We start from the raw sequence: 120,083 nt of genomic DNA on the forward strand, positions 1-120,083 counted from the left end.
TTACAGTACATACTCATATTCAGACATACACTACAGCAATAAGGGAAGCAAAGGATTCTCACTTCTCTCTTATTTCATCAGTGGGCTGTGTCCAGAGGCTTGTTTAGGGTTAGAAATTCCCTTTTAGAAAGCAGTCATTATTGAAGTTTCCTATCTGGTTTTTGTGATCATTTTGCACAAACTTTGTTGCACAGATAAAGTCACTCAGATTCAGCAAAATCTTGACTCCTCATGGGCAGAGTCTTTAACAGTGACTAGAGTACTGTCCTATCATGTTATCTGGGACTCCTTCTGGCTTGTGAACTCTGGGAAATTGGATAGGGTGTTGTCTAGACTGTACTTCAGCTGGAGATTTGAGACTGGCTCACAGTTATCTAAGGCCCCCGTATTCAGAAATGGCCTTTTCAGAATGGGGCACACCTTAGCCTTCTTCAAGACTGTAGACAGCTCCCCTTCCCATAAAAAGACCCTGACAATGTCCTGGATCCAGAGGTTCACCTCCACCATGAAGAAGCCAGGTCAAGCAGAAGAGAGGGGGCATGCCTGCACTTTTCAACAGTCCCAATACACATATCTACAATTATACCCAAACAGTCACTGGCTTCATCTTTAAAATAAAAGGTGATAAAGCAGGACAGTTTTTACACACCATGAAGCTGTGGTAGGATAGTGTAAGCTTAAGGGGGGAAGGCCTACTTTAACACTGGTACAGTTAATGATGACTTAAGGCTGTTTCAAAGGGTCAAGGCTGAAGATTAATCATGGTGCAATCAGGGTTTTATTGCACCATGATTAACTGCATTTAGCTTCTGACTCATACAGAGCAGACAGTACAACATTGCCAACTTAAGAGAAGCAATTCTTATTGTAAAATAGAAATTTGGTGCCAGTGTGCTTAACAATGAACATTAATGGGGAGTAGTTGTTCAGGTATTGGACTATCCAATACCCAGTTCAAGTCCGTGCTCAGCCATGAAAGCTCCCTGGGTGACTCTGAGACTCCTTCAACTCAACCTACCTCCCAAGGTGGTTGTGGAGAAAGAATTGGAAGAAGGAGTTTTATGTTTGCTACCCTAGCTTTCCAGATGGAAGGCAGAATTTAAAGCTAACAAACAAATGCAATAGCAGGGAATAAGTGGGAACATGACTGCTTTTTATACTTAATTGTCAGGGTTTGTTCTCTGCTTTGGGAAATGGAATAGTAAAATTAGACTGGCGAGAGAACCAGCTTTGGGTTGCTGAAGCTAAGGATAAAGTTTAGAGAAATGCTAAGTCTGCTGAATATTCTGCCAGGTTACAGTTTTTCCAGTGTTGAAGAATAAGCAGGGAATACAAAGAATCCTACTTCCTCATTCTAGGTATATAAAACAATCTCTTTATTAGTGAAGGACAGCATCATAAAAAAATTACCACAGTGTGAATACAGCTAAAAGCATTACAGGAGAATGATTTTTCAGATATTGTATTTTTGCACTATAGAGTGAGAAAATGAAGCAAAGTGGCAAGCTCTAGCTGTTTAACAGAATAAACAAAGCTTTCTAATGCCTTGGTTTTCCATGCATCTTCTGGTGTAGTAAAGATGCAGCTCCTGATTCAAAAAGCAGGAAGTGTTTCTGCTTTATTGTTCAAGGGGCTTGTCCAAAAATGCCTATCACCAGACTACCATAATTTAGGTTTGGCTAGTTTTTCCTAATCTACTGCTTTTCACTTGTATAATCCCCAGTCAGACTAGACAAATCGGCCCTAAATCCTTTAGGAAGACGAATAAGAAAATCCTGCATCTAGATGCAAGTGATACAAAAAACTTGTCAATCAAGGCAACTATTATTATACACTATGTTGAGCAATATTCCTTGAAAAAAGCAAAAGCATAAACATCTAGCTGCTGACAAAGTTTGGATGGCAGTAAAGAAAAAGAAAAGAACAGCTTAATCTCTGCCTGTGGTTTATTCTTTTTAAGATCTTTCAGAGTATCTTCCTTTGAACGCTGGCTACAATAGATGCCAAAGCTGTATTTGTCATTACCAATTTGTTTGCTTGTTTTTTTTAAGTGCACTGGATACACTTAAAGCCAGTTTGCATTATAGTATACACTCCTGCAAATTGTATTTATATTTGACTAGCATGCTAAGCAGATGAAAAACTTTTCTTCCCTAAAAGGAAGAGTTTTAAGCCTTAGTTTCAGTATCACATGAAATTACGTGTCATTTAAAAAACAAAAGCTTTATCCCTTTTTCCTTATGGTAAGGTCAGCATAAGTTTGATGCTGATTTAGACCAATGGCCAAGCATGTTCAGTATCATAGTTCCTCCAGTGGTTGACCTGACATTTACAGGAAGTACATAAGAAGATATGGGAGCACACTTCTCCTGGTTTTGTCCTTCAGGAAATGGAGAGGATTTTTGAAGCATGAAGCACTGGTCCTTTGAATAGTTTGTAACTACTGTAATTACAGTAGTAGTCCTATCCTCTTACATAAACTTGCTTACAAAATTCCACAAAAAGTAGGGCACCTTCTATAAACTTTCATTATATTCAACTAAGGTGAAAACAAGATTCACAAAATAGATAAACTCATAAGATATCTGATTCTTTATTTTTGAAATAAACTGCAAGCACATCTTAAATAAAGATCAGCAAAATTATGAAAAGACTGCTGAAAAGCAGTTGACTTAAGATGATAACACCATCTGCAAAATGGTGATGAAGGGGAACACTCTGTTCTTTTCTATCTGTTGGTCATGCACTAAAAGCTAGAGTATGTATAGAAAAATACTTTTGCCTAATTCTCCTCAAAATGCCCAAGAGAAAAATATGATGAGAATCCTCACTTTCAGCATTGCAAAAATAGGGTGAAAGAGTTTTTGTTCATAGTACAGATGGCTCTAGAAAGTTATGGACTGAGGCAAATCTCTGGACCCTGAACACTGATGTATGGTCTACTGTTGAAACAGGTCACTGTCCATATTTGCACAGAAGACCCAAAAAAGTCATAGGCAGTTTGAGGACATCCTGTGTAACATAGTTTAAGGAGCCTGTTGCTAATTCCTGGATTTTAGAGTCCAGGAACCAGTGTTGGTTCATGTAAACACTCAGCACAAAAGTAAATAGACACTATGTTTAATCACAAAAATCTGCAACAGCTAAACATTTCAGCTATGTAGCTTAAAACTTGCTCTAGAATTTTCTACAGAATTCTTGGTTCTGATTTCAGTGTAAAAAGAGCTGGAATTCCTCAACAGAATTTAGTCAACTGTATGTCTGTACTTAAGGTGGACTAGGAATCTTGGGGATTGAAGACCAAACACTGACTTGGAAGCAAAGAGAAAGTATTCCAATTTGGGGAGAAGGGAGTCTAATATTTAGATTTCTCATATTTAATTCTATAAATGTTCTTAGGAGTAGGAACACAACAGAAAACCACATTTGGGCTAATTTTAAATGGTTTTGCAGGCTTGTGCTATTAGCAGGTAAGTAACTTATAAAGAACATTATACTATTCTGAGAAAGCTTGGAATGAAGAAGCCCCAGTTCCCCAGACTTGAGGAAGGTAAAAGGGAACACACTGGATCAAGCATCAATTGGATCAGGAAAACAGTCATCTATAACTTCCTGAGCTGCATTGTCAACTGTGACCTCTTGGAACTCTGTTTCTGTCCCCACCTTCTCCTCTCTTCTGGATTCTGATTTCACCTCAGGTCCCACTGAAGGATTTGGATCCTCCTTATGGTCTGGTTTGAAACTTTCACAGGTTGGTGCACCTTTAAAAGAATAAGTTACAAAAATTCATAAAGTTATATTATATAGTATTGTGTATATTTGCTTAAATCTTTCGTCAGATCTTCATCTCATCTTGCTTTTCATTCTTGTAAATGACACTAACATTAAAACATGGAAACTGAGTTCTTGAGCTTAAGCATGTTTACTTCCTGTGAAGCTGGGTATGGATTAGTTAAGGTACACCTCTTTGGGGGAGTCATCAGGAAATCATAGGATATAACTGTTCTTATTGGCAAGGAAACTCTGTATCAGTTTTACTTGACCTGATGTTGTGAGTAAATATTTGTTAAGGAATTCTGGGACACAAGACCCCTTTGGGCAAATTTGCTTTATACAAACAATTGCTTAAAACAATACACATATAATACTGTACAAATAGAACAATCACTATTTAAAAACTGTTTCAAGGAGGTTTCTTACTGCGCTTGCTATAAGTGCAAAAGATTGGCTTCCTTCAAAGGATACTGGAAAGAAATGCATGACCATGGTTCATTACCATATCTCTCCTCCATGCCAAAGTGGACAGTAGGAAAAACAGCTTTTAGAAGCAACACAGATACATTCTGTTGTTTAATAACAACACTCATGTTTCTGTACTTACTAGTATTGGGAGTACTATCAACAAGGACATCTGTAACTTCACAATGGTCTCCATTAGGAGAACTCTTTGGTCTTTCACTGGAAATGGCAGACATGGTTATCCCCTCATCCTTTTCATCTTCTGTAGAAAAACATAATCAGAACCTGAATGGTGCAAATCATGTGTGTTCTTTCATTCTTAATGTGGAACAGAGAGATGCTTCAGTCCTATACCCTACTTACGTGGAAATAAGCCCTAATGGACTTTATGACTGTCATGTTGTTATCTTATATATTAGGGTTTAGTGAAGATTTGAAGTGTGCTTTGACCTGATGAAGGTTCAAATGAATACTCCCTGAAACTGTGAAGCAACATGGCATCCTTGCTTCTAAGAGTGAAACAATGTGTCCGTACTCTGTTACACCTGAGTCTGTTTCACAGCCAGTCTCTGCTTTCCCCCATAGTGTTATGCTACAGGAGACAGCTGAGAAGATCTTTTTTTTCTCCTTTTTTGGCAAATGGTGCCGAGTGTTCTTGGAGGAGGCTAAGAGGATGCTTGTCCTATGAAACTAACCAAAATCCATCAACACTGAGTGACTTGAGCAATCAGTATGGGAGTGCCAGTCAAAAGCCACTTGACACATGCTGTCACAGGTCTTCCAGTCTGGTCAGTTTTGGCAAGCATGTGCACACTGTGACTACTGAGCCTGGAGCCTCTTCCAGACTATTTGCCAACTGCTTTGGTGAAGACCTTGGAAGATGTATTACTGACTTCATTCTTTGGTGAATGCTGTGGAAGATGCTCTGCTTGCACTACTCACCTTGCCAAGTGGTTTTGAGGAGGTGAACAGCATGTGTTCAAGCAGCATTTGCCAAAGAAGATGTCTTCCACAAAAATAGTTGCTAATTATTTGCCAAATTGTCTAAATGAAGTTCTTAATAATAAATATAAATGGAAAAACCATTTCCCTCTATTTTTTATGATTTCTTTCATGGGTCTTTAAATCCTTGTTTCCAAGTAAACATACATGGGGCTGCATTGTGAGACACCACACCAAAGAGGAAAAGCACAACTCACCCACAGGAACCCGAATGAAGTTGTGTTTGGTTTTCATGCAGCAGCATGTGATCAATGAGGCTGTGATGGCTAGCAAAACTGCTCCCCCTCCACAGGCTATTAGGACATACAGGAAAAGCGGGTGCTGCAGCAGATTCCCTGGTAGAAAGAAATAGCTGACCTTTGGCAGTTGAAAAAGTAGAAGAAATCGGTGCTTGTTTTCCTAAACTTTAAACCACATCAACCAAATCACAACTAAAGCTGATGCCAAATCCACCTTAACACTGAAAAACAGAGTTTTGTTTTTAATGTTTAAATACACACCCAGAGACAGATATAAAATGAAAAAGATTCACCAAACATATATTTCCTATGCATTAAATAAAAACAGTGTTAAATGTCTATTCATGTCAAATTCCACAATATAGTTATTAACGCTGAAGTCAGTTTATTTATTTAACAATAGAAGCCAGGAATGAAACATATGAATTAACCTATGCAGACCAAGTTACTCATTAGTTTTCCAAAGGGAACTCTGGACTGTAAAGTACTTGTTCAGAAAAAGAGGGGAACAAAAATTAGCCAAATCTATCGATTTCTTCCAAAAGGGATGCCATTAGGTCAAAATAAGTTTTTTTCATTAAATGAATCTAATTTAATTTAATTTAAAAGAAAATCTATATAACTGTGAAGTGCTGGCAACAGAAATGTGTTCAACTAATTCAATTAGTTGATATAATGTAATCATGTGCTATAGTCGCGTCTTTTTGAACAGAAGTTAGTTCACATATTAATTTTGTTATGGAAACTCATATTTTTTGTAGATGTTTCTGTGCTTTTGCATTGAAGGTGAATTGTTTGGAAATGAACTAGAGGGTAATAGAAATGCATACTACATGCTTTTGTGGTTGCCCTTCCCCCCACCCAAATATTAAACTTCTGGAAGAGTACCCATTCCTTGTCAATTATACCCTGACTTGAAGTGTGGGTCTGTTGTTGTTTTTTCCCCCATTCCTGTCTGGTTTCTGTCATCTTTGCTATATTTTATTCTTTATTTTTGTTTCTTACTGTATATTTTTACTGTTTTTACTTGTGAGCTGCCCAAAGATGTCGGGAGACAGGCAGCATACAAATTTAATAAATAAATAAATAAACTCACCTTTTTTAAATAGCTGAGCAAGCACTGAACTCCTTGAAATCCCACTTGGAGGATTGTTTAGAGATTCGGATTGCATATTCTAATTTATATGCTTAATATGTAGGACTAATTTTTTTTTATTGGTAAGAGTTGTGCTTTTGTGGGCTTTTTTCTTTCTTCACTTTTCTCTCTCTCTTTTTGCATATAATAACAGTAAAATAATAAATAAAAATAGCATGGCATGGCTTGCTTACAATCTGCTGTACAAGGGATGAAAGATTGACTATAACATTTTCCTTTTCTGCTGCTGTTCTGATGAAATTTTTCTACAGAAGCTGCAATTTGCAGGACGGAAAATATTACAACAGTATCTTCCGCTGGCTTAGATGCAAAGGCCCAATTAGGCTGTCTTTGCACAGCTCACTGAACACCTGCTTTCCCACCACTTTTCTGACCTAGCATGCTGCCTGAAACCATTATAGTTCAGTATGTCATGTGAACTATAATAATTGGATTGAGAAATCATGGCTAGGTTAACTGCAAGTCAGTCTGTTATGTGAATATAGTCTCAGTGTCACTTCTGGTTTATTAAAAAGGCAGGAAGAGGCAACCTCTTAATTTGAAAAAACTCTTGGCAAGTAACCAGATCAGTCTTCTATCAGGAGTGATCTGCCCCTCCTCTGGCATGGCAATCCACTGGGAGCTGAGAGGAAAGCTAGAGAAAAGAGAGGTGTGAAGAGACAGTAGGAAATGAGGTGATCAGTCTACTCACTTTTAGTTTAGCCTGTCTACTCCTAGTGCCAGCAGGCAGTTCCCGTTAGCTCATGCCTAAAGGAGTACTGTATCTTTCTCAACAGGTAAAAGGTTCCCTTCCCTGACCTAAAGCCCATAAAAGTAAATGCGATTGGTACAAGGAAATACATACTACATACACAAACACCTACCAGACTGTAATGGTATGTGAGAAAGACCTTGAAAAATGGGGCAAAGACTTGCTGCCTAGGGAATGGTCAGATAAGAGAGGCCATAGCCCACAGCTGCATAATGGGTGGAGAGAGAGGCACAGAAGAGACTCTCCCAAGCTTCTCAGGCTGTAAAGGAGATAGTGGGAGATTTGTACTTTCAGACTTGCAAGATTCTGTTAATGTAACCTTACAATAAAGTAGATTTAGCTCATCTGGTCATGTTTCCTGTCTGGCCTACCTGGGAAGGCTGACACAGACCCATTCCCTTCTGGGATAAGCAACATTATGTAGAAAAAGAGTAAGAAATACTCAAAGAAATTAAAGGCATGTAATAAGAAAAAAAACACCCAACTACATGTAATCATTAACTGTATCTCTTCCTTTGCCAACTTTCATGCATCTAACATTTTATTTTGTTATTTACAATTGTCACCTCTTTTTCAGGATCTCAGTTCCATCCAGCCACAACTTTCTCATACTTCCCTTCATTTCAGTCCACATATTTTGCTGTTTGATCCTCAGTTTCATTTCAGATCATGTCATCTTCGTTATTAATTCCATTTATTCTGGTGGAGGCTCCACGTTTAGCCGTCTTTATCTACTTTTGTTTTGTTTCCATCAAAATTATTCTGCTATTCTAGACCTCATTTGATTGTAATCATTCTTTGATCTCTTTAACTACATTCTTTGTAAGCTTTGTTCTCCATGCACCCATTTACTATTCTCTCATCTTCATTTTTTGGCAGCAAACATTGACTTATATGCATTTTCCCCTCCACAGCTTCTATGGTTTCATCATTCTACCAAACCCCTTTGATACTTCCGGCTACACAGCCTTCTGTGGCACCTATAACATAATCCTTTCACCTTGTTAAAGCAACTTCCATAGCCAGATTTTGATTTTTTTTTCTTAGCAAAAAAAAACTTTGGATACTTAAGCTTTTTGAAAGTTTGTTGCATTGTTCATTGAGAATTAACAGCTGAACTGCAATAAATTTTACAAAATCAGTCTATACTTATGAAAGGAAATTGTGAGTTACACACTTAGTCAATTTTAGTTTCTATAAATGTTTTAAACATGTTTATGTAGGTCATTTAATTGCTTAGATAATGAAAAGATAATTAGATGTTGCATTTTGATGCTCCCTACTTTGTACCTTTTAACTTAAAAGGTATTATTCACAAAAGTACTCTATGTCACTCAGTTCAGGCTTGCAAAATTTACATTTAAAGCTAGAATTAGTTTAAAGTCATCTAAGAATCCATATCAGAACCTATAATTTGTTATTCATAATGTTTCTTTATGTTTCAGAAGCTTACCATGTACATGTTATACTTTATTTAGTAAAAGATTTTATCATCCTTTAGAATTGAGAACTCTTCACAAGAAGGCTGACAATTAAAAAAAACATTATCAAACAACATAACATAGGATAATGTTATCCTGATGTTATCCTAATGATAACCAAGACATGCTATGAAATTAATAATAAATCCAGGTACAGTAGACAGATTGGTAGGATAATTCAAGAAAAATCTAACAAAATAGGAAGATTCTTTTATCTCACCTAACATTCAGCTGCTCTTATCTAGTGTTCATGATAAAAGTGAAGAGGCAGAATTAACACCAGGGTGTCACTGGCTCAGATATTTATGATTCAGTAACAGCTGCACAATCCCCTCACTCACAGTTAATTATTTCTCCCTTTTTGGTCCTTGCAAACCTAGAGAGATACAGCATAAACTACAGGAATCACTAAATGTTAGTTCAAATACAGACCAATCTGAAGACAAACGTGATGTGTTAGGGTAAGACTGAACAACCTAACTGTACTGCCAAATACAGTTAATGAATAATCACTTCATACTCCACTTTAAAGAGAATATTTGTAGCTCAGGGTAGAACTGTGGAGTCCTTGGTGTTTTCTGAGCCTCGTTGTTTCATTGCCAGACTAGGCAACATCTTCAGTGCAAAGAGGGAGTGGGCCTTGCTCTCTGTTTATATACTGTAGTTTGTCCTGCTTGTGTTGGTGGAGGTGTTGTTCTCTCCTTGGGAGTTCCTTGATTGGGCTGTTGTTTGCCACTTGGTTGATTGACTGAGTTAATCATTCCTTGATTAAGGTATAATGTACTGTTTGATTGTTCATCTGGTGTTAATCCTAGTGTTAATCTTTGCATATCTGGATGTTCTGGTCTTTTGGCTTTTCTATTGTCTCTTTTGAATGGTATGTAAATGTTATTTACCTCTGTGTGTCTGTTGATGGCTGCTTTGTCTGAGTGCCAAGCTTCCAGGAATTATCTGGCAGTTTGGGATTTGGCTTGGTTTAGGATGCTCACAGTTTCCCAGTTGAAAGTATCGTTAAGTCTGTCCGTGTGTGTGAGATTAAGGAGTTTTCATCGTGTCTTCTGACTGCTAGTTGGTGTTCATGGATGAGCTCTGCTAGTCTTCTGCCTGTCTGTCCTACATAATGGCTGCTACAGTCCTTACACTGTATGTTGCAGATAACTCCTGTTTTTTCTTCTTGGGCTACTGCGTCTTTTGGGTTACTTAAGATGTTTTGAAGAGTTTTGGTTGGTTTATGTGCTATGGTGATGCCGTGTAGTTTTAACAGTCTGTTGGTAGTTTCTGATATATTTCTGATGTATGGCAGTGTTATCCTTTTCATAGCTTCTGTTGGTTGTGTTGTAGTGGGTTGTGGTCAGGCACTTTTTGATAAAGTTGAAGGGGTATCCATTTTGCTGGAAGATGCTGTATAGTTGATCTGTTTCCTTTTTCTGGTGTTCTGGGTTGCTGCAGTACATTAATGTTCATCTTAATAATGTTCTTACACAGCTCCTCTTGTGGGAGGTTGGGTTGTTGCTTTGGTAATGGAGCACTTGGTTAGTGTGGGTAGCTTTCCAGTAGACTTGTGTTTCTAGCTTGCCATCATTTCCTCTAGTGATGAGGATGTCCAAGAAGGGTAGTGTGTTGTTGTTTTCTTCTTCCCTTGTGAATTTTATTCCATTGAAGATGTTGATGGTTTCATGTGTTTCCTCCAGTTGTTCCTTTTTTATTACAACAAAGGTGTCATCTTCATGCCAGATCCATACTTTATGTTATATACGTAGAAGTGCTATCCTTTCTAGATGCTGCATTACAATCTCTGCTATGAGTCCTGAGACTGGTGATCCCATGGGTGTTCCACAAGCAGGACAAACAACAGTATATAAACAGCGAGCAAGGCTCACTCCCTTTTTGCACTGAAGATGTTGACTAAACTGGCAATGAAATGTCTGCAAGAAAACAACAAGGCTCAGAGAGCACCAAGGACTCCATATACTCCATTTTGTTTGTGTATTTGCATTGACAGAAACAGACATATTTTATTTTCTGCTATTGTTGTTGAAAAATGGAGTTTCAGAGCAATGAGTGGGTTCACATGCTGTATCTAGGGTTTGTTTTTGTTTTTTTGTGGGGAGGGTGTTCACTGTTTATGTTCCTGTAAACAGTCTGGTTTAGGACATATACAATGAAAAGCAAAATATTTTGCCTGAATTATACATAATTATCATCTTTTCAACTGTGCATAATTTTCAGTTTATGTATTCTGATATAAGAATACAGAAAACTACCTTATACCAAATAAGACCTTTGAGCTAGGTAGTTTGCTTATCTATGTTAGTTGACCTCAATTCCTCAGTTTTAGATCTTTTTCCTCCATCTTTTCTTGTTAGGGATTAAATCTGAGACCTTCTGTATGCGAAGTATGTGCATAATCTTTGCTCTATATTCTGTGTTTGAGGCTACAGATCTCTGGTGTTTCAGAGCACTTGACCATGGCACCTAATAGCATCTCTGTATGGGTCTGCTCATGTGTCACAATAAATCCAAAGAGCCATTGATCCAGCCTCTCTCTTTCTGGTTCCCTCTTTTCTTACATCCAAAGTAGGACCAAGGAAAGTAAATACAGATGCAGAAACTGCAGTAGTCAGATCTAGCCTCAGGTTTGGAATAAAGGATGAACTTCATGGGAACTACATACTAGAAGATTTTGAGTTGGAAAGAGGATTGCTGGTGTTGATATTAGATCATCACTGCTTGCATAATAACAACTCATGGGTGCATGCATTTACTTTTCACCAGTGTTGAATATATTTGTGTATGTAAAGTATTTTTCTTTCCTGAAGGATATATTGGAACAGTTGTTCTCCATCTATGACAAGTGACACCCTTTCATCATTTGTGCTGCTTGGTGTTTTTACTGAAATTCTAATTTAAAAATAATTAGGAAGATTAAAATAAGCTGGATGAGAAAAAGGAAGGAGTTATCTTTGTTATCTAAACTATCTAAAAAAGAGCTGCAGTCTTACACTGAGGAGGAGGTGAGAAGAGAAAATGATTTGACAGAAAGAAATGATTCTTTTGGCAGGATTAAGTGAAGGATACAGAAGAAAGCATAATCTGCTTACCTATACAGATATATTTATCCATATAGCATTTTGAACTCCAATAAGAGAAGTTAGGTAAAATATAACTTATTGTTATTATACAACAGCTCGACAGGAGTACTCCTACAGTGGTTTCCTCTGTGGCAAATGAACTTGCCATGTATACCCTTTTCCAAAATCTCATGCCATCATCCTTGATACAGGCATCACTTATAAGACTTCCATTCAGAGTCCAGTAAATACTGCCATTGAACTGGCCACCTATTTCACAAGACAGGCTCATTTTTCCATCAGGCAGACAATGAATATGAACAGTTGGAGGCAGATCTAAATAGTGGGATGGCAATAATCAGATGGGAGACGAGAATTCAATAAGTTATGGCAATAATGTTGGGTGAAATATAGAAATTATGATATAATAAAATAAATAAAAATCAGTCTGGTCTAGCTTCCATAGGAAAATATATCAGGACTTTTCACTGGGTAGTTTTACAAATGTAAAGCTTATATACCAGCAAAAAGCTTTATCACATTTCATTTTCCTATCTAGAAATTATACAATTTCTCCCTGACATGTGGTATATCTATTTATTCATATTCACTCAACTCCAAATTACTATATTTTTCACTAGGTTTCTGTCAGCTTCTTCAGATGGAAGAGTACAATTCCATATACTACTTGGTAAATCCTCATAGATTTTTCCTGCTCTGTGCTGCCTGAAAAAAATAGCCTGTAAAAAGGTTCTTTCTACAAAAAAGTTATTCAAAAAAAAATATTGAAATCTAGGAACTTTGTAAAGTAAATCACTTGATTAATACAATATTTCCAAATATGTCATAGTATGTAGTTAAAGGTGAAATAACATTGTAATGAAGGTACACTACAGGTAGTTCTTGGGTTATGACCATTCATTCAGCGACCATTCAAAGTTATGATGGCACTGAACAAGTGGTACTTACAACCGGTCCTCAGAGTTCCAGCTGTCACAGTGTTCCCATGGTTGCTGTTCATGATTACGACATTACAGCAAGCTGCAGTCACATGATTGCAATTCCCGACATTCCCTGCTGGATTCCCACAAGCAAAGTCAATGGGGAAGCTGGCCAGAAGTTGGAAGTCACTTACATGAGGCCCTCGCTTAATGACCTGCATGATCTTTGCTTAACAAAGGCAAGCGGGGCTGCCGAAAGTGCCATCACTCAGCAGCACTGTCACATAACGTCACACTTTATGATGCATAGCTTAGCGATGGCAGTTCCAGTCCCAATTGCCACAGTAAGCTGAGGACTACCTGTAACTGAACGTCTGTTAGCCAAATGCAAAATATACAAAATGGGATAGAGTTTTTGAAATGCCCAGGCTTATATCCATGACATTTTGAACTGTCCACAGCTCACACATTGACACTGAAGAGAAGGGAAATAAAGTGTCCCTACACCCAGAACATTTCCCTACCATCACTGGGTTTCTGCTCTGCCAAATTCAGAACGATTCTGCAACATTATTGCTTAATCTGTGGCATAGGCCATTTCCTGTTGAGAAGAACTTCCAGCTCATCCTGGCTCATTATTTTCTCCCTTTTCCTGCTGAAGCCAAGGCACTCCTAAACACCATTTCATTCATTTTTAAATTAAGTGATCAGTGTTGTCCTCCCAGTGAAAACAAACACAATGAGGTATTGATGAAGATTGGGGAGGAGGGAATGAGAGACACTGTAGAAACTAACTTTTGTACTCCCCACTGGCCACTTGTGTGGAGTACTGAATGCTACAAGGACAGCAATGATGAGAATACCAAAAAGTGGTGTGATGTTCCTCCTACTTCATCCTGTTCTCTGCATCTCTGACTTGTCAGCCAGGCTATTTTTAGACACAGGTTAGCAGTCTTTCAAAAAAGCATTAGACTCATGTTCAGAAATAGCCTGACTGACAGGTTAAAGGCAAGGAAGAAGTATTGTGAGAAGCCTCTGGGTGTTCCTTCCCGCCCCCTTCATGCCTGTGACCGTCAGTTGAGTTAATAGGCATAAAGGAAGGGCAGGAGCTGAAGCAGGAGGGAGTGAGCAGTAATGAGTGAATTCCATCCTTGACTGCCAGAGAATGGCAGCGCTGTCAGCTGCAGCATTTGGGAGTAGCAAGTTAAATTAGCAAAAAAAGACAAACCCACCAGCAAAGTAATACATACAATAAAAAATATGGCCACAGGAAACACCTTGTCTACAGTAGTAGCGCAAAAACTAAAGCACTCATTCGTGATAGAACCCAGCTGCCTTTCCTGGTTTAAACTGATCTTTTGCACAGCCCAGGACTAGCACTTTGTCAAGACAGCACTAAAGCCATGTATATAAGGAGCCTGTGCAGGTATTACTGTAAGTGGATGGTTCAGAAGCCAGGTGTCCAGCCTCTCCTGTACCCAAGGCCAAAATGACCATAGAAGGCAATGCCAAGCAATTGCACAGAAGGGTCTGTGCCTGCAGCAGCATAAAGTGGCCAGTGAAAACTGGACAGATCCCCTGACTCCTCCATCAACCACATACTCAGTGACGGATGCTGGATTGTGTATAGAGCAGAAATTGTATCAGGACAGGAGGGAACACACTATAAAGTACAGAAACTAAAGGTGAATTGAACTACCTCAACTGTGGGCTCAGGATGAGATGAAGGCAACATTATGAGGACATGTCATATAAAAATGGTTAATGAGTAATATTCTTGCCAGGATTAGGGAGTCTTGAGAATGAGCTCCATCATTCAAATACTGTAAACAAATGTATGGCATGGGGCTATTTAGCAATCATGAGGAACTAAGTAAACAGAAACAGAAGAAAAGGTGCCTTGAATAAAAAACTGCCCCTGTTCGCAGCCTGTTTTCCAAATGCCCAGCGAACTCTTTTCCAATGCTTCTTTATCTAGCTTGATATATGAATACTTTTGACAAAAATGTTCTTGTGCAGGGTTAGTTTTGTTTAGTAAATAAGATGTGCATGCTTATGTGGGCATTTTGTTTGATTCCTCTTCTGCATATAATAAAAATAAGAATAAAAAACATTGAAAAATAAAGGTGTATGTGTCGTTAGAAAAAGAAGGCTGCTTTTTGTGTGGGTGGGGACAGAAATTGCCCCTTTATAATGTAAATCCTCACTATATGTGCAATTGTGTACCCAAAATGCATATTCAGTGCAATTCCTGTGTTGAAGGAGTTAAGAGTGATGCTTGTTCTGTGCAATTCTAAAGAGAAAATGCTATTGTGAGAATTCTCCTTCCTTTAAAGTATATTACCTCATACTTTAATTAAAGAATGAAGCATTTTCGTTTGTAATAGTCCAAGGCTAGGCTTATGTATTCAGAAAGTTGGAGGAGAAATAGTGTGGCTCATAAATGCAGCATGAGTAAAAAGGCTTTGCATTGTTCCAAGTCTCTTGATTTGTGCAACGATTTTTTGTTGTAATTTGTAATGACCAAAAGATCTCTGTTCCTTGTTAGAGACTGGGATGACAAACTCACATAATCTTTATACGAGGAGCTATATACTTTTAATTTCGGCCCAAATTATTTGGGGTACTTGGTAAAGCCAATCATCTGAAACGTCAGTAGCAAGCTCTAGTCATGATTTAGCATGTCCATATGAAATCTGCTTTGTGAACATAAATATAGTTGAAGTTATAACTTATTATTCAGAAGACCAGTTTACTAATAATGTGCCACATGAGGTGATGATGAGTGGCAGTTGTATACAAAATATGTTCTCTATCCTATAGCCTTTAGGCTCCACTGTGTTTAAATTTAAATGCAGGTTCATTTATCTGCAGATCACAGCCAAAGGCTTGATGCTTAACTGAAGTAAACAAGTTTAAGACATCAATACATATAGTGCATCAGGAATTGCAAATGAAATTCTTAGATCTTGCCATTGTTGACCCCAAAATCAAGATACTTACCACATATGCAACAAAAGAAAGTCTCATTTTCAGGGCACTTTCCTTCATCTTCCTTTGACAAATTACAGGATTGCAGAATTCTGTCGTTCAAACAGTTGTACAGACAGTTCATGCATACTTTCACTGGGTGAGCACACTTTGATTCTTGTTGTCCTGACAAATTGCTCTGCAAGGTTGAATTACTGGCAGTACAAATCTTGCCTATAACAAAACAAAACACATTCACTATTGTACTATTATAATATTGTGGGTTTTATATGCATCTGCCTTTATACTGGCAAAACAGAGAAAACCTTGACATAAAGACAAATATATCCACAGACTGTTTGAAAGAGTGGTATTGTATCTGAGGATGAAAATGAAATACAAAAAAATCTACATCATCAACAGAAAATATAGTGATTATACCAGAAATAGTATAGTGATTAAAATAATCCAAACATGACTAAAGGAAAAAAAAATAACAGAAAAAGATTCATCTAATAACTATAGGTAACAATATAAAATTAATATTGTTTTAATTATCCTAACATAATTCAAGTTTATATTTAAATCTAGACTATATATCAACATATTGTGTCATCTGCTCATTTTTTAGAACACAGAGATTTTTTAAAAATCAGTAATGAACCCATGGATCCAGTCTTTAAAAAATCAGAAGAGTAAGCTTTTTGCCAGTTACATAGAATTATCCTCTTTGTGGTGCCCAAGCTTGATAGAGCCAAAGTTCTTGATGAGATAGCAGACTCCATGTTTTAAGAATACATAAAATTGACACCGCTATATATAATATTTATTTCCATGATTCTATTGCCATATAATTTGAAACCAAAACAAGGTTGTAGCTGGGCAAGACCAAATTATATGAGTTAAAAATCATTTCTTACAACACTAACACAAAAAACCCCAGTATCCAACCTTTTTTAAACTTGCTTTGAGAGGTACAATAAATATGAAATTGTATTTTCTGGTGAATTAATTTTATTTTAGAGCCAATTTGCTGTAGTGGTTAAGACCATGAGATCTAACCCCACCTTAGGCACAAAGCCAGCTGGGTGACTTTGGGCCAGTCACTTTCTCTCAGCCCTAGGAAGGAAGCAGTGGCAAACCACTTCTGAAAAATCTTGCCAAGAAAATTACAGGGACTTGTCCAGGCAGTCTCCAAAAATCAGACACAATTGAACGGATTAAAAAAAAAAAATCGTAAGAAATGTATTTCACATTTATTAATGCCTAGACCTATTGATTCTCCAAAACTCAATATGCCCATTCTTTATTCTGCAAGTCATACAGCTAATGTGAATTAATCATAGTATTATTAACATTAGTATAATTAGTATTAATATTAATATTATAGCGATGTAAACACATAACTTATGTATATATTGCCAAGCAAATGTTGTAGGTGAGTCATACTCGACACACAGTCTCTCAACATCTTCATAACAACTACGGTATTAGCAATCAACTAATTTAAACTCTTAAGTCCTTGCTTAGCCCAAGCATTCCAAGAAAACATCTTCCCTGCTATTTTCAAATTTGAGTTCCGCAATGTCAACTTCTCATGTAATTCACTATCAAAAAGTAACCACTTACCTATTAATAAGTAAATATGTCTGGCACATTTAGACATATGCTTCTAGGTGGAAAATGAAGATTTTGGGGTTAGTATAACTGTACCCTAAAGCTTTTCAAAGTTTTAAAGATGTTATATACTTGCTCTCCAACTGGGTCAAGGATGAAAAACAATCATGAAAAGTCTCATTCCAAAATGAATAGATGTCATTTTGGAATGAATAAAAATCAAATGATATAGTTAAAAATCTGATAGGTTAAAGCTGTCATCAACAAAAGATAGCCCCAGGTTAGCCAAGGATATCCTGCAGGTTTTAGCCTGCTATAAAAACATTTAATAATTTATCTATCTTAATATCATCAGATTGACATTGGAGAAAAGAAGTATCATTGTGATTGTTAATATAAATGCCTTGTTCTTTTTGAAACAGATTTAAGTTGTTTTCATCATATTTCTTCTCTTACCTCATATGTTTACTTCATCAGAGGGAAAGTCCAGGGAGACATTGGAATAACTGTTTAAGGAACCTCACAAATGCTATAATTACCTGGTTGGTTTATTTATTAAGCTGGAATTTGATGTGATCTGACTCGAGAGTAAGTCCCATTCTATATATATGTTTAATGCAAACTTTAATAAATTAGAGCAGATGAACACACAGACCTCAGATTTAAATGAGAATACGTGTTATGTACTGCTGAAAACTACAACCTAGGTATAGCTCTTACTTCAGGTAAAGTATTTAATATTTGAAATATTATTATTTGTCTGCTTATTTGTGGAATTAAATATGCCTTATATTGTAATTTTTTCTGAATACTGGTATATGTAATTATATTGGTTGATTCACTGACTTCAAAAAGCAGGAGTTGTTTTGGTTCACAGATTTAGACTGAAAACACAACACATGATAAAACCAGTAAGATAAATAACTTCCATTATTTAATATTTAATATAAAATATAAATGAATAAGGACACGACCAGTGCAAGTACATCTGAATTTAGACTTGTAACATTCATTTCTTATAATTCATAGTCACTGACTCTGGAATCATGAATGAACATATAAATAGATCTGGTGTTTCAAATTCAAAAGAACTTTAAGTATGATAAAACCTTGAAATCATGTTTAAAAACTACATACAACTGATCTAAGTGATTTGGGATGATTTTTCCTAGCATATTGAATTATTTACTCAAGGACATATTGAGAAAAGAGAAGGAACCCTAAGAATCATGGTGTCTAACTTCCCTTTTCGCCCACTGTATTACATGCAAAACCCTTCAATCATTCTTATTTGTATTATAAATGCAGTAAGCACAAGAACAAGTTAAAATTAGTTTATGAGAAAAACCAGTCTTACTTTGGAACAACTACTCCTTTTATGCTTTGTTGATGATGACACCAATATTTTGCTGAGTATTGTTGACTTCTCTAAAAGAGGGGCTAGGGTCTGTACAAAAGCACCATCTCCATTCAGCTAGGCATTGTGCTAATTTTATAAAATAAAGTTCCACTTACCACTAGTAATGGTCAGGATAATCAGCATGCATGGCAGGGAAAATGAAAAACTGAAATCCATTTTAAACATCTTCTTGTACTGCATGCTGAGAAGATCTAGCTTTACTGTTAAACCAATGTACTACTCAGGATATGATGTCAGAAGCAGTAATAAAAAGAAAGAAAGAAGTGAAATGAAAAAAGAACGAATACTGGAGGGATCCAAGATTAATGTAGAATCAAAATAGAATGGAAGGTTCTTTGGTTGACTGACCTCATGCTATAGCCACATTAGCAAGATGATCTATTTCTATGGCCATATACGCAGGAAGTGGGGTGTATAAAAGTAAATTCAGAAGATGAGATGAAATAGTACTCTAAGCAAGACCATCTTAGCCAACAGGTCAAAGCTAGGAAAAATTCAAAGCAAATTCTGACATTACACCTGTTTCCTGTATTTAAGTCTTCTCTTTTTAAATATATGAAATGAAGAATGTCAGAATTTCTTTTAAGCCTCATCCAACAACTAAAAACAATGAGGCAAGCTAGTTGCAAACACTGTGTGTTGGGACAAAACTACAAAATTCTATTGTACCTATCCATGTTGTACTGTATATAAACTCAGCCAATATACTCTAAGCATGAAGGAGAACTAATACATGTGTTCTACATATGTAGAAAGAGAACCAACAGGGAAAGCTTAAAATGCACAAAGACCTGCTACTAATAAAGAATAATTACAAGTCACAGCTGAAATCTGTAGTCTTCCAGATGTGGTTGCACCCCAACTCTTTATCATCTCCAACTAGCATGAACCATGGTCAAGGAAGATGGCAAATGTAATTCAACTTCTGAAGTGCCATACATGCCCATGTCTCCATAAGCGAACAAATAGTATTTCCTATGAAATATTAAAATTAATCTATTATAGTACCTTGGCAACCTAACCAAGCTGAGAACAAAAATAACTACTGGTTTGTACAGGTAGACCTTGCTTAATGACTGCCTCAGGCAGTGACCATTCAAAGTTAAAACAGTGATGAAAAAGTAACTTTGTGACAAATGCCCGCAGTTACGACCTTCTCAGTATCTCTCAGTCACATGTTTGCCATTACAGTCAGTTAGTATGCACTGTCCTGAGCCTTTTTTTTTTTCATTTTTTCTTCGCTCACAGAACAGAAAGATTGCTCAAACAATCTTAACATCAAAGGTCCTAATGGCAAGTTAACAAGCTCAGCAATCTGGCCTCCATTAGCTGGCTTGCAACTGCCACCTGAAATTGACAAAACCTTAATCACTGTCACATCTTCAGCTTCTGTTTGCCTCCTAAGGGGCTTGGGGTTTGTAGCCTTGAGCACTCTAAGCAAACAGGCACTAGCACATTCCTTTCAATGTGTATTCCCCGTTAGGTGCCTGCTTATTCTCTTGTAATCCCTTCCTCTCCAATGAATGTAAATACAAACATTAACTCCCTTCTTGTTAATTATCCCAGTGCTGGGGTGAGCAGTCCAAAGGGTGGGGGAGTGGGGAAAAAAGGAAGCTGATAGCAACAACTTCACTTAGCAACCAAGTTACCAGTCCCAGTTGTGGTTGTTAATGAGAACTACCTGTAGCTGGTCAATGCCAGAACAATTACATATGGTTATTCAACAACACTTCAGCAAAGGATCGTTACCTTGTCGTGGTGCTGGAGCTTGAGCACCTCAATGATGCCATGAGCTAAACCGTGAAGGGCCACCCAAGACGGGAAGGTCGTGACAGAGAGGTCAGACTAAATGCGATTCCTGGGGAAGGTAATGGCAACCCACCCCAGTATTCTTGCCGTGAAAACTCAGTGGATCAGTACAACCAGAGATGTGTCGATATACCATCGGAAGATAAGACCCCCAGGTCGGGAGATGGTCAAAATGCTACTGGGGAGGAACAGAGGATGAGTTCAACTAGCCCCAGACGCAGCTAGCTCAAAGCCAAAAGGACGGCTAGCGGCCGAGGGTGCTGGTGGTGAACGGCGAATCCGATGTTCTAAGGATCAACACACCATTGGAACCTGGAATGTAAGATCTATGAGCCAGGGCAAATTGGATGTGGTTATTGGTGAGATGTCAAGATTAAAGATAGACATTCTGGGCGTCAGTGAACTGAAATGGACTGGGATGGGCCACTTCACATCAAATGACCACCAGATCTACCACTGTGGACAAGAGGACCACAGAAGAAATGGAGTAGCCTTCATAATTAATAGTAAAGTGGCTAAAGCAGTGCTTGGATACAACCCAAAAAACGACAGAATGATCTCAATTCGAATTCAGGGCAAGCCATCTAACATCACAGTGATCCAAATATACGCCCCAACCACAAATGCTGAAGAAGCTGAAGTAGAGCAGTTCTATGAGGATCTGCAGCACCTCCTGGACAACACGCCTAAAAGAGATGTTATTTTCATCACAGGAGACTGGAATGCTAAGGTGGGCAGTCAAATGACACCTCGAATTACAGGTAAGTATGGCCTGGGAGAACAAAACGAAGCAGGACACAGGCTGATAGAATTTTGCCAAGACAACTCACTCTGCATAACAAACACTCTCTTCCAACAACCTAAGAGACGGCTTTATACATGGACTTCACCAGATGGACAACACCGAAATCAGATTGATTACATCCTTTGCAGCCAAAGGTGGCGGACATCTGTACAGTCGGTAAAAACAAGGCCTGGAGCTGACTGTAGTTCAGATCACGAACTTCTTCTTGCACAATTTAGGATCAGACTAAAGAGATTAGGGAAGACCCACAGATCAGCTAGATATGAGCTCACTAAGATTCCTAAGGAATATGCAGTGGAGGTGAAGAATCGCTTTAAGGGACTGGACTTAGTAGATAGGGTCCCGGAAGAACTCTGGACAGAAGTTGGCAGCATTGTTCAGGAGGCGGCAACAAAATACATCCCAAAGAAAGAGAAAACCAAGAAGGCAAAATGGCTGTCTGCTGAGACACTAGAAGTAGCCCAAGAAAGAAGGAAAGCAAAAGGCAACAGTGATAGGGGGAGATATGCCCAATTAAATGCAAAATTCCAGAGGTTAGCCAGAAGAGATAAGGAATTATTTTTAAACAAGCAATGCGCGGAAGTGGAAGAAGACAATAGAATAGGAAGGACAAGAGACCTCTTCCAGAAAATTAGAAACATTGGAGGCAAATTCCAGGCAAAAATGGGTATGATCAAAAACAAAGATGGCAAGGACCTAACAGAAGAAGAAGAGATCAAGAAAAGGTGGCAAGAATATACAGAAGACCTGTATAGGAAGGATAACAATATCGGGGATAGCTTTGACGGTGTGGTCGGTGAGCTAGAGCCAGACATCCTGAAGAGTGAGGTTGAGTGGGCCTTAAGAAGCATTGCTAATAACAAGGCAACAGGAGACGACGGCATCCCAGCTGAACTGTTCAAAATCTTGCAAGATGATGCTGTCAAGGTAATGCATGCTATATGCCAGCAAATTTGGAAAACACAAGAATGGCCATCAGACTGGAAAAAATCAACTTATATCCCCATACCAAAAAAGGGAAACACTAAAGAATGTTCAAACTATCGAACAGTGGCACTCATTTCACATGCCAGTAAGGTAATGCTCAAGATCCTGCAAGGTAGACTTCAGCAGTTCATGGAGCGAGAATTGCCAGATGTACAAGCTGGGTTTAGAAAAGGCAGAGGAACTAGAGACCAAATTGCCAATATCCGCTGGATAATGGAAAAAGCCAGGGAGTTTCAGAAAAACATCTATTTCTGTTTTATTGACTATTCTAAAGCCTTTGACTGTGTGGACCATAACAAATTGTGGCAAGTTCTTAGCGGTATGGGGATACCAAGTCATCTTGTATGCCTCCTGAAGAATCTGTATAACGACCAAGTAGCAACAGTAAGAACAGACCACGGAACAACAGACTGGTTTAAGATTGGGAAAGGAGTACGGCAGGGCTGTATACTCTCACCCTACCTATTCAACTTGTATGCAGAACACATCATGCGACAAGCTGGCCTTGAGGAATCCAAGGCTGGAGTTAAAATCTCTGGAAGAAACATTAACAATCTCAGATATGCAGATGATACCACTTTGATGGCTGAAAGTGAAGAGGAACTGAGGAGCCTTATGATGAAGGTGAAAGAAGAAAGTGCAAAAGCTGGTTTGCAGCTAAACCTCAAAAAAACCAAGATTATGGCAACCAGCTTGATTGATAACTGGCAAATAGAGGGAGAAAATGTAGAAGCAGTGAAAGACTTTGTATTCCTAGGTGCAAAGATTACTGCAGATGCTGACTGCAGTCAGGAAATCAGAAGACGCTTAATCCTTGGGAGAAGAGCAATGACAAATCTCGATAAAATAGTTAAGAGCAGAGACATCACACTGACAACAAAGGCCCGCATAGTTAAAGCAATGGTGTTCCCTGTAGTAACATATGGCTGCGAGAGCTGGACCATAAGGAAGGCTGAGCGAAGGAAGATCGATGCTTTTGAACTGTGGTGTTGGAGGAAAATTCTGAGAGTGCCTTGGACTGCAAGAAGATCCAACCAGTCCATCCTCCAGGAAATAAAGCCAGACTGCTCACTTGAGGGAATGATATTAAAGGCAAAACTGAAATACTTTGGCCACATAATGAGAAGACAGGACACCCTGGAGAAGATGCTGATGCTAGGGAGAGTGGAAGGCAAAAGGAAGAGGGGCCGACCAAGGGCAAGATGGATGGATGATATTCTAGAGGTGACGGACTCGTCCCTGGGGGAGCTGGGGGTGTTGACGACCGACAGGAAGCTCTGGCGTGGGCTGGTCCATGAAGTCACGAAGAGTCGGAAGCGACTAAACGAATAAACAACAACAGCAACAGTAAGAGCAGACCACTGAACAATGGACTGGTTTAAGATTGGGAAAGGAGTACGGCAGGGCTGTATACTCTCACCCTACCTATTCAACTTATACACAGAACACATCATGCGACATGCTGGGCTTGAGGAATCCAAGGCTGGAATTAAAATTGCTGGAAGAAACATTAACAATCTCAGATATGCAGATGATACCATTTTGATGGCTGAAAGCAAAGAGGAACTGAGGAGCCTTATGATGAAGGTGAAAGAAGAAAGTGCAAAAGCTGGCTTGCAGCTAAACCTCAAAAAAACCAAGATTATGGCAACCAGCTTGATTGATAACTGGCAAATAGAGGGAGAAAATGTAGAAGCAGTGAAAGACTTTGTATCTCTAGGTGCGAAGACTACTGCAGATTCTGACTGCAGTCAGGAAATCAGAAGACGCTTAATCCTTGGGAGAAGAGCAATGATAAATCTTGATAAAATAGTTAAGAGCAGAGACATCACACTGACAACAAAGGTCCACATAGTTAAAGCAATGGTGTTCCCCGCAGTAACATATGGCTGCCTGAGCTGGACCATAAGGAAGGCTGAGAGAAGGAAGATAGATGCTTTTGAACTGTGGTGTTGGAGGAAAATTCTGAGAGTGCCTTGGACTGCAAGAAGATCAAACCAGTCCGTACTCCAGGAAATAAAACCAGACTGCTCACTTGAGGGAATGATATTAAAGGCAAAACTGAAATACTTTGGCCACATAATGAGAAGACAGGACAGCCTGGAGAAGATGCTGATGCTAGGGAGAGTGGAGGGCAAAAGGAAGAGGGGCCAACCAAGGGCAAGTTGGATGGATGATATTCTAGAGGTGACGGACTCGTCCCTGGGGGATCTGTGGGTGTTGACGACCGACAGGAAGCTCTGGCGTGGGCTGGTCCATGAAGTCACGAAGAGTCGGAAGTGACTAAACGAATAAACAACAAATTCAACAACATCTTCTGGGGCCTGCCAGCATATAGAATATGGATATTCTCTCTTACAGACTAAAACAGAAACATTATTGTAGATGAAATATGCAATTCTGTTTTTTACAATAAAAAATCCCCTGGCACCCTCTAGAAAGGTTAGACCCATTCTCCCATAATTCCCAGACAGCAGTGGCAAGAGCAAAGAATTTTGGACATAAGTAGTTATCTTCAAACTACTATTAACATAATGTAAAATATGGGTGTATATGTCTCCATGTGTGTATATATTTGGTGAATTAAGCCAAAGAAGAAATGAAGGATTAAATGTCAGGCTGCTAAATGTAATAGAGTTGCATTCTGGAGCATTAGCATCAGAATGTAATTGGTTCCCTTTGCTCCTTTGCTCCTGAATTTGGCATATCGTCCTATTGGCTCTTTTTTTTGGCTATATCCTACCTATCTTTGTTTCCTCTACCATGATTCTCCCTTTCATGGCAACCAAATGAATTTAATATAGGAAAAATAGCAATATTACAGTAATAGTTGAGTTGTCTTTCCAATATTAATACAAATTAATTAGTACAAATTTCAGCTGCTCAAATATAAAATATATAATTTTTACTGATGGAGAAAGCAATATAACATATACATTTGTTGGTGCAAATTCCTTTTGCAAATATTTTGTTGATGGTATGTATGCCACATTTGCATATATATTGATCAAATTGATCAGAATTGTGTGTGTGTTTCTCTCTGGATTTCCTTGTAAAAATGCTATTTTACAAAAAATTAGGCAGAATAAACTTTACAGTTAGCATGTTGGTGGATTCCCTACATTCCCCCAAAATATCAGACTCTGTTGCTAAAAGCTATAGAACTGACTGAAGGTCAAGATAACTTAATTTTGTCTCTGATGCTCTCTCTTTAAAAAAAAAAAAAACCACTTCAATGATCTAAGATGTGACAAAAATAGCCTTCTGTGAGAAAGGCAGTCATCTGAATCTCCAGACATCTGCAGGCCAGCACAGAGGGGAGAAAAGACTTTTGCAATTAGAAAGGCACCCATGGATGACTTTGTCCTTTGTGTTTTAGATTTGTGCCAACTCTATGCTAATAGGCTGTTCCCCTTCTCCCATCCTAAATAAAATAGGTAGAAGAGAATGGGATCTTGCAATTGTGCCTATGTTTGCACATCATCATGAGCTATAAAAGAGCCAATCACATTTTAGCCTGTGTTACTGCATAAACCCAAAATGTGTGGTCAGTTTATGATTCACGATGTCATATGGACTTACAAAATCGTTACTTAAGTACAACGTGGTTCAGTTAGTGTATTGAATGAACATAGCTTTCTTGTTCTAAGAATCCTGGAAGAAATGAGCGAGAGGGGAATAGTTCTCTTTATTTCTTCAAACTGTCAATTATTCTAGCCTTTTCCAGATGGTTAATCAAGTTGTTATGTACTCATATCATTTATTGCTCTAAGTTAATAAATGTCCCAATTTTCCTTCTGAGTTTCCACAAATATTACCTCATTTTTCCTTATTCTCCCTTATCCTAAATCTAGTCATGTCCTATCAGATATATCTTTTTCCTTCCTCTATCTATATTTCTCAAGGCTGTTTCTCCCCAACTTTCCATCCTTGCTGGTCCTCTCAGTGTTGGAAGTCCTGGCAAATCCAGCATGCCTTATTAGCATATGGATGATTGCTCTAGGATGCAAACTCTCCATGCTATTGAGGAAGCTGTTTATTGCCACTCCCACTTCCTCTCTCTCTTCCTCCTTCTTTCATCGGGAGCAAAGCATGCAGCATACTTTGCTTCCCATTCCATCTTGGGCCATGAGGTCAGCCTACGAAAAGAAACTTTTTCCCACTTTTCTTCCACGCAGCTCTTGGCAGCTATAGGGCTGAGAGTTTAGGGTCAATTAAGTTGAGAAAGAACAGAAGATACAAGGAACTTCATTTTTCACCAAAGATGGATGTAACAACCAAGAATAAAATGAGTAAGGTATTTTTACTTACTTTTAAACTTACTATGTCTAAGCATGTGATTCTTCATGCTTGGGAGGGCTAAGTGTGTAAGATCAATAACCTGTGTTTCTCTGACATGCTCATTAAAGCTATCTAAGATAATATTCTTTTTCTGTGCACAGCTCCTCCTCTGTGTTAAACTCTGCTCCATTATGTGGTCCTAGCAGGCCACTAATGGCTTCACTCAGGACATCTGTTATGAGAATAATCAAAATACAAATCTGAAAATATATAGCTGGAACAGAGAAAGTTCTAGGAGAAGCTTGCAGTCAGGTTGACTTCAGATCTAGAGGACCTTGGGCTTTGGAGAAAGCTCCTTTATCATTCTTGAGTAGCAATGGCACATAGCAGTAACAAACAACCAGCCTTTATCACCGATAGCTGCCATTTTAATTTGCCACAATGCCAGAAAGTGACAATACATTAGAGACCTTGTTGGAAGTTCAAATGATAGCTATACCCAAAATTTTGAAATAATGAGTTATAATTTACTTTTGGAGAAGGGGTTGGATGGAATTGGTGGTGGGATCTGATACTATAAGAGCAAAACATAGTTTCAAGGTCCTTTTCTTGGTTCCAGGTGGGCAGAGAAATTCTCCTGCATTTTCTTACCAATTCTCATTCAGTGTGAAAAATGAGAAATTACTTCTGATGGAAGATAATTTGCTTTTAATGAAAGGGAATTGTTTCAGAAGTTTTTTCAAAGGAGAAAAGAATTTCTGAGCAATTCTTATGAGTGAAGTGCAGGTGCACTTAACAAGATGGCAGAGGGTATATGTGAATATTGCACAATCATCTCTTCATCAGTCTAAAGCCTTCCTGCCTTTCTACATGCCAAGTAAATCCCAAGGACCAATAGAATGAAATAAGTCTTTCTCCTTTTTCAGTAGTAGTATTATCATCAGGCTGCAGTGGAGTGCTGTCCTTGAGAAACTGCTGGAGAAATGGTTCTTCTGGTTTCTCCTGTCTATCCAATTGCTTTGTCCACAAATTTGGTAAAGAATTTGGAAAGGCTATTTATATGTGAAACTAAAAGAAATAAGATTTTTTTTCCTGAATTAAATATTTATTGTGTGAGCCATATTAAAGCAGGTTGCATCTATAATGTCTTAGGGGAATAGTTGAGGTTTGTCCTGTCCCCTCTCACTGAGAACTTAATTTCCAGCTTACCTAACACAAGCCACCCACCAGTTCTAGAAGGCAGGAATGTATAATGCTGACCTCAACCCACCCATACCCCTATCCACAGCTAGTTGCAGGTGTTTAGACTGGATTTGGGACTTCTATCCACCTATTCGGTCCTTCCCAAGGACCTCAGATAAGCAGATGTTTGATGGTGTTAAAGGTATTATTTCATGATGATGATGATGATGATGATGATGATGATGATGATGATGATGATATAAACTTATATGCTGCCTGACAACAACTCTGGGCATGCTTCTCTGTAGACACACAATGGAGGCAAGAACTGAAGTCAAGCTTACATGGCCAATTTATGTCACAATCACAAGTAAAGGTATTTTCATGTTCAACCTCTTTTTTACTGGTTGTAAAAGTACAACCTCCTTGTACTTTAGGCTTCTTCCAAAAATGATTAGAATCCTGTTTAGCTACAAAATAAAAATTTCTTTTGTGGAAAATTCATGATATTTTCAATTTCTTAAATGTCTCTTATCTCCACACATTTTGAAATTCAGATTCAGTTGCTATAAAACAAATCTCCATTTAATGAAATTTTGTGGGATACCTAACAAAAGAAGAGGAGATCAAGAAAAGGTGGCAAGAATATACAGAAGACCTGTATAGGAAGGATAACAATATTGGGAATAGCTTTGACAGTGTGGTCAGTGAGTTAGAGCCAGACATCCCGAAGAGTGAGGTTGAATGGGCCTTAAGAAGCATTGCTAATAACAAGGCAGCAGGAGATGATGGCATCCCAGCTGAACTGTTCAAAATCTTGCAAGATGATGCTGTCAAGGTAATGCATGCTATATGCCAGCAAATTTGGAAAACACAAGAATGGCCATCAGATTGGAAAAAAATCAACTTATATCCCCATACCAAAAAAGGGACACTAAAGAATGTTCAAACTATCGAACAGGGACACTCATTTCACATGCCAGTAAGGTAATGCTCAAGATCCTGCAAGGTAGACTTCAGCAATTCATGGAGCAAGAATTGCCAAATGTACAAGCTGGGTTTAGAAAAGGCAGAGGAACTAGGGACCAAATTGCCAATATAGATAATGGAAAAAGCCAGGGAGTTTCAGAAAAACATCTATTTCTGTTTTATTGACTTTTCTAAAGCCTTTGACTGTGTGAACCATAACAAATTGTGGCAAGTTCTTAGCAGTATGGGGATACCAAGTCATCTTGTCTGCCTCCTGAGGAATCTGTATAATGACCAAGTAGCAATGGTAAGAAGAGACCACGGAACAATGTACTGGTTTAAGATTGGGAAAGGAGTGTGGCAGGGTTGTATACTCTCACCCTACCTATTCAACTTGTACGCAGAACACATCATGCGAGGTGCTGGGCTTGAGGAATACAAGGCTGGAGTTAAAATCGCTGGAAGAAACATTAACAATCTCAGATATGCAGATGATACCACTTTGATGGCTGAAAGCAAAGAGGAACTGAGGAGCCTTATGATGAAGATGAAAGAAGAAAGTGCAAAAGCTGGCTTGCAGCTAAACCTCAAAAAAACCAAGATTATGGCAACCAGCTTGATTGATAACTGGCAAATAGAGGGAGAAAACGTTGAGGCAGTGAAAGACTTTGTATTTCTAGGCGCAAAGATTACTGCAGTTGCTGACTCAACCAGGAAATCAGAAGACTTTTAATCCTTGGGAGAAGAGCAATGACAAATCTTGATAAAATAGTTAAGAGCAGAGACATCACACTGACAACAACGGTCCACATAGTTAAAGCAATGGTATTCCCCTTAGTAACATATGGCTGCGAGAGCTGGACCATAAGGAAGGCAGAGAGAAGGAAGATAGATGCTTTTGAACTGTGGTGTTGGAGGAAAATTCTGAGAGTGCCTTGGACTGCAAGAAGATCAAACCAGTCCATCCTCCAGGAAATAAAGCCAGACTGCTCACTTGAAGGAATGATATTAAAGGCAAAACTGAAATACTTTGGCCACATAATGAGAAGACAGGACACCCTGGAGAAGATGATAATGCTAGGGAAAGTGGAAGGCAAAAGGAAGAGGGGCCAACCAAGGGCAAGATGAATAGATGATATTCTAGAGGTGACAGACTCACCCCTGGGGAAGCTGTGGGTGTTGATGACCGACAGGAAGCTCTGGCGTGGGCTGGTCCATAAAGTCACAAGGAGTTGGAAGCAACTGAATAAACAAACAACAAATTAAGAGAAAGATGAGATAACTGCAAATTGCAGTCCTAAGTAACAACTATTTAAATATCAGGCACTCTATTTCATGTCTATTATCTTTTTCACCTTCTTTGATGTGCATTTTTCTTCATTAAAAAAAGCTGGCTTTTTTTTCATTTTCTATTGTTTGTAATGTATAATCTGTATATAATTTGTTTCATTATCTACATATAATTAGGTTCCCTTCAGAGTTTTATATTAAAGTAATTTTGAGTAGCTTGTCCATGATTATGATAGAATATTTAAGTATCTACATCCTTGTACTACTAGCCTCAGTTGTCAAATATTGGGTTCTTATGAATGTGTGTGCATCTGCTTTATACAGCCATCTGGGCATCATTTTCTTTTGTGTTATATTTCACATTTGGAATGGCATAAGTATCAAATGTGGGAATTTACTCTGTAATCCTAAAATACCAGTATATGCTGATTGCAATATCACAGAACCATAGAGCAGGAACAGAAACTAAAGATGACATTCTTTAATTGAGGGAACCTGGAGCATCTAATTCAGCTTGCACAGGAAAATATTTCACTTTGGCTATGCAGCTCCCATCACGTTCAAAATTACTATCAAAATCTGAGTGCTGCACAAAGCAGATTTTGAGAATGCGTGGAACCTACTGATAGTAGAAAGGTGAAATTTTAGCAATATGTTCATCATTTGTACATAATTGTTTCAAATTCAGTTCTACAATATTCAAAACCCAAAGTCCTTTTATCTACTTTAAATCTTTCTAATAATTGTACTTGGGAAAACCATTGACACATGTATCCTTCTAATGTCAAATTATCTCTTGATTTCATTTGAATTCTCCCTGGGAAAATTCTAATGTGTCACCATAAGTTAAACGTTTATGCTTAGTTATAATTTCTCTTCTATAATATGCTTCTTGTGTTGAAAGCCACAAAGGTATTTTTGGACACAGTCTGAGTTTATATCTATTCCATATTCTCAGTATGGCCTATCTAACAAAATGATTTTTAAAGTCAACATTAACTTTAGTCTGTCTGCCTGTCTGTCTATCTAACTATTACGGAGCTTCTGATGCCAAAGGAAAAAGGCGCTTTGGATCACGCTAATGGGCTCAGGTAGCATATTTTGACAACTCCCTCTGAAGCTGCAGTGTGATCCTGGGAAAAGGCATGTTTGGTGTAGTTTAAAGAGTTGTGAACAGGTGGTATATGCACACCTGCACATGCACCAAAACACCTTTTCCCTTTAAATCTAAAGTTTACTGTAGGAATTATTATTGCAATATGTCACACTTTTCGATCAAATGTTCCCAGAACATCTTATGCTCGGATCCATTTTGGTGCAACTTGTGTCAGCTTGCGAGTCAGCCAGCAGGGAGGGGGACCATGCTTGGAGTGTGAATCATCCTGTTTAGACTACCACCTTCCAGCACCAAGATCATCCACAGAAAACCATTACAGACAACCGCTGGCACAAGAAGGAGGGGTGCATATCTAAGGGGGCAGTGGGGGGGAATTTGAACTCACTGAGATTTTCTATTGTAGAAAAGTGTGGGAAATTTCATTCGCAACGTTTTCTCTGTATTGGAGACTTCGCACCATTAAAATAGATTTCTAAGCAAAAGCTTATGAGTCATAATTGAATGAGTGCATGAGCATGCCAGTCATCACAAAGTGGGGAAATAGGCATGCTCAGCACGTGGGAAAAGAAGAAACAGAGAGAGTAATGAGAGTCGCAGATGACATCAAAGTCTTTCTCAGTTACAAGATTAGTGCAATGGGACATCCATATTTTTAAAGATTGGGATTCCTGAACAGAGCATTCATATTCATGGAAAAGCTGACCAAAGCTAGATAATGTATTGGCTACTGAGTCAATGATGGTATCACCTGAATGTTCCATGAAATTAATTGTAATGAAGCACCTACATTCCATGTTTAAACATCTATCTGGAAACAGCCTTTCTCTGAGTCGGGTATTCCTTATTCTGGAGTTGTACCCTAGCTGGACAGTGGACAGTAGAGATTATTGGGGCTGTATCTTAGAAGTGATCTCGGATCAGTCTGAATATGTGAGTTCCCAGGAAGCAGAGAGGGCTCACTATAATGACACCTCCAACACTTCCCAGTTGGATCTCTGTCCCTCATAGTTGATTAAGGCTTCCCATGAGGTGACAGGAGGTTAGATTCAAGAAGTAAACAATGCTCCTTAGAGTGAGAAGGTGTCTCTGTCACCACTGAAATAGGCTGTAGTACGCTCCCTGCTCAAGAAGACTTTACTAAATCTTACTATTCTGGATAATTTTAAACCTGTTTCCAACTTTCCCTTCTTAGGAAAGGTAGTATAAAAAATTATGGTCCTGCAACTCCAGAGAGCCCTAGAATAATGGCTGGCCACTGGCTGCAGAAGCCCTTGTGGTTTACCCCCTTTTCGCTTTGAGATGGCACAAATAGGGCATAGTCTTTGACATCCCGCCTTAAGGTTGGTCACCAAAATTGACAACAAACCAAATGCAAGGTCTTGACAAAACCAAAGTGTCCAGCAAGTTTGTCATCATGGGAACGCTGCAAAACATCAGCCCTCAGAGTTTCAGGCACATAAAGGCGGTGTTCCACCCATGCCAGACCGTTTTCAAAAGAAACATTGTCTCTATTAGCTAGCAACCAAGTGTCAGATTTCAGTGCCTAGAGAAAGTCCTTCTGTAACTGACAAGGAACTTGCATTTTCTGCTTCCCAGACGGGGCTGGGGGCGGGGTTGCCTGCGCACGGGTTTGGCTCCGGGTGACTGCAACCAAGCCCAGTTGTGGTTCAGTGAGAACAGTCCCAACTATATCTGTCAGGTGCCTGAGGCAAACGTGACAAAGCATCGGCCAGAAAGTTTTTCTTTCCCGGAATAAATTTTAATTGGAAGTTAAAGCGACTGAAAAATTGAGCCCAGCGAATTTGTTTAGGACTGAGACACCAGGGGGTGTGGAGGGCTTCCAAATTCCTGTGATCTGTCCAAACTTCGAAAGGGCATTTAGTGCCTTCCAGGAGGTGATGCCAGGCTTCCAAAGCGGCTTTTACAGCAAAAGCCTCCTTTTCCCAAACATGCCACCGGCGTTCAGTTTCAGAAAATTTTCTGGATAGATAAGCGCAGGGTTTTAGGTGATTTCCAGAATCTCTTTGTAATAATATAGCCCCACTTGAGAAGTCAGAAGCATCAACTTGGACTACAAAGGGGCGTTCAGGATCAGGGTGCTGTAAAATAGGCTCAGCAGTGAAGAGGATTTTTAACCTCTCAAATGCTGTCTGGCATTCAGGTGTCCAATTCAGCACTGCCCCAGGATTTTTCACCTTGCGTGTCTCTCCCAAACCCTTGGTGCATAGTAAGTCAGTAAGGGGCAGAGCAATCTCAGCAAATCCCTGGATAAAGTGGCAATAATAATTACTGAACCCCAGAAAACTTTGTAATTGCCGCCGGGTGTGAGGGCATTCCCAGCTTAAAATCGCCTGAATTTTTTCAGGGTCCATCTCAATGCCTTTGTCAGATACCCCATAGCCTAGATAGACAAGACAGGTTTTGTGAAATTCACATTTAGAAAGCTTTGCATAGAGTTTGGCATCTCTAAGCTTGCTTAACACCTGCTTGAGGAGGCGTTCGTGTCCCTCCTCAGTTTCAGCGTAAATGAGAACATCGTCTAGATAAACCAGGACCCCTTTAAACAAATGATCATGTAACACTTCATTAATCAATTGCATGAAAACTCCAGGCACCCCTGCTAACCCAAACGGGAGGACTTTGTACTGAAATGAACCCAATGGGCAATTAAAAGCAGTTTTCCACTCGTCTCCAGCTCGTATGCGGATGCGAAAATAGGCTTCACGAAGGTCGAGCTTGGAGAAAATTTCACCCATTGACAAATGGGCTAACATGTCTTTCATTAGAGGTAGAGGATATTTGTTGCAGATCGAGATGGAATTTAACCCCCGATAGTCCGTACAAAGTCTAAGCGTGCCATCCTTCTTTTCCCAGAAAAGCACAGGGGCCCCAATTGGGGAATTTGCAGGTTCAATAAACCCCCTTGACAGATTTTTGTCAATAAAGTCACGCAATGCCTCCAGCTCTTTCTGAGTCATTGGATAAATTTTCGGCTTGGGCAATTGAGCATTGGGAACCAACTCTATTGCATAGTCAGTCTTTCGATGGGGGGGCAGCTGGTCCACTTCCACTTCCCCAAAGATGTCTGCAAAGTCTCCGTATTGTTTGGGCAAGCCTTCTAAGTGTGGCAAGCTGGAGCGCGGCATGGCGATCGCAGCTCTTCCCACCCCCACACGTGAAGGTCTCTCCGCTGTAGGAGCTTGGTAAAACCCATCCTTAAAAGTAACAGTCTGGTGCTCCCAATTTATATATGGGCTGCACAGAGTCAACCAGGGAATTCCCAGAATCATCATGGGATTGCAAACAGGCACCATGATAAATTTTAAAGCCTCCCTGTGGCTGCACATTTGCATCACTACATTTCCAGTGAAATGAGTTGCCGGACCCCCACCCGCCATTGACCTGTCTAACTGGGTGAAGTTCAAAGGCTGCTGGAGGGGAAAGCTAGGCAAGTCCAATGCAGTGACCAGATCAGGGTGAATGAGACACCTTGAACACCCAGAGTCAACTAGAGCCCAGACTTCTGTAGTCTTAGTGCGGGAGCCCAACTTCACTTTCACTGCTAGAGTGGAGCAATCAGCAGTCACCATAGGGTCCTCACGCCCATCCTCCTCCACCTGCCCGCAGATGCTTTTCAGGGCAGGTGGCTGGCGTTTCCCGCCAGCTCCTTAGAGGCAACATCAGCCTCTCCTGAGAAGTAAATCTCTTCTTCCGTGTCAGCAGCCCCCTTGGCCGCTGCCATCCATCTCGATGGGGGGCGATTTGGCCAGCACTTTTGTCGCTCGATCTCTAGCCTTGGTTTTTGGGCAGTCTGCGGCTCGATGCCCGGCCTTTCTGCATCGGATACACTGGCCTCATGTGTAGCACCGATCCTCCTCCTTGTCCCATGTTCTGTAGCCTGATGGGGCAGCTGTTGCCCCACTTCGGGGTCCCTGCATGGTGGTTGGTGGTCTCTCGGGCCGTCTGGTTTGCAGGTAGGGGCGCCGGGCATGCTCAGCCTTCCCGGCCAGGCAGATCCAGTTGTGCAACACCTAGGGGTCATCTCTAAATAGCACCCATTTTAGGATGTCCCAATTGAGCCCTTCTTTAAACCTTTCTATGAAGGTTGACTGAGACCAATCGGGGACCTTGCCTGCCAAAGCTTTAAATTCCAGGGCTACCGACCTGTGGCCCTGAATGAGATCCTTTAGTGCCTCCTTAGCTCTTGCATGGCCAGAGGATCCTCAAAATGCAGCTTTAACGCTAACACAAAATCTTCAAAGGACTTGAGCTCAGGGGCGTCAGCCTCTGTTAATTAGACATACCAGTCCACCGCTCTGCCTTGTAGCTTAGTGGCCACTGTCGTTATCTTAGCCTCTTCGGAAGGGAAGCATGGCCCAAATTGTCTCATGTAGCTCTTTGCATTAGTTAGAAAAAAAGCTTGGTGGGATCTCCATCAAATTTGACAGAAAAGTCCTTCACCGCCCCTCCTGCTGGAGCGGAACCAGCAGCAGCTTGAGTGGTGGGGCCCCAGGTCATGGTAGAGGTCCCTCTTCAGGGCAGAGATCCATCCCGGAGCTGTCCGCAGCCCCGCTCTGCTGCTGGGTCGGGGGGGAGGATGGGGGATGGTTGTGTGAAGCTGGGACTTCCGTCGTACCTATCCTGGCCACCCACCACTAAAGACAGGTTTCTCAACAGATACTCCATCGATTCCATTTTCACCTTTAGTACTCTCAGCCTCTCAGGGGTTTGACATTCCTCCCCCTGTCACACGTCAGGCTGTCTCCCTGTTGCTACCGTGGTAGATTCCACCTCTGGGGTCAGCGGGAACCGGTGCTTCCAGGATGCCTGGGACGCCCCTGGCTGGGGGTCTCCCATTGTATCCCAGGTAATCATCTCTGCAGGCGGTCCGCTCGGTGCCGGTTGCTCTGATTCTCCCCCATCGCTAGATCCAGCTCAGGGCTGGAACTCGAATCCTTCTGGTAATATGAAAGTTGGCTTGGCTCTCTACTCCAGATCGACTCAGGTAGTGGGTTAGTCGGCTCCTCAAGTTCCCCGGACGCTAGTTTCGACTCTGCCATCGCTAACTGCTTCCCCCACAAGAATTGATCTTGGTAGGAGCTAATGGTGTACTTTGGTGATTCTCAGCTTTATGTGATAGTTGCCTATTCTAACACACTCTCAGACTCACAAGCAGGAGCTTAATAACATCTGGTTTATTTAAGAATAGTATGCAAGTACAAAGAAAGCTGAGAATGATGAATGTGTGCCAAAACCAAACTAAAAAAACCCAATACAAGTGAAGTCCCACCCACCCTGTACAATCGTCTCAAATTCACAATCCCAGGTGCTTCTAACGAGTTCTGCTGATCAGCGGGAAAAGACCTTGAACAGAGAAGATAACCCAAACACATTCCATCTAAATGAACACAGATAGAGAGCTTGGTACAAGGTCCCACAGCAGCTCCCTCCCAACCAGAAACGTGCATCAGCACCTTGGCATGTGAAACATTATGATGTACAATGCGCATTGAAACGGTGAACATGACATAAACTGGGGCAGAGATAAAGTGCTACTAGTCAAGTTATTAGTCTTGCTGTGTTAAGAGAAGGAAAGCATTCAACCTCTTCCTGAAGAATTATTAAAAAGTAGAGTATGGTACCAATGGGGGTTTTCTTTCAAAGCAATTATATTTAAACCACAAGGAAGAGAGACTATTTCAACTCTTCATACGATGAACAGATTCCTAACAGATTTAAAGACTGCTACCTGAATGACTAACCTGGGTCATGATCACCTTGGATGTTTAGAAGTCTGATGTAACTCTCCAAGAATATAGGATAAAAGGACATTTCTGTAGTACAAAGACATTCAGTGTTATAGAATAAGTATTCAACATTAGTAAGGAGATAAGTGAGAAAAAATAAAGAGATGGCTATGTATTTTATAGAAGCTAATGTAGCAATATAATTGTCTGGAAAGCAGGGAGATTTGAGCTCAAATAGCACTCCCTCATACCAGATCAAATAAACCATTATTTAATCATCTGACAACAATTATGCTGATGGTGTCTAAGAGGGTTTGGAGGCAGATGGGTTGAGGGACTGGGGAGAGGATAGGGTAGGGGAAGGTAGGCTGAATAAAAAAATCAGACAATAATTCTCAAGCTTCTAGTAATTTAATTGTAAATTTCTTTGGTTATATAATAAATATAATTATACCAACGATTACTGTAATGTATGTAATGTATATTTCTGGTAAGCAAGACAGAAATGAGTGAAACTTTATTTATTTATTTATTTAAAAGATTTGTATGGCTGCCCATCTTAAACAACTCTGGGTGGCTCACAATAGCAGTAAAACCTGTAACTATAAAACATAACCATAAAACTATTAAACGATCAGACAAAAAAAAACCTTTAATCATCGCCTTAGGATGCTCCACAGCAAGCTCCAATTAACTTCATTCCATTCTTTTTATTCCATTCTATCCTATCCCAGCACCTCAATAATTAATCAAGAGGTGTGGCAATGTTATTTAAAGCTAGTCTAAGTGGGAAAAAATCTGAGAGACAGGAAAGGGAGATTTAGCTTTATTAAAGGGAAGTTAAATAACACAACTATACCCGTTGCTTCTATATACTGTACGCACCAAATTAAACCAAATTGGATTCGTACAGAAAGTCATGAAATGTTTGAGGAAATTTGGCTGGGAAAAATTGATTCTACAGGGTGATTTAAACATCGATGCAGGTATACCTGGGGACAAAATCATTTTTTATAAAAACAAAAAGCCAGTTTTACTTTCTAAACTGCAAAAAATAATGCAAACATTTGGGCTCATTGATATTCAGGGAATTATGAATCCCTTAATAAAAATATTTGCATATTATTCCTGAAGAAATCAGTCTCATTCAAGGATAGATTATATTCAGCTTCAAAAACATTTTTGAACTCACGGCAGTAAGCAGAAATTGAAGAAATACATGTTTCAGATCATGGTTCAGTGAGTTTTGGGTTTAACTTAGGGGAAAACATCCCATTTACCCATTTTTGGCATTTGAGTTCCAAATTGCCTTATGATCCATATCTGAAATGACACTTAGCTCAGGTTTTGACTTTTTTTTAATGAAAATCGTGCAGGGCAAACATAATTTACAACAAGGTGGGATGCTATGAAGACAGTGATAAAAAATGAATATATAAGCCAAATGAGCAGGACCAGTCTACACAGATAACAAATGCCCTATATTTAGAAATTATTAATTTATGGGTAAAATATAGTAGAATAGGATCAGTAAATATATATAAGCAAAAAAGAAAAGAAAAGGGCTCTATATTTTAGAAAGCAACATTTCAACACCTTTTATTTTTAAAGCAAAACCATTATGAATTCAATAATAAAAATTAATGTCCATTGGCAAATAAATTCAAAACAATGAAAGAAAGATTTGTAAAAGGAATAAAACATACCAAGATTATATCATTATTAATACTAAATATATTAATAGTTTACTGAATTTTTCAAAGGGTTCTTCTTTCTATGAATCCATTAGTTCATTTCTATGAATCCAATAAGAGAAAATAATGAGCAACTATTTTGATTAATTGAATCTTCTGCATATAGGCTGGGTGCATACATTGAACAGGGCTACAATGTGGTGTGCGTGTTTGGCTTGGAGTCAAAGCAAGTCGAAGAAGAAACTATGTTTTAGTATAAGAATTTTAAAACATTCTAGATAATCATGGTATCCAAATGAGATCAATCCATGTCTAGTAAATTGGGATGCCTGGGAAGATAAATATTATGGAGTAGACTGGTCATTTAAATTGTAGCACAGTTGGATCATAAAATTATGCTACAGATTATATCTACTTCTAAATCTCAGCCTATGTTCTAATAATATAAGAACATTTTGCCGAAATAAGAGATAATGTGTCATGATCACCGTTGCGATGCTTGTGACATCACAACGGCTCGCACGACAATGCAGGGAAATGGGTACCGGGCAGATTAAGGGAAAAGGCAACTAGCTAACAAAAGAGAGCAACAGGTCCTGGCAACAAAGTATCAACTCTCACCGGAGGCACGGAAGAGAGAGATACAATGTTGCAAAGAAGGTAATTGACAAGACCAGACCACGAGGCGCGCCTAAGCTGTGAAAGAGATTACAAACCTGATCACCCGGCAGTGAACCATCACTGGCCAGGGAAGCAATTAAGGAAACGCCCGGAGCACAGGAGGGGCTCCACGACCCCTCACCTACCGGCAACGGAACCAACGGGGCTCGGGGCGCACCCGAAGTAAGAAGGGGTGGAGCGCTGACCGGCACGGGCTATTTAAATCCCGTTCCAGCGCGCTCCACTCACTCTCAGCTTTTCTTAAAGGGCACGCATACTGTTACTCAAATAAAACCAGAACCTAAGCCTACACTAGCGTCTGTGTTTTTACTGGGTAGCAGGCAGAGCCTGACATAATGCAGTAAAAGGCAGATTGGTTACCACATAGTCTGACTTTTAAAGAACTGAAAATGTATGATTACATTTTTACAGAAGTATTTTTGGAAAGTCTCTTTATTAAATATGCTGCAAATTCTGTGGTTTAGGATCTTATAATAATCACAAATTATTTCAGACTTTGTTTCCTTGTTGCACTTACAAAGATTCATGTAAGTGTCCCAGACAAATAGCAGAAAATCATCTCTCATTCCTGAATTCCATTTCACAGTTTAAAAAGACCTGACTAAACACTGTTCACAGAATGTTCATTGTTTAGCCATAATCACTGATGAAAGCAGAGTTTTTCTATCCAGGGAAATAAAAATCTGTAGCACAAGTTATAGGTATGAAGATCAGAAACTAATACATCTGCTGCTTGACTAAAGAAAAATTAATATAAATAGATTTAAAGATTATTTATTTATTTATTCAATTTGTAGGGTTGCCAATCTCAACAAGTGACTCTGGGCAGTGAACAAAATTAAAGTAAAAACAATTTAATAATAAAGAAATTAAAATATATAGCAGCCCAGAAAACGTCATATCCTATCATCACTAATACAACCAAGAAACGGGGCCCTGCACAGAACCAGGTCTTTAGGGCCTTATGAAAGGCCAGCAGGGTCAGGGCCATCCTGATCTCTGGAGGGAGAATGTTCCATAGGGCAGGAACTATGGCAGAAAAGGCACACCTCCTAGCCCCCCCAACGGGCATTCCTGAGCCAGTGGGACCCAAAGCATGCCTATCCTGCTGGACTGGATCAGACGGGTATAACAACTGGGGAGAGATGGTCCCTCAAATAACCTGGATATATCTTTTTTTTTAGTAAGAGTTTTATTAAATTTGAAACAAAGATAAAAACTGCAAAAAAACAAAAAAGAACAAAAAAACTAAAAAAGTGTGAAACACAAGAAAAAGAATTTTCAAAGATTACATAGAGGTGGCTTCTGACTTTCAACAAGAATATACAGCAATTTCCATAATGAATCCCTTAGTCTACAGTATATCAAACCAAGATCACATCATTTCTATAAATCATTCCATTAGGCCATATATAAATCACTCAATGCAATTCCCCGTATGTATTTTAAAAAGTATATACATCTCTAAATCAACCTCCCCCCCCCAAAAATAACATAGGAAATAGAATAGGAAACCTGAAACAAGAGAGGTAGCTGTAATTATACCATAAAGTGATATGAATATAGTCTATAGCATCATAAACATACATAGCTATTAAGGGATATAAAATGAAATGAATTTTCTTTGATATTTACTATAAAAATGATAATATTTTGACTTTAAAAGGGAACAGAACTCTTAGGAGTTTGGTAGGTAAAATTTCATAGCCCTCTACTGTTCTGTGCAAAAATACTGTATGAGGACTACCCTTCTACTATAAGCTCCAGGAATGTTGGTTTGATAGTTGTGCATGTTTGGATTTTTCAAATTCCATTTAACTTCCTATTTCCAAGACCTTAGTGTACAGACCCCTTACTATACCCTATTCAAGGTACTGAGATGTTGGGATTCAGCCTTGTATTCTTGGCCAAATGGATAAAAAATTAAATATTCTACTGTTTGCTCCTTTCTCTGAAAAATGTGTATGAAAGGAAAGTTCTTTTGTTATCTACAGAGATTAGGAAAAGGTACTGGACAAGTGATTAAAAAAAATATTTCACAAATTTGAAGTACACATTACACTTCCACATAAAAAGTAGAAGCAAGGTTTTTGTGTAGAGGTGTATGCAGTCTTTGTCATACTACAGTACCTAAGTGGAGGGTACACATGAAAATATCATTCAAGCACAAATTTCATAACTGACCTCCCACATCTATTCAATTTTGAAACTTTTAAAAAATATCATATTATGCATATTTAATCTTTTTTTAAAAATAAAGGATATTCACTTCATACATGACTTGTCAAGTCTCCTTTATATTTGTATGACAACTCCATATTTTTTGATAGGACAGAACAGTCTCCCTACGTCATCTAATTGCATTGACATAAGAGGCCTGAATAAACTTGAATTCACATTGTATTTCCTAGAAAAAATCTCTTTTATGTTATCCTATTTGTACAGTGACACAACTTGTGCATAGTAAACAGTAACTTTATAATTCAACCAAGAATCATTAGGAAAGTGGGTTTAGCCCCTAGCTAATTTATCATTGGGCAAGGATATTAGAGATTAATTGACTGGGCAAAGAGAAGGCGGCCTTTCAATTATCCTTCATATTTTATAAAACTAAAAATGGTGCTCGTCCAGTCAGAAGACCCAGATAATCTATCTCCATTTATCCTCTCTTCAGTGAATTCTAAATCTATGCTAAAATAGAAGACCTAATTCATGGAGGTTGTTGTTGTTGTTTATTCGTTTAGTCGCTTCCGACTCTTCGTGACTTCATGGACCAGCCCACGCCAGAGCTTCCTGTCGGTCGTCAACACCCCCAGCTCCCCCAGGGACGAGTCTGTCACCTCTAGAATATCATCCATCCATCTTGCCCTTGGTCGGCCCCTCTTCCTTTTGCCTTCCACTCTCCCTAGCATCAGCATCTTCTCCAGGGTGTCCTGTCTTCTCATTATGTGGCCAAAGTATTTCAGTTTTGCCTTTAATATCATTCCCTCAAGTGAGCAGTCTGGCTTTATTTCCTGGAGGATGGACTGGTTGGATCTTCTTGCAGTCCAAGGCACTCTCAGGATTTTCCTCCAACACCACAGTTCAAAAGCATCGATCTTCCTTCGCTCAGCCTTCCTTATGGTCCAGCTCTCGCAGCCATATGTTACTACAGGGAACACCATTGCTTTAACTATGCGGGCCTTTGTTGTCAGTGTGATGTCTCTGCTCTTAACTATTTTATCGAGATTTGTCATTGCTCTTCTTCCAAGGATTAAGCGTCTTCTGATTTCCTGACTGCAGTCAGCATCTGCAGTAATCTTTGCACCTAGGAATACAAAGTCTTTCACTGCTTCTACATTTTCTCCCTCTATTTGCCAGTTATCAATCAAGCTGGTTGCCATAATCTTGGTTTTTTTGAGGTTTAGCTGCAAACCAGCTTTTGCACTTTCTTCTTTCACCTTCATCATAAGGCTCCTTAGTTCCTCTTCACTTTCAGCCATCAAGGTGGTATCATCTGCATATCTGACATTGTTAATGTTTCTTCCAGAGATTTTAACTCCAGCCTTGGATTCCTCAAGCCCAGCTTGTCGCATGATGTGTTCTGCATACAAGTTGAATAGGTAGGGTGAGAGTATACAGCCCTGCCGTACTCCTTTCCCAATCTTAAACCAGTCTGTTGTTCCGTGGTCTGTTCTTACTGTTGCTACTTGGTCGTTATACAGATTCTTCAGGAGGCATACAAGATGACTTGGTATCCCCATACCACTAAGAACTTGCCACAATTTGTTATGGTCCACACAGTCAAAGGCTTTAGAATAGTCAATAAAACAGAAATAGATGTTTTTCTGAAACTCCCTGGCTTTTTCCATTATCCAGCGGATATTGGCAATTTGGTCTCTAGTTCCTCTGCCTTTTCTAAACCCAGCTTGTACATCTGGCAATTCTCGCTCCATGAACTGCTGAAGTCTACCTTGCAGGATCTTGAGCATTACCTTACTGGCATGTGAAATGAGTGCCACTGTTCGATAGTTTGAACATTCTTTAGTGTTTCCCTTTTTTGGTATGGGGATATAAGTTGATTTTTTCCAATCGGATGGCCATTCTTGTGTTTTCCAAATTTGCTGGCATATAGCATGCATTACCTTGACAGCATCATCTTGCAAGATTTTGAACAGTTCAGCTGGGATGCCGTCGTCTCCTGTTGCCTTGTTATTAGCAATGCTTCTTAAGGCCCACTCAACCTCACTCTTCAGGATGTCTGGCTCTAGCTCACCGACCACACCGTCAAAGTTATCCCCGATATTGTTATCCTTCCTATACAGGTTTTCTGTATATTCTTGCCACCTTTTCTTGATCTCTTCTTCTTCTGTTAGGTCCTTGCCATCTTTGTTTTTGATCATACCCATTTTTGCCTGGAATTTACCTCCAATGTTTCTAATTTTCTGGAAGAGGTCTCTTGTCCTTCCTATTCTATTGTCTTCTTCCACTTCCGCACATTGCTTGTTTAAAAATAATTCCTTATCTCTTCTGGCTAACCTCTGGAATTTTGCATTTAATTGGGCATATCTGCCCCTATCACTGTTGCCTTTTGCTTTCCTTCTTTCTTGGGCTACTTCTAGTGTCTCAGCAGACAGCCATTTTGCCTTCTTGGTTTTCTCTTTCTTTGGGATGTATTTTGTTGCCGCCTCCTGAACAATGCTGCCAACTTCTGTCCAGAGTTCTTCCGGGACCCTATCTACTAAGTCCAGTCCCTTAAATCTATTCTTCACCTCCACTGCATATTCCTTAGGAATATTAGTGAGCTCATATCTAGCTGATCTGTGGGTCTTCCCTAATCTCTTTAGTCTGATCCTAAATTGTGCAAGAAGAAGTTCGTGATCTGAACTACAGTCAGCTCCAGGCCTTGTTTTTACCGACTGTACAGATGTCCGCCACCTTTGGCTGCAAAGGATGTAATCAATCTGATTTCGGTGTTGTCCATCTGGTGAAGTCCATGTATAAAGCCGTCTCTTAGGTTGTTGGAAGAGAGTGTTTGTTATGCAGAGTGAATTGTCTTGGCAAAATTCTATCAGCCTGTGTCCTGCTTCGTTTTGTTCTCCCAGGCCATACTTACCTGTAATTCGAGGTGTCATTTGACTGCCCACCTTAGCATTCCAGTCTCCTGTGATGAAAATAACATCTCTTTTAGGCATGTTGTCCAGTAGGTGCTGCAGATCCTCATAGAACTGCTCTACTTCAGCTTCTTCAGCATTTGTGGTTGGGGCGTATATTTGGATCACTGTGATGTTAGATGGCTTGCCCTGAATTCGAATTGAGATCATTCTGTCGTTTTTTGGGTTGTATCCGAGCACTGCTTTAGCCACTTTACTATTAATTATGAAGGCTACTCCATTTCTTCTGTGGTCCTCTTGTCCGCAGTAGTAGATCTGGTGGTCATTTGATGTGAAGTGGCCCATTCCAGTCCATTTCAGTTCACTGATGCCCAGAATGTCTATCTTTAATCTTGACATCTCACCAATAACCACATCCAATTTGCCCTGGCTCATAGATCTTACATTCCAGGTTCCGATGGTGTGTTGATCCTTAGAACATCGGATTCGCCGTTCACCACCAGCACCATCGGCCGCTAGCCGTCCTTTCGGCTTTGAGCTAGCTGCGTCATCACGTCTGGGGCTAGTTGAGCTCATCCTCTGTTCCTCCCCAGTAGCATTTTGACCATCTTCCGACCTGGGGGTCTCATCTTCCGATGGTATACCGACATATCTCTGGTTGTACTGATCCATTTAGTTTTCACGGCAAGAATACTGAGGTGGGTTGCCATTACCTTCCCCAGGGATCGCATTTAGTCTGACCTCTCTGTCATGACCTTCCCGTCTTGGGTGGCCCTTCACGGTTTAGCTCATGGCATCATTGAGGTGCTCAAGCTCCAGCACCACGACAAGGTAACGATCCTTTGCTGAAGAATTCATGGAGGTAATAAATAATTAATTCAGCTACCTAACTATTCTGTTCAAAATTCAATGTGTGCTGCTGTTGCCTTCTTTTGTTTTTGGTTTTGTTTTATATTTCCCTTTTCCCAGTGAAGTCCTTTTGATATCTAGAGATTTGGATTCATTGGTTTAATAATGGAACTTCTCATTAATGCCTTCCACATGAGAAAAAGCTCCAAGTTAAACAGCTAGCTGTTTGTGTAGTTATTGCAAGAAGCCAAACATTTGACAACTGGGCTATTCTCAGATTTCATTTATGGAAATTTCTGTGTGTCAGATTTTTCAGGGTTTCTCAATTGAGGAGAATATTTTGCTAACTTCATGTGAGTTTTCTAGATAAGGTCACTTACTGCATTTTAAAGTATACTTCAGATTTTACATAACTTGTCATCCATGAACCATGGTTTATTGAACTAACCCAATTGCCTTGATTCAACCAACACACTAAGGTTGAATCAAGCCCAGGAAATTTCCCAGCTGCATTGTAGAATCTGAGATGTGTCCACATCCTTCTTCCTATCATCAGATCTTTTGAAAAACCTGTCATGTATTCATAAGAAATCTTAGGGCAAATCTCTTGATCCTTGCTTTAGTGGTGCCTCTGAAAATATGCTATCCCAAGCATACAGTTTGGGACTTGCTATTAATAGGTCGTCTTAGTCTTACAGCAGGGAAAACTCCATCCAGAAATAGAAAGGACCAATTATCAGGTATGGATGATAATAGGATGAAGAAGATTATAGAAATCCTGGATTCTTCTCCTCCTCCATCCTAAACAGTCACCGCTCTCATTATCAGAATTTTTGAGAACAGATTGGCTAGAGCTCTATAGAAAAAAGAGCAGGAGTATAAGCACTAATAATCTGATTCTGTCCTTGCTTTTCCATTAAGCCAAACTATAACCACACAGAATATTAAAGATATAATGCTAGAATCATCAGCATATTCAACTTCATCTTGTTTTCTTTCAGTTTGTGTAGCACATTCCAGAAACTCGCTGCTTGCACTTCCATAATGCAGTCTTGCTGTTTCCCAGAGATCTTAACCCATATAAATATATTGCAAACCATACTTTTACCACTTCCACATACCTTATGCATTGCTTTTGTTCTTAAACTTCTCACTTCTCTCTGAGGGTTGCATCAACTCTGTGAAACTATGATTTTCCCAGACTTCCCCTACCTCAGAAGTCATTAACTCTTCTATCACATCTTTATTTTGCAATTTGATCTTCATTCTTTTCATCTGACCAAGCTATTTTTATATACGTCCTTTTTACTAGTCACTTTTGTATTCAGTCTATGATCATTCAACACCCATTCATTCTTGAGCCTATCTCATCTTATTTCACCCCAAACACTAGTTAACTAACCTATCCTCACTCCATTTAACCTACTTTTATGTTTCCCCTGATATCCTCAACTCTCATTTCTTGTCTTTCTTTTTCATTTTCCAGAATCATACACAGATATGCTCACTACTACTAGAAATATTGTCATATAAAAACCTAATAAGATGAATCCATATACATTAGATGTATTGATTGTCTTCTTTAGCTCTAAAATTAGAATTCCATTGTGGAAATAGTTATTTAAAATTATTCCTGACAGATCATTTAACAAAAAGCTCTGATTGAACATTGAATGACAGGTAACACCATATAAAATATTAATATCAGCCTGTCAATTGATAAAAGAATTTAAATTAAGTACTCTGCTTCTAACATTTTCATCAATTGATCAAATAAAAGAAATGTTACTTTACTTAAACAGTTAATCATTTTACAGAAAAATATTGCTTGAAAAAATTAACAAATACAATTAACAAAGCCTTGAGACAAATACACAGCCCTAGCATTTGGACTGATAATGATCTTTGCAAGAACAAATTAGCCTATTAGCACATATTAAGGCTGTGGAGTATAGCAGGTAAGGTGTTGAACAGACACTCTGAATGACTTACAGTCTTTCTCTCTCTCTCATCTCAAGCTGCTGCAGACAGAATTATCTGTGGTTTTAGAGTAACTATTGTTATTTATGGGTATGCTTCTTTAGATTAGTTAAGTCAATATACTTTTTTGTTTTTAACACACTTGTGTTTAACATACTTACGTTAAAAATAAGGTGTGTGGGAAGGAGAGGTTTGCTGAATTTATGTTGTAACATTTCAAGAGATTTGGGGTCACCAAAAAGAAGGTGAACTTGGGGGCTAAATCTGCTTCCCTTGATTAATGAAAAAATAAAACTTGTTAATTTTTAGCTTACATTTTCAATTTGCAATGCTTTTTTCAAACTAAAAAAAAACTTATATGTGAAGCTAAAACAAAATTACACAAAAATTAGTTTTAGGAGAAACTTTTAGATTGGTTTCAGATGGAGTCAGGTCCTTATATTGTTTCAGTAGCCAAGTCTTATCCCTTCGGTAGTTCCATCAGCTGGCTAACTTCTCTCCAAGTTGCCTCGTATGTGCTGCTGATCTTCTAGATCATGTAGCCAAGCATCTCCAGGATTACAGCAGCTGTATAATATACCAGTTCATTGGTTTCATTTATGGTGGTAGCAGGGATTGTTGTGAGGGCTTTATTGGCATCTTCTAGCATACTATCTGATAGTAGTTCTCCACTGAGCTTTGGTAATCAGTCTCAGGTGTTGACTACTTATTTTTACTTTGTTCATTTATTTAATTTCTATAGCTGCTCATCTCAACCAGTGACTCTGGGAGGCTTACAATCATAAAACTATATAGCTAGTTTATCCATGATTTTATGCCTCATATCAGCTGCTGTGCTCTGTAATGGAGGGGATGGCAGTGACATTCCAGTTTCAGGTGTTGGCTGTACATCCAGTTCTTCCTGGTCTTTTTGAGTCTGGCATGTAATGTGTAGTTGGTCTATCTCAAGTTGTGAGAGCAGCTTCCTCTTCACTATGTTGAAGCATTGGGTAACTAGCTGTTTCTCAGTGTGGATGCAGGTCTTCTGTCCATTGTTCCCTCATACGTTTCATACATCCTCTCTCATTAGGTCTACTGTTGTAGTAGCATTCCATCAATTTCAGGTTCCTTGTCTCATCCATGTATGGTTTGTTCCAGTAGCCCACTTACTGTCAGATTGTCCTGGTTCCCCAACATCTGGCGCGGACCTTGTTAATCCAGGCGACATCTGAACTGGCATGACTCCCTTAGTTCATGTTACTCTCATATTCAAGGTAGGATGGTGAAGCTTTAGGGGGGTCTTTGCCCAAGGACCCCTACTGATACGGTAGATACCAGCTGGATTCAAACCCCAGTCTCCTGCGTCAAAGGACGGCACTCTAACCACTACACTATTCAGCCACCTTATATGGAGAAGATTCTGACCAGACTGTATTCTGTCTGTTGGCCAAGCACTAAGTGCATTTCATGCCAAAACTTTGTATGTGTATGAGAGAGGAAGGGAAGGAGGGAGAGATTAATCAATGCTCACTCTATTAAAAAAGTATGCCCAGTAAGTCTGTCTGTTGCATATTCCCACCTGATATTCTTTCCAACCAAACATAATAACTTAAACCATTTTACAATGGAATGCTTATGCTAGCACATAAACCACTCCAGAAAATGTAACATTTTTCACAGCATTATTAACAACGTTGTGACCTTTGATGGGCTTCAAAGCAGGAAATGCTGGCAAAGATGAAATTGCATCTTACAGCACACTTTACCTCGAGGAAGCAATAAAAAGATGTTGACTTGTTACCTGGCTCCAAGGATGCTTTTACTAAAGTATTTCCTATTGATTTCAACAGCCAAGTACTTTGCTGCTTGCAAGTAAAGACATCTTTTCAAACAGGCAGTAACATGTCTAAGGAATGACCACAGGATGGTGCTGTTATCTTAAGAATATATTGTAAAATAAACGCTCTCACGTTTACAGAAAGCAAAAAGCCTGTCATGTTCATTGAGGGCATTTCCGCAAGTACTCTCTGTGACAGTTTAAAACCAATTTTGGATCTGTGAAATTGCACAGTGGCAACTGGTTTTGAGGAATTAGTTGAGTCTGTTTGCTTGAGACTGGGTAAGGCTGAGTTTTGTTTGTCTGTTTTGCAATGCTGTTCCTTTAAATGAGAAATAAGGCCATTTCTCATTAGAAGGAATTGAGCTTCAGCCACCCTAGACATTTTTTTTCAAGTTGTTTTGATAGCTTTGCAGGTCTTCTTCATAGGAGCTATACGTCTCATTTCATGTTTTAAATATGGACAGAGAAATTTACATAAAATAAAGTCATGGATGGTATGCATGCATATTGGTAAGAAATTAATGTATTTCTTTTTTGTGCACCATGGATGTGAAGGAATGTTTGCTTCTCCAATATTTTCCATAGTTCAGGGCAGGAGTGATTCTTTGTTTTTGTTCTCAGCGTTAGCTTTTGAGGAATTCAGGGAGGAAAATAGAGTCAGTGTAAATGTATTCTGATGGTGACAAGTTCATCAGGCAGAATTACTTGTTGCAGTATCAGGTTACCACCTTTTCAAATAAATATCAAATGAACCTAGCAATCAATGGGGTGACTAATCTTGCAGCCAGATTGTCCTCACATCTATTCAGATAAATATATTTATTTTGAATCTTCCTGAAATGTTTTAAATTAAATGTTCAGCTTATGGATATTCAGCTAAAAGTTGGGTGGCCGCATAAATTTAATAAATGCAGTAAAGATATAGTCTTTATGAATTTATGCACATCACATTCCAATTAGGCTGCCCATGTCAAGCATATAATAGCGTTTGAGAATGAATAGCTAGTTTTGAACTGGATCAGCCTTCTTAATGCTGGAAAGGGACATCCGAGAGAGAGACAATATGATTAAGGCAAAGACCTATTGACCTATTTCTTCCTTTAGTGCCAAACTGAGCTTATTAGCAGTATGCCCCAAAGGCAATTTCTTGTCAGGGTTCTCTGTCAGCTCAGTACTAGAGGCTCCTGTTAACACAGAAATATTTGTGTATTCTCTTATTTATCACTGAAAACAGCATAGTGGAGACATGACTCAAGCAAAGGACTCCCCCCAGCCAAGATGCTGGAGAACATGAAAATCCAGTAATCTCAAAGTTAGATCATGGCGGTGAAGACAGTGGCCGTGCTTTAGAAAAAATCTTAATAATATATCAGCAATTCATTAAAATTGGATAGAACTATGGGGCAGTTGAATGAAACTGCCCACTGGAGTGGTTCAAAAGGAGTATCCCTTTGTGGTTACTGGGTCAGTACTTGTGACAAAATAGCTTATTTTGCTGTATCACTCAAGAATGGAATATGCTATAACACTAAGCAGCAGATACCAGCAGTGGTGGTTTACTGAATTGAATCAGTCTATATGAGATTATCTGGAGCAGAGCATATGCTACTTTTCTTCCTCAAGCCCTGCTCCTGCAGGTTAATTAGGATCAGAACATGTGTGTGTGTGATGGTTTGCTTATTCATAAAATGTGTTTCCTGCTTTTCATTATAACCAAGGGATACTAAGTAGAATGGTGTAAGAGCTGAAGCTAGCAAGACTTCATTGATTTTGAGGTCAGACAGAACTGTTACATAAATCTGGGTAGTTGTCTTTAACTTTTAAGGTCAGAAAAAGAATGGCCAAAGTCTGTTGATTCAAAGAGGCAGGATGGAAAGGTATAGAATTTAAACACTTGAGACATTTATATATAGGGTTTCATTTCTCTGTTCATTAGTAGGCAGATCTTCTGCACATATATAACATTTTTGTCTACAATAAAGCAATTTATCTAGCCATGTTGTGTCTGTGAAACTTCCACTACATGACTCTGAATATGAGGTTGAGAACCTAGTGTATAAAAATGTATTGCCTTGCTGATGTGAAGTCTTGCAAATGGTAGCACAGCAAACCTTCAATTTACTGGACCTAGGTTTAGCAGTCTTCAGCTGCAAAGACTTTATGTATGTGGAAAATTCCATTCCTGTATGAAAAATATGCATGTGTAAAACTCCATTTGGATGTAATAGGCATTTAGGTCTAACAGTTATCCATTATCGTCATTAGTTCATTAAATAAAATATATATTGTACTGAGGCTTTCAAGATACATATATTCATATTTTATCAAGTATTTTCACATGATAAACCATAATATATTGTTTGGTTTTGGCTTAGTGCAATGTATTATGTGTATATTATGATTTATGGATTAGTGTAGTGTGTTGCAATAAAATCTTCTCACTTGTCCATCAAATCACAAAGTAAGCATTCGTCTATTTTGATATATGAACTCAACCAAGAAGTCAATTATGCTGAATAATTAATGCAATCCCATTTACTATGAACAGGACCCAGCCATACAAGCAAAAGAAAAAAGCACAACTGTCACTGAGAGAGAGCCTTGTTTATTAGTCTTCTATATCTAAAAAGTTACTGTATAAGCTAAGCTTACCCCAAGCTGGTGACTTTCCATTATGGTAAACTAAAACTTCTAGACTTCTAGCATTATGCTGGTTGACCTTGGACTTGAATCTCACATATCTGGTAGGCACCAGTTTGTGAATGACTACAGCAGTCTATTCTTTTCATCTGTACTGTACGTGCAATGTAATTTGTTACAACAAAAATGTTAAGAAGTTTCCTAGTATTTGTACAACAAGAAACAATGTAATGGTTTTCTGCCAACTCTGAAATATCATCTAATCTCGACAAAGCTTAGTAAGTAATTGCCTGACCAAGAAAAAAATATAACATATCAGAATAGAAATCAAACTGTCTAGCTAGTGATCTCACTTAAAGGTGGCTTATGTTAGGTTACCAACTAAAACAAGAATCCTTGCTGTTGTTAACTTGGAAGAATGAGTGACAATATGGCTTCTGCAATGCTACAAGATAACCCTAATTTAATCACCAAAAAAAATTAAGAATGGCCAAAGTTTCATAAGATAGGCAATGTGGTACCAATCAAAGCAAAAATTTGTAGCTCAGGGTTGAACTGTAGGGTCCTTGGTGCTCTCTGAGCCTTGTTGTTTTCTTGCAGACACTTAATTGCCAGCCTTGGCAACATCTTCAGTGCGAAAAGGGAGTGGGCCTTGCTCTCTGTTTATATACCAGAGTTTGCCCAGCTTGTGTTGGTGGTGGTGATGTTCTCTCCTTGGTTGGTTGATTGAGTTAATAGTTCTTTGATTAGGATATGTTGTGCTGTTTGATTGTTCATCTGGTGTTAATCTTAGTGTTAATATTTGCATCTCTGGGTGTTGATTGCTGGAAAGGAGGTGGTCTTTTCACTTTTTTATCATCTCTTCTGAATGGTATGTAAATGTTCTTTACTTCTGTGTGTCTGCTGATGGCTGCTTTGTCTGAGTGCCAGGCTTCCAGGAACTCTCTGGCATTTTTGGATTTGGCTTAGTTTAGGATGCTCACAGTTTCCCAGTTGAAAGTATGGTTGAAACTGTCCATGTGTTGTGAGATTAAGGAGTTTTCATCATGTCTTCTGACTGCTAGTTAGTGTTTGTGGATGCCTTGTTGTTTTCAGCCATCAACAGACACATGTTGATGATACAACAGACACAAACAACATTTACATACCATTCAAAAGAGACAATAGAAAAGCCAAAAGACCAGAACACCCAGATATGAAAAGATTAACACTAGGATTAACACCAGATGAACAATCAAACATCACAATACATCTTAATCAAGGAACTATTACCTCAGTCAATCAACATAGCAGCAAACAACAGCCCAATCAAGGAACTCCCAAGGAGAGAACAACACCTCCACCAACACAAGCTGGACAGTATATAAACTGAGAGCAAGACCCACTCCCTGTTCACACTGAAGATGTTGCCTAGCCTGGCAACAAAACGTCTACAACAAAACAACAAGGCTCAGAGAGCACCAAGGCCCCCACGATAGGCAATGTCTCAAGATTTCTGGGCCTTCACATGAGATCTTGTGAGATCTTAGACATTTTATTTTTTAACCTTTCAAAACCTTTTATTTTTAATTTGTATGTAGAAAATGTCATTCCATATGAAAACTATGCATGAGGGGAGAGTGTTAAGGGTTTTTTAAGTTTAAATTTCTTGATGCTTACAACATCACAAAAAGAAACCAAACTTAACAGTTCTTCAAGCTGCTAATACTGCTGCCTGATTGTTAGACTATTAATGCTTTACAAAAAGATAAAAGAAAAACTTGAAATAGTTCTTAATGCTGATGTTTATCCAGCATTTTTTATTTTTTAGGATTTTTTTTCTATTGCTTTTAGAGTAGTCTCAGCCAGTAACAACAACCACAAAGTAATACTGCTATATATGTATAAAAAATAGAGAGATTTACATACACACATTCTTTGTTTTCACTTTTTCTCTGTATGTATTTGTGTGTGTGTATTTTCTCTGCATCCCAATTTTCTCTTTCTAGTTTTATTGTTTCCTCCTGATTGGTTTTCTAAAACACTGATAATTGTCCAAAGAGTATTGTCAGCAGAACCTGAGCTTGAGTTCAACTTATGATAGGACCATTCAGCAACCCCAGCTGAAGCCTTTTATGGCTATACTTTATCTGTAAGGCAATGCTGATACATCATATCAGACAATAGTGAAATAACATGGAACATTTTCATTACAGCAAAATATATTGAGTTTCACTTTCAAAACAAAGCATTAATCTCACTGGCATCTCCCATTACTGAATGAACAGGACCCTAAAAAAACAAACAAACTCCCAAATGTCATACACTGCTATTTTGTCCTTCATAGTCCAATGCCCCACATCTCTGTTTCAGGACATTTCCAAAAGGATAAAGTTTTCATTTTCCAGATTTTCTTGAAAACTTATTTCTTAAATTACAACAATCACCAAGTATTATATGAAGTATTTAATTTTGTCTGTATGTGAGACAGCAGAGAAATGGTGAAAACTCCCTGAACCTATGGCAACATTTCCTGCAAAACATAGGATCCAGTGGAAGTCTGTCATATCAGAAGACAAAAATTCTATTATACATCGAAACATCTTCTCTAATACTGCAGGTGTTCCAGAGAAGGCTCAAGATAAAATTACAAAGACAGCACCTTTGCAGAAAGATATCAGAGGACAAATTTGCCAACAGAAACCTCTGTGTTCATGGAGTGAGCAGTTCCTTTCCAACGGGTTAGCCCATCGACTTCATGAGACAGCTTGTTGGAACTGGCTGTGACATAAGATCTCAGTTCACAAGGTGAAACATACAAATCTATGAATATACCCTATGAAGTATTCATTCCTTTAAACCACCATGACTCTGCTTCTGTCTTTCCAGTCGATTAAGACAACTCTTCTACAACAACATCAAACCACAAGGGACATCCTTGTTGGGAATTCATTCTGAGAAAAACAGGAAAAGAGAAGCAAAAATTATATAATATAAAAGCAATCAATTCAACAAAGGTGGGCTTAGAGCATCCATGTTTTATGCCCTCCCCCAAAAAAACATAAAAAGGGACAAAAGTTGCTGCCTTATTGTATCCCCAATACACATTCCTGCAGACCTCCAATTGAAAATAATAAAAAAAAAGACTGTTTGATTTCTCTTTTATACTTTTTCAGTGTGTTCCTCTGTTTTAGAGTTAAAAGTCTCCCATGCACACACTCACTTCATCAAAGGGCCTCTACTTTCTCCCCTTCCTCCTTTGAAAGAATGATCACCTGGCTATTCAGGACACCATGAAATGTTGCATGATCAGCTGATGATTCTTTCACACAAAAAGTAAAGGCTCTACATCAAGAGCCAGTGGCCTTTATGACACAAAAGAAAGAAGAAAATAAAAGGAAACCTCTCAGATTACTTCTGTTAGTTAAGGCAATTTCCCTTTCCCTCTTTTTTTTTCCTCTGTGTGAAAGAGGCAAAAAAACCCTGTGCCTCTTTTCACAAGGAATAGAGAATTCAGTGAAATCAAGGATTCAGCCTTCCTTAAAAAAAAAAAAAAAGCCTATGCCCCACAGCTGAAAAAAAATATCCATCCTTAAATTATTCTGGGGGGAGACAGGGAGACAGCAAGGAACAGAACAAAGTGGCTATTTGGCATCTATTTTCAGGCCAAGGGGCCATTCTGTAAATCAGTTCTAATCAACCTGGAAGCTTTGGATATGCTAATTGCAATCAAGATGGATACTGTTTTCATTTATGTTTAATGATTTATTATGTATAATCATGAAAAGAAAGGTGGACATATAAGTAATGACTAATTATTTACTTGTTCATAGGAGCCTTCAAAAAACACATTTGTGGACAGTTTGTCCTCATTCATTTCATTTGAGTGTTTTCTCATGCGCACAAACTGCAGTTTTTACTCAATATAAGTAGTCCTCACTAAGCGATCGCAATTGGGACCAGCAACTTGGTTCTTAAGTGAAAACCACACGACTGCAACTGTACTTACAATATTACTTCAGCTTTACAGCATCAGAAGGATACCAACCCTTAAACAGCCCCTTTTCCCCACTCCCCTGTCCTTTGGAATGCTCACCCTAGTGCTGGGATAATTAGCAAAAAGAGAATTGATGTCTGGAATTACATTCATTGGAGAAGAAAGGATTACAAGAGAGTAACCAGGCACACAATGGGGAATACACATCAAAGGGAATTGTCATGTCCCCTGTTGCAATGCATACATGCATCACAACGGGGAACATGCCTTTCCGGAGAAGGGAAGGAAGGAGGAAAGAATCAAGGCTAATCCTTTAAGCACTAAAAGACAAATACAAATAAAGGACAAAGGAGCCATACCTTTGCCCTGACCTGAGAAGCCATCATCCTATCTCCCTGACATCTCTGCATTACCCCAGGGGACACACCTGCGCCAGGACACAGGAAGAGGACAGAGGTAATCAGCGCTAATCCCCCTGATCACCCATCGAGACTCCAGATCAGGACTTTGGGACAATGCGGGGTGGGGAAGGACCAGGTCCGCATCGCGGGTATTTACCGGCTACCTCGCACGCCATGTGCTCATTCCCGTCTTTTTCCGTGTATGCATTCTATTCCTAATAAACCGGAAATCCTTAGCCCTGACTAAGTGAGTCTGTGTCTCTTTGGGAATAAGGCAACCATCACAGGAATACACTAGTGCCAGCTGTTTGCCTAGCAGGCTCCCAGCTGTGAGCTAGGAGCCACTTAGGAGGCAAACAAAAGCCTTTAGTGTGAAACTGATTTGGGTCTTATCAATTTCAGGCAGTAGCTGTGAGTTGCAGGGTTCTATCAACTAATTAAGGTCAGGGAGCTAAGCTTGTTAACTTGTGGTTAGCACTTTTTAGGGACACTCTGCCATGCTGCAGAGAAAAGCAGCTCAGTAAGAGATAGCTTGTTTAGGTAATCTCTCTGCTCCGTGAGCAGTGGGGAAAAAAAACAGGTCAGGCACAGGACAATGCATACTGACTGACTGTAATGGCGAACACGTGACTGAGAGGAAGACGCTGTAAAGGTCGTAAATGTGGGCATTGGTCATAAAGTTACTTCTTTACCACCATTGTAACTGAACGGCAATTCCTACTGGATTCATGGCTTATCCTTCCATCCATGATATATACACTGTAATCCATTTACTGAATTCATATTTTGCCTCCCTCATATTTTTCCCTTAACCTATGATACTGAATTTTGCACTACCCTTTTCATCTGGCCACTTTTTTAAAATGCATTTTTGGGTTGTAAAATCAATGTTCCCTGCTATAAAGGAAAAATAGTGAGTTTTTTTCCAATTGCAACTTTAACATTAAATCCAGAGAACACAGTATCTCTGAACTACCCTATCATAGTGCAACAAACATTCTGCTTTTTCAGCCCTGGAGCAAGGGTATCAGACATAGCCTCACTGTTTTCGGGGGCTCTTTTTTTCTCTTCTTCTCTGATGAATTGAAGTTAGATTGTTCTCTGTTTTTGTATGAAGAACCCCGGCTCAACTCCCTCTCACTGTATGGTGGCAGAGTATCTTCTCCTTCCTCTTGCTGTGGAGGTTGCTGCTGTTCTGATTTATAAGTTGATGGTGGTGACCAAGCATAGTAAGTTCCTCCCCTTTGGCTGGATTGTGAACTGAGCTTTGAAGGCGTCTCACTAGGTTCACCACTCTCATCATAGCTTCGTGACTTCCTTTCGAGGGCACTAGCAAGGTAGGAGTGATCATATTTCTGGCTCCCTCCAGGTGTCCGACACACTAGCCTAGGCAAGTGTTTCTCTTCATGAGTGCATCTCCTGGGTGGGCTATATCTCCAACCCCGGTCCGCATCTGTCACTGGCTCACGGTTTCCTCCCCTGCGTTTGCCATAAAAATCATCTGAATTCTCCAGATGCTGTACTGGCCCTCCACGTGATCCTGATCTCTCAAAGTGCCGTGGCTCCTGACTCGCCTCAGACCGATGGACCTGCTGACTGTAAGATTCAGCAAAGGCTGCTAGTTCATCCATGGAGACAGCTGGCACTCCCAAAGAAAAACACTTTCTTGAAAGCATTTCTGACTTTGATCTCTGCTGGCTGTATAAGACATAAAAGAGATGTTTTGAATTTTTGTTTTAATTTTTTATATTAATTATGTAACCTACTTGCCTGTTCATCCAATGTAAGTAATTCCCAAATGAACATTTGAAATATTACAGGAGCCCTATATTCCTACTGGCAGCACCCAAGTGACCAGTAGAAAATTGATTCTTAATACAGACTGCCCTAATTCTAGAACAGAGGAAAGTATGTACCTTAACAAAGTCAAAACATTTTATCCCTCTAGTTTTCTATTACCTTTGCTAACTGAAAAAGTGACTCTCCAAAGTTTCAGATAGAGGTCTTTCCTACCACATGCTCCTTTCAATTCCATGTGCCAGGTATTGAATCTGGAACCTTTGTCAGGCAAATCATCTGTTGTGCCATTGAGCTATAATCAATAGAGTTACAGTAAGGGTAATCCACATACATGGCTCCAAGATGTATGTTTCAACCGCAGTGCAAATAATGACTCAGCTGGCATCTTACTGGTCAGATAGGAACAATCTACTAAGGGAATAGTATCCTAAATGTGTTATTACATTTATATCTTATCTTTCCTCTAAGGTGAGGTAGGGTGGGCTCAGAGAATGACAATTACCAAGCCAAGTATAAATCTTTATTTGAATAAGGTATTGAAGTAGGGTTTTTTTTTAATCTGTTCAATTGTGTCTGATTCTCGGAGACTGCCTGGACAAGTCACTGCAGTTTTCTTGGCAAGGTTTTTCAGAAGTGGTTTGCCATTGCCTCCTTCCTAGGGCTGAGAGAGACTGGCCCAAGGTCACCCAGCTGGCTTTTTGCCTAAGGCGGGACTAGAACTCACAGTCTCCCAGTTCCTAGCCTAGCGCCTTAAACACTGCCCCAAACTGGCTCTCACTGAAGTAATAGTTGACTGAAAACTAAACAAGGCAGCAGGATAATGTGGTTGGGTAAAGAAAAAAAGAATGGAAAAGTAGTAGTTGCACTTTATTTTGTGTCAATCATATCTCACTTCAAACATTGTGACTACTACTAGGCACAAGTATTCAAAGAACTTTAAGTATTCAGAAGGAAGTGAACAAGTTCTATACTACACTACTTCTTTATAGCGTGTTATAGAGTGTATTACAGTCTTATAAATATGTATTATTTTAAAGAAACCCAAAAGCTGATTTGTTGAATGTGATACAGTGCCTAATCTTCACTATCCAGATGGTTGACATACCAATATGAACAGATTGGGCCTGGATGTTTTTATTTTATTTATCAAATTTTTATCACCGCCCATCTCCCCCACATGGGGGACCCTGGGTGGTTCACAATAAAAACAATTTAAAATTTCAGTAAAATAATAAATACAACCAATAATTAGTCAGCATAAAATGCAATAAAGTCCAAGCCATGGCAGATCTAATTCAAACCATAAGGGAATAAAACCGGTCCCCGCAGAACTAGGGAATCAACCAGCCCCAAGAATGGCTCTTCCCCTCCCTATTCCAGGCAAGGTGACAAAACCAGGTCTTCAGCTGTTTTCTGAAGTCCAGGAGGAGGGGGCTAACCTCACTTCTGGGGGAAGGATATTCCAAAGAGCGGGAGCTGTTGCAGAGAAAGCCTGCCTCCTGGACCCCGCCAGATGGAATTCTCTTACAGATGGGGTCCGCAACATGCCCTCTCTGCACAATCAGGTGTGACAGGCTGATGTAGCGGGGGTGCGACAGTCCCGTATGTAACCTGGACCCGTGCCGTGTAGGGCTTTAAACGTGATACCTAACACCTTGAATTGGACCTGTTAGATGTCATATGCTGTCTGACAAGGTCCAAAAGACAAAGTCCCCAGAATACATTCATCATATAAGACACTACCACTTTATAATGCTTCATCTGTTTAAGAAAACTGCTAATAATTTAGCTTACTTATTTATTATTGTATTTATAAACCAATGTTATTTTGTACAACTCAAGGTGGTGTACATAATTCTCCTTCCCCATAACAAGAGCCCTATGAGGCTGTTGGGCTGAGAGAGAGCGACTGGCCCAAAGTTACCCAACCAGCTTTCATGCCTAAGGGAGGACCAACATTCAGTCTCCTAGTTTCTAGTCCAGCACTTTAACCACTACACCAAACTGGCCCTCCTTACGGTTATCATATCCAGTACAGTATATCAGATCTTCCTAATCCCTTACTCTCCTCCTTGCTATTCACCTATATAAATAAGGAAAGTAAAAATATTGAAAAGCAATAGTCTTCGGTTTCCACTTTCCACCATTGAACTCACCTCATTCTGAAGCTGCCCCTGTCTTCCCTGTAATCAGAACGTGTTTGTGGCCTGGATGTACCACCTCCACTGACAACTCCTGTCCAGTACTCAGCATCACCATCCATGTCTCCTGAAGGAGGAAGTGCTTTCCTGCACACCTGACGGTAAGACTGACGGAAGTTGGCACCCTCATCGTGTAAAGAACTGAGCTCTGAGATGGTGTTACTGTCTGAAATGAAAGAATGCAGTTATTGGGAAATTTTTAGAGAAGATAAAACTTCTCTGTTTATTATAAAATTGAATTCTTCTTGTTCAATTGGACAGAGATTAAACCATATACAAGATCTTTATGAACAAAAATCCTACATTCTGTGTTTCTGGACTGATTATATCTGCATTTCATCTTCTTATGAAAGAGAGAGGGAATGATGGAAAACATAAAAGACTTATCCCTACAGTAAGGGATAAAAGACTTATCCCTACAGTAAGACTTATCCCTACAGTATTCTGTTGGCCTAAGTCTTCTGAGACCATTTTAGTAAATCCAGTAATTAGAACACAGTAGCTCAGTTAAGAAAAGCAGTGCTGACATAATTTCTTGAGATGTTCATACCACTGCAAATATTATCTATTTGGACTAACCAGTTTCATTGTTTTACTCACAGTACAGTAGACATTACAAGCAGTAGTTCTCAACCTTATTTGTTTTAAGCCTCACCAATAATTCTGTCAAAAAACCTAGATGCCAGCAAGATGGCGGGGAAAGCCAACTTTTTCAAAGAATTACACACATACATAAAAAATTATGTTCCGCTATTATGTTTATTATTATCAGTGTTATGATAAGTTAGCTCTCCCATGTAACCACCCAGGGTCCCCTGTGTGGGGGAGATGGGCGGTGATAAAAATATGATAAAGAAATAAAATAAGTTTTAAGGACAAAATAATTGTATTAGTACTGTGACCACAAACTTTACTGCTCTAACTCTAAAAAGAATAGTGTTTGCCATGGGGAACAGTCTTCACCTTTGCCAAATTAAGAAATATTCCAAGTAATGAGACATGGCACAAAACATTTGTTTATTTATTTGTTTAATAATATGCCTAGCTTTCAGAAGCTGCTCCAAAGCTAGATGCCAGGAGGTGCTCTGCTGAAAGCTCAGTTCCCTTTGCCTCACCACATTCAAGTGGAGATTGACTGCTTTGCCTTCTATCTCTTCTGTCCTCCCTTCTGTTATAAAAAATATGTATAACACAAATTCCACAGTACCACATAATGGAGTCTGACCAAGGGAAACTTGGAATTGTAGTCATCATCAACCATCTCTCATTTGGGGAATCTACCAGCATTCGCAGCACGGAACCTCATTCTTGCAAGGAAAAGGATTCACACCTGCTGGCTTTTGGTTTGTAGTATGCTGCCCAGTTTACTCTACTCATGAGCCCCACTGGGGAGTGTTCTGCCATTCAGTCCTTGCTACTGATAGTGCTAGAAAGGCCTGAGGCAATTGACTTAGCATTTTTCCATTTGAGGACAGAGTGATAAAGGATCCATTTCTTTGGGGCAATGAGGAGGATGCCCGTATGCTTGCTTCCAAAAGGAGCAGATAGGATAGCCCCATTAGGAACCCCTCAGGGAAACTGGGCAGCTGAAAGGCCAAGGTCTGCTGTTTGTGTATGTGTGTATGCTTTGTTGTTCTTGTTGCCATGCTGTTAATCATAGCAGTGTATTATTGCTAACTATATGTCTAGGGATGTTAGTGTTGGTATACAGTATGCTGCAGGATGGGTAGATAGAAGAATGAGTTGCCACTATTGAAGAGATTTCAGGCAGAGAAGATATATCACTGGGAGCACAATTGGTCAAATAAAGAAAAAAAGACCAGGCTAAATGTTTGGAAGCTGTCCCATTTTCTGATCCCTCTTCCATTTTCAAATCAAGAGTTCAGGGCCAGTCTATCTTCTGTTAGTCTGGTGCTGCTTTTAAAGCTAGGTCAGTTTAATAAAACACTTTCCATCCATGATTTCAGTGCAGATGAGAGGGCCAACTTGGTATATATTATCAAGATTTGGGTGGACAGGGTTGATAGAATTGATTCTTACCAGCTCCACCCATTTGGGTAATTCATTTTGGACCATCCTTGTTGGGAGGGCCAAGGAGGGAATGCTGATGTTTTTGTAGAGATTTCATCATTCTAATAAGGAAACACCCAGTTTTGCGGGCATGTATTTGATATTGGACCAGAGAGTGGTATTGTTGGCATATTATCCACAAAGTTCTCCAGCAACTCTCTGGCTAAATTGGTTGAAGTGGCCTTAGAGGTGGCAGTGAAAGAATTTAGTCTCCTATATTGCATCCTTGTGTGCTGTTCAGTAGAACTGTTTCAGATAGTTAAAAGACTCAAAAACAAAGGCTCAGTAATGACAGCTTCTGAAACCTTGGCTTGTCCACTGTGATGAATTTGCTAAGCGTTTTGATGAGGAAGTAGTTTGCATCTGTTGTAGCAGAATCTGGGAAGATGTGTAGATCACCAACAAGTCATGTTTTGGGGGACCAGTTTCAGTTTCTGAGAGCTGAGGATACCAATATATTCGACCTATCACCTGTAGATCTAATTTTTCTCTATCTTGTCTATTAAATCTACCAGAGGGAAACTGATGGTATTGGTCCAGGAAGAGGTAAATGCCTTAGATTGTCTCCCCTGCTCTTGAAAATGTGGTAGTTCAATCCCTTCTAAAGAACACATCTTAGACCTAGGAGATACTTGAGAACTATTACCCCACTGCAGATATCCTTGCTTGGGCAAGATGCTTGAGAGGGTGGCAGCCAATTTATTTATGGGTTATTGGAGAATATGGATGAGCTAGAACTATTCCTGTCTGCTTTCAGGCCTGGTTTGACACTGACGTTACCTTGGTTGTTAGATGACCCATTCTAGGGGAAAGGCAGGAGGAGTGCAACTTTCTATTCTCCCCTAGACTTTAATCTTGGCATTCTGCTATCTGCAGCTGAAGTAGGAAGCATGATTTTTCAATGGTTCTGTGCCTACTCCAGAGAAGATTCCAGAGAGGGGCTGTAGAGTTCTTCTGCTAGGCCTCATGACTCTAAGCTCTGGGATCTTACAAGGATCCATTCTATTACTCTATATTAATTCATTGGTGCAGTCATCAGTAGATTTGGGGTTAGGTGTCACTCATATGCTGATGATGTCCAGCTCTAAGTAGTGCAGGATTTTTATGGATGACTTTTGCCTGGAATTGGGTCAATAAACCGAAGCTGAATCCAACAAGATGAAAGCACTGTGGATGGTGGTTCATTAGTCTTGGAATTGGAAAAATCTTAAATTCAGGGTGAGGTTACTATATATTCCCTCTGAAGTAGGTGGTACACAGTTTTGGGTATAAGATTTACTTCTGTCACTTGAAGCCTGACGGCTGCAACCCTTCCTGGTAAGGGACAGCTCATGCCCTGGTAACATATATTTTAATTACTGCAATGAGCTCTATGTGGGTCTATTCTTGAAGATGACACAAAAATTGCTGCTAGTATAGAATGCAGAAATGATTATTGCATTGCTTATTTTACTTAGTTTTATTCCTTTATTTTGATTTTATGGCTTATAACTGGCACAAGATTCTCTGAACAGTGGGTAGGCTATAAGTATTTTAAAGAAATAAATGTTTGGCAAGCCTAATTTTAAAGATAGGAAAATGTTAAAAATTATTGCAATAATCACTGCAGACTAGAACTCAACAGGAAAAAAGTTCAGAAAAAAATCCCACAGAGACTACATCTAAGAAAGTGGTGCATTTGTAGTGAAGTCTACATATAGAACAGCATACAAACCCAATGTGACATTCACATTATAACATAAACATTTTCACATGCATTCTTTCCATGGTGTCAGAAATGTGGGACCTCAATCACACTCTTTCTGGAGTAGAAGACAGATCAGCTCTATAGAATTCACTAAATGTAGCTTTTCACAGTGACTTGATCTTCACCACCCATCACCCCCATTGCTTATCCCACTGCATGCAATGACATTTGGATCCTAGGCATTCCAATCTGGAGGGAACCTTTTTATAGTATTCTTAGTGGGTGGAAATGGCAGCATGTTCAGTGATGAGTGTTGTAGAACACCATGTAATTTGCTACTTTTTCTCAGAGCTGTGATTAAAGTCATTCCTTCAGTCTGCCTATCAATTGATTGAGGCAGCCTGCATGTCTGAGACTGGTAGGACACACTGGGTCTTATGGACTGAGTCTATTGAATGCGTATGCTAAAAATAGACAGCGGCAATTATTTCTTCTTGTACATTTAAAAAACCCTTGTATTCATCAAATCTGAGAGACTCAGATGAGTCAGTGACTTGGGCTACTATTTTCTTTCACTTGAAATGATTGCAATGTACAGATAGATATGAGACATAGTATCGGTGGGGAGCAATTTGTGGACATGCATTTGCCATACATTCTTTAGAAAAAAAAACACTCCAATGAATTACTCAGTTTCTCACACTGGAACTCATTGGATGAAAATGGTAATATAACTAATCTATCTTCTTCCTAAGGACTTTTTAAACACTTGTAAAAAAATCTGGTTTACAGAAAATTGGTGAAGAGTGGCTTATATTATATATTATTATTTTGTGACATAAACAATATTTAAAGTACTTTAAAAAAGTAAGCCATACATTCATTAGCTAAGCAATAGAGGAAGTAGGCAATTACTATTCTTATTGAAATAGGACTTCTTTTATATTGCACGCAGGGGCTCATTCAACTGAATATTTTTAAATACTCTATTGAAAAAGACACATGAAAATTCCAACCTCCTTCCAACTGGAAGGTATAAACTAGGCAGGTTTTATGGTCCAATGTAACTTAAACTACATGTTTGGCTGATGTATCAAGCATCCCGAAAATTTCCCCTCAGGATTTTGACAATTAGGACACATTTTATTCAGACAATGTATATTGCTACAAACATCTGGAACCACCATTACCTAAAGGATAAGATACAGTGGTGTGAATGGGAGGGGGAGGTTGGTGTTAAAATTCCATAATATATTAAATTTAAGCAAGGTTGGCATTTGTTTGAAATGATAAAATTGTTTCTCACATCTCTCTCGCATCCTTCTGGCTGGGTCAAACTGAGCCAATTCTTTCTCAACATAGTATAGCACCTTCATAGAATCTCTGTCTTTGCCAGTTTGTATTCGGTAACCCTTGTGTACTGCAGAGAGAAGTAAATGATTAGTCAATGTAGTCTTTCTTATTAGAAACAAATTTCTAATATTCCATTAGGAGGTCATTGTCCTATGATGTATAACTTCCCTAGGAATTTTCAAGTATTTAGAAATATTTTTTATTTAATAATAAACCTTCACTAGCTACTGATGGTGAGAGAGCTTCCAGGTCCACTTCAAAGGGCTGGTTGTCACTTTTAAAGCCCTACTTGGCTCAGCATCTACTTGGCTCTCTTTACTATAGCTTTCTCTGAGTTTAGTCTGCCCATTCAGTAAGATCTGAGAGAAAGAGCTTGCTGGGAATCCCAGCATCAAGGGAATGTTATCTTCACTAACCCTAGAACTCAAATCTTCTTCATGATGGTCCTGCTCCTTTGGAAAAAAAACACTCCCAACCAGATATCTGAAACCTCCCCCCCCCCCATTTGCAGACAGCCATAAAAACGTAGTTCTTCATTTGACATCTGGCAACAAGGTAATAGTAGTATAACTTTATTGATTAGTCAGCTGACATATCAAAGGGGGACAAGGAAATACAATGCTTTTCTAAATAGTAGTGAATCAATGGGCTGGCACACAAATGTAACTCAGAACAGATACAAAAGAGAAAGAGAAAGAAAGATTACCACTTTGTCCTCCTGCACCGGATTCACTTGGTGCCAAGGGAGGTAGATGTGACTTTTCCATAAGGACAGCATGAGATGGGACTCCACTACCCAAAACAGTAGGGATACAGTATGGTCCTGGGATTGATGTGACTGCTGGAGGATATCCAGCCTTTGCAGATTTTCCTGCTTCATACACTGAAAAAAGAGTAACAAGTAATACTTCAAAGATATCAGTCCGCAGTTGTCCTTCTTCTGGTCCAGCTAGCAGGCAACGCTTACCCAAACTTGGCTGAATGTGAAAAGCTAAGAAGGATTGGACCTGGTTAGTATTTGAATGGGAGACCATCAGGAAGTCCCAGGACTGTAGGCTACACTGGAAGTGGAAACAGAAAACCTACAGGGCAATGGCAAACTATTTCTGTATACTGTAATTGCCAAGAAAACTACATGAATATTTCCATGAAATCACCAGCTGAGCTCAACCCAGAAGACTTGCTTTTCCTTGATCCTGGAAACTGGAGAAGGGAGAGGCGGCATCGGGGAGAGGAGATGAGGGGATAAGCATTATAATAGAAGTTTACATAAGCCAATAACTTTTTCAAAGGCTATTTTACATCAAGTGTTTATGTTCACATGATAGTGAAAACATTTTAAAGAAGCAATCGCACTAGAAGGTATCCTAGAACACACTTGATTTACATATTACTTCTGCAGCAAAATCATAACATGGTTTTAGAGCTGGTTATTTGTGCAAAATATTTAGAGGATATTGCTAGGTTTATATTAAAGAAGTAAGTAATTGAAATTAAAGTATTGAAAATGCAAGTCCAGGATCTAAATGGAATTTGAATGAATTTGGCCAGCAGCTGACTAAGAAGAGCCACTCACTTGCTGAGCAGGGGGCTGAACTCAGTGGTCTCATTGCTCTTTCCAACTCAGTGATTCCTCTCTTAATCTCATAGCAGCTCACCTTTACTACTATTGACAGCTTCAAATTAGCATAAAAGGACAACTTGTTGAACAGAGATAGTAACGAAGTAGGATTAATACAAAGCAGAAATATGCACTAAGTAGTCCTATGAATGTTCTTTCTCACCTGATTCAGGAAGATGAGTGTGATTTTATACATGCAGCCACTGAGGATTTAGAGGCATACCTATCTTCTCTTGTGCAATCATCCAGTCCTCTTTTAATTAACTGAATTTGTGTGTTTTGATGCAGAAGCATTTAAGTCTCATCTACCTACTACTATTGATTGAAGCAGCTGAAATGTTATGAAAAATATTTAAATCATCAAAAATTAAACAGCTGCTTAAAAAATAACACTTTTAAAAGTTAACATTACAAGATCACACCCAATAGTGGCTTTGTGCTAGCTGCAAACATATCTGCTGATTGAAACTAGAGAAACTTGCAAACTGTCCATGTCATTCCCCATATTAATTCCAAAGATTTCTCAACCCATCAAGTTGAGTTTTTGGGAAAGCTTGTAGAATTGCTGATAAGAAGACTGACAAAATCTGGGTGCACTAGCAAAAAAATCACATTTAGCTACATTGTCCTACACTCGCAGTACAGATAAATTGTAAACTGTCAAAAGACTTTGATAATCAGCTATGTTGTTGTTTATTCGTTTAGTCGCTTCCGACTCTTTGTGACTTCATGGACCAGCCCACGCCAGAGCTTCCTGTTGGTCGTCAACACCCCCAGCTCCCCCAGGTCGTCAACACCCCCAGCTCCCCCAGTCATGTATAGAATATCAGATAATCAGCTATACACCAAGTTAAATTAAAAAAAAAAATCAAAACAGTAACTTGTTTATACAAAAGGCCAGAGGAAGTTATACCAACAGATACCTTTTAAAGCATGTTCTAAAGCAGTGTTTCTCAACCTCAGCAACTTTAAGATGTCTAGACTTATATCTTAATGTTGCTGAAGTTGAGAAACAGTGTTCCAAACTTCATAAAAGCAAGTAGTCCAACTTTATTCAACATCGAGTAGTTACATAAAACTAGTTGAATATAGTTTCACCTAGATTGGAAATATTTTGTTGCCATCCCATGGGTAACAGCATCTATATGAAATTTAGTTCTCTGAAAGGCCAATTAATTTAATTAATTTAGCTTTGGCCTGAGTTTTATACTGTATGTATCCTGATGACTATAGCTTTCAGGTCCATGAACAGCACAAAAATATTCTTTATACAAAGAAATAAACCAGACAGATAGTGCGTCTGAACGAAATATTTTTTTAATACTTTGACCCACATCGTAAACAGTCACTCACATGCCCGTGGACAGCAGCAGGTATCTGGGCAGCAAGGGCAACGAATGTAACAGCAGCAGTTATAAGGACAGCATTGGCACCAGCAGATCCCAACTAAGAGAAAGAAAAGGAAAGCCCCCAGGATCACCAAGCCCACAAACATCCACTCTGTAAACAAAAAAAAAAGATACATCAATGAAAAGTTGGAGGTGTCAACCAGTAACTGATTAATGTATTAATCAATGAAATAGAAATAATGAACATATTATAAAATACACATGCTAAGAACAAATGCTAAACTCATGATGCTTATTTGATAGAACTGGTTTAAATTAAATTAAACCCATGAATCTCACCCCTAGAGCTATGTAGGACCGAAGAAATAGTATTTGCTGAGAGGACCAGTAAGGAGAAATACATTCTCTATAATCATGGACAATGGCGGTATAATGACACACAGGTGTATTGATAATGAAATGAAAAGCTCAGAATCCTCTTTTTACCAATTTTAAGTGGGTATTTATTCTGCCAGTCAAAACTTGAATTTCGGTTAGCTGAATGAACAGCCAAAATAAAAATGGGGGGGGGGCTAATTCCATCTAAAATATAGCTGAAGTAAAGTTATGAGATTATTTTGATCTATATTAAGCAATAAAAATCATTTTCAACTATTGTGATTTTGTGCCCGAAGGCATCTCTATAACCTAAGAACTTTTACTCTTTGAGCAAGCAATTTTAGTCCCATCAGTTATAATGCCACCATTTACCTCCAAGATACTTTGGAAAAAGCAAGCAAGACCCTATGACAAAGGTGTCAAGGAAGTGGATCAACAGAGATGGGCTCCACCAGCTTTGCTCCCCCTTCCTTTGACTGTAAGCAGCATTTTTGCTGTACAACATCTGGTAATTACCCCTTTTTCCTTCCTTGTTTTTTCATCACAGCACCAGCTTGTGATGAAGCAACAAAAGCAGCAACAGGTGTTGAGTGGAGAGGGAACTTTGCCCCTTGGAGAAGCTGGGGTGATAGAAGATGGTGGCAATGTGTCATCCTGACTGCAGGAGAGGGAAATCCCTGGAGTTGGAAGGAAGCAGGAGTTCCTGTGAATGGGAAACCACCCTCCAAGTAGGTCCAGGAGAAATGCTGCCAAACTGTTTTAGTAGCTATTCCCTTTGGAGCCACAGGAGAAACTGAGTTGATCTTTGAAAGCCCATGGAAGCCCCATAATGCCATGGAAACATAGGGATGATGCTAATATATCAGCACAGTCACACATGTGAAATGGGACTTAATAAACAAGGGGAAAATATGCAACTATTTCAAATGCACATATTTATTACCAAACTATGCATGAACTGAGTGAGGATTTAAAAGCAGACAACAAATCTGTATGCTGTACAATCAGTCCATGGGGGGGGGGGGGAAGCAGCTCCTCTCCTGAAATCTAAATATAACAGATGTTATCCTATCACTGGAATCCAGGATGATATTATTAGGATATTTTGAAGATCATGATAATATATGAAACAATCCCAGCTTATAATTTGGGAATCAAGCTAACACTCTGCTGTATAAAGACTAAATTAAAAATTAACATGAATACTAATTAGAACATAGAAAACTCAAGTTGTATTAACATGAATCATACTAATTAATCTGAACAAATTTAGAAAATCACGCAGAGGTGTCATAGGAAGACAGCTTGTTTATCTGAATTCTTTCAGAATAACCCATATGAAACTCAGGGAAAAAAGAATACGGTTATATTTCAACCATCATAATTTATTATTACTGTATGCCAGCTCCAGATCTCAAGGTGGCACACAACATAATAAAAACAATGAAACAAGAGTCACTTGTTTGGGATGGGCAGCTACAGAAATTGAATAAACAAACAAACAATTTTAAAAAAATCTGTTCAATTTTATCTGATTCTCAGAGACTGCCTGGAAAAGTCCCTGCAGTTTTCGTGGCAAGGTTCTTCAGAAGTGGTTTGCCCTTGCCTTTTTCCTAGTGATGAGAAAGATTGACTGGCCCAAGTCACCTAGCCGGCTTTGTGCCTAAGGCAGGACTAGACCATGAGGACTAGAACTCATGGTCTCCCATTTTCTAGCCTAGTGCCTTAACCACTACACCAGACTGGCTCTCAAATAAACTATAAGATACAGTAATTTGGTGTTTGTTACCGGTGGCGTGTTCCGGCCCTCTGCGCTCAGACCCAGGCCCTGGTCAGCAGATCCATAGGGGCCCTGGTTTCCGGCTGCTGCTTCTTAATGCCAGGTCAGTTAATAACAAGGCCCCCCTCATATGTGACTTGATCACTGAGGAGGGGGCAGACCTGGCATGTATTACCAAAACCTGGCTGGGCGTGGAAGGGGGGGTGCCCCTTTCGGAAATGTGCCCAGCTGGGTTTACGGTATGGCACCAGCCGAGATCCCAGGGCAGGGGAGGAGGGGTGGCTGTTGTTGTCCGAGGGTCTCTTGTGGCCTTCAGGGGCCCTGCTCCACAAGTGGCTGGTTGTGAGACCGTTCTTCAAGTTGGGTTCCCAAGAACAGTTGGGAGTGTTGCTGCTGTACCAACCTCCCTGCTGCGTGGCAACCTCCCTGCCTGAGCTGCTTGAGGCCGTCTCAGGGCTGGCGGTGGAGTTCTCCAGGCTTATGGTTCTGGGGGACTTCAATCTGCATCCCTGGGGCGTGCCTCAGAGGCAGCTCGGGAGTTCATGGCTACCATGGCAGCCATGGGCCTGTCCCAGATTATTCGGGACCCGACTTGAGAAAGTGGTCATACCCCAGACTTGGTTTTCTTGTCAAAGCAGTGGCAATGTGATCTGAAGGGAGAGATAGATCTGTCCCCATTGTCACAGTCAGACCATACCCTGGTGGCCCTGAGATTCTCTTATGCCACCCCCCTCTGCAGGGAGGTAGGACCATTCGATTGGTCTGCCCCCGGCGACTGATGGACCCGGTAGCGTTTCAGAGGAAGCTGGGGGTTATACCCAGTGATCTGCTGCACAGTCCAGCGGAGGCCCTAGCTGCAGCCTGGAATAGGGAGGCGGCCGGGGTCTTGGACAGGATTGCGCCTGTGCAGCCTCTCTTGTCTCATCAAACCCGGCACTTCCCGTGGTTTACGGAGGAGCTGAGGGTGCTGAAGAGGATTAAGAGACACCTAGAGCGCCGCTGGAGGAAGACGAAGACTGAATTCGACCGAACACAGGTAAAAGCCGCTATTAAGGCCTACCTTGTGGTGATAAAAGCGGCAAAATGTCAATATTTCTCCGCTCATATTGCATCTGCAGAATGCCACCTGACCGCCCTGTTTAAGATCACTCGATCCCTTTTGGGGAAGGTGGGTTCAGCAACCCACCTACAGGGCCGTGCAGAGGAATTTGCTGAGCATCTGCAGGACAAAATCGCTTGGATCCGCTCCAAGTTGGACTCCAGGCATGAGGCGTGGTCTGGAGAGATACCAGGGGAACAGGCTTACCCAGTTATCTGGGAGCAGTTTGATCCTGTTGGACCTGAGGAAGTGGACAGGATCCTACGGATAGTAAATGCCACCACATGCCATCTAGACCCATGTCCCTCCTGGCTAGTAAAAGCAGGCTGGGAGGTCACACGTGGTTGGGTCCATGCAATGGTTAATACATCCTTGAGTGAGGGGGTGTTTCTGGCAGCCTTTAAAGAAGCGTTGGTACACCCCCTCCTCAAGAAGCCATCGCTGGACCCTACTGTTCTGGACAATCTTCGTCCAGTCTGCCACCTCCCCTTTTTGGGGAAGGTGGTTGAGAAAGTGATGGCTTTGCAGCTCCAAAGGGTCCTGGAGGAAACGGATTATCTAGACCCCTTTCAGTCAGGTTTCAGGCCCGGTTATGGGACGGAAACAGCATTGGTCGCACTTATGGATGATCTCTGGCGGGAGCGGGATGGAGGCAGTGCATCCACCCTCGCTCTCCTTGATCTCTCAGCGGCTTTCGATACTATCGACCATGGTATCCTTTTGGGGCGGCTCAGGGAGTTGGGGGTGGGCGGCGTAGTCTTACGCTGGTTCACTTCCTTCCTCCAGGGCCAATCCCAGTCGGTGTTGATAGGGGAGGAGAGATCAGCCCCACGGCCCCTTCTTTGTGGGGTGCCACAGGGATCAGTACTCTCCCCTCTCCTTTTTAACATCTACATGAAACCACTGGGTGAGATCATCCGTCACCATGGGATGAGGTATCATCAGTATGCTGATGATACTCAATTGTATATCTCCATCCCGGGTGAAATAAGTGATGCCGTGACCACCCTCTCTGAGTGTCTGGGGGCTGTGGAGGTCTGGATGGGAAACAACAGGCTTCAACTGAACCCTGGTAAGACAGAGTGGCTGTGGGTTAATGGTTCTTCTGTATCCAGGACATTAACATCTCTGGTTCTGGATGGGGTTGCACTGCCCCAGACAGACCCGGTGCATAACTTGGGTGTCCTCCTGGACTCACGGCTCCTGCTCGAAGAGCAGGTGGCAGCCGTGACCAGGAGAGCCTTTGTGCAGCTACGTGCTGTGCACCAGTTACTCCCCTTCCTGGACCAGGAGACCCTTCAAACAGTCACTCATGCCCTTGTTATCTTTCAGATAGACTATTGCAATGCACTCTACATGGGGCTACCCTTGAAAAGTATCCAGAAGCTTCAGCTGGTCCAGAATGCAGCTGCGCGAGCTGTTTTTGGTGCCCATAGGGGAAGGGCACATGTAACACTACTGCTGCGCGAGCTGGATTGGGTACCAGTTTGCTTCCGGGTCCAATTCAAGGTGTTGGTTATTACCTTTAAAGCCCTACATGGCATGGGACCAGGTTACCTGAGGGACCGCCTCTTCCCCATTACATCAACCTGTCCCACCCGATCATGCAGAGAGGGCATGCTACGGACCCCGTCTGTAAAAGAATTTCATCTGAAGGGGTCCAGGAAGCGGGCCTTCTCTGCAGTAGCTCCCGCCCTGTGGAACATGCTGCCCCTGGAGGTGAGATTGGCCCCATCGCTCCTGGCTTTTCGGCGGAGTCTGAAGACCTGGTTCTGCCGCCTTGCTTGTGGTGGAGAGGGGAATAGAGTTACATGGGGATGGTTGTTATAGACCACTCCTCCCACACTTGGACTGTTTTAGATCTCTCATTGCTTGGATTTTTATTCTTTATTTTTATTTCTATTTATAGTATTTTTATTGTATTTTATTATTCTGATGGTTTTAATCATTTGTTGTAAACCTCCCAGAGGCCTCCGTCGGGAGGAGATGGGAGGGGATAAATTAGATAGATAGATAAATAAATAAATAAATTCAAACACCCTAAATCTACCATATCATAAAAATTCATAATAAAAGATATCTCAGCCATTTTGCAGCAGTAACCAATCTTGAAAACAGCCATTCCCTGGCCAGCTGATCCCTTATTGTTTGGCACCTCATGCCGCAAAAGCTCAACAAATGAAACATGTCTTCATGGCCCTTTCTAAAAGTTAATAGAGAAAAAGCTATCCTCAATCTGGAAGACAAGCTAAAATGATGACTATGTTATGTTTATAAAGAAACCTCTACTGTTGAAAGAAGACTGTGAGATTTTTAAGTACACTCGATCTTATACAAAAGGCCAAGAAACAATTGAACCATTCTTTACTAATGTATGTTTGTATTAAAATATATACACCCAATTGTTATAAACTGGAATCAGTATCAAAGAATAATGCAACTAATTATAATAGACTAGTTATAATAGGCTAGTAATGAAACCAAAACTCCCTAATCTGGTAAATTTTGGTACCCCAGCCATCATTCTGGTTGGGAGTAAAAACCAATACAGCTCAAGGAAAGTCTGCCCTGAATATGGAGTGAGATAAAGGTCGGGCAGTCTTTATGTTGCCAGGATCTGTTAGCTTTGGAGCTTTGGAGTGGGAGGCTAAAGCAGGGAAGATGATGAGGCAAAGAAAGTAGAGCCATGTCATGCACACCTGAAAGTCATTTCTGTTTTTTTCATGTTTTGGTGGTAAATTGGTTTGTGTATAAAGTTAGCTTCCTTACTGAAAATGGCAGGAAACCATAATGGTATTCTATGAAATGAGGCTCGGGGCGAACATGCATACATCCGTAGTACTCAAGTTCATTCAACCCTGATTTTGATAATTGCCTAAATCATATTAATTATACTAATAATTTCAGGAATAAAGTTTGTATACTTCAAATAATATTTTAGAACAACAATAAAAATACTTCCAACAAAGTGCCCATATCCATCCACCAGTTCTAGCACCTGAGTTATTGGAGGAAAGGCAAGATATAAATCTAATGAATAAATAAGCAAAGCATTCTTTTTTTACATGTCATTTTCCCCTGCTCAGAAACCTTGCCACTCCCCACCATCCCCCATCAACTGCAAGAAGTTATTGAAGAGGCCATGAACAGAGGCTACATATAAAAGCAAGGAATAAATTAATGAACAAGGTGCAATAGAAAACAGAAGAACAGAAAGGTGTTAGATGGCAGAGTACCTGACATAATCTCCACAGCAAAATTGGGTAAGAGACCAGCAAGCATCCCTGTCCTGCCTAGAAAAGACCAGGAGGAATGGAAAGAAGGAAGTTAGTACAGGAAAATCACTCCCCATTCTTTGCCTTAACATTAAGTTCACTGATCTGCATGGTATAAAGCCTTTATATGCTCTTTTAGAATATTCATCACCTCTGCTGTAACTGCTTCTCCTGATGTAACTACAGTATGATGAAATGCTTACTATTTTACATATTTCAATATATTCATCATCAGAGATACTCCATATATAATTGCTACAATATACTAGCTGATACCATGAGATTTTGACAGATCCGCTTTTGTGTTCTCTTGACCATTACCTATTGATAGGTTGCCTAAGGGACTTAAATGTTTTTCAGAAGCATACCCACAACGCTATCCATATTTGGTTGAACTAAATACAGTATGCATATTTTATTTCTGTGAATTTTAGCAATTTTCGTATGGTCCAGCATGGCTTGTTTTATGTTTTGACTTCCATTAAGTTTTACTGGCAAAATTTAGACACACCTTAGATAGATTTTAACCTCAGACACTTCATCTTAACTAAGCAGGAGGCAACCACATTTGGGCTGATTCAAGTTGTCATCAGTGCAAGAATGCAGATGGTTTATACAGGCACTGCTCTTTTGCCACATCAAGCATTTCCTTTGTAAATGGCATGGACTAAGGCTATTTCCATGTCAATTGAGGTTAATCCATGAAGGCTCAGCATAAAATTTATGGCTACTCTTTATCCTCTGAAGGCGCAAGCTACATAAAAATTGTTTGTTCTGTTTAACTAAATAATGTGTACATGAATTACACATATTACTTGTATGTATGTAATATATCCAGGCAATACTGTATACATTTTAAATGGCTGGGCTTCTTGCATCTATTATTACAGTCTGGATTCTAAGCCACTCATTTTACTTTTTACATCTAGGCCACTCATTACTAAGCTAACATTTGCACAATTTGAATTTCTGACCATGTTTTTGTTCTTTGGAACTGCATAGTTCATCTTCCATGTTTTGTTATAAGAAGCATAAATTATTCTGTGCAGAATAAAAAAGAATATGCTGTTATACAAAATATGGGATAAGCTTCATTAAAAAAAACAAACTGCAGTTTCTTATGTGTGGTGAACATGAAAGTTGTTACATGAGCAGAATTTATCATTGTACCACTCTGATTCTACATGTATATATTGAATGTTGTAGTCTATGTATATGTATATGATTGATTTTTCTTAAATGTTGCATTCAATCGTTTCATACAGAATTTGGAAACTGATTCCAGACAGATTTGAGATCTTCCAAACAGACAGATCTGAGAACTTTCAACAGCCATTTAAGGCATGATCAGTGGGTATCAGAGTATGTGTATCAGTTTTACAAACTAAAGCGGAAAGGATAGAAGTATGCCTCGGAGTCTGCAATCTTCAGAGCCTGCTCCCAGTCACTCTTAAGGCCAATAAACAAGAATGAGAGACCTGTTTTATGCATATGTCCATGTCAGAGGCATTAAGTTTGCTTCTGTAGCATTGTACTTGTAGAATGAAACTTTCAGTTCACTGGGCAAAGACCAGAAAAGAATACCTAAAAACAGATAGTACACAGTACATAAAAACCCCAAACAGTCTGACTAGAAATGCTTTAGAAAACCAAAGTGCTATTTCTGTGGTGCTCAAAGAAAAACTGAGGAGATTGTAAGGTGCACTAAGGAGCATGCATAGTATGCAGGGAAGGCAAAGTGTCTGCCAAAAATCTATGAGCTCTGGAATTTTCCAAATGTGGGCTCTGAGCAGATACAAAACCCTTATTATTTGTGAATTACAGAAACCTCAATGAAGAACCAATGGTTATCAACTGGATTAACTTTGATTTTTAAAAGTATTATAGTTAGTCTCAAAATGTCTTCATGAAGAACATGTCTGTATCATTTAATCATGATTGTCTACTGCCAAAGCAAAAACACACAATTACATTCATACAGATATTCCAGACTATGTTTTTGTGATCTGTTGTAGTTCATTAATGCTGCTTTTGCGAAAAATGTTTCCATCACTATGCAAAGAGGAGCTTATGTAGAAGTATTTATTCTGGGATCATTACATTTATTTCACAAACATATATGGTTGCATGCCAACAGTTCTTTTTCCAAGTGAACTGGTCAGTACATCAGCAACCTTTCCAAGTCTCAGATTTTCAGAAATCTTAACAGGCTGCTTAATTTGAGATATGTAGAATGTCACAAAATATTTCAATTATTTTCTAAATTCAAATTTTAAACACTGTTTCAGGGGGATGCTATAAATATCTGTGGATAGCATGTTACCAACCTAGAGAAAACAGAATGAGAAAAAAAATGGTAGTTGCTAGAGAAACAATAAAGACATAAGCCAGTACTTAAGCCCCCCACTGCTTTGCCAAGTCTAATCCCTTCTTTCTATTACTCCTCCTGCCCTTATGCATATTTTAAGAGGTATACATATATTTGAGATATGAAAGAAAAGCAGCTGTAGCTCACTCTTACATGACAGGCAACCTCAGTCCAAGTTCTGTCTTATATACAACAGCTACTGCATTAATTATTGTGTTACCAACATCCATGGCTTTTTCAGCCAAAAATGTTTGGCTATTAAGGCCCATGTCACTCTTCTTTTTGAGACCAAAGCAAATCCATGCTCCAATTTCAAACATTTTCCTTTTCTTAAAAGTTGTTGTAAAAGATAGGGAATATTTATCTCACTATGGAAGATTATTAATTTCTTCCCCATTGTGCCATTTCTTTTTATTTAACTGCACCTTGCAAAACTTTCATTTCCCTTCCTAATAGCTCTATTTTCCCCATTAGATAAAACAACAGTTTCAGAGGATGTGGATATTTAGATAGGAAATATGGCATGGGTGGCTGGGGCAGGGGCAGGGGAAAGTCATAGATTTAGATAACAGTACCTTATTTGCTTTCTTAGACAGTAGCAGCCTTAGGGCAGAGGGGAGGGAATACAATTTCATTTAGTTTGGCTCTGATTGCTGCCAAGATTTCGTATGTATCTCAAGAAATGTAAAAACTTTAAATGTACTTAGAATGGCTACTAAAGACTAATCCCAGTTGTGCAGAAAATGGAGAATGCATTAAGAAATTGATGCAAAATATCTCAAGATTTGGAGAATTATCATCCTGAGCACTCCCAAGCTGTGATCAGTATAAAACAAAATAATTCTGGAGACACATTAACTGTTCATGTTTTTTGCAAGTCCTAGCAAACAACCATGTTAGTCAGGATTGCCAGGAGTGATGCTGGATGCTCCCACAGAAAGATTAATAGCTGGCTTCCAAAAATACAATGCTCTTCAGGCTATGTACACACCTTCCCAAAGACTATTTTCTTTTCTAGTTTCACAGATTTCTTCGCACCCTCCCCTTCAGCTCACCACTATTCTGAGAAATACAATCTGTAATGGAATTCACTAAAGCTCTCTTTGTATTAACCATTTCAGCAAAAGGCTGGGTAGAGAAGCCACACCTAAATCTGAAACTGCTAGTTGATTTGAATGTGTCAGCACACTCCCATTATCCAACCTGTTAAAAAAAACTAAATAATTCTGCCACAATCATTTTATTTTTTTTCCCCTACACACTGAATTAATTCAGTGATAACCCTTCTCCCTACCGGTGTGTAATTCTCTCCTCCCCCAGTCCTTATTTTTAATAACAGCTGTTAAGTAGGCTGCTGAAAAACTCTACAGCTGACCCAGCCATTCTTGTTAATACCAGTGGTTTCCACAGCAACAGGAGGGGGAGATAACACACAGGCTTGTCATGAATGCTTGCTAATTGAAGGCCAACTTTCCTCCCACAGCAATGAGCAACAAGTGAACCAAAAATATATAGAAAGGACAAAAGAATACGCATTGGTTGGGGTAGGAAAGGTCTGAAAGCTGCTGGAAGATGCAATATGAAAAAGAGGAAGCATTTTGTACAGTTAAAAGTGATATATCCAAACAATAAAACAGCTGTGACTAAGTGATATTTCCATAGGATTATTTCTTAGAGAGGAGGGAATGCAAAATCAAGGAAAGGATCAACAAATGTAGAGCTGCCAGAATCTTCAGAGCTGAACGTCGATGTTCTTAAGAATGAACTTATCCTGAGGCCCTCTGGATGTAACTGACTACAATTAATACAAGTTGGGATTTATGGCATCATAAACACAGGATCTAGAATTATCACCCAGAGTCAGTTTGCCGTCAGGAATCAAAATAAAGTCAAATTCATCATCATCATCATCACCATCATCATCATCATCATCATCAGGACATCAGATTGGAGCTGGCTGTTTAAAAGCATCTGCTTCAAGCCAGAGTGAAGCAATTCCCAAGACTGTTCCTATCATTCAGTTACTATCTCCCACTTATCAATTATGTTGAACTAGCACACAAACAAGTAAATATTTATTTATTTATTCAAATTTAATTACCACCCATCTCCCCCAAGAGAGGGACTCTGGGCAGTTTACAATAAAATCAAACTCCGAACATAAACATTACATTCTCATAAAACCAGAAACATCACAATTATTATAAAATGCAATAAATAAATATAAAATCCAAGAGGGTATAAAATCCAAGCTGGTGGGAGGGACTCTAGGGTGCGAGACACCCCCAAGAATGGTTGTTCACTTTCCCGCCCCAGACGGCAGAACCAAGTCTTCAGGGCCTTCCGGAAGGTCAGGAGTGAAGGGGCCTGCCTCACCTCCAGGGGCAAGATGTTCCAGAGGGCGGGGGCCACCACAGAGAAGGCCCGTTTCCTGTACCCCGCCAGATGAAATTCTCTTACGGATGGGGTCCACAACATGCCCTCTCTGGATGATCAGGTGGGGCGGGCCGATGTAATGGGGATGAGACGGTCCCTCAAGTAACCTGGCCCATGCCACGTAGGGCTTTAAAGGTGATAACCAACACCTTGAATTGGACCCGGAAGCAAACTGGCACCCAGTGCAGCTCACACAGCAACAGTGTTATATGTGCCGACATAGGGGCACCAAAAATGGCCCGCGCGGCTGCATTCTGGACCAGCTGAAGCTTCCGGATAGTCTTCAAGGGTAGCCCCATGTAGAGCACATTGCAGTAGACTATATGGGAGATGCCCAGGGCGTGAGTGACTGTTTGGAGGGCTTCTCGTTCCAGGAACGGGCATAACTGGCGCACAACCCGAAGTTGTGCAAAGGCCCTCCTGGCCATGGCTGCCACCTGCTCTTTGAGCAGGAGTCGTGAGTCCAGGAGAACCCCCAGATTATGCACTGAGTCTGTCTGGGGCAGTGCAATCCCATCCAGAACTAAAGATGACAATTTCCCAGAAGATGAGGCACCATCAATCCATAGTCACTCCGTCTTACCAGGGTTCAGTTGAAGCCTGTTGTTCCCCATCCAGACCTCCACAGCCCTCAGGCACTGAGAAAGGGCAGTCACTGCATCACTTACCTCACCCGGGATGGAGATGTATAATTGGGTATCATTGGCATACTGATGATACCTCATCCCGTAGTGATGGATGATCTCACCCAGTGGTTTCATGTAGATGTTAAACAAGAGAGGAAAGAGAACCGAACCCTGCGGCACCCCACAATGGAGGGGTCGAGGGTCGGATCTCTTCTCTCCTATTACCACCGATTGGTATCAGTCCTGGAGGAAGGAGGTGAACCAGCGCAGAACTATGCCACCCACCCCCAACTCCCTGAGCTGTCCCAAAAGGATACCATGGTCGATGGTATCGAAAGCCGCTGAGAGGTCAAAGAGAGCGAAGATGGATGCACTGCCTCCATCACGCTCCCGCCAGAGATCATCCATAAGTGTGACCAATGCAGTTTCTGTCCCATATCCTGGCCTGAAACCTGACTGAAAGGGATCCAGATAATCCATTTCATCCAGGATCCTCTGGAGTTGCAACGTCACCACGTTCTCAACCACCTTCCCCAAAAAGGGGAGGTGGGAGACTGGACAAAAATTGTCCAGTACAGTTGGGTCCAGCAATGGCTTCTTGAGGAGGGGGTGCACCAGTGCCTCTTTAAAGGCAGCCAGGAACACCCCCTCACTCAAGGATGTATTTACCATCGCTTGGACCCAACCACATGTCACCTCCTGAGCTGCCTTCACCAGCCAGGAGGGGCATGGATCTAAAGACAGGTGGTGGCATTCACAATCCGGAGGATCCTGTCCACTTCCTCGGGTCCAACAGGATCAAACTGCTCCCAGATAACAAGGCTAAAACATTCCCTCGGCATCTCCTCAGACCCTGCTTCACGCATGGAGTCTAACTTGGAATGGATCTGAGTGATTTTATCCTGCAGATGCTCAGAAAACTCTTCCTCACAGCCCTGTAGGTGGGTCACTGGGCCCACCTTCCCCAAAAGGGTGCATGTGATCTTAAACAGGGCCGTTGGACGGCAATCTGCATAAGAAATAAGAGTGGAGAAATATTGCCGTTTTGCCACTCTTACCACCACAAGGTAGGCCTTAATAGCAGCTCTAGCTTGTGTTCGGTCAGATTCGGTCCTTGTCTTCCTCCAGCGGTGCTCTAGGCGTCTCTTAAGCCTCTTCAAAACCCTCAGCTCCTCCATGAACCACGGGGAGTGTCGGGTTGGATGAGGCAGGAGAGGCCGCACAGGCACGATCTTGTCCAAGGCCCCAGCCACCTCCCTATTCCAGGCAGCAGCCAGGGCCTCTGCTGGACTGTGCAGCAGATCCTCGGGTACAACCCCCAGCTCCCTCTGAAACCTCACTGGGTCCATCAGTCACCAGGGGCGGACCAACCGAATGGGTCCTGCCTCCCTGCGGAGGAGGGCGGCATAGGAGAATCTCAGGGCCACCAGGGCATGATCTGACCATGACAATGGGGATAGATGCAGCTCTCCCCTCAGATTACGTTGCCACTGCTCCAACAAGAAAACCAAGTCCGGAGTGAGACCACTGTCTCAAGTCGGATCCCGAATAATCTGGGACAGGCCCATGGCTGCCATGGTAGCCATGAACTCCCGAGCTGCCTCCGAGGCATGCCCCAGGGAAAGCAGATTGAAGTCCCCCAGAACCATAAGTCTGGGGAACTCCACCGCCAGACCTGAGACGACCTCCAGCAGCTCAGGCAGGGAGGTTGCTACACAGTAGGGAGACTGGTACAGTAGCAGCACTCCCAGATGTTCTCAGGAACCCAACTTGAAAAATAGGGTCTCACACCTGGCCACTTGTGAGGCAGGGCCCCTGAAGGCCACCAGAGTCTCTCAGATGACAACAGCCACCCCTCCCCCCCTACCCTGGTATTTTGGCTGGTGCCACACCCGAAACCCAGCTGGGCACATTTCTGAAAGGGCTACCCCTCCTTCTGAGCCCAGCCAGGTCTTGGTGATACACACCAGGTCTGCCCCCTCCTCTGCAATCAAATTGCATATGAGGGGGGGTGGTTGTTGTTAACTGACCTGGCATTAAGCAGCAGCAGCCAGAGACCACGGCCCTCAAGGATCTGCTGTCCAGGGCCTGGGTCTAAACCTGGAGGGCCAGAACACACCACCAGAAGCAAACACCGGGGGTGTCTTCCCCGATGATGGCCCGTCCTCCAGTTCCAGTCAAAATATCTTTTGAAGGGGTGATGTATATGTTTTTCAGTACTGGTTCATCACCAATGATTATCAGGAAATAATTTTTAAAAGTAGCTGACCATAAAATTTCATTTTGTTGAATGGGACTTATGTATGAGTAAATATTTTCAGAGGTTCTTGTTTAGGAGGAAGGACAGTGCTGAAAAATATAATGCAACTCTACATGTGTACAACCTGTTTGTATTCCACTTCTAATTAACTAACGAAAACCAATGCTTCTATACAATAAAAACTAGAGTGAACAGGGAAAGCACTTGCAAGCTGGTGGAAGTACCAATAGATGGTAGTCAGAGTTCTTGTCTCCAAGTGATGTAGCTTCACCAATGAAAATATTGCTAAAAACCTTTCCTCAATCTCCCATCAACAAAAAATCTGACTCATGATCTAGTCTTTGTCACCTTTCCTCAATGGCCATCTCCCCACATGCACCTAACCATGGCATAATCATATACTGGCAACACTTATTTTCTTCTTTGTTTCTATGATGTTGCCTTCATTTCATTCCAGACAGACTTAAGTTATCATTAGCTTTAATCATTACCAGGATTAAAGCCTTCAAAACATCTGGTTGCTGATGTTGCCATGCAGGAAAAGATAAAACTAAGCTGGAAATAACAGAATTACAATCAGAACATGAACATAGGAAAACTTAACACAATTAAAGATGTAATGAACAAACTATACATTGACGTCTTAGGCATAAGTGAATTGACATGGATTGAAATTGGGCAATTTTGGTCAGATGATTATACAGTTTACTACTCAGAACACATAAAACAAAGATGGAACAGCTTTGCTTTCATAATCAGAAAGGATATAGCAAGGACAGTGCTTGGGTACAATGCAGTCAATGACTGAATAATAATCAGACTTCATAGAAGACCCTTTAATGTGATGATTATCCAAGTTGTGTCTTTGATGTTTCAGACACTCATACAGAAGAGGAGATTAACCAGTTTTATGGTCAAGTTCAATCTGAAACTGACCAAACATGCAAGCAAGATGTGCTACTTGTGGTTAGAGACTCAAATGCCAAAGACATTGGAAATATTAAAGAGGGAAACATAGTTGGACTGTATGGCCTAAGAAAGTAGGAGAATGATTTATTAATTTCTGCAAAACCAATGATCTTTTCATTGTTAACACAGTCTCCCAACAATCGAAACAACAGCTATATACATGCTTATCATCAGATGGAATACACAGAAATCAAATTGACTATGTTATTGGTACAAGCAGGTGGACGAGCTCATTTATAACAGCAAAGAAGTGGCTAGGAGCTGACTATGGAACAGATCAAAAATGTGCTAAATGTGTTCCAAGTCAAGCTAAAGTAGCAGAAGAAAGCCAACCAGTTTCCATGATATGATCTTAAGCATATACCCACCATTTTTAAAAAGAACATCAGAAATCACTTTGAAGTCCTGAACCTCATTTATAGGGAACCAGTGAAATGAACTTAAAGATGTTGTTCAGGATGAAAGTGAAAAGAGACTACCAAAAATCAAGAAAAAGAAGACAGCAAACTGGATGTCAGAACAAACAGTGGAAATTGCCAAGAAAAAAAGACAATCCAAAGCCAAGAAACACAAAGTTCTCAGAAAGGAACTTAACAGAGAGCTGTTAGAAGAGATAAGCAGCATTACAACAACATGAGTAAAAACAACGAAGATGGAAAGAGACAAGGAAAAACAAGGGAAGTCTTCCCAAAGATTTTAAAACTCAGAAGGAAGTTCCAGTTTCTACTTGATATGCTAAAGAATACCAATGGAGAGATAGAACTGATTCAAAGAACAAAGATGAAAGGAGTATATGGCAAGCTTCAGAAGAAGAATCTTAAAGATTCTAACCAAACAATGCCAGCAAATCTGAAGAATGACACAGTGGCCAACACACCAGTACCAAAGAAAGGAAACTTAACAGTGTGTGCAAACTGTCATATAATATCCTTAATTTCACATGCTAGCAAAATGATACTTAAGATTATCCAACATCTAAAACTGATCCATACTGGGTAATTGAAAAAGCCAAAGAATACCAAAAATAAATCAATATATGTTTCACTGATTATAGAAAAGCCTTTAATTGTGTCAACGATGTCAAGCTATGGTATGTCTTTAGGAAAATGGGAATCTCAGAACATCTCATTGTCCCCATGCAAAACCTATACACAAGTCAGGAAGCCACAGTCCAATGGAACATGGTGAATCAGAATGGCTCCAGGTTGGTAAGAGAGTGATAGAAGGCTGTATGCTCTTCCCTTACATACGAAATATACATTGAGGGAAGCCAGACTGGAAGAAGACAGGAGTGGTTTTAAATTTGGAGAAAGAAACATCAATAACTCATGCTATGCTGGTGACATTACACTGATAGCTAAAAATACAAATCACCTGGATGTTCTAGTGATGAAAAAATGGAACTAAGATTAAATGTAAAGAAGAATAAGAAAAAACTAATGGCAACAGGTTCAGCAACCAGACTTAGAATTGACAATGAAGATACTGTAGTGGTGAATAGCTTCCGCTTTTTAGAATTGACTATCAACAGTAAAGAAACCAACGATCAAGAAATAAGCCAAAGACTAACACTTGGTAAAACATAAATGAATGCTTTGGGGGAGATATTCAAATACCATGATGTGTCTATATATGGCTGTATCTACAAAGATCAGAATCTTTGTGCAAGCATTGGCTTCCCTGTGACACTTTAAAAAAGGAATCTAGACTTTGAAGAAGCAGAATAGAAAGAGTATTGTGATTTTTAACTTTGGTGTTGGAGAAGACTCCTAGAAATACCAAGATAGCCAACAAAACAAACAATTGGATCATGGAACAAATCAATTTAGAATTATCACCTTTTTTTAAAAGAAACTTTATTAAATTTTCAACATAGAGATAAAATACAAAAAGATAAAAAAGGATTAAGGAGAAAATAAAGAAAACAGAGATAAACTAAAAAGTGCAGAAAGAAATACAGCAAATCCAGAGATATCACTTGAGGAACAAATGCCAGGGTCAAATTATATTTTGGACACATGCAAAAACCTAGCTCTCTTGAGAATTCTATGATGCTGGGAAAGGTGGAAGGAAAGAGAAAAAAACAATGACCACATCAAGGTGGATGGATTCAATTACTGCAGTGATAGCTGCATCACTGGAAGGATGCAACAGACCGTCCTGGAGAAAATCTATCTACGTGATTGCTAAGAGTTGATACCAACTTGATGACACATAAACAATCGATCAATCTGATCAGGAACCAGTAATGGGGACAGCAAATACATTGGTTTCATTTTCCATCAAATCAAGGATAGAATGACACAGTAATGGGGAAAGGCTCTATGCTGTCACATTTAGGTCTCTTACTAGTATATAAAACTACTCTATTAAAAGTTTCCTGATAATACACAATTGTTCTTTACATTCCTATGCTGCCTTCCTGAATACAGGCCAAATGGTTCACCCATAATTTGAAAGTCTTTTAGGACTTTGCCCTCAACTATTTCTTCAGTCATATTATCCCAATGCAGGTGGTCCTCACTTAACGACCACAATTGGGACCAGCAATTCCATTGCTAAGTGACATGGTCATTAAGCGAGACATCATGTGACCACGACTTGCAATTTTATTGCAAGCTTATCCATTGACTCTGCTTATCAGTAGCCAGCTGTGAAGCATGTAAATGGCGAACATGTGATCATGGGGACGCTGTGACAGTCATAAGTGTGAGGACCAGTTGTAAAGTTACTTTTTCAATGCCATCGTAACTTCAAACAGTCACTAAACAGGGCAGTCATTAAGCAAGGACTATCTGTATAAAATTGCCTCTGAACTTTGAATCATCTGTTCTAACACCCTCAACTATTCAAAGACCTTTTTCTTGTTGAGTGATCTTTCAGGATGGTGCCTCATTTCTTCCTTGAAACTCCCCTTTTTGCATTAAATCTTTGCAAAATTCCTTTGCCCTGATTCCCCTCTGAAGCTAAGCTGAGCAGATCTAACTGAATGTATATTTTCAGATTAAATGGAATCTCTCTCTCTCTCTCTGTCTCTCTCTCTCTCTCATCTCCCTGCTTCTAGCACTGTCCCATCTACTATCATCTGTGCTGTGTCAAATTTTAAGCTACTGGGCAAAGGAGCCAGTAACCTTCTTTTGAGATACAGAGATATATAATGATAGACCTAATTAACAGATTATTATTTATTACATTTGCCAGCTGCTATAATTTGACATTTTACAGCACAACAAATTTTGTTCGTTTGTATTTGCCACTTTATCTACTCAGTGTTATCAACAATTTGTAAACAGTCTCAAAGATCACAGGTAAGGGCACTTTCTCCTATTAAAATGGAAATCTGAGGTCATAAAACTCTGAAGCAAACAAGACCTGCATTTAGTTAGCAACTTGATGAGAGATCTCCTGAAAAATCATGGATTTTGCCAGGACTTCAATGGAAAGAGAAAGAGATATAAAGTAAACACATTATAAAAGCATGTAAGGATTTTACCCTCCTTATATCTAGCGATCTTTTTTATTATTATGTGCCATCAAATTGGTGCTGACTCTCCACAACCACATAGATTTTCTCCATGACAATCTGCCCCTAACCTGGTCTTTCAGGTCCTCCAACAGTACAGTCATCACCACTGAAACTGAGTCTATCCATCTTGCTGCTAGTTGTCCTCTTCTCTTTCCTTCCACCTTTCCCAGCATTAGAGCCTTTGCTAGAGAGCTAGGTCTTTCTATAATGTGTCCAAAGTAGGATAATTTCTGCCCAGTCATTTGTGCTTCAAGTGAGAACTCTGGGTTGATTTGTTCAATGATCCACTGGTTTGTTTTCTTGACTGTTCATGGTATTCATGGTAGTCCCCCTTTTAGGGGGAGATGGGCGGTGATAGAAATGTGAATAATAAATAAATATTCTCAGGAGTCTTCTCCAACAGCAGTGTTCAAAAGCATCAATACTCTTCCTGTCCTGCTTTTTCAAAGTCTAACTTTCACTTCCATAGAGTGCCACAGGGAATACTATGGCTTGCACTATTCTGATCTTTGTAGGTATAGATACATCACAGGAGTAGTATCTTTTCCAAGGTCTTCATGGATGCTTTACCAAGTGCTAGTCTGAGGCATCTTAGAACGAGTTGCTACTGACAGTGTTCCAATGTTAGGGTAAAGAACAAAGAACTAGCACAGCTTATCGATACAATTATCTGCCCTAGAGTCAAGGTGGGACAACTTGCACTTTGCATGCTGATTCTAAACTCCTTTCTGCAACCTCAGGAGCTATCTAATGTAGTATTGACAGAATTCAGTGGCAAACTGTTGAATAAGAGTATTGTAATTCTCTGTTGGTTCAAAACAAATACAAGTACACACAAACCAAAGAAAGAGGAGAAAAATCTTGCTTCCTCCAAAGAGATTATTATATTATTGCCCCCATTGTTATATCATTTGCCACTCTTGGCTGCCAAAAAGAGTAATTAATAAAATAAAATAAAATAAAATAACAGCCATAACTCATCTTCTTGATACTAAAGTCAGGCATACAGGTATAAATAATGTGGTTATTTCACTAGCACTACTGTGCAGAAAATATCTCATGCCAGTAAGTGGCGCTACTCACTTCTCCCAGGACTGTTTCTAATAAGGGGCAATTTTTCCTAGGTGAAGCAAGCTTTCACAGCTTGAAAGCTATTCTTCTTTGCACAGAAGAATATTTATTCTGCCATTTCACCTATCTTCATAATTGTACAGTGGCAATATATCTGAGTCTGGCAGAGGTGCCAAACTCAGTTCAAAATCAAAAGCTGAATACAGCATAAGGAACAATCTGGCAAGTAAAAATAGCATATTAAGCTATCCAAGATAACACATCATTCATCCTTCCCTTTGTTATTACTTTTTCTCACTGGACAGGAAACTGCAGAAATTTGATAAATGGACAAAAAACAGCAGCATGGTTTTCAATGTTTTTTCTATAAACATCTCTTTATTAGTGCAGGTTACAACCCCTCCTGTTGTCATGTGTCTATGACTCACAGCAACTATTTCCCTGCTATGCTTTCTGCATGGCCCAGTTTCTTAGGACTGTCTCAGATAGTTTGAAAAAAGTTTATTCTTTTTTCAGTAATAATAATAATAATCTAGCACATGCTGTCATATTCTTCATTCCTACCAAACTACTCATTAAACCTCTTGTACGAGTACATATAGCAGCTGTTTTCAGTCATTTCGCTAGAAGCACCTGCTGCCTCTCATGCCTAAGCGGAAATTTAAGCTGTGCATATTGTAACAAGCATAGGCAAAGTCTACAAAAGTACCTTGCACTGATTTTGTTTAGAATATAGGACTGTATAAAATTGAGGAAGGAGCATATACATAGAGGTTAGTTATAGAATAAAAGCAAGAAAAAGCTAGACTGACCCTAAAGATGGAAAAAGGCAAAACAATTCCTTCAATCCTCCCCAACAAGAAAACATTAGGGTTCAAAAAATAAACAACATGGTAATACAATAAATAAATTGGATATAGTATCAGACAGGAAAACTAGTGTTAATTTTGGGATGTTTGGATTCCATGTTCCTGCAAATCCCTTCAGATATACAGTTCTGGATTCTACAATTTCTGTGGCTAAGTTTCTCATAAAGTATGAGGTTTGCCTGAGACATATGGTTTAAGTTTGGATAATTAGCTAATATCCTAATTATCTGGCAATATAAATCTACATCATTTTTATTCTAGATATTTAAAGTAATGTACACTAGCAACAGATTAGTAGAAGAAGACACTGCATCATGTTCTTCCACCTACCTCTTTGGGGAACAAGGCCATCAAGTTTTCTGTCTGGAAAAACATTTAAAATCAGGCTGGACCAACACCTCTAAGTTTGGAAGCATTTTTAAGAGAGTGTTTGGGTGCAAAGTCTCTCATAGAAATGGATAAGCAACTAGCAACTGTTGGTGTGGTCATACTTAATGGGTTTATAAATAAATGCAATTAAAAATACCAATCAATCTATGGAAATCACAGGAAATTGACGAGGGCTGGAACTCTTGGAATTTTACCCCTTGGTGAACGAAGATATGCATGAGATTACAAAACAGGGCAAAGAAAAAATATGATGGTTGATATGACAAAAAATAAATAAATAACAAACATGAAACTAAATTGAGAGCAAGTGAACTTAAGCATAGGATAAAAAAATATACTATAATTTTGTTATTGTGGACAGATGTATTGGTCATAGTTATTTAGTTCTGTAACTGTAGCAGGAATTCTTCTGGGAGGCTTTAAGGGAGACTCCAGCAGTCCAAACTATAACTCTCTTATGACCTAAGCATTCTGTAACTGTTCAAACGCACAGGACAGGAAATGTGTTTCTTGTAAATCAGAGAGGCATCCAGGAATCTGCTGGGAGATTTATTAGGAGAGTGTGGCCATTTAATTAATTCCTCCTTGCACCCTCTGATAGAATTAAAGGTGCTCGGTTCTCTTTTGGGGGGTTGTCAATCCAGGGAAAAACAGCAGCAACAATTGCCGGAGATCAAAGTTTTCACAGATAGCAGAAATACCCAAGCAGGCTGCTACCATAGAAACTTTAGTAGCTGAGGCCTTTGAATTGAACCAGTAACCTTTGTTAACAGTGTGTGGCTGAAGTTGGCAAGTAATAAAGAATGATGGGGAGATCTTTGGGCAATAAATAGTATTTAAAAGCACTGTTAAAGGGGCAGGGGGTAAGACTGAACACAGATTGAAGAGGCTGCCAGCAGTGTCATGCAAGTTATGGAAAAGGAGGAGGGTTGAAGAAGCTACTCTATTTTCAGGTTAGAGTGAGCTGCAGAGGACAGATGAGAACCTCCTTCAAAAACAAGCATTCAATTTCAGGTCAGTGGAACTCACAGAGTCAGTGGAAAATGACATTATAAACTGTCTATGTGTGCTAGGACTCAAATATGCAACAGATGCTCTGTTGTATCAAGCAGATATTCATCCTTTCAAAACTTTTTGATCTGCATTGGCCTACTGAGGACAAAGCTAATAGGACTCTGGAGATATATACTGTACAACCTGTCTCCCATGGGACTGTTATTTTCCTTCCAGTGAAATACAGTTATACATTGCAGAGCTGAACAGTAGAACATCAGCAGTAAGAAGGCAGCCTAGGCAGAATAGATTGCAGAGGGCCTGGAAGGCTACTGAAGTACTGAGCAGATCCATCTGAAAGGTGAGCCTGTGAAGTTGGTAGCTGCTTTGGTTCCCTAGCCAGATCATTGAAAGAAGGGGCCTAAGACTATTGACAGCCAGGAAGAGCATAGGATCATGGAAAGCCCTGTAGGGCCATGAGCTGTTTGCATAGGTGGTGGTTGCTGTACCCTTTTTATTTATGACTACTGTGCCTATTGAGGAGATCACACTACTGGCCTAATTTGATTGGGAAGCCATGATAAATGACTCATGTTCTTGTCCCCTCACATTTATACTACTGCAACACGTTGTACATGGGCTGCCTTTTAAGATGACTTAGAAGCTTCAATTAGTCCAAGTGTAATGATTCATTTAAGCAGTGGTAGCAGATTCAATCATATAATCCCAATATCTCAGTTTCTGTACTAGCTGACAACTTGGTCCTGGGTCCATTTCAAAGTTCTGGTTATTCCCTTTAAAGTTCTACATGCCATGGCTCCAAGGTACTGAAAGGATCATCTCTACCAAGAGGAATTGGCTTACTCCATGTTTTCTTACAGGGAGGGCTTGCTTAGGGCCCACAATCCACATGAGGTGAAATGGATTGTGAGAACCTGACAATCGCCTTCTCTTTACCTCCTAAGTATAGAATGCCCAAAACATTCTACCTTTTAGGAAGCTACTTAAAACCTGGGTTTTCTGCAGATTTCCCTTGTTCAAATTGTAGGTTTCAATGAATCCCTAAGTAAACAGAAGCTGCCATAACGTCTACATATTTTTAACCACTGAAAGTTGTTTGATAATGGCAGGATACAAATATAAATCAATCAATCTTTCTGCAAATTTGAGTGCATCCTATTTATATACAGTTATTTACAGATTAAAAATAAGGAAACAGTAAATATGGCAGATTGTAAATCCTCTTCTGGTAGAAGTAATAGCTTCCAAATATTTCCTGTAGGCAGCTAACAGTCTATTGTTGCTGTTGAATTCACACACACACACCTTCTTGTAGAACTCTTCTACCTCAGAAATAATCTTAGGTCTCTTTGCATGCACTTCATATTTGAGATTTTCCCATAGATTTTCAATAATATCCAAATCCAGGAACTGTGAAGGTCATTCCAAACCTTTTGGCTTCAATTTTTTCACTGATTGTTGGACATTAGCTTCTAGGATGTATTGATATTTTATGGAATTCATTCTTCTGTCCACCCACAAAATATTTCCTGTGCCACTCACTGCCACTAATAAATCCACCCCCATGCTGAACAGGATGTTCTCTTCTTTAAATGCTTTGTCCTTATTTCTCCAAATACATCTTTTGTGGTTATGGTGAAACAATTCAGTTTCTTTTTCATCATTCCAAAAAACTCTGTTCCAAAATCTTTCAGGCTTATCAAGGTTTTCTTCTCCATTTTATTTATTCATTCAGTCGCTTCCGACTCTTTGTGACTTCATGGACCAGCCCACGCCAGAGCTTCCTGTCAGTCATCGCCACCTCCAGCTCCCCCAAGGTTGAGTCCATCACCTCTAGGATATCATCCATCCATCTTGCCCTTGGTCAGCCCCTCTTCCTTTTGCCTTCCACTTTCCCTAGCACCAGCTTTAGATAATACTTTTGTAATGAAGTCAGTGAAAAGGTTTCCTTTTGACAATTTTCTCATGAAAATCACTGTTGTATAAGCAATGCTGTACTATGGACCTATGGACAACCACTTCAGCATCAGAACCTTTCCAACAACCTCTTTGTGGTGATCTATTTTGCAGATCTGGGAAATTTGGGTACAGTTCCAGGGGAGACTTTTTCCTAGGCCTTCAGCTAATATTGGGTATTTCAGCAAGACAACAATCCTAAATACCTCCAACTTGGGTATCAGGTACTTAGAGGAAAGAAAAATAAAGATTTTGGAATGCTTAATAAATTGTTCTAAAAATTGGCCAGCAGCTAGTTCTGTATGTGATTGAGGACAGTGAGATCCCCAGGCAGTGAAAGTCATCTTCTCAGAAGAGCGCTTCTGCTTTGGGTATTGGGGAAGAGGTAGGCATCTACAGTATCTCCAAGGAGATCTGGCTCAGGAACTGCCAGTTGCTAATCTGTGATTCAGAATACCAATGGACTGAATCCCAAATGTCAGCATCCCAAGCATTTCAAAGATAACATCTGTTTTAGTTACTGCAAAAACTTGCCAGTGGAAGCCTTTCAGCAAAATAACATAAAGTCAGAATAATTTATTTAAACTGTCATATCATAAGTAATCTACTCATGAAGGATTTTCTCTCTTCCATTTCATATTATGCTATATATAATATGTATTTTTCTGCTGAATATTTAAAACTGACAGGATTTAAAATACATTTCTTCCATGTACGCATATGTATACAGAAGTCATAGTTAATTATAACATTATCCCTTCTAAAATCTGCCAATTGGAGTATCTCCAGTTTCTTGCCATGAAGAAAAAAGGTTCTGTCTGCTTCAGTTTACCAATCCACATACACCCCACAAAGGTAGGACTTGTTTAATTTCTAAATGTTATGCTAGATACTGTAAGAGAAAAAATTAAGTTTACTACCTATTTTACTGACTGTCCTATGAATCGTAGAGTTCAGAAATCATGTAGTTTCACTATTTTAAGCAGTTACTAACTGGAATAGTATTAAACATACAATATAAACGACTGAAACTTTCAGAGTAATAAATTATAAAACATAATCAGTACTTCAGTTACTATGGCAGATTCAAAGAACATTTCTCCTGCTGGGACATTTGTTGCAATGAAATTGCATAATTTTAGCACTCAAAGAGCTGCAATTTGAGGACAATGGTAATAGGAGGTTTCTATACTTAGCCCGAAGCAGCAAATGCATATTGTGATAGATAGCTAAATGGACAACTATTTAATCATGTCACCTACTATACTGGAATTCCCCTGAATGTTATTTTATAACTTGTTTTATAACAACTTCTAATTTCAGTCATAAATCATTTTCATAATGCAGCTTTTTAAATCAAAAACATCTAGTAACAATTAATACATTTATGTTTCTCTTATAGAATTTTTCTATAAAGATCATGTATATTACTCATTCAAAACTAACTAAATAAATAAATATTCCTTTTCTCAGTTGCGCCAGATTTATTGGAAGATTTTTTTTTAAAATCAGAAACTGTTACACAGTCAGTTGACAACAGAAAGACTATTTTGGTACTGTATCACACTGAGCAGTCGTGATATGGCAGTTTTAGATCTTTGAGTAAGATGGTTTTTTGGCACAATTTCCAAAAAAAGGCAAATACCAATATTCGTAGGTCTTCAAATTGTGAAGACAAAATTTATCCCTATTTAAGAAAAGGCTAAATCTTCCAATCATCTTTATTCTGCTTAAATAAATGCATTTCTATTTTTTGCCTTATTCTGCAAGATCCAAACTGAAACCTTTGCATAACACACTCTTTACTGTTTCCACTTCTATATTTTTTAAAATCTGAAAGCCAACAAAAGTTTCAAATAACCATTTTAAAATATTTTTATCAATGTTGTTGTTTATTCGTTTAGTGGCTTCCGACTCTTCGTGACTTCATGGACCAGCCCACGCCAGAGCTTCTTGTCGGGCGTCAACACCCCCAGCTCCCCCAAGGACAAATCCATCACCTCTAGAATATCATCCATCCATCTTGCCCTTGGTCGGCCCTTCTTCCTTTTGCCTTCCACTCTCCCTAGCATCAACATCTTCTCCAGGCTGTCCTGTCTTCTCATTATGTGGCCAAAGTATTTCAGTTTTGCCTTTAATATAATTTCCTCAAGTGAGCAGTCTGGCTTTATTTCCTGGAGGATGGACTGGTTTGATCTTCTTGCAGTCCAAGGCACTCTCAGAATTTTCATCCAACACCACAGTTCCAAAGCATCGATCTTCCTTCTCTCAGCCTTCCTTATGGTCCAGCTCTCGCAGCCATATGTTACTACGGGGAACACCATTGCTTTAACTATGCGGGCCTTTGTTGTCAGTGTGATGTCTCTGCTCTTAACTATTTTATTGAGATTTGTCATTCCTCTTCTCCCAAGGATTAAGCGTCTTCTGATTTCCTGACTGCAGTCAGCATCTGCAGTAATCTTCGCATCTAGAAATACAAAGTCTTTCACTGCTTCTACATTTTCTCCCTCTATTTGCCAGTTATCAATCAAGCTGGTTGCCATAATCTTGGTTTTTTTGAGGTTTAGCTGCAAGCCAACTTTTGCACTTTCTTCTTTCACCTTCATCATAAGGCTCCTCAGTTCCTCTTTGCTTTCAGCCATCAAAGTGGTATCATCTGCATTTCTGAGATTGTTAATGTTTCTTCCAGCGATTTTAACTACAGCCTTGGATTCCTCAAGCCCACCATGTCGCATGATGTGTTCTGCGTACAAGTTGAATAGGTAGGGTGAGAGTATACAGCCCTGCCGTACTCCTTTCCCAATCTTAAACCAGTACATTGTTCCGTGGTCTGTTCTTACTATTGCTACTTGGTCGTTATACAGATTCTTCAGGAGGCAGACAAGAGGACTTGGTATCCCCATACCACTAAGAACTTGCCACAATTTGTTATGGTCCACACAGTCAAAGGCTTTAGAATAGTCAATAAAACAGAAATAGATGTTTTTCTGAAACTCCCTGGCTTTTTGCATTATCCAGAGCATATTGGCAATTTGGTCCCGAGTTCCTCTGCCTTTTCTAAAACCAGCTTGTACATCTGGCAATTTTCGCTCCATGAATTGCTGAAGTCTACCTTGCAGGATCTTGAGCATTACCTTACTGGCATGTGAAATGAGGGCCACTGTTCGATAGTTTGAACATTCTTTAGTGTTCCCCTTTTTTGGTATGGGGATATAAGTTGATTTTTTTCCAATCTGATGGCCATTCTTGTGTTTTCCAAATTTGCTGGCATATAGCATGCATTACCTTGACAGCATCATCTTGCAAGATTTTGAACAGTTCAGCTGGGATGCCGTCGTCTCCTGCTGCCTTGTTATTAGCAATGCTTCTTAAGGCCCACTCAACCTCACTCTTCAGGATGTCTGGCTCTAGCTCACTGACCACACTGTCAAAGCTATCCCCGATATTGTTATCCTTCCTATACAGGTCTTCCGTATATTCTTGCCACCTTTTCTTGATCTTTTCTTCTTCTGTTAGGTCCTTGCCATCTTTGTTTTTGATCATACCCATTTTGGCCTGGAATTTACCACCAATGTTTCTAATTTTCTGGAAGAGGTCTCTTGTCTTTCCTATTCTATTGTCATCTTCCACTTCCACACATTGCTTGTTTAAAAATAATTCCTTATCTCTTCTGGCTAACCTCTGGAATTTTGCATTTAATTGGGCATATCTCCCCCTATCACCATTGCCTTTTGCTTTCCTTCTTTCTTGGGCTACTTCTAGTGTCTCAGCAGACAGCCATTTTGCCTTCTTGGTTTTCTCTTTCTTTGGGATGTATTTTGTTGCCGCCTCCTGAACAATGCTGCCAACTTCTGTCCAGAGTTCTTCCGGGACCCTATCTACTAAGTCCAGTCCCTTAAATCTATTCTTCACCTCCACTGCATATTCCTTAGGAATATTAGTGAGCTCATATCTAGCTGATCTGTGGGTCTTCCCTAATCTCTTTAGTCTGATCCTAAATTGTGCAAGAAGAAGTTCGTGATCTGAACTACAGTCAGCTCCAGGCCTTGTTTTTACCGACTGTACAGATGTCCGCCACCTTTGGCTGCAAAGGATGTAATCAATCTGATTTCGGTGTTGTCCATCTGGTGAAGTCCATGTATAAAGCCGTCTCTTAGGTTGTTGGAAGAGAGTGTTTGTTATGCAGAGTGAGTTGTCTTGGCAAAATTCTATCAGCCTATGTCCTGCTTCGTTTTGTTCTCCCAGGCCATGCTTACTTGTAATTCCAGGTGTCATCTGACTGCCCACCTTAGCATTCCAGTCTCCCGTGATGAAAATAACATCTCTTTTAGGCGTGTTGTCCAGTAGTTGCAGATCCTCATAGAACTGCTCTACTTCAGCTTCTTCAGCATCTGTTGTTGGGGCGTATATTTGGATCCCTGTGATCTTAGATGGCTTGCCCTGAGTTCGAATTGAGATCATTCTGTCACTTTTGGGATTGTATCCAAGCACTGCTTTAGCCACTTTACGATTAATTATGAAGGCTACTCCATTTCTTCTGTGGTCCTCTTGTCCACAGTAGTAGATCTGGTGGTCATTTGATGTGAAGTGGCCCATTCCAGTCCATTTCAGTTCGCTGATGCCCAAAATGTCTATCTTTAATCTTGACATCTCACCAATAACCACATCCAATTTGCCCTGGCTCATAGATCTTACATTCCAGGTTCCAATGGCGTGTTGATCCTTAGAACATCGGATTCGCCGTTCACCACCAGCACCATCGGCGGCTAGCTGTCCTTTCGGCTTTGAGCTAGCTGCGTCATCACGTCTGGGGCTAGTTGAACTCATCCTCTGTTCCTCCCCAGTAGCATTTTGACCATCTTCCGACCTGGGGGTCTCATCTTCCGATGGTATACCGACATATCTCTGGTTGTACTGATCCATTTAGTTTTCACGGCAAGAATACTGGGGTGGGTTGCCATTACCTTCCCCAGGGATCGCATTTAGTCTGACCTCTCTGTCATGACCTTCCCGTCTTGGGTGGCCCTTCACGATTTAGCTCATGGCATCATTGAGGTGCTCAAGCTCCAGCACCACGACAAGGTAACGATCCTTTGCTGAAGACTTTTATCAATAGGGGCTACAAAAGAACTAAATTGTTGTATATTTTATAACTCCTGTAATTATAGTATTCCAAAACACCTATTTGTTATCCAGTTATATATACTTGGTGATTTTCAAGAGTTTTTCCCTTGCATCATTAAAACTATATTTCTTGCTTTAATCCAAAGAGGAACAGGGCCCCAAGATGTTGCAGGATTTATAGGAAGGCTTAATCCCTTTGTACATTTAGCAAACAGAAAACAATATCATGTCATTGTAATTTTCTCAGAATTGCAATATTTTATTTATATCCAGCCTTTTCTTGCAATTCATTAATACTTGGTTGAGTCTAAATGCTCGAGGAAGTGCCAGAAATTCAATAAATGATAATTTCTTAGTGCCTGTTTTCTGTTCAATTGTTAAATTGTGTTGGAGAGAAAAGAAATGCCAAGAACTTGAAGAACATGTTACTCTGTGATCATGGTATGTTAAAGTACACATTGTTCCCTTTTCCATATGAAATTAAGGTGAAGAAAATGTTCCTCTACTTATCAAGTATAAGGTTAATTAACATGAATCAGTCCTCATATATCCTTTTTAAAAAACTCTAAATCAGAGATTTACACTCATTTCTCTACTGCATGATGCTGCTTTCTTGAGTGATCTATAGGAGCTCCTATGTGAATAGTAGATTGGTTTAAGCAAGTACAGGTGGTCCTTGTTTAATGACCACTCATTCAGTGACCATTCAAACTTGTGACAACGCTGAACGAGTGGTAGTTACAACTGGTCCTTGAAGTTATGGCCAATGCAGCGCCCTCATGGTCATGTAACCGTGATCATGATCCAGGTGCTCGGCAACCAGCCTGGATTTCCAACTGTTGCAATGACCCGCAGTCACATGATCGTGACTTGTGACCTTTCCTGCTGACTTCTCACAAGCAAAGTGAATGGAGAAGCTGGAAAGAAGTCAGAAGTAGCGATCACATGCGATCCTTACTTAATGATGATATCCAGGGCTGCTGGAACTGCCATCACTAAGCAGCGTGGTCATTGCACTTTAAGATTGCATCGCTTATTGACAGAAAGTCCAGTCCCAATTACCATTTTTAACCAAGGACTACCTATAGAGCATAATGAGTGAAGCTTCCCAATCTCTTGCTGATAATCTTTTTGCTTTTTGAACTTTTTTTTTTCTTACACACTTTTGTCCTCTCATTCTCTGGTTGCTAGAGGACTGAAATAATTAATCACAGCGTGCTATTCCATTAAGACATAGGCTATAAGTGTTTGTAAGGCCACAGGCTGTTCACTCTTACTGTAAATAAAATCAAATCCTTTGTGATATTTCCACCAGTCATTTCTTGAATTCTTTCTGCATCATTTCCAGCTCTACAATGTCTTTTATGATATAACCTGATTAAAACTGCACATAGTAGCAAGATTTATATAAGGGCTTTATATAAAAATAACAACTTTTTCCTGACCTCTCCATATCTGAGTCTTTTGTTGCACACAGAAACATTCAAGGGTTGGAGGTCATGATAGGGATATAATCAGGGGTTACAAGCTGCCAGTACGAGGAGCAATGCCATCAGGAAGAGGGGAGAATAACTTATACAGATTTAAGGGTTACCTAGTTGCGTTGCTACCATGATAAACCATGGTTTTTCATACCATCTAACATAGCTAGCAACTAACTTCATGACCAAACAAAGGTTTATATGAATGTCCCCAAAGAGTTGTATGAGGATATACTGTCACACATCCACAGAAACCAACTGAAATTATTTCAGCAACTGTATACAATGTACTCTGTACCTGTGCACTCCATTTCCTACTTATGCATGCTAGCCACTTGAAAAATTTAAACCACTTTCAATAAAATAAAATGTTTCTTGATGTACAATCACCCAACTATAATAATCTCTTTCTTCATACTGACTCCAGATTTTCCCTGACTCATTTGAGATTTGAGGTTCAAGAATCTCATTTTATACTACACATATTTACAGTAACAAACATACTGCAGTTTTGTTTTACTATTTGTAAAACTTATAGTATGTATTTACAGTAAACATTATTTTAAAAAAACAAGCTTTTGGAAGTTCAGCAAAAAAAATGGGTTGTTATTTCTTCATGAATTGTGTGAAAATGGAAGGGTTCAGATCCAAAAAGTCCCCTTCTGTCATGAAATTAAAGGGCTTTTCCCATGAGTGGAAAAGCATCTTTCAGTCCTGTGGCAGGAAAGCCCTCCAGCAGCCAGCATGAGCTGAAGAGCATTGCACCACCCCTGGATTGCAATTATAAAAGGAAAAGCTGAGAGCACCAGAGTGCGAGTGTGTAAGTATACTGGGAGGAAAATCTGTCTTGTAGGAGAGAGCAGAAAGGAAGAATTTGCAGCTGAGAGAGTGGAGCAGCCATCAGATGAACAGGCAACTAATGGTAAAGAAGGAGCAAGCTTGGACTTCATGAAGCCAGCAACAGACAAGCTGAAAGGAGAAGCAGAGCCCAGCAGCTTCACCACTCCAACAGAAATGCTGAAAAGCTACAGCCAGCCAGCAGATGGTGAAGCATCTTCCTTTGTCACCCCTGCACAGACTAGAAACTGCCAAGCCAACCCTTCATCAGCAGTTTAGAACAGCAGCTGACAGCAACAGAAGCCAATCTGAAGGTGGCTAAATGGTGGCTAGTCTTCAGTGTAAGCTCAAGCAACAAAAGACAACAGAATTGTTATAGACAGTTTAGGAATAAGAAATAGACATAGATGTTAGTATAAGTATAGGATAATGTAGCATGGGCCTGGTAATAAGTGTTAAGGTAAAAGTTAGGAAAACAAGTAAGTTCATTACATTTTATATAATAAAAGCCTCCCTGTCTGTTTGTTGCTGGTCTGTACCATTTCCCAAAATAACCTGCTCACAGATCCAAACTGATACACACTGTGGCTGATTAGTAATGGGCAGTACCGTAGCTGGCTGTACAATCTGCCAGTCTGCATTCAGGAACAAATCAAGCACTATTAAACCTGGATTCACATATTTCACACAGTATCATCTGGTCTCTGGCTGATTTCTGGTGCTATTTATATAGCAATGTTCAATTCTACCTTGAAAAATAAGACAACCAGATACCAGGCCAATCCATTTATACTGTCTCCACATTTTCAGATTTCTTATTTTTGGCTTGATTTGAGCATTTTTCCTGCACAACAGCTTATGTGTTGGAACAGTTATTGTGATCATTTAAAACAATTCTTCAAACGTTTTAAGGGCCATACAAAATTTGCTGTGTTTTTAATTCATAGCTGATATTGGCATACATTAAAATATATTGTAGATTTAATTTTGCATTCTTTTAATTTGGTCATCTGGTGTTTTTTTTTAAAAAAATCTGCCCTTATGTACCATTTATTATAGCACTTAGTGCAAAGTTACTGAACAGTATTATCTGGCCTCATCTTGTATCAGTCTTATTCAGGCACAAACAGCAATGCAACGTGCAGAACAACAGAAAATGGGACCCAGAAAGATTCACAGGAGTTGTTGCTCTTAATATTTATCCCATAAATATGCATTTACCTCAGATATAAGCAGGGAAGAAAACTCACCCAGAACAAGTAGCTCCATTGACTCCTCATTCCTGCCTTCTACGTCATCAGGTGTGATGACAAGGCAGTAATACAATCCACTGTCTCCCCACATCAATTTTCCAATCTGGAGGTCTGCATCTAACAGACAATATAAGACAAGCAAGAATCAGAAACAAGTAAGAAGGACAGCTAAAATCTAGGTTTCTATTACTAGGTTTTATTGACAAGCATTGATTTTTCTTATCTGGAGTGGCGAAATTTAATTCGTTAAAAATACAGCAGGAAAAGTCAAGGACACTTCAGAGAGTATGGGAATTAGTTTTCTGAGCTTGGGACTGTCACATAAGTTTTTTAATTATTTTGCTATGACACAAGGATTTCCTTTATTATAATGCATCAGGAAATACATGAACAGCTTGTGATAACAGTATAAAAAGGAACTATAGCCTTTTTTCCCAAATGGTATGAGTTTCAGATCAATGCTAGAAAGCGACTACAGGGGAAAATAAGGAAAGATCATTTATGCAGCAGAAGTTTGGATTATACTAACTAGATGTGATGCTTTTCAACACTGTGTAAAAAAAATATCCTTTATTCACATGTGATTCCAGGCTGCATCCAGTGGAGGTGTGCAAAATATTACAATACTGGAATTTTCCAACCCTGAAATCTCCCATTCCAATCATTTCACAGACAGAACAGCCTGTTTCAGGGTGGGCCACTTCTGGTAAGATTGGAACAGCCTGTTCCAGTATAGCAATTCTTTGGTGATTTTGGAATGAGACATTTGCTGGGTGGGGGGAAGGGGAACACAGGGCGAGGACATTTCAACCATTAGCATATGTAGTGTTGGACTATAACAACATTAAATTACAGAATGAGACGATTACTACTATTCAATCAGGAAACAAAGAAGTGACTCAGTTTAGAACATTTTATAAACCTAGGAAAGGACAATTATTGGCAACAATAGTATCTCCCTCAGAAAGCATTCAAAGCCTGAGTAGTACACAGACAAGCTGATTTCTTTCAGTGTGCATAAGGAGCTCTTACACTGAAGGCTCTCCTCTGAAAATCTTAATGCAAGAGAGGATAGAATAAAGGGAAATGTGTTTTCATGTATTTCAGTCCCAAACCATTTAGAGATTCAAAGGAGAAAATCAGCATAATGAATTGGGCTCAGTAACAAAAGGGAAGCCAATAAAATCTTTAAGAATTTACAAGACATTTAGATAAATTATACAAAGTTGTAGTGGCTGAATTCTGCATGAATTGATGCTTTAAACCACTTCCAAGAATAGTTCCACAAAAAATTCCTTTCTGATACCCAATATGCAAGTTACTAAAGGATGACTGCTCACCTAGCAGTTCGAAAACATGCCAATGTGAGTAGATCAATAGGTACCGCTTCGGCGGGAAGGTAACGGCGTTCCGTGCAGTCATGCTGGCCACATGACCCGGAAGTGTCTATGACAACGCCGGCTCCAAGGCTTAGAAACGGAGATGAGCACCGCCCCCTAGAGTCGGATTCGACTGGACTTTACGTCAAGGGAAACCTTTACCTTTTAAAGGATGACTATGGCAAAGTTATCCTTACCCAGGAAAGGCTAAGGATATTAACATGTATTTCATGCAACATAATCTTATGATAAAGAACCCTCAAACTGATACTAGCTTATTCGGGGGCAAACTGAACTCTGATTTCTCAGTCTAATGAACTTACAGTGCCTCTATCCTATCACGATTCAACTTCAGGTTATTCATCTCCATTCATTCCATAACTGATGCAGTAGGACTGGATTCTTTTTATAAAACAGATCCAACAAAAGTCTGCAAATGTATTGGTTATTTGGGATGTCTTTAAAGTGTATTTATATACATGGTCATATTGCTGCTTTTACGCTTCATGGAGAAGAAGCAAAAAGTTAAACAGAAAAAAATGAAAAAGTTTAAGAACTTTTGAACACAAATGCAAGACATTCTATACCAGATTTATATAAAGTTTTGATGAGTGCTATACAGGAAATTAACTCCCCTTAAATACTTGAAACAAGAAGCAAAACTATTGGGAATAAAGTTAGTGAGAATAAAGTTGCAACAACATAAAATTATCTCTACTATTAAGAATGTCCAGGGTAAAGTATATAATAATTTTGACACAATGAAAGAACTTTTAATTTTTTTTATTCTCAACTGCATAATACTGAGTCAAATGTAACCAGGAAAGAAATTAACTAATTTTTACATAATATAGTTCTTTTCAATGATAACACCCAAATTCTGTCATTCTGTCCCCAAAATTTGCCTGGTGTCTACTATGCTTAATTTTTGATGCATGAAATATCTTTTTTCATTTTATAATGTTCTTAAGAATTGTTTACTTTTAACAATTGTTTCTACCTCTCTTAGAATGTAGAACTTAGAATGTATTTATATTGCCAACACTTAGATCTGCCCATCACTTAGATCATTTTAATGATTTTTAAATTTGTAGATACTTTTAAATGCAAACTTCACAGGGTATATGAAGAGTGTTATGAAATATTTATAATAAACTATCATTAAAATGGTATACCAAGCTCCAAAAAGAAAATATAAATTTTATTTTATATGCTACCATTCATAATAGCTAACAAAGAGTTTCAGTCATAATAAACAGATAAGCAGACTGAATTACCATGGAGAATGGAGATTTCTCTTCCTTTGTAGAACTCTCCAGTGGTGACCACTGAGCCCTGTTTGGATGCCACAATGCGAACTGTTCTCCTACTATCCACACAGTCCAAGTAGGGATCCCATTCCACGTTCCTCTTGTTTATTGCCTGTATCCCTGCAGAGACCACTCCCAGGGCTTCTCCCATGCGGTCTTGGCAATAGGATTTGAACTTCCATTGCACCACAGCTGGTTGTGTAGAAGATGTTGAAAAGCGGCATCGAAGCACAACTGGTTGAAAGAGCATGGCTACCTGTTTCTTGTCAGGCACTATGACATGCACAGCTTCAGTCACAGCTACAAAGCAAAACCATGAATGTTACCAACTTGTCTGTATAAATTACCTATTCAGTATGCCCATTACCAAATGATAAATGGGAGGTGGCTGCTTTCTAAGACTTATCATCCAATTCTGATGTTAGAAGAAATTGTGCCAAGAGGACATGAAAACCAAGAAAACAGAGAGTTTTAATGCTATAAAATTTTAAGTTACCATAAATAACAGTGGCTTATCATGATTAAAAGTAGTCATATCTATGAGTTAGATTTGCTTCCATTTTCAATTAGCCATGGCTTGACATTTAATTTGAAGCAAAATGTGTTTAATCTTAATTCTGAGTTACTTTAAACAAAGCATCTTCAAATCATGGGTTGTTAAGGAATTTTAAGCTTCATCCATTTTAAGCTACTTATCAACAATTAGTAGTCACAATGGCTAAATGTGACTTCAAATATTAAAGGCAATATGTTGGCCAAATCCATAAAATATGAACAGGAGACACTGTGTGGCCACTGTGTTGATGTACTACTTTTGAATTTCCTATAGACATCTGTTTAGACACTGGCTCAGCATCACAGTATTAAAAGAGTTATGTATCACAAAACTAGAATTTCAAGCATTTATTTTCAGGTTTACATGCATTTTATTTATTTCCAACCTTTCCTTTTCAAACTGAAAAAGAAAACATAAAAGAAATATACAGACAGCAGTGTGGCATTAGTCACTGAAAGGGGAGGAGACATTTGGCAGATGCCATAGGCAGGCCAATAGAAAAACTCTCTTCCCATTTGTTCGTTCCAGATAATCTCCGGCCTGGCACATGAAAGTGGTCATACAGGAGATCTAGCTTTCACCTCCTAGTAATTGCATGATGATCTGAAAATTTATGGTTTGGTTGTTAGTCTTTTGTTGTGGACATATTCCCTGGTTCACCTAAGATTAATCCTCAAACTTCTGCAGGAGTTAGTGCTAAGATTTCAATAAACATTTGAAATAAATAATTATACCAGGAAAATTTAGGAATTCAACTAAGAAGAAAGACACCAGTGTCAAGGGAATTCAAAATATGTCTCATTAAGCACTTAAAAAGAAGTAGGTAACCTAAATATATTGCAATTTGACTGAAATAAATGCTGTTACCAGTATTGTAATAGAAGCAGGGTCAAACAAATTTGGATTACTCTAAGACATCTTGAATATTTTATAGAAAAAGGATAAAAATCATATTAAGAAATAAAATTCTGATTATAATTAAGAATATGTGGGGTTATTTTACAAGAGACTTACACAGTACATAGCTACAGTACTGTTCATACTTCACATCCATCTGAAGAACTGAGTCTTTTAATTGAGAATTTCCTGTGGTGGCTAATACTGTACATAAAAAGATACTTTCAAAAAAGAAATAGCTTAAAAATGCAAAAGTGAATAATCAGAATTGAAAGAAACAGCAGCAGTGTCATCAAAAAAAATACAGGCAGATGCTTATTTCAAACTACTAGCTATTAACATTTTCTGTGATATAGAAAAACTTATTTTGTATTAATCCTGTAAAATACCATATAACAGCCTCAAAAGGTATTCCAGGTTACTTTTAAAGACACTGGCAAGAATGGTGTGATTGTTACAGCCAAATTATATACCATATAGGGAACTTGAAAGACCATTTTCAACCATCCCTACAAGCCAGTATCTTTGTGTCTTACTGAATAGGATGTGATGCCTATTTGTGACACTAGGCAGTATGGACAAGTCATTCTGCTTGTGTACTACCCACTTTGCTGCTCAACATAGACTATTCATTTATTCTTGGGCCTCATTTTCTGGATAGTGCTGAAAACTCACTGGCTTATAATACTGAGGTCTTCAATTTTCAGTCCTTGGGGTGGGGTTTGAGTAGAGTTCATGAATTTGTAGCATACCAACCATGGGTTTCTTTCAGATAATCTCTGGCCTGGCACACGAAAGTGGTCATACATGAGATCTAGTTTTCATCTCCTAGTACCTGCATGATGATCTGAAAATTTGTGGTTTGGTTGTTAGTCTTTTGTTGTGGACATATCATTCCCTGGTTCACCTAAGATTAGTCCTCAAACTCCTGCAGGGCAGGAGGACCCATTAAATAGGTCTGCCCAAGATACAGTACTTTATAGATTTGAAGGGATTCCAGCAGGCACTTGGGACTTTTCCCAGCAATCTGGTAGGCGATTTTTCTGAGCATCTAATTCAACTCTGGAATATAGAGATGACCAGAGCATTTGATGAGGCTGCTCCTAAGCAGCCTCTGATTGTTTGCTTATTCTGGGATGCCAAGAAAACCTGAGAAATGAAGTGACAATAGAATTTCCTAGCACATCTGTGGAAATAGACTAGTAGAAATCTTCATTGAACAAACTCACATTCAAGCTAAACCTCAAGAATAAGTGTGGAGAAACATTCTTACTTCTCTGCTCTTACTGCATTGGTAAACAATGCATCAACAGCCTTATTTAGGATAATCTGTTCCTTTTGAGGGGAGAGCATCAGCAAATTCTGCCTACAGGCTTCTGGGGGAATTTTGGATAACATTTCACTGATAAAATTGGTTAAATCTTGATTCCACAGTAATAATTTCCTACAAAAGGACAATTCTCAAAAATGAGGGGACTAGTGAAAAAGAAACTAAAAGTAAAAGTAGGACTTCCAGTGGAGAAATGGCGGATTGAAGAAGGCACCACTTTTTGCAGAGCCGAAAGCCATGGCAGATAAGAGCAGCTGGCAAAGGCATTGGCTCTTCAAAACCCTCTCTGGATCAAGGAGAGGACTAGATCACCCACATGTATTTTGCACAGAAGCTCCCTGCGAAGAAATCACGTAATTGAGATCTCCAGTGGGTCGAGTGCTCTGGAAGTAGCAGGGAACACCTTGCCAAAGCTGCAGTTTGGAGCCTTCAAATGGACAATAGATTTGCTTTTACTCCCTCTCTTAATTAACATGGGAAATTATCTATTAAAGATTTCTTCAAAAATTAGGAACCTTCCGAAGGGGAAGTCTCAATACACCAGGAGAATTTCCTTCGATCCTTGATGAAAGAAGATTTTTGTAAGTTTAAAGATTAAAAATAATAACTTTGACTTTTGAAAATAGCAAAGGAAGTTTAGAATTGCCTTTGAACAGTTATAGTGCCAGAAGGATTTGTAATAACAATTTTTATGGACTGTTTAAAATTTTATATAAAGCATATTTTAATATTTTGAAATTAACTGTAAGAACTCTCTCGTGGGCAAGTCCTGCCAGTGAAAAATAAACATACAATAAGAGTGGACTTGGAAGGTTAACTAGAGGGAACCAGAGAGCATTTAAAGGGGAAGATGCCTGTTAACATAATGAAGCAGCATTATTTGACTTTAAAAGAGTCTGTTTGGGAACAATACACTCAGGGCTTACTTTTAAAAATATCTGCTACTACAAAAATGGATTTAACGAGGCTATAGAACAGATGTTACCAGATAAAAGAGACTGAGGCAGTTTCAGATGTGGATTTGAAGCAGGATCACAAAAGCGATATGGAAGAGATGCTGTGGATTTGAAAATGGATTTAAAAATACCGAAGTACAAGAGTAATATGGGAAAAGATGTCAAAATGGAGAGTCAAAGGAAAGGGATCATACAAATAATAAATCAGAAGAGTGACTTGGAAAGACTTTTTATCTTCGATTTACAAAAGGAGTGTGTTAAACCAATGAAGCTGTTTCTGGGAGGAGACAAAGAGAAATTCTTGAGGCTGTTCCTGAAAGGAAACAAAGACTTGATAAGAAATGAACTTGGGGAATATTATCTGACGGGGTTAAAGAATTAAGCTTTTTAAAAGTAAACAAAAGCTCTATAAAGTGAATCTATTTGATCAGAATTAAATTTTATATGTTGTAGATTCTAATAGTTATTAAGGGTTGTTGTTTTTTTCCTTAACCAGGACTGTAACTGTATGACGAGGCTTTAGGATTTGTTTATAAGTTAAGAGAGATTTCTTTCATTTTATTTCTCAGAGAAAGGGATAAATTGGATTATAAATTGGATTTTTTTTAAATTAAGGTTAACATTTATATGTTATCTCTGGTACCTCTTAATAGATCTTTGCTAATTAGGATTAAATGATGATTTCTTGTATTTTGATTATTGAGAAGGGATGTGATATGGGAGGAAGAGATTTTTTTTTTTCCTTTTTTTACTAGAGAAGGTGTTAACTTACTAAAATTGTTTATACTTGTCTGGAGGTGGAGTCTTCTATATCTTCTTCTTTTGTCTTTTATCTTTTTTTTCTATTTCTGTATTTCTTTTTTCTTTTCTTTTTATATTTTTTTATCTTTACATATGTAAACTTCAATAAAGAAACTGAAAGTAAAAGTCAAAAGGGCAAAATCTCACCATGGAAGTTATTTAAAACCACAGTAACTGAGACTCAATTGAATTGTAAAAAGTCATCTGAGTGCAAGAAAAGGCCACCATTATTCTCTAGTAGTATCTAAGAAACTGTAAAAAACTCCTTCAGAAAACTGAAAGGCTGTTCTAATAAGCGGCTCAAACAAGTGCACAAAAAATGTAAGGTAACAATAAGAAATTTAAAAAAAACACAATTTGAGGAATATATGACAAAAAACTTCAAGGGAAACAATAAATCCAAGGAATCAAGTGAGCAACTGGACAACAATTTATCTGATTGCAGAAAAATTAAATAAACTCTTTGTATTTGTCTTTATTACATAAGATATAGGATATATACCCAAGCCATTATTGACTTTCTCTGGGAAGAATCAAAATAATTAAAGCAGGCTGAGATAACAAGGATATTCTGTGACATCATGAGAAACTATGAAGTAATTAATCATTGGACCCTGATGGCAACCACTTTCTTTAAAGAACTGAGCTCTGAAATTTTTCACCTCTGAACAAAAATATGTAACTTATTCCTTGAATACCACATAGATAGAGGTGATTCTGCTGAAACTGTACTCTTGGACTTTCAAAGAGTTTCTGACAAAGTTCTTCATCAAAGACTCTGAGTAAACTTAGTAATCATGAGAAAAGAGGATATGGCCTTTTACAGACTGCTAACTGGTTAAAAAAAAGCAAAGAGTTGAAAAAATGGGCAACTTTCTCAAAGGAAGGAAATTAAGAAGTGAAGTCACACAAGGATCTATCCTGGGTCTAATTCTTTTTAATTTCTTTAGGGCTAAGTTAGAAATAAGAAGTGAGCTGGCCAGGTTTGCAGCTAATACCAAATCATATTGAGTGAAAAACACAAATTGTGAAATGTTTTAAACTGGGTGAATGGTCAGCCAAATGGCAAATGAGGATCAATTTAAATAAGTACAAAGCAATATGCAAGAAAGGCGGGGGGGGGGGGGAAACCCAACATCACATATCTACAAATGGTGTCTAAGCTATCTATAGCTATCAGGAAAGATCTTAATGTCACAGTGGATACTCAATGAAGATGTCAACTCATCAGTAGTTGTGAGAAAGGCAAATCCCATGCTAGGGATCATTAGGAATGGGACTGAAAATGAAATTGTCAGCATTGTAATGCATTTATATTTAAATCTAGGATACATCTGTATTTCCAATACTGTGTTCAAGTCTAGTCACTACATTTGAAAAGGGATATAGAAGAGCTAGGAAAACTGCAGAAAAAAGGAAACCAAAGTCATCAAGGTGCCAAACACCTTCCTAACAAGAAAAGGCTAGAATATTTGGCACTCTTTACCATAGAAAAAAGGCAAATAAGCAGAGATGATATGACTGAATTATACAAAATTGGGGCACGGAGACTGAACAGAGATAATTTTTTCCATCTCTCAGTCCACTAATACTAACATTCCTCCAATAAAGGTGATTGGGAGGAGATTTAGAATAGAAAAACTCATTATAACATAGGTTATAATTAACTATGGAATCATCACCACAAGACATGATGATGGCTATTAACTTGAACAGCTTTAAAAGTGGATTGGATAAATCCACAGAGGACAGGTCTCTCAAGGACTACTCATCTTGAAGACTCAATGTTACTTTCGTGTTGGGGATAGCATGTTTCCAAACAGCAGTTGAAGGTAAGGGATTAGGGTTTTCCATCTACTCCTTGTCAGTAGATCTGGCTGCTAGTGTAAAAAAAACAAACTATTACTCTAATAAGAGCCATGGCCTGATCTATAGGGATTGTTCTTATGTTGTCATGTTCAGAAACACTCCCTTGAAGAACGTTCAGAAACTACAGTTGGTTAAGAACATGGCAGCACAAGTAGTTATGACCACACCTTAGTACACCCGTGTAACATTGTTACTGCATGAATTGTACTGGTTCACGCTGGGCTTCCAGGTGCAATTCAAGATAATGGTAGCCAGCTATGAAGTCCTTCATGGCACACAGCATGGTTATTTGTGGAATCATAGGTCTCCAGTTGTCTCTGCCTACCCTATACAATCTGGCAAGGCTAACATGTTCCAAGTCCTATCAATTAAGCAATGCCTTCTCTGCCATAGACCCTTCCCTATGGAACAATGCCCCCCCAGCAAAAAAAAAAATTGGTTATCCCTGTCTTGCCAGCCCTTAAGAACACCCTGAAGACCTGCTTCTTCTGTCAGGTACTAGTCCAGGAAGTCAGATGAACCTGCTGTATACAAGTCCTGTGTCTGGTCCCTATATAGTATGTTAATACCTTATCTTTTATAATTTTACCATTTTGTTTTAGGATGCTTTTAACCCTTACTCCTTGATAGCTACCCACAGTCACTTGACAAGTGGATGACCATATAAATTGATGAAATAAAGAATGAATGAATGCCAGACCTTTGCCAGACCTAACTGCCAAGAGTAGTTTTTTCTTTATTTATTCAGAAATACTAACAACAGTAATATTTTCTAGTTATTTTCATCCTAAAAATCCTTGGTTCATATATGTCCTAGTATTTTATATGTACTTCCATAAACACAAACCCATTTATGTAACTTCATTTAATACTGCAGTATTAGCAGCTTTCTAGGATCCTCTCTAGTTATGCTTAGATCCAAAGTAATATTTTTCCTCAACTCCTAGCAGAAATGACTAGATGACATTCTGCTCATAGAAGTGTCAATCTTACAGGGAACCTGAAGATTTCGTTTCCCCTTCTTCAGGCAGAGAACTCGCTCAGGGCATCTTCAGGCATCATTTTTATATGGGGATGATTTCTGAAGGTAATTCTGGTTGATTGTATACATTGCTGTGTGTGAAAGTAATGAGATTATCTACTTTACATATAGTGAAAGTCATTGTACACTGCTATGAATATAATTCTGCATAGTAACACAGATTTGGTAAAAGCACAGCTAGCATAGCAAAGCTATGTCAAAAACAGTATTATTGGAAATAGCAGTGGCATAAGTTATTTTCTGAGGGACTCCTCCTGATCAGTAACAAAAAAAAGTAACAGTTTTATAAGAAAAATAATGAGGTATATTCTTTCCTGAACAATCAGAACAGTCAGTATCAACCAATAAAGGCATATTATCCAATGCCAGAATATCTTAATCTTTATCCTTAGGATTACCTTCATGTACTTTATGCAACCCCTCCCTCATTTTTTTACTTCCAAGCTGTTTATTCCAAGAAATCATTGCAGTTTGTAGTCAGCAAAGTTGGATACTTCCCTGAGGACAAATGGGGCAGAAAAACACACCAGGGTGCCACCATTATGCCAGTGCCAACAACGGGGCATCTCATGCCCTCTGCCTCTAATCCCCACTTCACACTATACAATGACACCAAGAATTAGTTCATCCTGTATAGAGCTACTCAGAATGCCTCAAGTAAACTCTCATTTGCCTGCTTTAATATGACACTCCTTAATATCCCCAGGAGTAAGCCACCCTTGTGTTAGAAAACTCAAGTACAGGGCTTTCTGGCTTCCGTCAGCCCGCTACAGTTTCAGCAATCTGGAAATGGAATGGTTCACTGACTGGGTACAGTGGTTATGGGAGGCAAGCTGAGGGGTTGGCTTCAGAAGGAAAAACGGCTATCTACAGAGGTTCCATAAAATAGAGGGAAATATAGGTAATCTGGGATTTTTAGTGTATCAGGTAGCTTTGGAAGGAAGGAAGGAAGGGAGGGAGGGAGGGAGGGAGGGAGGGAGGGAGGGCAGGCAAACTTTCCTATGCAGGCAAGCTGTAACCCAGATAGAGATGAGAACTAGAATGGGTGGTAAACTTTCTGAAGGCTTATTAGTCCCTCCAGTTTTCCTAGACAATTGCAGACTAAGGCAAGAATTGGAAGGTCGACTGGGTGATATTATTTGGAATGTTCACCCCCTCGCCAACCAGATCAAGACATCTTAGACTACAGAAGTGATTTTTTTTTTTACAAGGTGGTCTAAAAAGTAATTTCCTCCTCCTGCTGAAAAAGCTACTTAGATTTATGATCTGCAGATTCCTCTCTTCCCAGCCACATTTGATTGTGGGTTTATAAGAGAATTGAGAATATTAATTTATATTAGTGACTGTAAGGACAAAGGCAGGGGTAATAATGACTGCTTTGCTAATCAAGAGATTTGTGTGAGAAACTAAGACTGTTTCTTGTCTTGTTGCTCAAAGAATCTTCAGCCGGCCCTTGCCATGCTAACTCTCCCTATTCTCTGTAGATTTCCAAAATATGTTTCTCTGCATGCAATCAACTACAAAGAAATTCCAGAGATGGTACCCTTAGGAAAAGAAAAATATTCCAGTAGTCTGTGTTCTTCATCACACTAAATATTGTGGCAACTCATTCCCAGATTAAGTCTGTCTAAATCAAATCAAGAGGGGTTCAGGAAAGGAAAGATAATTTTCCCTTAAAACTGTGAAGAAACACGTCTTACTTCAACGTGTATATTAGCAATAAATGAAGCAAGAGTGTCTGTCAAATACACTGTTTTCCATTTGTTCAGCATTTTGCTCTCTGTGACTCTCATTTGCAGAACAAGCTTGAACCTTAATATAATATCAAGGAGAGAGAGCGTGCCTGCAAAGAAAGCCAAAAATCTTCATTTGCAATCCAAAAAGTTCTTCATCTACAATGAAATTAAAAGAAAAAAGCCTTACCTGTCATCCACAGGAAAGTGGTCCAGCCCAGTAAGACCCTGTCCATCTTGTGGTCTGTCCAGGCAGAACAACAACAACAGCCGGGAAGGAAGCAGAGCCAGAAAGTAAATAAAGCTCCTTGTTCTGAATAAACTGGCACGTAGAAGAGTTCTTTCCGTTATCTGCAGGTCTTCCACCACACAACTCAGTGTGTGAATAGACAGAGTTCTGAATGGGAGCTACCATTCTGCTAGGGGAAAACAAAAACAAGCAATGCTCTCTTCTAATAATTCTATTCCCTGTTGCTTTATTTACAAATCCTGGGCAGGGGAGAAAATCACTGTTAGCCACTGCTTTACTCAAACCAACCTCAGATTGAAAATAAGCTTAAAGCTTCTCATGTTTTAAAATCCCACCTCCCCTGACATCAGAATTCTTAGGCTACAAGAGTTTCTAAATCACATGGCAGTCCATTGAAGCTGTCCAGGAACAGAGAGAGTTCATCACTGGAGAATCTTAAGGGTCAAGCAGCCTGCCTTAAAAGACCAAATTGGATCTAAAAAGGTGCCCCAGTGAAAATTAAAAGAAGCGACTGAAGTTTAAACAAAGTTGCATAATTTTGACTGCAAAATTTTATAATACTATAGAATGAAACTGAAAAAGGAGCATTTATCTACAATTTTGTATTTGCACAAATTAGAGAGAGGGAAGGACGTGGCCATTTGTCTCCAAGTGACTATAATGTCTTCATAGTATCTTCCAGCCATTGTTGAAAGTGCTGTAAAGCCTGTCCTCAATACTATTATTTTGGTACAACAGTGATTGAATGACTGTATAAAACACTGTTAAGTTGCTAGTGGAGACACCATTTGTAACAGGTAAGTGCAATTATCAAGCAAAACCTGTTAAAACTCTATAGATTGTTCTGCTGTTTATGTTCTAGTCTTATTCCGTTGAATCTAGTGTAAAAATCTATTTCAGACTGTAATATTCAGCAAAAGTAGTTATGTTATTAAAATGTGAATGATTTTCCATATACACTTGATACATTTAGTAATAATAGCAGATGTGGGATAATGCTACACATATTATTCTATAATGCTCCAGTTGCCATACATTTTACAAAAGTGTTTCAATATGCAATTTTGTCTTCCCTCCCCCAACCCAAAACTCACTGATCAATGTCCCCTGCTAGCAGACTAGACATCAATTCATAAAGCTCCTATGGCTGAAACAACGTACCTGTAAAACAAATGTATCTGGATTTAGAATCTAATGACATAGTCCACTGGCTATCCCAATTTAATTTATTTTGTAATTTAAATCATTTGCATTCAAAACCCACTCCAGTCATATGGTCGAGTTGAGTGTTATATTTTCAGTGGCTAAGGGATTTACAAAAAAAGTATCTATTTTTTCCCATTAATATAGTTGAAAAAGAAGAGACAAAGGCAAATGAAGCTCTAACTGGCCTCTCTTTCTCTTCCATACAAGAGTTATCACCATCAAATGCAATATAGGATGGATTGCAGAAAATGTGTTCTTTTTAAAAAAAAAAACGTGTTTAAATGATTTTGCTTTAAAGGGGGGCTATAAATAATTATGTCAATGAAATACCACTGACTTCTTATATGTCCAAAATCAGAGGATACAACTATCCTTGTTTCTTCTTCAAAGCAAATGCTGGCATCCCTGTACAGCAACATACATTCCGTGTACTTCTATACCTGATAGTATCCAATGTGCATGTCTGTAGACTTGTCAGACACTTCATCTTAGGCTAAAACTTTGATATAGCTATACCTGGTACCACATTCTCTATATTTCCTGGATTTTTAACAAACTTGTATAATGAAGAGATCATCAGTAGCTTGCAATTATTTTGTAAACATTTCATTGCTATTAAAAAGTTATTGCCTCAATATGGATTTTGAATGAATGTATAGTACTCTGAGAAATCCAATATGTAGCTTAGCTAATTTCATGTCATGGTGCTTTTTGACAATTGTGCATTCAATTTTCAGCAGGGCCATTGAATCATAGAATCAGAACGTGGAGAGTAATCATTTAGGTCATCAAGTTGGAACCCCTACTGAAAAAAGAAATTCAAATTAAGACAGTTCAGATCTATGGTTGTCTAGCCACCCCTTGAACATATTCTACTACTTCTCAGTAAATGGTTTCACTGCTGAATGGCTTTTACATTGGGAAGGGGGTTTTGATATACATACAGTTACACTTCCAGTAACCAGTTTTTATGTCTGCACTCTAGAATGAATGAAACAATCTTTAACTTCCATTTCCATGACCTCCTTCGAATATTTAAAGAATGCTATCATATTCCCCTTCAGTCATTTTTTTCTGAAGCTGTTTTATTCTCTTCATAAGACTAAGGCTTTAGCCCCAGGATCATCTTTGTTGCCCTTCTCTGAGCCTGTTCCAATTTTTTCTGAATTCTTCTTAAAGCATGATGCCCAGAACTCAACACAGTAAGTCAAGGTAGAGGCTGACTAAAGCAGAAAAGAATGGGAAGTACTTCCTGAGAATTAGAAACTTTTGTTGATGCAGCCTAAAATTGCATTTGCTTTCTTTGCAGTCACATCATGCTGCTGGCTAACAGTCAGGTTGCAATCAATTACTATTATCCAGATATCCTCCAAACTATACTTGAGCATCTTATTTTTGTTTCCAAAGTGAAGACATTTACACATGTCTATATTAAATTTCATTGTTATTTTCAAACCACTTTTCTAAATATCAAACTCATTCTGACTATTATTTCTGTCTTCTTATATGTTAGCTATCCTATCCCACTTTGTGTCATTTAGAAATTTGGTAATATTTCCTCCACCATTTCATTCAAGTCATTATTAAAAATATTGAATAGTAGAGGATCTCAGACTGACTCTAGTGGTACCCCTCTCAATACCTGTTGCCAATTTGATGAGAAACCATTAATGAGTACTTTTGGAGCACAATATTTGAGCCAGCTATGTATCTATTTACTTATCATAGCATCCAGCCCACACAACTTGCTAATCAGGGAGACTTCGTCAAATGCTTTATTGAAGTCAAATTGAATTATGTCTACAGCATCCCCATAATCCATTAAGGAAGCTACCTGATCAAAAAATGAAATATGGATAGTTTGGCAAAACTAATTCAAAGTAACTAAGTATTTCCTGACCATGTTTCTATCAGTCTCAAACTTCCATCTTGTCTCTTCATTCAGCTTTTCACAAATTTCTTGCAGAATACTTTTTTTTAATCAAAATAAGAACTCTATTTTTTTCAATAATTTTATTAAGATTTCTACAAACTGTGTTTGGCAAGCATCATTAAGTCTCTAATCAGCACAACTCTTTGAAAGATCTGTAATTTACTTTTGGGAGTTATCCTCCACATCTTTTCCTTAGGTGGGAAGGTGACACCAACAAAGTATTGTTTTTATTTGTTCTTCCAATTATTTTAATCCATATGTTCTCTACAAGATTGTAAAGTTAATTCATTTATATTGCTGAGCTGGAATTATTTTTAACATACAGGACAGATTCTTCTTCTTGTCTAGCACTTCTATTCTTTTTGAACAAACAGTACAATTCTTACACTTGTCATGGGAATCTCCTACTAGGTCTCCTACTCCTATTAAATCATTTTTGTTCTCCATTATTCCTATTAAATCCTTTTTGAATGGAAAGGATTTAAATCACTATTTACACCAATATGTATCCAGGGATACATTTCCAAAATGGAAATGTATCCCTGGATACATATTGGTGTAAATAATAACTTCTTAATAATGTTACTCATATCAGAGAAGAACCAGTGATTCTACACTGATTTCAATCTGCTATGGCCTGATTCCATATTTATTCTACACAGAGCAGAATCAAAACTCCACAGTAAGCATATGGAATGAAGTTTTTTTTAATTTACTGTTTTCTTCAATCTTTAATCAAACAACAAAATCCAGGTCCAGTCTTTTACTACAATCAGTAAATGGATTTTTTAAAAAAATTATGAATATTAGTTAATGCTCTAACTGTAATGTTTATTCAGTCAATGACAGTCGAGGCCCTAAAATGAATTTCTGGTTAATATTTTAATGTTTTCTACATTTCTTTTTCTTCTAGCATTGGCATGCAAACTTGGCAGAGATCAGTTTGGTGAAAATAAACTTTGACTCATACTTAAGGAAGAGAATTTCAATTCCAGGAAATGGTATTGTTCTGTATGCAACTCTGTCTAATTCTCATGTTGATATTTTCCTGTATTCTGAGGTTATGTTAAATAGGTTCTGTGCGCTATCCACAAATAATGAAATATCTGTTTATTAGGCCACAGATCAGAACAAGCATAAGCTTTGATTTTCTTCTTTCTGACATTAAACATTAAATAAAAAACAGAGATCCACAAGCATATGGATAATGGCAAAGCATATTATAGAATAGAACAAACCCTTCCAACACTAATTCCCTCATCGAGTTACTACTCTATGCTACCCATTGAATCAGGAAGCAGAGTCTCAATCCCATCTCCCAATTAGATAGCTCCCCATTATTATTATAACTCATGGAACAAACACTGACAATATGTCAAGAAAATACCATCATATTGCAGATTTTTGCTTTGTTCTTTTGGCTCCACGTGGCCCTTTTCATAGGATCTTCAATTACTCTTCAGAACACTACAGAATAGGCATTTCTATCCCTTTAGCTGCCCAAACAAAGAAAGTATGAAGGCTACCAGCAGGTACTTTGTATTTATACTGTCTCAGTTACATTCAAGGCAGATCAAATAATTTTTTCTTAACTCCAAAAGAGATCACCTTAATCACATTTAACAGTATTTTCCTCCTCTTTACAGCAATATACAGCAATGCAATGGAAAAAATGTTAATGGAAAACACCTTAGCTAACAGACTATTATTTCATAATGTAAATACAATCTACAATTGGGCCAAGAAAGAACTTCTACACTAATCTCTAAGCCTGCTTTCATAAACATACAGTTTAATTTTCAATTGCTTTGACTCCATCCCAACCACCAGTTCAATTCTTAACTGACTTCAGATTTATTTTTGGTTGCAACAGAACATTTGGGAAAAGCATTTTTCCCCCAAAAAACATTCTGTTCATTATAAATATCAATCTACCTGTTATGCACAGAAAAATACCTAATTCAGCTATCAGAGATATTTTACACTGAGTTATAAAAGAATAACACAGATTCAGTACAGGAAGACTGGATTTTCTGTGAACAAACTATAAATATTTCTAAAGCAGTTTTCTTCTACTAGTAAATCAAAGCAATCACACTTCTATAAAAACTGTGTCTTGTTTTGCACTTTGTCCAACATTTCCACAGGAACAAAATGGGAGGTTAAGAGATACTTAACAATGTAGTACCAGACAAAATGTGAGTGAATATCTATAATCAACATTGCATCTTCATATATGCACATTTCAGGATCAAAGGGTCAAAGTGGTATAAGTGTTTGTCCCACAATTCACTATGCATCATCTGGATTGTGCTATAAGCAATACTGGAGTATACAGATTCTTAATTATCTTCCAGAAATATTATACTTGGAAATTAACTGTTCCCTTATGTCTGTCTACACATATTTTCAGCACTGTTTTTACCTTGCAGCAATTTCCATAGAAACAGTGATTTCTATAGCTTTGTGAGGTATCAGGCAGACTCAACAAATAGGTTTTGCTAAATTACTTCATTACATTCACTAAAGGTCGGCATGTCAAAAAAAAGTACCAGTGAATGGTGCATGCATTGACTTCATATTATTCAATGACTGAGTCTCTTTAAGACTGTCATGCACTATAAACACTTCTTTATGCTTGTACTCCCTGTGGAATCCTTCTCCTCACCTTTACAACAAATTGGCCAGAATTGGTTTTAAGATGGGTGACTATACAAATGTTTTAAATCCATAAATAAATTGCAGTTGAAGCACTTAAACTCAACATATTATATTGTTCCTGGATGAATTTAGTGAATGAATGTTCTGTAGTCTTTCTTTTTAATAATAATCAGAAACATGGATATAGTCTGTACATGCTCGTTATTCACATATTTTACTCTCAGTTTTAAAGCTGTTGCCAAGTTGGACTTCTAAGGACAGCTTACTATCATGCACTGTACAATAAAAGACACAGCAGAAGCTGTTTAACAAGAGTATCAGACCGTGCATGTCTTCCAAATCTCCTCAAGATCCACATTTAGTTTCCTGCTTTGAAGGCCATGAAGCCATCTATATTTACGAAGCAGAAAGTTCTGTCAAATCAGTTGAAAGTTCTGTCAAATCACTTATTGCTGAGCTATGTTGTAGACGATGGGTTTGTTAAGTTGTTAGATCCTGCTGTGTGCTGTCATCTGACATCTGATTTTATCAATATCTGTATGCTACAATTCTTATACATGACATTCGATAAGTAACATAGCAACACAGAGTCCCTGGCCTTGGAGATTACAATATAATATCTTTCCTGACTTGATGCCTTTTAGTATTTCCAGCTAACCAGGAATACTAGGGAAAGATCTGAGCAAAAGCAGTTATGCATGCAAGGGCATAATTGCACACTTTACAGTTAATAACCAACTATTGCACAGATAAACAATGAAGGCACTGTATCAGAGCATTTACATGAAACATCCAGCCAAATATAGCACTAACATGGAAAAATGTATTTAGCATAGGTTTGGTCCTAGACAATACTATAAAATGATTCCAATCCAGACTTGTTGGTTTGTAGATATTTTGTTTGATATTCCAACAACCTTAATAGCATTTGGCTGATTAGGATCCTATTTAATAAAAGTACGTTAAAATCTAATGAGTCATGAAAGGAGTTGAAGCATCATAAGCAGGGTGGGAAAAGACTCCACCTTCCCCAAGCTGTTTCCCTATTTAATGCTACTGCATACTGGCACACACATGTGTGTATGATGTAAGACCATTTTGCAGCCCCTTTAATGATCTCCAGAAATTAGATCTCCAGAAACTAGAAAAAGCTTTGCAAG

The 120,083-nt window shown here is 39.1% G+C and overlaps 1 protein-coding gene across 2 annotated transcripts; it reads right to left on the reverse strand.

Moving 5' to 3' along the window:
* Positions 1–53,596: 53,596 nt before the first annotated feature.
* Positions 53,597–113,248, reverse strand: ILDR2 (immunoglobulin like domain containing receptor 2). Of its 2 annotated transcripts, XM_063305521.1 has the most exons (10): positions 113,064–113,248; positions 103,657–103,989; positions 100,998–101,117; positions 74,782–74,838; positions 68,293–68,439; positions 66,025–66,201; positions 65,272–65,385; positions 60,164–60,374; positions 57,251–57,905; positions 53,597–54,763 (listed from the first exon to the last, which is right to left on the reverse strand). In XM_063305521.1, the coding sequence occupies exons 1-10, from the start codon at positions 113,107–113,109 to the stop codon at positions 54,728–54,730; spliced, it is 1,896 nt and encodes a 631-aa protein (XP_063161591.1). In that variant the 5' UTR covers positions 113,110–113,248; the 3' UTR covers positions 53,597–54,727. The 2 variants fall into 2 exon arrangements, with proteins under 2 accessions (XP_063161591.1, XP_063161593.1); XM_063305523.1 differs by lacking the exon at positions 74,782–74,838 and having other exon boundaries at positions 113,064–113,247.
* Positions 113,249–120,083: the final 6,835 nt, after the last annotated feature.

The sequence above is a fragment of the Candoia aspera genome, chromosome 5, assembly GCF_035149785.1.
Source record: "Candoia aspera isolate rCanAsp1 chromosome 5, rCanAsp1.hap2, whole genome shotgun sequence".
In the NCBI taxonomy this organism is placed as follows: domain Eukaryota; kingdom Metazoa; phylum Chordata; class Lepidosauria; order Squamata; family Boidae; genus Candoia; species Candoia aspera.

Bases quoted from the DNA above. Each gene is read 5' to 3' on its own strand.
- ILDR2 (XM_063305521.1), bottom strand. From the start codon at position 113,109: ATGGACAGGGTCTTACTGGGCTGGACCACTTTCCTGTGGATGACAG. The intron at 65,386-66,024 runs GTAATCTTTCTT...TTCTCTCTGCAG, and splicing joins CGGTGCAGGAGGACAAAGTG to TACACAAGGGTTACCGAATA. The intron at 54,764-57,250 runs GTGAGGCTATGT...TGTTTTTCTCAG, and splicing joins AAAAAGAGCCCCCGAAAACA to AATGAATTCCCAACAAGGAT.